Below are 144,179 nucleotides of genomic sequence, written 5' to 3' on the forward strand. Positions count from 1 at the left end.
CCAACTTTCTCCCCAACACGTCCCTCTCACTAGCGGCCTTCGCCGTGGCAATGTCCATCCTCTCCATCCATTCGGTGAGAGACGGAGGTAAGGGTGGATAAGTAGGTTGACCCGAGGAGGAGGCCTCCCCTTGTTGAAATTGCCATGGTGGTGGTTGGTGAGTTTGAGGCGCGGCGTATCGTAAGGAGGAGGGAGTGTCGCGTCTACGGTCCCTAGAATAAACCCGTGGAATATTGGGAGGAGGTTGGTCGGCGGGAGGGTCTTCTTCAATATCAAGGAGATAGGACTCCTTGTCCTTTTCAATTTTTACCGCGGTAACATTTGGAAGGCGGATTGAGTTCTTGTGATTGATTTGCCAATATTCAATGCCGTCATTGGGGTTCTCTTTGAGCCACGTGAGGCTCGAGGTCAAGTAACTCTTTGTCAAGTAAGTGTCCCCGACTATCCAATTCATCGTTGAAAGGTCAACCGGACGGTCCATGTTGCGGGCAATTCGGGTGATCATGCCACCCACATGTATCGGGGTTCTATGCCCCGGAGAACTTGCAATCTTGGATAGGTTAAGGGCTAGGTAGTGAGCCACATTAATTCGGAAGGGGGTGGGTTTAGTGAACAAGTAGGACCCCAAAATTTCAAGCTCGTGGGTCCTAAACACCCATGGCTCATCTACCGCAAGAACGGTGCATCCCATACATCTATGCCACACCCGAATGACGGGATTGTGGCAACTTGTCGCGGGCCTTTTCACCCCGGGTTGATCATCAAGGCCCGAAATCGCCTTCCATACACGGGAATAGTGAAAATCAGCGGGCGGGGTATGCGACGGCGCATTTTCCAGCCCAAAAATTTGAGCCAACCGACCCAAAGTGATGTTGTGTTCCCGGTTCATGAGTCTAAAGTTAAGGGTAGCCACCATCCCAGTTTGCCGGTGCTTGGTAATTTTAAGACTACTCAAAAATTCCCATGTGATCCGAGGGTAAGTATACTCATGCATGGTAAATATGCCCCTCATACCACACCCCGCAAAAAGAGTTTCCGTCTCCCTAGCAATCCCAAGGGTAGACAAAGACGGATGATGAAGAAACTTAGTAGGGGTGAGGGGGCGATTTTTGAAGAGAATAAACTTACCCTTCATAGTTGGTGTAGTAAACTCGACTGTAGGAAAGTCCGGATCGGGATATGTATCGGTCGCCGCTTGAGCAATCAATGCCGCTTGGTCCCTTGCTATATCGGCCCTTGTTCTTCTTCCGGCCATCTTGATGATTGGGGTTGATTGGTGAAGGTAGGAGGAAGTTTGATTGAGTTTTAATGGAGTTAGGGTTAGAAAGGGGGAAAAATTATGGAGGAGTGATGAAGGAGAAGTAAAGAAATGAATTGGAAAAGGGGGGGTCTCGTGTTGATAATTGTGGTCTGCGGGTGTGTTTTGCCGGCTGGCGAACCGGCAGCCGGTCTGCCGGTAAAACACACTCTCCCCTTTTTTTTAATTTTCGAATTTCTCCTTCAAAAATTTGACCTCGCTGCCGGTGGACCAACCGGCTGCCGGTCCACCGGCAAAGCACTCTCCTCAATTGATTTTTCCAAATACCAGGTGTGTTCTGCCGGTGAGCCGGTTGCCGGCCTACCGGCAAAACACACTCCTCACTCAAAATTCCAATTTCCAGCTTTATAGCATGAGTGTTTTACCGGTGAGCCGGTTGCCGGCCTACCGGCAAAACGCTCCTCTTCACCAATTTTCAAAATCTTCCAAGTCTTCAGGTGTGTCATGCCGGTGAGCCGGCTGCCGACCAACCGGCAAAACACACTCTCAATCTTCGATTCCTCTTCTTTTTCAACTTGACATGTGTGTTATGCCGGTGAGCCGGCTGCCGGCCTACCGGCAAAACACACCCTCACTTCAATTTTTCAAAATTTTGTTTTGGCCTCGCTGCCGGTGGACCAACCGGCTGCCGGCCCACCGGCAAAACACAACACACAGCTATTTTTCGTTGTGTTCTTCAAATTTGCTCAATTTTTCTTCAACTCAACTTTGAGCTTTTTCATTGACCCCGGGATTCTTGTTTTCCGCAACTACTCCGACGCATGATGCCGGGATTTCGGGTCAACGAAAATAAATACTTGTGTTCTTCAAAAATGACCTCCGTCACCAATCCAAATAGACAAAATACGACTCCAAATCTCTCACTACTAGTCTAGAATGCAAGTTATATACAAAGATGCATGGGTTGCCTCCCATGAAGCGCCCTTGTTTTATGTCGTAGGCTCGACGGAGTTATGAACGACAATCAATAATTTTGAAGGTAGGTAGCAATGGAGCTCATGTTCTTGATGATAGGGGTTCCGGCAATGTAGTGCTTTAGCCGTTGTCCATTTACTTTGAATGTTTGGTCTCCATCGGATACTTCAACCGCTCCATGGGGAAAAGCTCGGACCACGGTGAAAGGCCCCGACCACTTTGACTTTAGTTTTCCCGAAAATAGCTTGAACCTCGAGTTAAAGAGGAGAACCAAATCCCCCTCCTTGAATTCCCTCCTTATAATAGCCTTGTCATGGAATCGCTTGGTCCTTTCCTTATACAACCTAGAGCTCTCATAAGCCTCTAGTCTAAATTCTTCAAGCTCATTGAGGTCAAGTAGCCGCTTCTCCCCGGCGCTTTTCAAATCAAAGTTAAGGAGTCGGATGGCCCAATGAGCCTTGTGCTCCAACTCAACCGGCAAATGGCAAGGCTTCCCATACACCAACCGGAATGGTGAAGTTCCTATTGGTGTTTTGAAAGCGGTCCGGTAAGCCCACAATGCATCATTGAGCTTGGTAGACCAATCTTTCCTTGACCGGCTCACGGTCTTTTCAAGGATCATCTTGATTTCACGGTTAGAGATTTCGGCTTGGCCGTTAGCTTGTGGGTGATAGGCAAGGCTCCGCCTATGTTGCACCCCATGCTTCTTGAGTAGAGCATCAAGAGTCCTTTCCCGGAAATGAGTTCCACGGTCACTAATCACAATTCGTGGGACTCCAAACCGTGGGAATATGATTGTCTCCATTAGTTTGGTCACTGATTTTGCGTCACAAGTCTTTGTTGGAATTGCTTCAACCCATTTGCTCACGTAGTCCACCGCAACAAGGATATACTCATTCCCATTTGATGAGGGAAAAGGGCCTTGATAGTCAATGCCCCATACGTCGAATACCTCCACTTCAAGTATGTAGTTCATTGGCATTTCATGCCTCTTTGAAATGTTACCACTTCTTTGACACTTGTCACACTTCTTGACGTAGGTGGCCACATCGTGAAATAGGGAAGGCCAAAAGAATCCACATTGGAGCACCCTAGCGGCGGTTTTTCGTGAACTACCATGCCCTCCACTTGGCATGTCATGGCAATGAGAGATTATGGGTTGGACTTCTTCATTGGGGACGCATCTTCTAATTATCCCGTCGGCACAAGCTTTGTAGAGGCACGGTTCTTCCCAAAAATATTGCTTAAGGTCATGGAAGAATTTCTTTCTCTTATGGGAATCATAACCGTGTGGGATGACCCCGGATACCAAATAATTTACATAGTCCGCGTACCACGGGGTATCCATCAAAGCTAGTGCGAATAGTTGATCATCCGGTAATGTGTCATCAATTGGCAACCCATCCTTATCCTTGACATGGAGTAGCCGAGAAAGATGATCGGCTACCACATTTTCTACACCTTTCTTGTCTCTAATCTCGATATCGAACTCTTGCAACAATAGTATCCACCGAATCAAGCGGGGCTTTGACTCCTTCTTGATTAGCAAGTGTCTCAACGCCGTGTGATCGGTGTGCACAATTACCTTAGAACCCACCAAATAGGAACGAAACTTGTTCATGGCATATATGACCGCCAAAAGCTCCTTTTCGGTGGTGGTGTAGTGTGATTGAGCTTCATCCAAAGTCTTGCTTGCATAATATATGGCATGGAGTTTACCATTCTTCTTTTGTCCAAGCACCGCTCCCACCGCTACATCACTAGCATCGCACATCAATTCAAAAGGTTCTCCCCAAGTGGGAGGTTGCATAATTGGAGCGGTGATGAGAGCTTCCCTCAACCTATTGAAAGCATCCAAACACTCATTAGTAAATTCAAATGGCACATCTTTTCCAAGCAACAATGTTAAGGGACGGGCAATCAAAGAAAAATCCTTAATGAATCTCCGGTAAAAACCGGCATGCCCAAGAAAACTCCTAATTCCTTTAACATTAGTGGGAGGGGGTAGAGTTTTGATCACTTCAATCTTGGCTTGATCTACTTCCAAGCCCTTACTTGACACTACATGACCCAAAACAACCCCGGATGTCACCATGAAGTGACATTTCTCCCAATTCAAGACTAGACCACTCTCTTGACATCTCTTCAAGACCTTACCCAAATTAGCTAGACATCCATCAAATGAGGTGCCTACGACCGAGAAGTCGTCCATAAACACCTCCATGATATTCTCAACATATTCGGAAAATATAGCTAGCATGCATCTTTGAAATGTGGCCGGCGCATTGCAAAGCCCAAAGGGCATGCGCCTATAAGCAAAGGTGCCAAATGGGCACGTGAATGTGGTCTTTTCTTGGTCATTAGGGTGAATCGGGATTTGGAAAAACCCCGAAAACCCATCAAGGTAGCAAAAATGAGAATGTTGGGCAAGTCTTTCCAACATTTGGTCAAGGAAAGGGAGGGGGAAATGGTCTTTCCTAGTTGCCTTGTTGAGGCGCCTATAGTCTATACACATTCTCCACCCGGTTGTGACTCTTGTTGGAATTAGTTCATTCTTATCATTGGTGACTACCGTGACCCCGCCCTTCTTTGGCACAACATGCACCGGGCTCACCCATGCACTATCGGAGATAGGGTAAATTATGCTTGCATCATAGAGCTTCAACACCTCCTTCCTAACCACTTCTTTCATAGAGGGGTTAAGGCGGCGTTGAGGCTCAATGGAAGATGCACTCTCATCCTCCAAATGAATGCGATGGGTGCAAAAAGAAGGGCTAATCCCCTTGATATCATCAATTGAGTACCCAATGACATCCTTGTACTTTCTCACAACATCAAGTAATTTTTGAAGTTCGGTGTCATTGAGTGCACTATTGACAATAATAGGGTAAGTATCATTAGGGCCAAGGAAAGCATGTTTAAGAGTAGAGGGAAGAGGTTTCAACTCCACTTGAGGAGGCGTGGATCTCTCCTCTTTTTACCATCTCCTCTCAAGCTTTCAAATTCTTTGTCCAGGGTCTTCTTCAATTGTTGCTTCCATAGCTAAAGCATACTCCAGGTGCTCCTTGCAATCTTTTACCTTGCCCTCAAGGAACCCTTGCAAACCCTTGTCTTTATCAAACTTCTTCATATCAACCCATTCTTCGACCACATCAATCATATAACAAGACTTTTCTTCCGAAGGCTCTTTCATAGCCTTGTTCAAGGAGAATTCAACCTTATCTTCACCCACTTGCAAAGAAAGCTTCCCATTCTTCACATCAATCATGGCACCCCCGTAGCAAGGCATGGGCGCCCCAATATGATGGGAATATTTGAGTCTTCGGGGATGTCCATAACATAGAAATCACATGGAAATGCAAGTTTCCCCACCTTGAGCGGGACATCCTCCACAAGACCAATCGGATATCTTACCGACCTATCGGCAAGTTGGAGAGAAACCCTTGTTGGTGAAAGCTCATAACCTTTCAACTTCTTGAAAATTTTGAGGGGCATAAGACTAATGCTAGCCCCCAAATCACACAAAGCCCTCTCAATGTGCACGGTCCCAATCTTACAAGGAATGGAGAAACTCCCCGGGTCTTCAAGCTTTTGAGGAGCCTCATTCATGAGAATTGCACTACACTTCTTGGATAAGTTCACCGTGGTTGTCGGGCTCAAGGAGTTTTTGTTAGAGATGAGCTCCTTCAAGAACTTGCCATAGCTTGGAATCTCCTTTACGGCATCAATGAAAGGCATAGTAATGTTGATACCCTTCATCATATCCATGAACTTCCCATACTTTTGTTCAAGTTTGGCTCTTGCCAACCTTTGTGGAAAGGGAACCGGTGGTACATAAGTTCGTACCACTTGTTGTTGAGGCTCTTCAACTACCCTTGTTGGTTCATCAATCACTCTTGGAGTTTCCACAACAATTTCCACAAGCTCATCTTTTCCCTCCTTTTCTTCAATTACCTTAGGAGGTTCAACCAAAATTTGAGGTTCAATGACATTACCCGGTCTACTACTCTTCCTTTTCTTGACAAATTCCCGATCTTCCAAATCTCTACCACTCCTCAAATGAATAGCATTCATGGTTTTCGGATTTTCCTCGGTTTTTCCCGGGAATTTACCTTGGGAGGCTTGTAGTTGGCTCATTTGGGTAGCCAATTGGGAGATTTGGTTGTCCGTCATTCGTTGAGAGGCTTGCATTTGGGTTCTAAGTTGGTTGATGGATGTGGTTGTCTCTTCTTGTTTTTGGGTGGTATGGTTGATGAATTGTGTTTGATGATTCATCATTTGCTCCATCATGAGTTCCATGTTTGACTTTGGTTGGGTGGGTTGTTGGAATGGTTGGAAATTTTGTTGGAAAGGTTGGGTGGTTTGTTGGAATGGTTGGGTGGTTGGTGGGTTAAGTGATTGGAATTGTTGTCTAGGTTGGAAAGTTCTTCCTTGGAAACCCGGTGGACCTTGATTGAATGTTGTGTTTTGTTTTTGAGTTTGGAAGTTTGGTTGTTGTGACTTTTGTTGGAAGGTTGGGTTTTGGACATTTTGAGAGCCATAGGAGAAGTTTGGGTGGGCTCTCAATCCGGGGTGATATTGGTTGTTGTTAAATGCTTGCTTGGCCGGACTAGACTCCCATATCCCGTTCACTTGCTCCATACAACTTCCATCTCCAACCACCAAAGGACACTCATTGGGTGGGTGTCCTTGGTCTCCACAAAGCTCACAACTATATACTTGGTTCCTCATAGAAGAATTGCTAGATGTCTTGCTTGAGCTCATCAAGGCTACTTGTTGCTTAAGCTCTTCTATCATCTCTTTCACTTCCACATTGTTGGCCGACTCGACCGTTGACTTCCCCTTTCTCTTGTGCCTATCATTGTTCCAATGAAAGGTACGAGAAGCCATTTCTTCAATAAGCTCTTTCGCCGTCTTGTGGTCTATCTTATCCAAAGCTCCCTTCCCCGAGCCGGAATCAAGGTTCATCTTCATCTCATTGTTTAACCCTTCATAGAAATTGTTGATGAGCTCATCATCTCCAATACCGTGGTGAGGACATAGCCTTTGGAGGCCCTTGTACCTCTCCCATGCTTCATAAAGGGTCTCATCTTCTTGTTGGGTGAACCCTTGGAGCTCACTCTTGATTCTTGCGGTTCGTTGGGGTGGGAAATACTTGTTGAGAAAAGCCTTAGAGACATCATCCCAAGTCCGAAGAGAGTCGGGTTCACAACTTTTAAGCCATTCCTTGGCACTTCCCCTCAAGGAGTAAGGGAAAAGCCTAAGGCGTACGGCATCTTCCGTGACTCCATTGGCCTTGAACATGTCACAACTATCCAAGAACTCGTTGAGATGCTCGTTGGGGTTTTCGGTGGCTCCCCCTCCGAATTGGTTCCCTTGGACAAGTTGTAGCAAGGTGGCTTTCACATCAAAATTGTTGGCTTGAATGGGTGGCTTCACAATACTTGGATTCACCACCTTTTTCGGAGCCAAGTTATCTCTCATTGGAACCGCGGCCATTGTTACTTCCGTTTCCGGTGTTGCAAAAGGATTTTCGAAAGTTTCAAAGACTCGTGGTCCTTCTTGAAGGTTCTCAATTACTGGATTTTCTTGAGGAATCGGTGTTTCTATAAGCCCTCTTCTACGGAGTGAATTTAGTCTTCTCGCGGTTGCTTCGATCTCGTGGTCAATCGGGCGTATTGGTTGACCTCTTCGAGCTCTCCTAACCATGCAAAAAGTCCTACACACTCAAGAGAGGGATTAGTAACAAAAGACTTAGTCTAAACAAGAACGAAAACAATTAATATCTAGCCGAACTCCCCGGCAACGGCGCCAAAAACTTGATGGTATCAAGCTATACCTCGCAAGTGCACGATTTTATCGTTGTACACTATTAAGGGTCGATCCCACAAGGAGTTGAAAAGAATACTAATTGTTCTAATCCGATCGTTTAGCTAAGTCGAAAATAAAAGATGGGGTTGTACTAAAGCTACCAACAACAAGGTAAAACAACTAAATAAAGAAATAGAAGAAAGAGCAAGATAAAATAAATAGATGTAAATCAAATGATTAAAAACCCTAAGACTCGGTTCTTCCCAAACAAATCGTAATTCCACACAATCAAATCTCTAGGCTAATCACAAGGGTAGTTAGGTGAGGAGGTGACGACTCTAATTCGCCTAAGACCCCCTTCTCGGGTTCGAAATAGGACACTAGTGCTACCCACCAACCCCCCTCTCGGGTTCGAAGGTCGGAATCCCTAACTCAATACCCGACTACCCCAAAAACACGCATTATTCCCAAGGTAGTCCAATATTTGCTAAGGTCATTAAGCCCCGTCAATTCCCGGGTCATCCCACTCCCTCTCTCGAGGGTCGATTTCAAACGCTAGATTAGAGGTGTTCTACCCGGTTCTCCTTTCGGTCTCAACCAAGGTCAACAATAGGGTCAAATCACGGGTATCCAAATCACAACCTAACCAACTCTCGTTGGTGGTCAAGGGTCGTAAGTCAACACTACCCAAAAGTCAACCCTTAAACCAAGTCAATCCTCTAACCTACCCTCACCAATTTCCCCAAATAATTAGCCTTTATGAAATTCAATTAGTGAAATTACTCATGTTGGGTCAAACCGAGCCCTAGTGGGAGACTACTCACTAATCATGGTCCTAATTGTAAAATAGACAATAAAGATGGAAACTTTGGTCACAAACATGGTGGGAAGATGAAATTCACTTCTAAACATGCAACAATCTAACAATAGGTGTAAAGGAAAGATGATTTAATCTAATAACAAGAGTGATTAAACCTAAAGACACAATCTTTAACCAAATCAACTCAAAGATTAAGTCTTTGAGGACAACTACCCAAGGAAGAACAAATGAAAGAGAAACAAAGGAAAGATGAACAATGAAAAGATAAACAATGATGAAATTAACAACAACGAACAAACAACACCAACAATCTTAACATAAACAATCAAACAAACATAAAAGAAGAACAAAAATGTAAACAAATGAAAATAGGGAGAGAATTAATACCAACAAAATAGTGAAAGAGGAATTTGGATAGAAATAATAAAGAAGGAAATCCTTCAATCTTCTTACAAACCCAAATTCAATCACTAATTGATTGAAGAACTTCTCTAATTAAGGAAAGATTAACAAAGAGATTAAGAAAGTTTAAAGCTTGAAAGGGTAAAAATTCTGGATCTAGGGTTGTGTGTACAAAAGGGTTTAAGAGGGGGTATTTATAGGCTTGTACAAGATTAGGAAGAAAAGAGGAAGAAAAGCCTAAATCCCGTGTCTTTCTTTGTGTTTTTGCGGCCCACCGGCAATGGCCGGTGCTCCTACCGCAAAACCGCAAAGTTTAAAAATAGCTGGCATCTGTGTTTTGCCGGTGGGCCGGTTGCCGGCCTGCCGGCAAAACACACTCCTCAGGACTTCTTCTTCTTCTTCATGGTGCGTAATGCCGGTTGACCGGCTGCCGGTGCTCCTTCCGGCGCAAATGAGGCCAAGCTTGTTTTTCACCAAAATCTTCAATTAATTCCATTTGGTGTGCTTTACCGGTGGTGGACGGTTGCCGCCCGCGCAAAGCACATTCCTCAGCCTTTTCTTCAAAATCTTAAGTGATTCTCTGGGGTGTGTTTTGCGGTGGCCGGACCGGCTGCCCGGCCTCACGGCAAAAACACACTCTTCACCATTTCTTCCCCTCTTATTCATGTAAAGGCAATGGGGTGCCTTTCTTGCCCCAGTTTCTCCATACTTAGGTCGTTTCCTACAAAAGGACACACACGGTAACAAGTACGGGTATTGGGCACAATATGCAAGGAAAAACACCCGAAACCGACTCGATAAGAGTCGGTATGCATAAAATAAAGAGGGAATTAGAGGTAAATTAATCGTATATCACTCGGTCTTGGTCATCCATGGGAGTGGGACCTTAACCTGACTCAAGAGGCTACCTACACTCGGGAGGGTTGGGTGGTTAGTTTAGCTAGCATTATCCCTCTTGACCCCATGAACCCGTTACTTGTTGATTGACTAATTGCCACTATGACTCATTGCTAAGGGTTTGATCGGATCCCAGGCCTTCCTCAATCTTGATTACATCTTTTACAATCTCACTTGCTCAATTTTCATAATTAGTTATTTGCACTTTAATTTGACTAGTTTAGTTGTTTAGTTAAAATATCCAACTCTATTATTATCGACTTAGCTAAGCCTAAGAATTAGAACGATTAGTAATCTCCCTAGCTCCTCGTGGATTCGACCCTCATTTTGTACGACGACAAACCGTGCACTTGCGAGGTTAAGATTTGAAACCATCAAGTTTTTGGCGCCGTTGCCGGGGAGCAAAGGCTAGATATTAATCGTTTTATTCTAGTTTAGACTAGGTCTTTCTTTGTTGCTAATCCCTTTCTTGAGTAGTGGAAGGTGTTTTAGAAGAACCAGGTAATCTTGAGTTCTTTGAGAATCCATTTGGAATTCCCGAAGAAGCAACAATGGCCGCGGTTCCTATGAGAGACAAGTTGGCTCCGAAGAAGGTGGTGAATCCTAGTATTGTCAAGCCATCTATACAAGCAAATAACTTTGATGTGAAGGCTACTTTGTTGCAACTAGTCCAAGGAAACTAATTTGGAGGGGGAGCCACCGAAAACCCCAATGAACATCTTAATGAATTCTTGGATAGTTGCGATATGTTTAAAGCAAATGGAGTGTCGGGGGATGCTATCCGCCTTAGGCTCTTCCCTTATTCCTTGAGGGGGAGTGCTAAGGAGTGGTTAAAGAGTTGTGAGCCCGATTCTCTTCGGACTTGGGATGATGTCTCCAAGGCCTTCCTAAACAAATACTTCCCACCACAAAGAACCGCAAGGATCAAGAGTGAGCTTCAAGGCTTCACTCAACAAGATGATAAGACCCTTTACGAGGCATGGGAAAGGTATAAGGGACTACAAAGGTTGTGTCCTCATCACGGGATTGGAGATGATGAGTTGATCAACAACTTTTATGAGGGGTTGAGCAATGAAATGAAAATGAACCTAGATTCCGGCTCGGGAAAGGGGCATTAGATAAAATTGATCACAAGATGGCCAAGGAGCTTATTGAGGAAATGGCTTCCTGAACTTTTCATTGGAATAATGATAGGCACAAGAGTAAGGGAAAGACAACCGTTGAGTCGGCCAACAATGTTTAGGTTAAAGGGTTGATAGAAGAACTCAAGCAACAAATTGCTTTGTTGAACTCTAGTAACACCTCAAGAAACTCTTCATCAAGTAGGTCTCAAGTGTATTGTTGTGAGATTTGTGGAGATCAAGGGTATCCACCAAATGAATGTCCTTTGATGATGGGAGAGGCAAATTGTATGGAGCAAGTGAATGGAGTGTGGGAATCAATTCCGGCTAGACAAGCATTCAACAACAATCAATACCATCCCGGAATGAGAGCCCATCCAAATTTTTCCCATGGCTCACAAAATGTCCAAAACCCCACTTTCCAACAAAATCCACAATTCACACCAAATTTCCAAGCCCAAAATCAAAATCCCACCTTCCAACCAAGACCACAATTCCAACCACTAAATCAACCAACCAACCCATCATTTCAACAAAATTCCCAACCGTTCCAACAAAATTCTCAACCCTTTCAACAATCCACCCAACTTAAATCAAACATGGAGCTCATGATAGAGAAATTGATGAATTCTCAAACCCAATTCATCACTCATTCCAACCAAAAACAAGAGGAGGCCACATCTTCTATCAACCAACTAAGAACTCAAATGCAAGCCTCCCAAAGAATGACGGATAATCAAATCTCTCAATTGGCTTCTCAAATGAGTCAATTTCAAGCCTCAAATGGTAGGTTTTCGGGTAAAACCGAGGAAAATCTGAAGTCTATTAATGCTATACATTTGAGGAGTGGTAGGGAGTTGGAAGACCGGGTGTTCATAAAGAGGAAAAAGAGTCGTAAACCGGAAGTTATGGTTGAACCACCAAAAGTGGTCGAAGATGATCTTGTAGAGGTTATTGTGGAGACTCCTATGCTTGTTGATGAGTCCACCAAGGTTGTTGATGAACCTACCAAAATTGTTGAAGAACCCAAGGAACAAGTTGTGAGAACATATGTGCCACCAATTCCTTTTCCCCAAAGATTGGCAAGGGCAAAGCTTGAGCAAAAGTATGGGAAATTCATGCACATGATGAAAGATGTGAACATCACCATGCCTTTTATTGATGCCATCAAGGAGATACCCGCATATGGAAAATTCTTGAAGGAGTTGATTTCCAACAAAAATTCTTTGAGTCCAACAACAACGGTGAATTTGTCCAAGGAATGTAGTGCAATCTTAATGAATGATTTGCCCCAAAAGCTTGAAGATCCGGGTAGTTTTTCTATCCCATGCACAATTGGATCCATTCAAATAGAGAGGGCCTTATGTGATTTGGGAGCTAGCATTAGCCTAATGCCTCTCAAGATTTTCAAGAAGTTGAAGGGATTTGAGCTCTCACCTACAAAAGTATCTTTGCAACTTGCGGATATATCGGTGAGGTATCCAATTGGCCTAGTGGAGGATGTCCCACTCAAGGTGGGAAAACTTGTGATACCTTGCGACTTCTATGTGATGGATATTCCCGAGGATTCCAAAACTCCAATCATCCTAGGGCGCCCTTGCCTTGCTACGGGAGGTGTCTTGATTGATGTGAAAAATGGCAAACTATCTCTTCAAGTTGGTGATGACAAGGTAGAATTCTCGTTGGAAAATTCCATGAAATCTCCTTCTATGAGTGACTCTTGTTGTAGAGTGGATGTGTTGGAGGATTGCTTGAATGAGCATAATCTTGAGCCTTCATATTTGGACCCATTGGAAATTTGCCTAACTAAGGAGGGGAATGAAGGTGATCTTGTGTTGAGAGTATATGCGATAGGAGATTTGGGTGAAGATGACTCAAGAAAAGATGAATTTGAAGACCAAATTAATGATGAGATTGAGTTATATTTGAGCTCCCCCAATTCATTTAATCTAATCTCTTTAGAAGATGCACCTTGGTTGGATAACTCTTCAAGTGATTGGGAATCTCAAGTTGATGTCTTAGAGGTGGCTCTTAACGGAGGTGGAATGGAGTATAGCAAGAGTTGTGAGGAAGATAAACTTGGCCCTCCCATATGGGACACTTATGAAGACTCCTTGCAAAATGATAAGTGTGGGGAGGGAAGTTATGAAGGGCTTGATGCCCCTATTTTGGATGTTTATGATAATGAGTAAGACTCTCCACTACCACCTCCTTCCGAAATCTTTGAAGAAGATGTGCTTGTCCATGACAAGTGTGGGGAAGAAGAAAAAAATTGGGAAATGGAGATTGATGAATTCGAACTTGCCATATGGGGAGAGTTGAAGAGCCATGAGAAAAACTACAACATTTGTAGTTTTGACTCTAGCTTGGAAGAAATTGAAGCTCTCATTTTTGGAAATGATTCGGTTCAATTGGAGAGTCAAGAAAATGGGAATAAAAATGACAACATCATGAACCTCAATGTTGAGAAGTTGATTTCTCCACCTCTATTTCCTTACCATTCTCCTTCGTTTGATGACAATGGGGAAATTTCCTCATTCTATGAAGTTTATGAGATGCCTTTCTCCCTACCTCCTAGCTACCACTTCAACATGAAGAGCCCACAAGATGGTACAAAGAAGGGTAAAAAGAAGAATGACAAGAAGTGTTGGAGAAGAGGTTGGTTGTGGTATGCTATAACTTGGTGCTACTTGTGCTTGTTTGAGGCTTTTGCTAAGGCCTTTGATCGGTTGCTTCGTGCTTTGAGTGACATGGATCACGCAACTTGGAAATTCAAGCAACACATTTTTGGATGAGAGGTTTGGTGGAGTCCCTTAAGAACCACCACATTGTTAGTATTCTCTTCCCTTGCTTTATTTATGTTTTGCTTGCATTTGCATTTAGTTTACTTAACTGAATAGGAGTTAATCTAAATTAGCTCTCTTTGCATTCATGTAGTGTAGTTTTCATTGTCCTTTAAATTTAGCATATAGAATAGTTCATGCATTACATTCATTAACCAAAAACCACTTGTAGACACCTCATTTCTGCACCTCCCGCAAACCACCCGGTGATGATTGGGCCGCATGTTTGGTACGCGGAACGATTTATGACAGTTCATAAGTTTATCGTCAAGTGATTGCTCAAACACTAATGTCTACCTCTTAATTGTCATCTACGTGCCGATACGGTCGTTTTGACAGTAATTAGAGTACATTTGGAGTCCGGGTCAAAAAACCGTCTTCATTTCCTAAAACCGTCAAATCCCGAGTCAAAGCAATGGGCTTGTCTACCTAAGGTTAGGATGTCATAAAATGTTGAGATTATATCTCATTTTGAGTCCTATGTCACTTCTTTGGGCTAAACTAAAAGTTTACATTACAAAATGTGCATTTCATTTAGCTAAAATGACAACCCGACCTTTAGGCCCGTTTTAAGAGATGATAACAACTTTTTTGGGTCAGGCCTATTTCACATAAAGTTCTAGATCTCTTTCTTAGCTTTCCAACGCCACCGAAATCACCTTAATCCGAGTCTCGTAGAGAATGTTATGCGTAAAATACGACAGGCTGTCAAACGCGCTTTCTTGCACAGGAGGAACCCGCTGAGGAAAGGACGCGGCAGGTGCTGCGCCTCTTCCAAGGGACGCAGCACCTGCTGCGCCTCTTCCTCAAGGCTTTCTTTTTGTCCAAGTTTCCGCGTTTAACCTAAGTCGGTTATTTCCGGATCTTTATCTCCTTTCCTAAACCCTAATTCCGTGATTAGTATAAATAGGGACCTTCGTCCCTCATATTTCTCACGCGAGTGTCCGCTCTTCTCTTCTACCTTTGCATTCTAGACCACGTTCTTACTTTTTGGCGTCTACGTGCTTGAACATTCGACCACGTAAGCTCGGATCCTTCTGAGTACCAGCCTCGTTTGCATGACCGACCAATTTGACCAACTCCACATCAATCAACTTAATCAATCTTAGTCTTTTTCCTCTTACGAGGGCACTTTCGTCGTACATTCGAGTCGAGCATCACTAATCGTTAACTTAGTTCATCTCGTTTCGTCAAACATGTAAGTCTGAGGGTGTAAATCCTTCTTTTATTTATTGTTCTTTATTTTTGTAATCACTATTGTAAGATTTATGTCGAAAATATTCTTAAAATCGATTTGTAAAACCTTGTTTAAAAACCCTTTTTTCGGATTATCAGAAGACAACCGTCGAGAAAGGACGCAGCAACTGCTGCGCCTCTTCGTGAGGCAGCCGCAGTTCCTGCTTCCTTTCTTCTTCCTTCGTCTTTTGTTTATCCTTTTGTTTTTGTTTCGTCTTTAATTGTTCATTGTTATTTGGCATGATAATCTGATTATGATAGTTCTAACATGTAATATATTATTCATCATCATTTAGTATTTAATTCATCTTTTCAAATCCCGACTTAAATCCCAAGTAATCCAATATTTGCGGGTTTTCGTCATTAAATTCAATCCGGGTTTTAGAGATTCGATTTACCCATATTGAGTCTCTGGAATTCGATCTTTGATATATTCCCATCTGTTATGTAACACCCCAGCCCAAACCAGGTCGGGAGCGGTTACTTATGATAGCTCACCAGGCTGTGTACATGGCCCACAGATCAACACGGGTCCTTTATAGCGCATTTTGTCCTCACTCATGCACATCTCGGAAACCTTCCCAGGAGGTCACCCATCCTAAGACTACTCCCAGCCAAGCACGCTTAACTTTGGAGTTCTTTCGCATAGATGACCATAAAAGAAAGTGCACTTTGTTGATATGAGTAGTACTTCCAATCCCTTTAAGCACTAGTCATTTAATCCTATCACTGGACCTCTTCAATTACCGTGGGGTGTTACAGTCACCCCCACTTGAAGAACGCAACGTCCTCGTTGCGCCTGGGAGCATAACCGCTAACCCAGAATCCTCCCCCGCTAGGTGTGTGATCACAATGGAGCGTATAACCACTGCCTCCAGGAGCGTATAACAACTGCCTCCGATCACCACACGGTCGCAGGGTTGCTCTGATACCACTTGTAACACCCCAGCCCAAACCAGGTCGGAAGCGGTTACTTATGATAGCTCACCAGGCTGTGTACATGGCCCACAGATCAACACAGGTCCTTTATAGCGCATTTTGTCCTCACTCATGCACATCCCGGAAACCTTCCCAGGAGGTCACCCATCCTAAGACTACTCCCAGCCAAGCACGCTTAACTTTGGAGTTCTTTCGCATAGATGACCATAAAAGAAAGTGCACTTTGTTGATATGAGTAGTACTTCCAATCCCTTTAAGCACTAGTCATTTAAGCCTATCACTGGACCTCTTCAATTACCGTGGGGTGTTACATGTTATTTATCGTATCCATCATTAATTCGTCATTAATAACTCCTTTAACCTAATTAGTTTGTTTAATTTGTTAATTAACCTTTTAATCTTGTATTAATTTGCATTGTTTAATTTCATATCATGTTTTATTGCTTTTATGACTCATTCACATGTAATTAATACATTAAATCACTTCCATCCGAGTTAAATATCGTAATTAATCCGTAAATTCACCAATTAATATTAACGATTTGCAGTTCCGGCTTCACAGCCAGAATTCACCCTTGGAACAGACGCAACAACTGCTGCGCCTCTTCCAAAGGGCGCAGTCCTGCTGCGCCTGTTCCAGGTTGAGTTCTGTCTCTGAACTCCGTTGTTGCTTGACCTAGTTTAATTAGTTTACGTATAATTAACTATTAATCATATTATCACCCTAATTTCAGTTCGTTAATTCTTTCTTTATTCTTTTTCTCAAATTATCCGTTTTAAAGGTATTTTCGACATAAATCAATGAAACCCGATGTAATTATTGTAATTTTCTTTATTGTAATTTTCTTTTATTGTATTCATCATATTTCTTGTATCATTTGTATGTCTTCACATGTAATTGAGCATTAAATCCTACTTTGACATTAATTGTATGCTAAATTAACTGTTCACCGACTCAGCTAATTCTCACATGCTAGGATTAATCTAATGGATGTTGCATTGCATGCATATAAATTGACAACATATCGAGTATAGATAATTTCCCTAATCATTAGTAGAGGCCGCTATCAAGGCGGGCGGGATTAGGTGTTCGATCAAAAGAGCTTCCTAATACGTACCTTCACCCCTTACTCCAGATCTCTGTGAACATCCGTGTTCATTGGCATCCACGAGAGTCATTCTAGACATAGAATGCTAAGGGTAACGATTGCTTAGTGTTCATGTCACTACTTTGTGTCTTGACATGACACGAGGTATTCGAACGGTTTCCAATTTTCCACAATTAATTGGTGGCGACTCCACAAATGCAAACGCTTGTTTCCCAAGCGCCCCCGTGGCCCATGTTCACAGTTTGGCGACTCCGCTGGGGATAATACACTTACGTGTAGCCAAGGGTGAAACTTGAACAAGGTTAGGGAATAGTTTGTATAAGACAATTGTCGGTTTTCATAACTCGGTCTTCCTAGACCGTTTTATTCGGCCTTCCTAGGCCCAACCCAACCCATTCGACCAATCGTCCCGTCTAAACGGTCCTAATTCTTATTTGGGCCTAAGGATGGATAGCGATTGACGGCATCCATACCATGATGCTTACTCTTGTTTGTATCAAGGACCTTCACTACTTGAGGAAATGGACTAGGAATCGGCCTTACTCTTGTTTGGTACGAGCCTCTCCACAGACTTCGGGTTTGATTGTTCGGTATGGCAACCCACCCTTTAAAGCCAAAACCCTTTTAAATGCACTCAGCATCCCGTTATAATGCTTGTATAATGTTTTTACCTTACGTGATCACCATTTCTAAACGAAACCATGACGATTTTTGTAAAATAAAATCCTTTTCAAAATGTAAACATTTTCAAAACAACGCAAAACAAAGCCGAAACTCTGTCTATATGTCGAGTCAAACTTCGGGCCTAAAACCCATTTCAAAACTAAATACAAAAAAAAAACAAATAAAAAGTCCGAAAACAAAAACGAAAAAAAAAAAAGTTTTAATCAAAATATTTTCCAACATGTAAATGTGAATATGTAAATTCAATTGGGCTAAGTTAGAGTCAAAGTTCAAACCGACTATGTCCTAGTCGGAACTCTGTCGAGTCGTAAACTCGTCTTCCTCTACATTTTGGGTCTTTTCAAGTCAAGTCCTAAGGCGTCGCGCCGTCATTGTGGACCCCCTACCCCAATTCAGTTAGGATCTAAACACTCGAGTCACACGCTCAACACACGATTCTCAATGGGCCTCATATTTGAGTCTAAGCTACATCAGTCTTCTTAACACTTATAAGCAAACCTCGAGTCTAGAATCAACACGTGTCATCAAACCCGTCAATAGAGTCAACCACATAAATGTCACTCTGTCAAAGTCAACACTCGAGTCTAAAGGTCAAGGTCAAACATCGTGAATCCAAACTCGAAAGTCACTCACGACATTTCCTGGATTCACAAATCAAGAGTCTAGTCATCTCGTCTCGTCATGTATCCTTTGTTTGTTGCCTTAGTATGCGTGATCCCATGTCAAATCAAGTTGTAATGCGCATCATTTTCTTCTCAGTAGGAATTCTGCAATTTCCAATGAAAGTGTTCAAGAACGTTTATCCGTCGACGTCAAGGGACTAGGTGCTGCAATCATTAAGCTTCAGGCCACCATCGAAGACTTGAGCGCTCGTGTCATCAATATGGAAAACAAGATAGATATGATAAAACCTTTACCATCTTCTCATACCCTAAGGCCAGGGCATAGCTTCAACACGACTCACCCATCTAAGAAGGCCAATGAAGACAAGGGAGTCAACCTCTTGGAAACTCCACTCAGAAGGCCGGGACGAGCTCATAGGGAATTCCTTGAACTCGGAACCACATATGAAGTAGCTCTACAAAGACTAATTTCCCAAGGAAAACTTCATCCAATTGGTCCAACCCCAGACCCCGAAAAGATATTCCCTAGATGGAAGGGCGATTCATATTGTCAGTACCATCGAGGTAGGGGACACGATACGGAGGAATGCTTTTGTCTAAAGCATATTATTCAGGATATGATCGAGGATCGCAAGCTTCCTGTGCCACCTTTCGCCAAGAAATCCAAGAAAACCGACTCTCTTGGGTTCAATATCATTAAACATGATGAAGAATCATTTCTGGATTGTTCTCATCTCCTCAATCGTCATGATGACAAAGAAATCTATGTCCTCGAAGATGACGATATCCAAAATGGAATGCTCATGCTTTCCATGGCCTTCGACAACAAATTTTCCAAAATAGAGGGAGCTATTGATAGCTTAAACTCTCGACTTTCCAACATAGAAAACCAGTTCGCCGAAATGGGTAAGAAGCTTGATGCCCAACCTCTTAAGATGAAAAGTGTCCCGACAAACCCTCAACTTGACAGTCCTAAGGAGAAAGCAATGAGTGGACAATCTATTCTTAGTTCTTCTCATCCGGGAATCAAAGTCAACAAAGGCAACCTCATGGACCCTTCGTCAAAGAAACCTAACAACCCTCCAAAGGCTTCCGAAAATAAGGGCACACCTTCTAGGAAATTTACCAACATTGGTATTAGATACGCCGATGCCTTTCAGAGACTCATGGAACAACGAATGTTGAAGCCTATAGGACCTACGCCTAACCCAGAAAAGAAATCCAAGTTCTGGGATGGGAATGCCTACTGCAAATACCATAGAGGCAAAGGGCATGATACAGAGAAATTTTACAAATTAAAAAACGACATTCAAGATATGATCGAATGCGGGAGTTTGTCTCTCTCAACCTTTAACCCACAAGGTAGCTTAGGCAATCCTCATGGATATGCAACTTATCAAGAAAATTTTCTTGACTATTACCCTTTCAGTGTTCCCAACGACGAAGATGAGGTGCTCAAATGGGTGAATGCTCAAAGCCGGATGCCAAGGCCAGTTGCTGGAAAAGAGAACGTTCAAGCGTGGGCCGATGATTACGAGTCTAGATCTGAAATCGAGTCAAAGTCCGAGTCCGAGTCTTAGGCTTTCTATCCCATAATTTTGTTCTAGTATCTTTCTCCATTTTCATTCCTAGTGACAACCTGGGGGCTGTCCCATGCGTCACGTGTCTTCTCGAGTCTATGTTATTCATTTCAATAAAAGTACACTTTTCAATCCACATATTCTATCATGTCTCTTCCTTTATCTTTTTTCCTGTGACAACAAGAATTGATTTGAGACATTTTAAAACAAACAACAACCACACGTTCCAAGTCGATGTGAGTGCACTTAGATGATGTTCCGTTCAAAGTTGTAGAGGACCTGAAACTCCGTGTTCATTTTCCTTACCTATTCCATGTCTGGCAATAGAAACCTTGCTATAACCCTAGTCTAGGACGAGCATATCTCAAGAGATTCTAGGACAAATCCAGACCATCTCCCTTGTTGATAATCCATGACGGGAGGCAAGCCCATTCCCCACAATAAACAACCCGTGTTACTAAAAGACCAACCCGTTTCACACTAAAGGTGCTAGTCTGACCCAAGTCCATCCAAGATGATACGAGCCGTGATCAAAGACAAAGGCTCAATCAAGAGAAACTGAGGTCAATATCCAAGGTCGTGGTTATGCCCAATATCCAAGACAAAAGAGTCAAAAGAATAAGGCTCAATCAGGCAAGTCAATATCCAAAGTCAATGTTATCCTCAAAAAACCGAATAAAAAATCTGAGCAGAAATCCAAGATATATTCTAGACCAAGAATCTCAGTCTGAATCAAGAACAAGCCTGGAATCAAATACAGAACGGAATAATGCCGAAGTCTAGGTAGACTCAAGACATCGGTGAAGATGGTCAGCTAGCACCCTCACTTAGCCTTTCACATATCACACACCCTAAGTCCTTCTCGAGACCATTACGGGGAGATAGTTAGGAATTTTGAGAATCCTCTCAAGCTTGTCAAGTATACCCATCCTTTAGGGCCAAGACATGGAAACTTGATCCCACGTCATTTTAACCTACCTATATGTGCTCAGGCTACATCAAGCCAAGAGACTCCATTTCCAAGCCACATTACAAGCCATAATCCCATGAAGCCTTAACTCCACAAAATCAAACTCCAGAGATTTGTTTATCAAAGCCTCTTATTACCGAGCTCCACATTCCACATATCCGATCCAGTTTCACCTTGACCCATACACGGAGTCTTCAAATACTTTGCTACCCAGAATGGGACATACCCATATTCATCCTTAGGGTCCACTTTTAGGTGTGCTCACGCGACAAGGAAATTTTTACAAAACAAATTATACCTCTTTGATCTATGATCAGAGGGAGTTATCTCAAATCGATTCTTCGAGTCACCAAAGGAATATTACCCTTGTGACCCCTGCACTTTAAGGTCCTAACAACATAGCTTAGGCACACACTTGAACTACGAGCATGGTTTGATTTCACCTTTTCAGGTGGATACGTAGGCAGTCTTTTCTTACACAAGAAGGATACAACCATAACACCCAAACAAAATTAACCAAACCTCAGAACTACGATCTGGTTTGATTTCACTTCACGTGAATACGTAGGCAGTCCTCAAGGACATAACCATCCCAACCATCAACTTTCAACCTCTATTTCAACCTTCCAACCTCAATTAACATCCTTTCCACAACCAACACCTCTATACTGGGGGCTCCTTATTGTCGCCCAGCCTCTTTTTTCCCAAAGTCCAGAGTCATCTTCTCATCCTGGGGGCTTCTCTTCCAAGATGCCACCCTTCCTTTATTCCTCTAAGTCTAGCTAGTACTCGGTCCGGACAATGACAAAGATCTTAGATCAATTCTCCAAGTCATCGTGCCTCAAGAGGGCTCTCTTTTACAGCAAACGGTGGCGAAAGAAGTCTTATTAGACAGATGATCCATGCCTCATGCCTTGCCTTTATATGCCTTCATCATTCTTGCAATTCTTCTACCTTTGGAACTGATATGCATTGTCACCCACACTTGGCTAGGGGTTGCGCATACTTAAACAAAGTCTGTCAAAGTTATCCCTGTGTCGTGTCAAACCTAAGTCTATATTTTCACGTCCGCATAAGGTCTACGGCGCGTCAGTCACGTGTCTAAAGCCCATTGAATATGCATAACGCATTACAAACGACAAACTTCTTTGAACAAGTTTTAAACAACTTTTATAAAGAAACGACTTTTGCAAAGCCTATGTGTTTCCTCATTCGAGGTCCATGTGATAATTGCTTACGTGAATATATTAGATTGTATTCTTGTGTGGCTACTAACCATGCAGGTAAGTATCAGAAGCAGTACTTCATCAAGACCTCGCTTGCCACAACGAGCGAATACTCTTTGACAGGTGTTTCAACACACCTCTATTCTGTTCCCCCAACGAGAGTACACGGACAGACATTCCCTCTCGAGACATGGAGATCAGTTCCCAATTATGTTCACCCAACGAGAGTTTGCTTGAGGACAGAAACATGCAGATTCCCTAGAGTCATCACCCAACGAGAGTTTGCTTGAGGACAGAAACATGCAGATTCCCTAGAGTCATCACCCAACGAGAGTTTGCTTGAGGACAGAGACAGGCAGATTCCCTAGAGTCATCACCCAACGAGAGTTTGCTTGAGGATAGAAACATGCAGATTCCCCAAAATCATCGCTTCATTCTCCAGTGAGAGTTTGCTTGAGGACAGAGACAGACAGATACCCCCAGGCGATCCTCCATCCCTTTAGGTAACCCTTTTCAGGATAAACCTTCATGCCTTTCAAATAGCCCTTTTCAGGATAAACCCTTCAGATCTTTCAGAAACTTGCCTTAATCTTTCAGACAACCCTTCAGATAACCTTCGTATATTCAGATAACTTTCAGACAACCCTTCAGATAACCTTCAGATACCCTTCAGACAACCCTTTAGATGACTTACAGGATAATCCTTCCTTCAGCCTTCCTCCCTTCAGATAAATCCTTTATTTCTTCAGACACTTCAGGATAATCCTTTCAGTAACCTTCAGATAACCCCTTTTCAGTTAAGTCCCCTTTCAGTCCTTTAGAGAGAGTTATCCTTCAGCCTTCCCTTTAGAGAGAGATAGCCTTCAGAGTTAGCCTTCGGAAGTGTTAAGAAGTTTCTTCAGAATCCCTGTGACCCCTAATGCCTTCAGACACCAAGTTATCTTCAGACCAAAGAATTTTGCCGAAGCATCTTGATCCGTTTCACCCAGGGGGTATCTCGGGTATGGTTTCTTCTTATGGTGGCGAGCCCTCCTTACGTAGTCTAATGGACTTTAAACAACCCTCCCGATAGTTATGAGACTCTAAAATGTTCCCGACGACAGTCCTTCGCTCGGACCCCTTGAGCCGCCTCGCGTCGCCATAGTCGTCAGGTTGTAATCTTCGATTGACCTGATGGCTATACTTTGACTTTCGCCTTGTCCAAGCCTCGGTCAAAGTGGGGGCTCTCAGAGACACCTCATTTCGCACCTCCCGCAAACCACCCGGTGATGATTGGGCCGCATGTTTGGTACGCGGAACGATTTATGACAGTTCGTAAGTTTATCGTCAAGTGATTGCTCAAACACTAATGTCTACCTCTTAATTGTCATCTACGTGTCGATACGGTCGTTTTGACAGTAATTAGAGTACATTTGGAGTCCGGGTCAAAAAACCGTCTTCATTTCCTAAAACCGTCAAATCCCGAGTCAAAGCAATGGGCTTGTCTACCTAAGGTTAGGATGTCATAAAATGTTGAGATTATATCTCATTTTGAGTCCTATGTCACTTCTTTGGGCTAAACTAAAAGTTTACATTACAAAATGTGCATTTCATTTAGCTAAAATGACAACCCGACCTTTGGGCCCGTTTTAAGAGATAATAACAACTTTTTTGGGTCAGGCCTATTTCACAGAAAGTTCTAGATCTCATTCTTAGCTTTCCAACGCCACCAATGTGACACCCTTAAATTTAGCCTTAATTAATTACGTAAATTCTACGGAAAAACTGGTAGGATATGTTTGTAATTGGTCCAACTATATAAAAACCTGTAATTTCAAAAAAATTTCTAAACCAATCACAACATCTCCAACATTCCCAATAGGCGGGTGCCAAAACCTGCAATAGCTAACAATCTAATTTACTTAACACCGCTAAAGGTAAGAAAATACATAAAGATACAACCCAAAATAGAAAAGGGAGACATATGTCCCTTCAAATTATATACAAAACCAAAAGTTAAAAGGTTTACTATAAGAATAGCCAAACTAGGTCCAAGGTTCCTTATGCTCACTAGCTCGTCTGTGACCCCAACAAAGCATCAACAACCTGTCAATCGCATTTTATACAAACACGAAAGCCACAATTCAGTGGGGAGTAACTTCGAGTCCTCCCAGCCACGAATCGTAATAATTAATGTAACATGTAGTAAAACATGTAAACAATATGATAATTAATCTAATTTCCAAGTATTATAACATATGAATACTAAATTGACCAATTTAAACTATCATGTGAAACATATAACAAATTGTAATCCAAACTCTATCAACCATAGCCGGCTTGCATCTCACCTTCTATGATTCATAGAATCATCAAACAAGAAAGGGCAATATATCAAAGACAGGCATAAGTTCTTAGTACCGTCAATAGTCACTCTGTAACTCGAGTCTATACCACGAGGTAGGGAAGGTAATCGAACCGGTATCTTGGCTCAGCGGTTAATATTAATAAAACATGGCCAAGACACAACACAACCCTAGCCTAAAATCAGGAGACCTAGACATGCGGAGACACACCACCGCACCCAAGACCCACAATTTTTCTAAAACAAAGTGAGTACCCTAAGGAGTCCACCAAAGGGTTGGCTAGTACTTAAGCTGACCACTTACTATCAAAATAAGTAACGAGGTCATGCCCCAACTTGGATATAAATCCACTAGTCGGGAACACAAAGGCTATCAAGCAGTGAACATATACTCGTCAAAGACTATAAAGACCTATCTATGATGAAGGCCGAAATACTCACCTAGGACCTAGTCCCAGCTAGTCCCAGCTTGAATATTTTAGCCCACACCACACAAGACAAGTAAGACACCCACTTAACCATAAGAGGACAAAAAGTCCAACTTACCAACCTAAAAGCTAACATTCTATCATGTGAAAGGCTATTTAAATGTCTATTCAGCATACAATCCAACAGAATCCTCAATAAGTATTAAATACCAATTTCCAATTCTAACAATATTAATCATATTAAAGGCTTCAGGGAATCTAGGGCCGTTTCTACAATATAAGAAGCTACTTAAATCAACTAATTACACATGTGAAATAAAAATATAATAAATGGCCTAAAACAAGAAAAAGGCCGATTATCTAATTCATTCAACCGAATTTTTACCCGCAACCCCACCTCGCGACAGTGTACGGGTTAAATTGCGGTGACCAATCACTCAATTAATCGACATCGCATCAGTCAAAGGGACTAAGGCTCAGTTTTCGGCACAATTAACAAAACATTACAATTATCGCTATATAATTCATTCTGAGCCTAATCTTTACAATTTCATTTTCTAACCTATACTAACATGTGCAACTACCAAAATAAATATAATTTTTACCTTTAACATAATTTTTATTACTAATTTGATTTAATTCAAAAGTTTACCCATACATTACTTATTCTAATTATCTCATTAATGAACCCAAAATGACGAACAATGCATGGAAAACCGCGAAACAAGCAACGGGCCGACCCGGGCCAGCCGTGTGGCTCGCTGCTGCCGAACTCTTCGCCCCGCACCTCTCTTTTTTCCATTTTTGTTCATTATAAGATCGTCTGAACACTAATTAATCGTTCCCAATTCAACTTTGTTAACTTAAACTAACAAAAGGCATAAAATAAGCATGCATGCATCAAATTTTAACATGTGAAAATTTCTACTCAAACCAAAAATCACAAAACATCCAAAAACAACAAAGCATGTGACGATCTTTCGTCGAGTAACTCGAAATATGTTACCTTAAGCTAGAAAAAGAGCAATTAGCACCTTAAACCCAAACCCTAACAAGCACTAGCCGCTATCCTCGACAATATACGAGTCCCCAAACTCGTCTTCCAATTCTTCACCTAAATAAACAATAAAAACACAATAAATAAGCATGAACACCGAAATTTCCGAAAATTCGTCTTAAAACAACTTCAAGAAAACTGAAATTAAATTATACCAGATTGTAGATCTCGTCGAGGGGATTCCGGAAATATAAATTATGCGAAAAACCGATAAGAAATGCAAAAGTTATGAGGATTTCTAGCTTGAATGTATAAAAATGGTGATTTGGAATGTTAAGGAAGATGATAGAAGGGAAAGAAATCAGAAAAAAAGAAAGGAAGAGGGACTGGTCCGCGGGAAAGGGAGAAAGGAAAGGAGGGAGTCGGGTTTGAGTCGGGATTTTACGAGTCGGTTTTGACTCGTTTCGATAATAATTAAAACCGTAGGTCAAATGCAAATTCCGACAAGACCAAAGTTTTTAAACACGAGATTACAAGAAAATTGAATACTCATACGACCCATTTCCAAATTCGTTTACCCAACGTTCAAAAGAATTGTCATTTTCCCCCCGATACGCCCTTATTTCGAAATAAAAAGTTTTACACGGTTTAAACTATTTTTAAACATCTCGAAACTATCAAAATAAATACTTTTTTTCAAAATATAATAAAATTATATTTCTTTGAATTATTTTTACTTTAAATACTTAAATATCAAATTTTATTTGATTAATAAATTATTTTCGAAATATATTAACGGTCCGAAATTACGGGGCGTTACAACCAAAATCACCTTAATCCGAGTCTTATAGAGAAAGTTATGCCTAAAATACGATAGGCTGTCAAACGCGCTTTCTTACGCAGGAGGAACCCGCTGAGGAAAAGACGCAGCAAGTGCTGCGCCTCTTCCAAGGGACGCAGCACCTGCTGCGCCTCTTCCTCAAGGCTTTCTTTTTGTCCAAGTTTCCGTGTTTAACCTAAGTCGGTTATTTCCGGATCTTTCTCTCATTTCCTAAACCCTAATTCCGTGATTAGTATAAATAGGGACCTTCGTCCCTCATATTTCTCACGCGAGTGTCCGCCCTTCTCTTCTCCCTTTGCATTCTAGACCACGTTCTTACTTTTTGGCGTCTACGTGCTTGAACATTCGACCACGTAAGCTCGGATCCTTATGAGTACCAGCCTCGTTTGCATGACCGACCAATTTGACCAACTCCACATCAATCAACTTAATCAATCTTAGTCTTTTTCCTCTTACGAGGGCACTTTCGTCGTACATTTGAGTCGAGCATCACTAATCGTTAACTTAGTTCATCTCGTTTCGTCAAACATGTAAGTCTGAGGGTGTAAATACTTCTTTTAGTTATTGTTCTTTATTTTTGTAATCACTATTGTAAGATTTATGTGGAAAATATTCTTAAAATCGATTTGTAAAACCTTGTTTAAAAACCCTTTTTTCGGATTATCAGAAGACAACCGTCGAGAAAGGACGCAGCAACTGCTGCGCCTCTTCGTGAGGCTGCCGCAGTTCCAGCTGCTTCCTTTCTTCTTCCTTCGTCTTTTGTTTATCCTTTTGTTTTTGTTTCGTCTTTAATTGTTCATTGTTATTTAGCATGATAATCTGATTATGATAGTTCTAACATGTAATATATTATTCATCATCATTTAGTATTTAATTCATCTTTTCAAATCCCGACTTAAATCCCAAGTAATCCAATATTTGCGGGTTTTCGTCATTAAATTCAATCCGGGTTTTAGAGATTCGATTTACCCATATTGAGTCTCTGGAATTCGATCTTTGATATATTCCCATCTGTTATTTATCGTATCCATCATTAATTCGTCATTAATAACTCCTTTAACCTAATTAGTTTGTTTAATTTGTTAATTAACCTTTTAATCTTGTATTAATTTCTATTGTTTAATTTCATTCATGTTTTATTGCTTTTATGACTCATTCACATGTAATTAATACATTAAATCACTTCCATCCGAGTTAAATATCGTAATTAATCCGTAAATTCACCAATTAATATTAACGATTTGCAGTTCCGGCTTCACAGCCAGAATTCACCCTTGGAACAGACGCAGCAACTGCTGCGCCTCTTCCAAAGGGCGCAGTCCTGCTGCGCCTGTTCCAGGTTGAGTTCTGTCTCTGAACTCCGTTGTTGCTTGACCCAGTTTAATTAGTTTACGTATAATTAACTATTAATCATATTATCACCCTAATTTCAGTTCGTTAATTCTTTCTTTATTCTTTTTCTCAAATTATCCGTTTTAAAGGTATTTTCGACGTAAATCAATGAAACTCGATGTAATTATTATAATTTTCTTTATTGTAATTTTCTTTTATTGTATTCATCATATTTCTTGTATCATTTGTATGTCTTCACATGTAATTGAGCATTAAATCCTACTTTGACATTAATTGTATGCTAAATTAACTGTTCACCGACTCAACTAATTCTCACATGCTAGGATTAATCTAATGGATGTTGCATTGCATGCATATAAATTGACAACATATCGAGTATAGATAATTTCCCTAATCATTAGTAGAGGCCGCTATCGAGGCGGGCGGGATTAGGTGTTCGATCAAAAGAGCTTCCTAATACGTACCCTCACCCCTTACTCCAGATCTCTGTGAACATCCGTGTTCATTGGCATCCACGAGAGTCATTCTAGACATAGAATGCTAAGGGTAACGATTGCTTAGTGTTCATGTCACTACTTTGTGTTTTGACATGACACGAGGTATTCGAACGGTTTCAATTTTCCACAATTAATTGGTGGCGACTCCACAAATGCAAACGCTTGTTTCTCAAGCGCCCCCGTGGCCCATGTCCACACCACTAAAAATTTGAAAAAACAACAAAATTTTCAAAAACATGTACTTCATTTCTAAATTTCCTCCACACATTTATTTCCATTGGAAATATGTAAATAAATAAGTGTGGGGAGAAAATTCTATCATTTAAAAATACCAAAAACATGTTATTTAATTTCAAATATTCAAAAAAATCCAAAAACATGCTCTTTAATTTTAAAAAATTCAAAAAGCAACAAAATATGTTATTTATTTTTCTTATTCTCTCCCTATACTTTGTTCCATTGAGGACAATGTAAATTTCAAGTGCGGGGAGGGAAATATCCACTTTGAGCATATTGTTTATATTTGTATATATATTTGCTTGTTAATTTGAGAAAAATACAAAAATGCCTAAAAATTGAAATATTTCAAAAATATTTCAAAAATATTGCATTGTTTATATTATATATATTGCATTTGTCCTAACCATTTTGATAGGCAACACATGAATCATCGGAGAAGACGCTTGGTAAAATTCTTCCAATCCTTTCTCTTTTATCCTTCCTTTCCTTTTTGTATATATAAGCGAGGAGGACGGGATATGTATTGTGGGTGTTCCCTTTGGGAACCGTTTTGGATATGGTTATGTTGTTGGTGTGTTGTTAGGACTAGATATTGTGTGCATTTAGACTAGAAATGTATATATGTGTTCACTCTTGCATTCACGTAGCGTGTTCATTTGTGTAGTTTGCATCCATACACGTTGCATTTTATTTGTAAAAATTTGCATAGCGAGTCTAAAAGTGGAGGGCATATTTTGCCAATGATGATAATTTGTTGTGCCCGTGTCATTTCCCTTTTGATAGCTCGTACCTCTTGATGACACATGTTAGGATTTTTGCTTGCAAAAACCCGGAAATCTAGCTTAACAACCAAGTTGTGACCACCATGTGAGACCGTATTGGACCCGAGACTTGACCTAGGACCGACATAGCTACTAAAATGTGAGGATAGAGCCTCCATATGGCCGGTCCATCAAACCGGTCCCGTTTAGGTCATGAGAGTAGTTCTCCTTACGTGGTATGTCATGTCAATACGCATAAGTATGGTGCTCATTCCTTACCGTAGAAGTGTCGGTGTGCATATTGAGACAATTTTGTTCAAATAAAGTAACCTCACAATAGCCAAATAAGCTTTTGTTATGCCCTTGAGTCAATTGTTCCCTTTTGTTAACCCATTTTGAGCCTAAGCCTTATCGTTTCTATTGCCAACAAAATAACTACATCCCATAAACAACTCACCTTGGTTGAGTAGTTCGTCATTGTGATTCTTTTGTGGAGTATATTTGGGTTGAAATTTTGACTCACCTTGAGGTGTATGATCTTAATGCCACATGAGTGAAATGCAACTTTGGCTACTTTTGTCTAAAAAGAGGTGAACAAGTCGTGAAAAAAATGCAAGAAAGAAAATCAAATAGAAAAGAAAAAAAATGAAGAAGAAAAACAAATAGAAAATGAGAAAAATGAAATGAAAAACAAAAAGAAAAGAATGTACATTTTGTGCCAAATAAAGGGTTGGTAATTTGCAAATCGAATTTTGCTTTGAAAAGGATTGAATAATTTTTGGAAATGACAATCTTGTCATATTTTGTGAAGGAATTCATTTCCATTGGTTGAGTTTAGGGAATTCGTTGGATGTGACGACTACTTAACCGATAGCCTCACATGTCATAAAATGGTGCTTGCACCAAACCCTTTTCACCTAACCCAAGCCCCATTACAACCCGGTTGTCTCTCGTATGTGCATCATTTTGACATTTCTCTTGCGGATATTGGATAGGATACCATATTAGATTGCGAGCATGCTTCGCAAGTCGAGTTAGGAAGAGTGATTTTGGCTACTTTTTTGTCTCAAAAAATCACCCTGTTCTTTCATTTGAGTGACTAGTGAAACCCTTGAGAGTCGGACTTGGGTCTCCTTTTGGTCAAGGGTTTGATATGGAGTCGAATCTTGCGTGTGTCGTGTCAATCTTGGGAGTATAGCTACGTACTTCCCCTTTCCCGCCTAGAATTTGTTTCTTAGGCACCCCGTGTTGTCAATATAGGTTGCTTGAGCTAGAATTAGGGATAGACACCTTGGTAAGACCCGGAGACGACATCCTCCACTAATGACTCTCTTTGTTCGGTTTTTGAAAGAAAAAAAACGGCCGCTTAGATGAGGAAAGCGGTTTGACTTTTTGTGATGCATCTTATATTCTATTTCGTACTTAAATGTTAGGATGTGTCTAAGTTTTGTGCAAGACCTTAATTGCCTTGCGAATTTCGCTTTTCCTCATAAGTGAAATTACGTGAGTTGAAAGGGCGTTGAGTGCGCTAATACTCATTAGGGTTATAATATTACAATAACTAAGTGATGCTTATATCGTGCGTTCAATTTTTGGCTACTAGTCCTAGCTTAGTCTTATGAGCTTGCTCGAGGACGAGCAAGAGTTTAGTGTGGGGAATTTTGTTAGCACATTAATTCACGTGTTTTATCTACCTTCTTGACTCTTGTTAGTCCCAATTTTGAGTGCTTAAATTGCCAAAAAAGCTCAGCTTTCGGCTACTTTTGCAAATCTTGTTCTCTGTTCTCTTTTTGGCTATTTTCTCGGTTTGTCATGTGTATATTTTGAGTCAAGGGTACTCCTCTTGGTACTTTCTTTATGTAGGTACCTTGGTGGACCAAGTTTTGGACAAGGGAAAAGAAGAACGAAGCGATTTGGAAGTCGGACATGAAGTTTATAAGCTAGGAACATTAGTTAGATTGTAAGATATGGTGCATAAGATGAGGGATGTACCTCATCTTCCCAGAACGTACCTCATCCGGCTGATTTGGACCTATTCTTTGGTACTATTGAAGAAGATGTGGAGCGTAAGACAAGGGATGCACCTCATCTGCCCATAACGTACCTTATCTTACTGAGTTTTGTACCAACTTTTGATGTATAAGAAGAAGATGAGGAGCGTAAGATGAGGTACGTACCTTATCTTACTCATTTCCCCCCCTCATCTCTCTTCCTTTTTGGGCTGAAATTGGTAATGGACTATTATGGGGTCATATAAATACCCCCAAATTCATATCTTAAAACCTTAAGCTTCATTTTATGCCAAGTAGAGAGAGAAACACAAGTATTTTCCTTTGTATTTTGGAGATCAAATCTTCATCTATTCTTCATATAATTCAAGACTAAGTTTTATTATTCAAGTTTCTTCTTCCTTGTTCATTCACCTTTAATTGTTGGTATTTTCTCTTTCCTTTATCTTTCTTAGTTACTTGTTTGCATTTTATTTATTTCTTAGTTTGAATATTTACATCTCTTGTAGTTAAAGTTACCACCTTTAAGTTTAGTTTCATTTTAATTATAGTTTAATTAGTTAATTATCATTATCTTGGTTATTAATTGCATGATTAATAGTAGAAATCGATTTTATAACATGTCAATTGTTAAAGTGTCTACCTTTATCATTTGTCTTTGTTTAATTAGCATGATTAGTGAGTAGTAACCCTTCTAGGGTCCGATTAAGCCTAAATGGTGAGTTTGTTTTGGTGATTAGTCGCTTTTGACAAGTTGTGGTGTTATGGGTAATCGATTTTGGTTGGGTGATTTGAATTGACCCCTTGTTTTACCCTTGTCCAACCTTTTGAGGCTATCAATGGGAGTTGGGCCGATTTTGGGCTACCTAGGCTATCAATGGGAGTTGGGCTTATGGTAGTGGATACCGGTATACTCGGGATATCGACTCTAGGCGGGTTATTCACGGGAGTGAGACCCATCTAAAAGACTTAACCAATTGACTAAGGAATTCAATCCATGGGAGTGGGGAAGGACTTAGTTGGGACTTATTGTTGACCTTAATTCCTTGGGCTCGGTCTTGGTCATCCATGGGAGTGGGACCTTAACCATACTCAAGAGGCTACCTGCACTCGGGAGGGTTGGGTGGTTAGTTTACCTAGCATTATCCCTCTTGACCCCATGAACCCATTACTTGTTGATTGACTAATTGCCACTATGACTTATTGCTAAGGGCTTGATCGGATCCTAGGCCTTTCTTTAATTGATAAAAACCGTTTTCAATTGCTTGTTCCTTTATTTTATAATTTACTTAATTTATTTTACTTCTTGTTCATTAGACTAGTTTTTAGATAATACCCAAACATTTATCTTATTAGACTTAGCTAAGCCTAAGAATTAGGATGATTAGTAATCTCCCTAGCTCCTCGTGGGATCGACCCTCAATTTTGCGCGACGACAACCGTGCACTTGCGAGGTTTAATTTGAAACCATCAACCGTCTTAATTAATATTATTATTATTATTATTATTACTAAGTTAAGTGAAACCGTCTTATTATTATTAATATTAAGCTAAGTGAAACCGTCTTTTGCATTAATGGAATTAGCTAAGTGGAACCGTCTTTTGGATAAAGAGAAATTAGCTATTAGCTAAGTGGAACCTTCTTTAGGACTTAATTTTGATAAATTTAGTTTGATAATTCATGTTATTGATGAATTGAGGTTGAATAACCCTGTTTTTTTTTGTTTTTCTTTTCTCCTTTCGGGGGGTTGTCACATATTCTGAAAGAAGACCGTCATGATAGTGTTGCTTCTTGTTTTCTTTTCATTTTTGCTTTTACTTGATTAGGTAACCTTCTCTTACCAGTTACCTTTTAAATTTACTAATTTTAGTTCAAATTATGCTACGGACTTTAGGATAGAAACCTTTATTATGTGGTTGAATTGTGCTATTGATTGACTTAATTAATTTAGTACCAAGTGTGTTGTTGTTTATCTTAAACTTTAAATTAGTGTTAGTTTGATTTGATGTTGACTTAGTACCCGTTCAAGAATTACTCATTAGGAGTAATTCTTGAATAGTCCCCATTTTGGGACTGTCTTTGTACGTTTTAAGTCATTTAGGTAGTAAACACGTACTTGTGATTTATTAATGAGGAATGAGTTTGGTGCCGATCCCTTTAATGTTCTCCAAATACATGTATATGTGGAGTAATTAGATATTCAACATTGATGTGTATTTGGAGAACTGAAGGGAATTGCTGCCAAATTTTTTCCTCATTAATAAATTACAAGTGTGTTTGCTAGTGACTTGAAACGTACATTGACGGGTTTAGGTTGGAGTGATAAGGACCCCATTCGAAGATGGATTACTTATCGACAATATTTATATATTGTTTTTATATGTTTATTGTATAATGTGGAGTATAATGTTTAAATTTTGTATGTAATATTATTGTTATTTTTTAAAAATGTTTAAATTATTGTGGGGTCTTCTTTAGATTAAAATGAAGAGATTGGAACGTTCATGGATGTATGAAGGAAGATTAGACCATTCCAATAAGAAAAGACGTCCTACCGCTAGATTTATAAAGGGTGTTAGCGAGTTTATTGAATCTGCTAAACAACAAGATGAATATGACTTGGTAGACAAAAAACTTAGGTGTCCTTGTGACAAATGCAAAAACCTGAAATACCAGCTTGCCATTGTAGTAGAAGAACATCTCATTATAAACGGTTTTAAGCCAAATTATTACAATTGGATTTCACATGGAGAATCATATTCTCCAATTCATGAACAAGCTCACACCCAACAAATACAAAATGATGAGAACCCATATAGAGAGATGGTTGTTGATGCTATGGATTCCACTATTTTTAATAGTGATGACCATACAACCATTTCTGAAGAACAACCGTCACACCCACAAGCAAAAACCTTTCTTGACATGTTAAAAGCCTCAGAAAAACCCTTGTATGAAGGAAGCAGAATGACATTGTTACAAGCCGCTTCTAGGCTAGTTACCTTGAAATGTGAGTTTAATATGCCATTTCTTGCTGTTGATGGCATTGCCTCGTTCCTTGAGGAATCTTTCCCCGATGATAATATCATGACCCGAAGTTTCTACACTACCAAAAAAGTAGTTAGAGGTCTTCAGTTACCGCATGAAAAGATTGATGCATGTCCTGAAGGATGTATGTTTGGAAAGATGATGCTTTGCTTGACAAATGCAAAGATTGTGGGGCGGATAGATATGAGACAAGTGAAGGAGATACAGTTTTGGTGTTGAAAAAAGGCAAGGGTAGTAAGAGGGCCAAAAAGAGTAAGAAACCAATAGCATGTAACCAATTGTTTTACTTTCCTCTCGCACCAAGACTTCAAAGAATCTATGCCACCAAAAACATTGCCGAACAAATGAGATGGCACCAAGAAAACTCACGTGCTCCGGGGAAGATGATTCATCCTAGTGATGGGGAAGAATGGAAACGATTTGATCAGATGTATCCTGAATTTGCCAAGGAACCCCGCAATGTACGACTTGGCTTGTGTACGGATGGATTTGATCCTTTCGGTAATTTTGGGAGGAAGTATTCTTGTTGGCCCGTTATGGTCACACCATACAACTTACCACCTTGGTTATGTATGAAAAGATCATTTATCTTCTTGTCACTTATTGTTCCCGGACCAAAAAGTCCGAAACGTAATTTGGATGTTTATTTACAACCATTGGTGGAGGAGTTGAAATATTTGTGGGAAGTTGGGGTGGAAACTTATGATGTGTCTAAAAAACAAAATTTTCAACTTAAAGCTTCCCTTTTGTGGACAATAAATGATTTTCCCGCCTATGGTATGCTATCTGGGTGGTCTACACAAGGACAAAAAGCATGTCCTTGTTGCATGGGAGAAAGTAAAGCATTTTGGCTTCCCAATAGCAAGAAAATAAGCTGGTTTGATTGTCATAGATTCTTCTTACGAGAGGGAAATCCACATAGGAGGAACAAGAAAGCTTTCACAAAAGGTAAAGAGGTGCTTGATGCCCCTCCGAAACGAGTACCTGGGGATGAGATATGGAAGACGGTATGTGATTGATAACGGGGTTTGTCGCACTCCCCCGATCAAACAAATAACTCAACTAATGTAGTAGGGTAGTCGAGGTCGTATCCACAGGGAGCATGGGTGATTACTAATTGTCTATATTCTTATGCTTAGCTAAGTCGGAAATATTTGGATGAGGTTTAAAACTAAACAACTAAACTAAATAAAATAAAATGCAAATTAACAAAAGATGATAAATGAGTAAGAGAGGATTAAAGTTGTAATTCAAATGATTAAAAGGCCTAGAACTCGGTTCTCCCACAACAATTCGTAATTCCACATACTAATTCCCTAGGCTAATCACTCGGGTAGACAAGTAAGGAAGAGATGGCTCTAATTCGCCTAAGACCCCCCTCTCGGGTTCGAAGTAGGACACTAGCACTACCCACCAACCCCCCTCTCGGGTTCGAAGGTCGGAATCCTTAACTCAACACCCAACAACCCCAAAAATGTGCACTTTTCCAAGGAGGTCAAGAAATCGGTCAAGGTCATTAAGTACTCATCATAATCCGGGTCATCCCACTCCTCCTCTCGGAGGTCGATTTCAAACGCTAATTTAGAGGTGCCCTACCCGGTTCTCCCTTTCGGTCTCAACCTAGGTTAGCAATAGGGTCGAATTCCGGGTATCCAAATCACAACCTAACCAACTCTCGTTGGTGGACAAGGGTCATAAATCGACACTACCCAAAAATCAATCCATAAACCCAAATCAATCCTCTAAACTACCCTCACCAATTTCCCCAAATAATTAGCCTTTATGAGATTCAATTAGTGAAATTACTCATATTGGGTCAAACCGAGTCCTAGTGGAAGACTACTCACTAATCATGTTTCTTAAGACAAAGGAGATAATAAAGATGGATTCTTTAATCATGAACATGGTGGGAGAATAAATTCTACTACTAATCATGTAATTAATCAACAAAATTATGAGGAAAGACAAATTAATCTAAGATGGAAAGAGATTAATGCAAAAAGACACAAACTTTAACAATAGCAACTCAAAGATTCAATCTTTGAGAGCAACAACAATGGAAAACAAAGAAAAGATGAACAAGAGAGAGATTAACATCAATTAAACAACAAGAAATAGTATTCTAACATGAACAACTAAACAAGAATTAAGAGAAAAACAAAATGTAAACAAATGAAATAAGGAAGAGAAATTATACCACTTAATTGCAAAAGGTGGAAACTTGGATTGGAAGAATGAAAGGATTCTTTAATTCCCCAAATACAACCCAAAATTACTAATTGTAAACTAATGAAAAGGGAAGAACTTGAATGAACAAAAGAAGAATTAAACTAATAATTAAAGAAAGATAACAACTTTTTATTCAATGAAAATAAGAGAGGAAATATGAGGTTTCAATATTGAGAGAATAATAATGGAGGGACTAATTTCTAATCTAATTTAGAGGTGGTAATGTGTGTCTAATGTAAGGTGTTGTCTTAGTGTAAGGGTGTCTTTCTTTTATACTAATAATAATAATAATCATAATAATAATAATTAATTCTAAGTCCAAATACCAAACAGCCCACTCAAAAGTCCAAAAGAAACCATAAACAAAAGGGAAAGGGATTACGGGTTAACAAAATGAAAAGGGCAAAAGAGGATGAAACACGCAGGACGAGATGTCCCAGCCGGTCAACCGGCGGCCGGGGTCATGACCGGTTGGGAGTCTTCTGGAAATTTGAGATGAATTTGATGGTTCTCCCAGCCGGTGGGAGTGTCGGCGGTCGGTGACCCGGCTGGGAATGCAAATTGCTTGTTGCGAGTTGGGGGCCGGTTGGCCGGCAGACGGGTGCCCGTCTGGGAGTGCACTTGTTGCATTTGACTCGATTTCGATTTCAAGTCCGAGTTCGTCATTGGTGATTCAATTGATGGTGGGAATTGATGTTGGTGACGGGTCTGAACCGGGCCCGAGGAGTGCGAGATGCAGATGGTTGGTAATGGATGAATGGTAACGGTGGTGGACTCCGTTGAGCCGTATGGTTGATTATGAATACTGGTGATGACGGGTGTGATGGAGGAAATGGTGGTGGAAATGATGGCAGCTATGGGCTCGTGAAACGGAGGTGAGCTGTGGTTGTTAATGGTGGAGCTGCTTTCGGGTTCGAAACCGAGTTAATTGATGAACACGGTGGTGTGTCGAGGTGAGGGAATGTTGGTGTTGCTGGTGTTGAATGAAAATGGCAGCCATGGTTGTCGTGGGTCACGGTGGTGATGATGGTGTGAATGATGGAGGATGATAGAGTAGATGATGAAGATGATGGAATGAAATGCAGGGGATCCCCACAGACCCACATCTTTTTGATAAAAGGTCAAGGTTGACCTTGCTCTTTCCCACCTGAAATTGCTTCATTTGATTGCTTTGACCCGTCTCAATTTCGTCCTGCTCTTCAATTTCCGTCTCAATTTATTCCAATCAATTTCCTCTTTATTATTCCCTCTCACCTACACATTAAATTAATATATTAATAAAATAATAGTAATAATATTAATATTATAATAACAATACGACTAAATATTAAATGTAACTAATACGACTAATTATTATAAATTAGTAATAAATGAGCTTGTTAGACATTTTAAGCGCACAAAATCGAGTCGGAATAAGGTATAAATGCGTGGTAAAATACGACTAAAATGCTACTTATCAAATCTCCCCACACTTAAACCTTACTCGTCCTCGAGTAAGCTCATTAAATTAGACTAAGACCCTTAATATATAAGACTAGCTAAACTAATAATATCCGATGAGAGGCAATTAACGGGCCTTCTCCGTCCCTTCAACTCACACCAAAACACAATGAGGTATGCATTCTGATGCAAGGCAAGTGGGGGCTTGCGGAAAATTTTCGATACATCCGACATTTAAGCACGAATCAACATATAAGATGCATCACAAAAAGTCAAACCGCTTTCCTCATCTAAGCGGCCGTTTTTCTTTCGAAAATTGAACAAAGAGAGTCAATAGTGGAGGATGTCATCTCCGGGTCTTACCAAGGTGTCGACTCCCTAATTCTAGCTCAAGTAACCAACATTGACAACACGGGGTGCCTTAGAAACAAATTCTAGGCGGGAAAGAGGAAGTACTTCGCTATACTCCCAAGAATGACACGACACACGCAAGATTCGACTCCATATCAAACCTTTGACCAAAAGGAGACCAAAGTCCGACTCTCACGGGTTTCACTAGTCACTCAAATGAAAGAACGGGGTGATTTTTGTGACAAAAAGTAACCAAAGTCACTCTCCTAACTCGACTTGCGAAGCATGCCCGCAATCTAATATGGTACTATATCCAATATCCGCAAGAGAAATGTCAAATGATGCACATACAAGAGAGACAACCGGGTTGTAATGGGGCTTAGGTTAGGTGAAAAGGGATCGGTGCAAACACCGTTTTATGACATGTGAGGCTATCGGTTAAGTAGTCGTCACATCCAACCAATCCGCTAAACTCTACCCATGCAAATGAATTCTTCCACAAAATATGGCGAGATCGCCATTTCCAAAAATCATTCAATTCTTTACAAAGCAAGACTCGATTTGCAAATTACAAACCCTTTATTTGAGACAAAAATATACATTCTTTTCTTTTTGTTTTTCATTTCATTTTTCTCTTTTTCTATTTCTTTTTCTTCTTCATTTTTTTTCTTTTCTATTTGTTTTTCTTTCTTTCATTTTGTGCACTACTTATTAGACAAAAGTAGCCAAAGTTACATTTCACTCATGTGGCATTAAGATCATACACCTCAAGGTGAGTCAAAATTTCAACCCAAATATACTCCACAAAAGAACCACAATGACGAACTACTCAACCAAGGTGAGTTGTTTATGGAATGTAGTTATTTTGTTGGTAATAGAAATGATAAGGCTTAGGCTCAAAATGGGTTAACAAAAGGAAACAATTGACTCAAGGGTATAACAAAAGCTTATTTGGCTATTGTGAGGTTACTTTATTTGAACAAAATTGTCTCAATATGCACACCGACACTTCTACGGTAAGGAATGAGCACCATACTTATGCGTTTTGACATAACATACCACGTAAGGAGAACTACTCTCATAACCTAAACGGGACCGGTTTGATGGACCGGCCATAAGGAGGCTCTATCCTCACATTTTAGTAGCTATGTCGAGCCTAGGTCAAGTCTCGGGTCTAACACGGTCTCACAAGGTGGTCGCAACTTGTTTGTTAAGCTAGACTTCCGGGTTTTTGTAAGCAAAAACCCTAACATATGTCATCAAAAGGCACGAGCTATCAAGGGGGAAATGACACGGGCAAAACAAATTATCATCATTGGCAACATATGCCCTCCATTTTTAGACTCTCAATGCAAATTTTTACAAACAAAATGCAACGTGTATGGATGCAAACTACACATATGAACAAGCTACGTGAATGCAAGAGTGAACACATATATACATTTCTAGTCTAAATGCATACAAGTTCTAGTCCTAACAACACACCAACAACACAAGTATATCCAAAACGGTTCCCAAAAGGAACACCCACATCACATATCCCGTCCTCCTTCATGCTTATATATACAAAAAGAAAAGGAGGGATAAAAAAGAAAGAATTGGAAGAATTTTACCAAGCGTCTTCTCCGATGATTCATGTGTTGCCTATCAAAATGGTTAGGATAAATGCAATATATATAATATAAACAATGCAAATTTTTTTGAAATTTTTCAATTTTTTCAATTTTTAGGCATTTTGTATTTTTTCTCAAATTAACAAACAAATATATACAATTATAAACAATATGCACAAAGTGAATATTTCCCTCCCCACACTTGAAATTTACATTGTCCTCAATGGAACAAAGTATAGGGAGAGAATAGGAAATTAAAAGAACATATTTTTGATTTTGATTTTAAATATTTGAAAATAAACAACATGTTTTTGTATTTTTTTAAAATTTTGAGAATGTCCTCCCCACACTTATTTATTTACATATTTCTTGATGGAAATAAATGTGTGGAGGATATTCGAAAAGTAAATGCATATTTTTGAAATTTTTGAATTTTTCAAATTTTTAGTGGTTTTTGGTTAATGAATGTAATGCGCGAACTATCCTACATGCTAAATTGAAAGTACGATGCAATCTACACTACATGAATGCAAAGAGAGCTAATTTAGATTAACTCTTATTCGGTTAAGTAAATTAAATGCAAATGCAAGCAAAACATAAATAAATAAAGTAAAGGAAAAGAATTTATACTATGCGATGGTTCTTAAGGGACTCCACCAAACCTCTCATCCAAAATTTTGTTGCTTGAATTTCCAAGTAGCGTGATCCATGTCACTCAAGGCACGGAGTAATCGGTCAAAAGCCTTAGCAAAACCCTCAAACAAGCATAGGTAGCTCCAAGCTATAACAAACCGCACCCGACTTCTCTTCCAACGCTTCTTCCCATGGTTCCTCTTACTCTCCTTGGCTCCCTTTTTTGGGTCATTTTGATAGTTAGAACCCTTAAACTTGAAATGGTAGCTAGGTGGTAAGAGGAACGGAATCTCATAAGTTTTACTTGTTGGACAACTCTCTTCTTGGTCACCAAGGTAAGGAAATTGGTAAGGAATAGTAGGTGGAGGAGTCAACTTCTCAACATTGAGGTTCATGGTGTTGTCGTTTTTATCCCAATTTTCTTGACTCTCCTTTTGACCCGAACTATTTCCATTGAGAGCCGCCTCCAAGGCATCGATTTGAGCTTCCCAATCACTTGAAGAATTATCCGACCAAGGTGCACCTTCAAAAGAGCTTAGATTAAATGAATCCGGGGAGTTCAAGAATGATTCAATCTCATTATTAATTTGGTCTTCAAATTCATCTTCTCTTGAGTCATTTTCACCCAAATGTCCTTTAACATCAACTCTCAACGCAAGATCACCTCCATTTCCCTCCTTGTTTGTTGGACAAACTTCCAATGGATCCAAGTGTGAAGGCTCAATATTATCCTCATTCAAACAATCCTCCAACACATCCACCCTACAACAAGAGTCACTCATAGAAGGAGACTTCATGGAATTTTCCAACGAGAATTCTATCTTGTCATCACCAACTTGAAGAGATAGTTTGTCATTTTTCACATCAATCAAGACACCCCCCGTAGCTAGGCAAGGGCGCCCTAATATGATAGGAATGTTTGAATCTTCGGGGATATCCATCACATAAAAATCACAAGGAAATTCAAGTTTACCCACTTTGAGTGGGACATCTTCCACAAGGCCAATTGGATACCTCACCGATCTATCCGCAAGTTGCAAAGATACTCTTGTAGGTGAAAGTTCAAAACCCTTCAATTTCTTGAAGATATTGAGAGGCATGAGGCTAATGCTTGCCCCCAAGTCACATAAGGCTCTCTCAATATGAACGGTCCCAATTGTGCATGGTATGGAAAAACTACCCGGATCTTCAAGCTTTGGTGGCATCTTGTGCAATAGGATAGCACTACATTCTTGTGATAAATTGACCATGGTACTTGGACCCAATGAATTTTTGTTGGAAATCAACTCCTTCAAGAATTTTCCATATGAGGGTATCTCCTTGATGGCATCAATAAAAGGCATGGTGATGTTCACACCTTTCATCATGTGCATGAATTTCCCATACTTTTGCTCAAGCTTTGCTCTTGCCAACCTTTGAGGGAAAGGGATTGGTGGCACATATGGTCTCACAACATGTTGCTTGGGTTCTTCAACAACCTTGGTGGGTTCATCAACTACCATGGGAGTCTCCACAACAACCTCTACAAGATCATCTTCAACCACTTTTGGTGGTTCAACCACAACTTCCGGTTTGCGACTCTTTTTCCTCTTTACGAACACCCGATCTTCCAACTCCCTACCACTCCTCAAATGTATAGCATTAATGGTCTTTGGGTTTTCCTCGGTTTTACCCGAAAACTTTCCATTTGAGGCTTGAAATTGACTTATTTGGGAAGCCAATTGAGAGATTTGATTATCCGTCATTCTTTGGGAGGCTTGCATTTGAGTTCTAAGTTGGTTGATAGAGGATGTGGCCTCGTCTTGCTTTTGGTTAGAGTGAGCAATGAATTGGGTTTGAGAATTCATCAATTGCTCCATCATGAGCTCCATGTTTGATTTAGGTTGGATGGATTGTTGAAAGGGTTGAGAATTTTGTTGAAATTGTTGGGAGTTTTGTTGAAATGGTGGGTTGATTGGTTGATTGAGTGGTTGGAATTGTGGTCTTGGTTGAAAGGTGGGATTTTGCTTTTGGGCTTGGAGATTTGGTGTAAATTGTGGATTTTGTTGAAAAGTGGGGTTTTGGGCATTTTGTGAGCCATTGGAAAAATTTGGATGGGCTCTCATTCCGGGATGGTATTGATTGTTGTTGAAGGCTTGTCTAGCCGGAATTGATTCCCACACTCCATTCACTTGCTCCATACAAATTGCCTCTCCCATCATCAAAGGACATTCATTTGGTGGATGCCCTTGATCTCCACAAATCTCACAACAATACACTTGAGACCTACTTGATGAAGAGTTTCTAGAGGTGTTGCTTGAGTTCAACAAAGCAATTTGTTGCTTGAGCTCCTCTATCAATCCCTTAACTTCCACATTGTTTGTTGATTCCACATTGGACTTCCCTTTCCTCTTGTGGCGATCATTATTCCAATGAAAGGTACGAGAAGCCATTTCTTCAATAAGCTCTTTCGCCGTCTTGTGATCTATCTTATCCAATGCTCCCTTCCCCGAGCCGGAATCAAGGTTCATCTTCATTTCATTGTTTAACCCTTCATAAAAATTGTTGATGAGCTCATCATCCCCAATACCGTGGTGAGGACATAGCCTTTGGAGGCCCTTGTACCTCTCCCATGCTTCATAAAGGGTCTCATCATCATGTTGGGTGAAGCCTTGAAGCTCACTCTTGATTCTTGCGGTTCTTTGTGGTGGGAAGTACTTGTTCAAGAAGGCCTTGGAGACATCATTCCAAGTTCTAAATGAATCGGGCTCACAACTCTTCAACCATTCCTTAGCACTCCCCCTCAAGGAATAAGGAAAGAGCCTAAGGCGGATGGCATCCTCCGACACTCCATTTGCTTTGAACATGTCACAACTATCCAAGAATTCATTAAGATGTTCATTGGGGTTTTCGGTGGCTCCCCCTCCGAATTGGTTTCCTTGGACTAGTTGCAACAAAGTAGCCTTCACATCAAAGTTATTGGCTTGAATAGGTGGCTTGACAATACTTGGGTTCACCACCTTCTTCGGAGCCAAATTATCCCTCATAGGAACCGCGGCCATTGTTGCTTCTTCGGGAATTCCAAATGGAATCTCAAAGAACTCAAGATTACCCGGTTCTTCTAAAACACCTTCCACTTACTCAACAAAGGGATTAGTAACAAAGAAAGACCTAGTCTAAACTAGAACAAAACAACTAATATCATGCCAATGCTCCCCGGCAACGGCGCCATTTTGATAACGGGGTTTGTCGCACTCCCCCGATCAAACAAATAACTCAACTAATGTAGTAGGGTAGTCGAGGTCGTATCCACAGGGAGCATGGGTGATTACTAATTGTCTATATTCTTATGCTTAGCTAAGTCGGAAATATTTGGATGAGGTTTAAAACTAAACAACTAAACTAAATAAAATAAAATGCAAATTAACAAAAGATGATAAATGAGTAAGAGAGGATTAAAGTTGTAATTCAAATGATTAAAAGGCCTAGAACTCGGTTCTCCCACAACAATTCGTAATTCCACATACTAATTCCCTAGGCTAATCACTCGGGTAGACAAGTAAGGAGGAGATGGCTCTAATTCGCCTAAGACCCCCCTCTCGGGTTCGAAGTAGGACACTAGCACTACCCACCAACCCCCCTCTCGGGTTCGAAGGTCGGAATCCTTAACTCAACACCCAACAACCCCAAAAATGTGCACTTTTCCAAGGAGGTCAAGAAATCGGTCAAGGTCATTAAGTACTCATCATAATCCGGGTCATCCCACTCCTCCTCTCGGAGGTCGATTTCAAACGCTAATTTAGAGGTGCCCTACCCGGTTCTCCCTTTCGGTCTCAACCTAGGTTAGCAATAGGGTCGAATTCCGGGTATCCAAATCACAACCTAACCAACTCTCGTTGGTGGACAAGGGTCATAAATCGACACTACCCAAAAATCAATCCATAAACCCAAATCAATCCTCTAAACTACCCTCACCAATTTCCCCAAATAATTAGCCTTTATGAGATTCAATTAGTGAAATTACTCATATTGGGTCAAACCGAGTCCTAGTGGAAGACTACTCACTAATCATGTTTCTTAAGACAAAGGAGATAATAAAGATGGATTCTTTAATCATGAACATGGTGGGAGAATAAATTCTACTACTAATCATGTAATTAATCAACAAAATTATGAGGAAAGACAAATTAATCTAAGATGGAAAGAGATTAATGCAAAAAGACACAAACTTTAACAATAGCAACTCAAAGATTCAATCTTTGAGAGCAACAACAATGGAAAACAAAGAAAAGATGAACAAGAGAGAGATTAACATCAATTAAACAACAAGAAATAGTATTCTAACATGAACAACTAAACAAGAATTAAGAGAAAAACAAAATGTAAACAAATGAAATAAGGAAGAGAAATTATACCACTTAATTGCAAAAGGTGGAAACTTGGATTGGAAGAATGAAAGGATTCTTTAATTCCCCAAATACAACCCAAAATTACTAATTGTAAACTAATGAAAAGGGAAGAACTTGAATGAACAAAAGAAGAATTAAACTAATAATTAAAGAAAGATAACAACTTTTTATTCAATGAAAATAAGAGAGGAAATATGAGGGTTTTACAATATTGAGAGAATAATAATGGAGGGACTAATTTCTAATCTAATTTAGAGGTGGTAATGTGTGTCTAATGTAAGGTGTTGTCTTAGTGTAAGGGTGTCTTTCTTTTATACTAATAATAATAATAATCATAATAATAATAATTAATTCTAAGTCCAAATACCAAACAGCCCACTCAAAAGTCCAAAAGAAACCATAAACAAAAGGGAAAGGGATTACGGGTTAACAAAATGAAAAGGGCAAAAGAGGATGAAACACGCAGGACGAGATGTCCCAGCCGGTCAACCGGCGGCCGGGGTCATGACCGGTTGGGAGTCTTCTGGAAATTTGAGATGAATTTGATGGTTCTCCCAGCCGGTGGGAGTGTCGGCGGTCGGTGACCCGGCTGGGAATGCAAATTGCTTGTTGCGAGTTGGGGGCCGGTTGGCCGGCAGACGGGTGCCCGTCTGGGAGTGCACTTGTTGCATTTGACTCGATTTCGATTTCAAGTCCGAGTTCGTCATTGGTGATTCAATTGATGGTGGGAATTGATGTTGGTGACGGGTCTGAACCGGGCCCGAGGAGTGCGAGATGCAGATGGTTGGTAATGGATGAATGGTAACGGTGGTGGACTCCGTTGAGCCGTATGGTTGATTATGAATACTGGTGATGACGGGTGTGATGGAGGAAATGGTGGTGGAAATGATGGCAGCTATGGGCTCGTGAAACGGAGGTGAGCTGTGGTTGTTAATGGTGGAGCTGCTTTCGGGTTCGAAACCGAGTTAATTGATGAACACGGTGGTGTGTCGAGGTGAGGGAATGTTGGTGTTGCTGGTGTTGAATGAAAATGGCAGCCATGGTTGTCGTGGGTCACGGTGGTGATGATGGTGTGAATGATGGAGGATGATAGAGTAGATGATGAAGATGATGGAATGAAATGCAGGGGATCCCCACAGACCCACATCTTTTTGATAAAAGGTCAAGGTTGACCTTGCTCTTTCCCACCTGAAATTGCTTCATTTGATTGCTTTGACCCGTCTCAATTTCGTCCTGCTCTTCAATTTCCGTCTCAATTTATTCCAACTTGAATTTCCTCTTTATTATTCCCTCTCACCTACACATTAAATTAATATATTAATAAAATAATAGTAATAATATTAATATTATAATAACAATACGACTAAATATTAAATGTAACTAATACGACTAATTATTATAAATTAGTAATAAATGAGCTTGTTAGACATTTTAAGCGCACAAAATCGAGTCGGAATAAGGTATAAATGCGTGGTAAAATACGACTAAAATGCTACTTATCAGTGATTTACCATCCCCTGTTGATGGTACCGAAGAAGAATTTAAAGAATTGAAAAAGCAGAAAAACGGTTGGTTTAAAAGAAGCATTATTTGGGACCTTCCTTATTGGAAGACAATGTTGATAAGACATAATTTGGATGTAATGCACATTGAAAAGAATTTCTTTGAGCAACTAATTGACATGATCATGGATGTAGAAGGTGAAAAATGTGATAGCATTGCTTCTAGAAAAGATTTGCAGAAATTTTGTCATCGTCCGAAATTACACATTCGCGGCGACGGGTCTAAGCCAACATCCATTTTCACTCTCGACAAAGCTAAGAGAAAGGTATTGTGTGAGTGGTTACAAAATTTGAAGTTTCCTGATGGGTATGCATCAGATTTTAGTCGATGTGTTGATTTTAAGAAGCTGAAGTTGCAAGGCTTGAAAAGTCATGATTGTCATGTATTCATGGAGCGATTATTACCCGTTGCTTTGAAACACCTCGTGCCGACAAACGTTTGGAATGCAGTTGTTGAGATTAGTCAATTCTTCCGAGATTTATGTGCCTCTTCAATATGTGTTGATGACATGATTAAATGCGGAAGAGCAAATACCATAGATATTGTGTAAGCTTGAAATGATCTTTCCTCCTGCATTTTTTAACTCCATGGAGCATCAACCGGTTCATTTGCCATATGAAGCCAAAGTTGGGGACCGTCAATATAGGTGGATGTATCCATTTGAAAGGTAATTAAGATAATCTAGCTACTTTTAAATTAAAATTAATAATAATAACTAATCTAGTTATTATATGTTAACTTTATTATTAATAAAACTCATCATTAACTTTTATAGGTTTCTTAATCATTTGAAGAAAAAAATTGGTAATAAAACTATGGTGGAAGGTTCTATATGCAATGCTTATTTAACGGAAGAGATTGCAAACTTTTGTTCTCTTTACTTTGAAAAACATATAGAAACCAAAGCAAAAAACTTGAATGTTGAGAAACCGGATGAAATAGACGGAAGTTTACCCGAATTTTTTCAAACTCAAGATGATTAAGGGTGTTCATCAAAGGGGCAAACAAGATATTTGGATGATAAGGAGTATAATCGTGCCCACCTTTACGTGCTATCTAATTGTGACCTCTTGGAGTCATACGAAACACAGTTTGTTAATGATTTCATTGAGAGGAATCCTAATATAAGTAAGGATGATGTTTGGGACAAACATGAGGACCAATTTCTAACATGGTTTCAGAAACATGTAATTGAGTTGAAGATTCAAGATGATTTGATAAGAAGTTTGGCTTTTGGTCCTTCAAAAATGGTAAGAACGTGGAATCGATACTCGGTTAATGGGTTTAATTTTCAAACATTCAACCACGGTAAAGGTAAGGCTAGGTGCAATTGGGGGGTTACTATTTCTTCTCTTGATGACAACGAATACTATGGTATAGTTGAAGATATCTTTGAAATTAGTTATAATGGACGTGACCGAGCTTATAAAACTGTCTTATTCAAGGTTGACTGGAAGGATAATTATGTGGCAGGAATGAGAGTACATGAACAATACAAGCTTGTAGAAGTGAATCGTACTAGAACATACTCTAAGTATGATCCATTTATACTTGCACATCAGGCTCATCAAGTGTATTTTGCTACTTATCCAAGCACAACAAATGATAGAAATCAAAATGCGTGGTGTGCAATCTTTAAGACAAAGGCACGGTCACAAGTTGATACAACTTTTTTCCAAGAAGAAAACGTTTCAAATGAAACACTTTTGTCTCCACCCGATGAAATCAACTGTGAGCATGAGAATAAAGATGGTGAAGACATGGAAGAGGAAGAATATTATGATGTGGAAGAGAGACTGCCGGGGGAGGATGAGGAGGAGGAGGAGGAGGAGAGGAGGGAAGAAGAGGAGGAGAGGAGGGGGGAAGAGGAGGTGAGGAGGAGAAGGGAGGAGGAGAAAAGGTTTGGAGATGAAGATGATTATGATGATGATGATGATGACGATGATGAGGATGAGGATGAGGACGACGACGATGATGAGTATGATTAAATTGGTAAAATTTTGTATTCCTCAAGAGTAAATAATTAAAATTTAGAAGTCCGTATAATTTTCATTTATCATTATTTGTGTTAATTATTATTTGTATTACTGCAGATGGCTGGAGCAGGTCGAGGTAGGAAGTGTGGAGGCGGCTCAGGTTCTGGACAGAGTACGCTTGAGGAGGAGGAGTTTGTGCGTGAGGATCCGATGCAGACAGACGGTGACGGTGACGGTGTGACGGTGATCGGATCAGCCGACGCTACCGACGAGGCGAAGAGCAGTGCAGATACGGTACACTTCGGATCATCGGATGATACTTGAGCCGGCGGGATTATGGTAAGTCTTATTCTTTATTAGTCTACTATTATTATTTTTTTTTTTTTGTAAAATAATAATTGTTTCTAATTTTACATGTTCAAAATAAATGCAGGTTTATGGACGATTGCGTGATACGAGGTGTCACGAAAAGCACGAAGACTAATTTCGTGGGTCGAATTCCTACATCGTGGACACAAGCTTCTAATGCACAAAAAGAGGCGTGGTTCAATAACTTTCGGGTATATATTATCCGTAGTTCTTTGTTTTAGAAACCAAATAATTAATTTTGATAAATTTTTTAAGAACCAAGGTTAGACTTTTATTTTATACTGATATGAAATTTTGTCGCCTTTTTTTTTGTAGCTATCATTTGCTTGGGAACCGTCTCAAGAACAGAATGTCCGTAACAGGTACAATGAAGTCGGTACTCGACGATATCGGGACGTGATCTGGAAGACGGTCAGGCGCCCGAAGGAGCCAGAGAACATGAAAGGTATTTAATTAACTTGTTTTGTTATTTGTATTAATTAGCATATACTCTCTTATATTATAAATAATATCAGTAACTTATTAGTTATGATTTCATATGTGTAATTGCAGGTGAGAAGTATGAAGGCTTAATAAAGCATACCAAAAGTGAAGCTTTTCAGAAGAAGTCTAAGCAAGCATCCCTCAACAAAAAAGGAGGAAAGGAAGATGCCGTGGTCGAGCCTACTCATTACGGGGGATCACGATCGTTCTGGGATCGTGTATTGGGTGTAAGTTTGTCTATTATTTCACACTTGTTTTGGTTTTCAATGCAACATGTTTATTTTATGTTAGATTTTTTGTTGATTTTCTAACATGTATGTTTTTTTTTTTCATTCAGAAAGGAAAGAAGAAGTCAAAGCCGGTTGCGACGGTACCGGAACTGTTTCTGGACACGCATTCCAGGGTTGACCACAAAGGGATTAGAAGTTGGACTAAGCCAAAAGACAAGGAATTATATGTAAGTTTTCCCTAACACTTAATTTTTGTTAATTTATTCTCTTTTAAAATGTCTTATATAAGCTGGTTACCATATTAACTTACTACCATTTGTTTAATAATGTAGGATGCATTTGAACATGAAAAAGCCGCCAATCCAGAAAAACCGGATAATGACATATGGTTTGAGTTGGTGAATGGCTTCAAGAAAGGGCACGTGTATGGTACCGGAAGTTCAACACCGGCTTTCTATGAGAACACGCGTAGGAGATCGACTTTAACAATTCCCAGCACCACGTATCAACCGGGAATTATTAGTCAACTTCAAGCTCAAGTAAGAGAGCGTGATGAACGTGAAAGAAAACGTGATGAAGAATTCCGCCAAATGAAGGAAAAAATGGCAATGTTTGAGACTTGGTGGCAAGGTTGTAACCCCGGACCTAGACCCGACTACGATCCTTTTGATCCGCATGGTCCACAAGGGGGGAGTGGAGCCGGTGTTGGCTTCCAAGTAGTTAAGTAAGTTTAGTTTAGCATGTAATAAGACTTGAACTTTAGTATATGTTAGCTTATAAAACTTTCATTTTCAATATATGAAATGAAGTTTGGGAAAATGTGTGGTGTTAGGTTGAAATGTATGGTGTTGTGTGTGTTGAAGTTTGGGATGTATGGCGTTGTGGAACTTCGGTTTGTATGCAGGTTGTAAATATTTGGCTAGCAATGAAAACGAAAAAACCACCAAAACATACGATGGCTTTAGCGGCGAAAAGGGATTTGGCGGTGAATTTGATCGCCAAATTGCGACGATTGAAGGTAGTCGCCAAATTGGCGACTTGACTTTCGATCGCCAAATTGCGACCCGACTTTCGATCGCCAAATCTTTCGATCGCCAAATTTTTCGATGATATTGGCCTAGTCACCCAAATTTGGCGACTAAAAGAGATTTTAGCGACTGAAATTCAGTCGCCAATTTGGCGACTACATTGTTTCAGTCGCCAAATTGGCGACTACCAATTCAGTCGCTATTTTAGTCATTTGGCGACTGATTTGTCAGTCGCCACCGACATTAGTCGCCAAAATTAGAAAGGGCGACTAAAGTCTGCGGAGCGTTGCGGATGAAATCGATCGCCAAATTGATTTTAGCGACTGATTTCAGTCGCCAAAATCGGTCGCCTGTTTTATTTCTTTTTGTAGTGCGTCTTAACCTAAAACCTCCAACTCCCTTGTTTTACTACTACTTCTAATTTAATCGAGTGTGATAACAGTCTATAAGGTAAGACGGTCTTAAATAAGAATGGTGTTAGAATTCTTAGAAAAGTGATCTTTTTTAACGGAACAAATATGCATGTTATTATCGATGATGCACTTATCGTACTAATTTTTTTTATTGTAGCCTTATTTTCCAAATTACTTTACTCCTAGAAGTAAAAGTATAAATACGCTAATTGGAAGAAATAGTGAGAATATTTGTTTTTACAAGAAAAAAAATAATATAACTAAAGTTTTATGATTAAAATCGAATCATTAACGCGATTAATTTTATATTTATAGTATTTGAAATTTTGAATATTACGCCTCCTCATACATTAAAGGTCTCATATTTTCTTATGACTATAAAAAAATACGAGGCGATTATCGTAGGGCCTCCATCTAATATTTGGAACAGGGCCTCCAAATCCAATGGGCCGCCCCTGGAATAATGTCTTCGGTTAAGTGAAGTATTACACTTTCGCCCGGGCCATGGCCAAGCGGAACTGGGAAGAGCTCCGTCTCCGAGGAGATATGGCCACTCTTAAAGCTATTTCATTTTGCATGGATGAGTTTACTTATTACTGATCAGCTCTTTTAGTTAGTAGCTATACTCATACATATGTTGTAGGTGTTCATGCTATGATCAAGGCTAATTTTCTTTCTTGTACAAAGTTTGGTAAAGCAAGATTTATTTTTGGGCATACCATTAACTCATTGCTTTTATTATACGAGGAAAAGTCATCTAATACACTTGAACACGTCTAGCTCAACCAATTGACAAGCACCGAAGAAGTTTTGTTTCTTGTAAGAGAACGCCTAGTTATGAGTTTTCTCATTAACTAGTATGGGTGCCCGGCTTCGCCCGGGCTACCTCTATTAACATTAAAATATATTTTCAATTAACTAAAACTATTTTAAAGTTGCATAACTCATATATTTTCTATGATACGGAGTATATCTTAAAATTACAATAAAATAAATTATGAGACAAATTCACTACTTCCGCTATTAATATTTTACTTAAATCGATTGCTTAGCTAAATTTTCATATATACTTCCTTTTGTTCTTAGAATTATTACTTTTATTACATTCTTTATTATTACTTTTACTTTCAGTCTTTCATTACTCCCGCCGTAATTATTGTTACCTAGTTTTTGTTATTACTTCCACTACTTGTATATTAATATTGATAATTTCACTACTCCCGTTGTTACTTCTGTTACTTTCACTACTCCCGCTCGCTGCTAATATTGTTACTTTGACTATTCAAATGAGTGATTACTATATCCAATGTTACTACAATTCTTTCACTACTAACAGAATTATTTTTACTCTTTAAGTATCCAATGAGTGATTACTATATCCAAGGTTACTTTTATTACTCTCACTACTCGAAATAAATATATTACATATATGCATTAAATATTAAATATATTACATATATGCATTAAATTAATTAAGTCGAAATAATTATAGAATATTGTATTTTTTGGAAATATAGCTTGATTTATGTACTTTTCAATAGTTTCCAAAATATAATATACTTATATTATATTTGTTTATGTTAAAATAATTAACATCTTTATACTAATTGATATCATAAGTGGGGCATGTTTATTTTAGGAAAATCACCATATTCCGGTGTTCTCTAAATTTATACTCCAACCAGAACTATATAATATTTACATTGAAGTCCCTTATTCAGGTCCATCGCACAGTGCTATTGATTAAAAACTATATAGTATAATTAATTTGTATAGATTTATTTAATTACATTGAAGTCCCTTGATTTCTGGAATTAATATATAGTATTGATTGTTTTTTAGTTGCACGAATTTAAGGTAAAATGTTTGAATAAAAAATTATAATGAACGTTGAGGAAAATCATTAACCCCTAAAATATGGCCCAAAACTCGCTTGATCGACTATTGACCCGACTCAATTATCACCGACTGAAAATAGGACAACCCGATTAAGGTGTCTAATAAATAACCCCTGTCGAAATCGAATTGAAACGAAATTAAATTTGACCAGATATTCGTACTTTAAACCTTTCGTTCTATAAACGAATATCATTGTTTCGGAAAAAGAAAACCCTTCTCCTCCCAATTCTTTTCGCCTTCTTATTAAAATTAATGATTTCTAAAAAGATGTTTAGTAACTACAAAAAAAATATATCATACTATTGTAAATATAGGAGACAAAATTCTTAACTCCATTATCAAATTAATATACGGATATTTGTATAGTTTTGTACGTCACTTACTCTGACCAGACCCCGTGATGTACTCGAATTTTGTGTTTTTTAATTTAATCTATGCTATTTCCGTCTAGAAAAAGAAGAAAAAATAACAAGTGACGCAATTTTTTTTTTTCCATAGTCTTTTTTATTACCCAAAAAAATGTAAAATGAGGCTAAATATAATTTTAAATTGGGAGTAATTTTAATTTCATCAATTACCTTTTGAACATCGCGTGTGTTCCACCGCAGGGATAATTGGCAGAGCATAAACCAAAGGTGACAAATTCCCCTACAAAGCTTTTCATACTTTCAAAAAAAAAAAACAAGAATATGATTCTTGTTATAAAGGAGGAGATGGAAAATTCTTACCCATTGTGTTGGGACTTATTCTTTTATGAAACGGTCTCACAACAACAGTAGTGTATAATCACGTTGTTTTAATAATTTGTCTCCCACCGTTTACAGGAGACTTACCTGTGTGTTGGAAAAATTCCCTCGCTTGAGTCAGGCTTGGAAATTCGGTTGGGTAAATCGCGTAATTTTTATAAGAAAAATATATTTCCTCTGTTTTGGTCATTTGTTGTCCTATTCTGTTTTGGGGTGTTTTATTCAATTGTTGTCCTTTCTATTTTAAGAATGAACTTGATAAGTAATTTGATCATTCACACACGATTTGGTCCACTTGTCATTTAATAATTGATCCCCTCCTTTTTTCTTGAACTTATGCCAAAGTTTTAAGGAAAACAATTGATCGGGACGAAAGAAATACTATATATAACAGTGTAAATTGGAATATGAGTCTACTTTTCAATATGCGTTATTACTAGTCGATAAGAACCAGGACATTATATAAACTAACTTCGATGGCCTCATGGTTGGTGCAAGCCAGACATAGCGTTTAAATCATTATACATAATCTTGTCAATTTTCAAGGTAAGAATAGTTTTGGTGCAAGATACTTATCAAAGTCATGTTATATAATATTCCTTCCGTCTCGGTCATTGGTTTATCTATTTTATTTTGGGGTGTTTAGTCATGAATTATTTACCTTTCTGTCTTTAAATGCTTTTATTGAGCAATTTTATCCTCCATGCTGAATAAGATCCATTTGTCATCTAATAAATGACCCGCCTCTTTCCTTCATCTTTTGTTATACCAAAACCAAAGGTAAAAAAAATGACCGAAACGGAGAGAGTATTCTATTAATTCCACTTTTATTATCCTACTTTTCATTTTGGAAAGATTTAGATATAGGAGTGAAATTAAAACTCTGCCTCTTTAATCAAGAAAAAAAAGTCTACTCATTTAACATACCAAATATAGAAAGTGTACAATTAATTTAGCTACGTATATCTGGGAGTTTACTCAGTGCACATCAAAAATAGCGACTGTGCCTTCTGTTGTCATAAAAAAGAATGGAGTGAAGGGAGTAACATATTGTCATTTTTTTTTTTTTTGGTACCTATGAAATAAAGATGATTTCCACTTATAAATATGTTGTATGTATTTATGTGTGTGCTTTTTATCAGCAAAGTTAGGTATGGCAACGATGCAAGTGCAGAAGGGCATACTTAGCCATCCACAAAATGGAACCCAAGCCACCATGAACAACAACACCCATCGCGAGATGACTTTAGGTAGATCTCATAGTTGGGCAGGAAGGCCAGTTTACCCATTTCCGGAAACAGTTTATCCCAATTTCAGTGCCAACTTTAGCCACTCGAAGGATAACCTTTTGGGTTCCAAGGGCGTTGTGGTGTATAATGGGAGAAGTGCAACAGGGTTGAACTGCTCGTGGGTTTTGGCATGGCATGCACCTATTAACAACACACCACCGTTACCTCCCAACAGGGTAAATATGAATATATTTTTTCACGCACTTCTTTCACAAAAAATGTGATGTTACCTAAAGCCATATTCCATCGCAAACAAGGGTAAATTCGTTGCAAAAGGCCATTTGTGATTTTTGCAACACCGTGTCGCAAATGACTCTTTTTGTTGCTATGCAATAGGTTACCGAATTTTTTTTTTTTTTTTTTTTTTTTTTTTTTGTGATGAATATTCCACCTTTTTTTTTTTCTTTCTCTTTCTGTCAACTCCATTTTTGGCCCAATCCACTTTCCCAAATTACCCTTATTATAAGTCCAATTCAGAGACAAACAAAAAAAAAACACAAAAAAAAGAGTGAAATTCTTTGAGTGTGAGACACTAAAGACATTGATTTTGTGACGAAAATTATTAAAAGAAAAATAATTTTAGTCGAAAAAATTTATTTTCAGATCATTTACCAAACCACTTTTTGATAGACTTGTGATTTCATCGCGAATTTTTTTCGCAAAAAGGGCGTCTTTTTAGTGTTTATAGTGGTTGATGGATGCAATTTATTTTTCACAACTATTCTAATTTTTGTACTTGGTTTTAACGTAGGTATATGTGGTATGTGGCCCAAAAAACATCATTGACAAAATGAGCTTGGATCAAATTCAGGAAGACTTGGACAAAGCCTACACTAGTGAGACTTTCACTGACCAAGCTACCAAGACCTCTGTTGATGGTGTCATCCATGACTTGGTCCCAGACCAAGCTACTCTTGTTGGGGACTTCAACCTTGTCCCATGAAGCCATGGACATATAATTATCCATATAACGTATATTGTAATAATAAAAGGTCATAACATTACCGTGTGATCTAAATCTTTATGTTAGCTTGCGGTGCATCTACACTGGTTGCTTATACTACTATCTACCTATTATGAAGCTTAAATAAATCATTAAATGGGATAATAATTATGATATTGAACTTCTTTTTTGTCTATAAAAATATCATACTAGTTTTGTGTCCCCTGGAAAATCACGGGTATCATTTAAATTTATGTTTTCAAGATATTTTTTTGTATCTCTAGTACATCATTGTACATCAATTCATGTTAATTGCTTAATGAGTATTGAGTAATGATAATTGGTGTTTTACTAATTCTACTGATTGAGTATATGTCGCACCTTAAATAATTTAAATTTTCATTATTGTATGTATTATAAAATCAACTCATTAGCAACTCTGTACATGCTTAAAATTTAAAACAACCTTGTTAGCTATGTCGAAAATAACAATGCCTTTTCTTTTCGCAGATCTAAACAGTCTTCTCAATACTAAATTTTATTTTCTTCACTACAACCTCCAAGCAAATTATCAATTTGTCAATCAATTAATTACAAACCTATTATTGAATAAAACATATTCGAAACATATAAAAATACACAACGAAGCAAAATGTTTGAAATGTAAGAAAGCTCGAAAGGAGCACGCACGAATGAAAACAGAAGTATAAGGATGTATATAATTATATAAAAAATAAAGCCAACACTACTACAAAACTCGTTATCCACATCGGACATTTTGGTATATGGACATCGGATACACACCCGATGTAGAGTTTGGTCATGTCCATTGTGGATTAATGTACATAGGAAATTCGAATTTCCTAAATCGATTTGGGTCTTATTGAAACTTGAGGAATTCAAGCAAATCTACATACAAGGAGAAGATGGCTAGGACAAAAGGTGGAAACAAGGCACTTCCAAAGAAGAATCTCTAAAAAAGGCAAAAAGCTCTACAAGCTTCAAAGGCTTTGGTGGTTCAAAGTGCAAGGATGAAGATTCAAGAGATTACTTCTCATATGGTGGAAACTACTACTTCTACTCCGGTTGTTGAGCAACTGCATGATTATCCGGAGGCCACACTACCTTCTCCCACTCTCCGAGGAAGCCGATTACATCATACAACACCAAAGGGAGGACATTGCCGAGTCCTCCCACTACAAGAAAAACTAAAACAGGCGACATATTTTTAGCGACTGAACTGAGTAGTCGCCAATTTGGCGACTGATATCAGATTTAGCGACTGAAATCAGTCGCTAATTTGGCGGGGAATGATCCTCCTCTATTATCACTCCACCCTACCCATTCACCTACCATGAGTTTTGACCCGAAAATGTTACGACGGGGAATGATTACTTGACTCTTTTGATGCATTGGGTGAAGAGGAGGTGGTTGTTGTTGAGAGTACCAACTAAATTGGTAAATATAAATACTAATTAATTGAGCGACGACTTAGATGGTGTATGATACAGATTTATTAAATAAGCAAATTATTTACATTGTCGTTGTCTTTTCGATATCCAGAGCCATGATGGCTTCAGCGGTTAGAGGAGATGAATTGTTTCACTTTGTTATTACCTATTTATTTATTTCAATGATTTAGAAAAAGAAAGGTAGTGGAAATGATGACGGTGTTAAATACCTTCATTATTATGTCCGTTAAATTGAAGGAGGTGATGAGTTTTTTTATTACCTAATACTTGAATAGGTTGGTATTAATCAAATCATCTATAATACTCCGTAATTTAATACTAAATACAAATTTATTGTAAGGATCGTTTGGTTCATGAAGGCATTAGATTTTCCTAGGAAATGCTAATTCATAGGAATTAAGTTCCTACATTGAATTTATGTGATTTGAGAAAACTTGTTTGGTTATCAATGTAGGAATCTAATTCCACCGGAACTTTCAATTACCTAGGGGGGGTTAGGTAAGCCAATTCCCCCATTATGTAGGCATTGGAAGTTCCTAGGAAGTTAGAATTCCTCCATTTTACAAAAAATATGTCAACCAAACAAGTGTTGATTTTTCAATTCATGGGATTTCCCAATGCCTACGTTTTATCGAGGCAACCAAACGACTCCTAAAATTCCCATGAAGGGCAGATAGACATGCAAATTTAGGAGCATGTGAGGGTATTCACTTGATCACGAAGTGATATATGGTGCAAGATATGACTCGTGGTAGGATGATGTGTCAGTTAGAAGGAGGTTATCAAGACTTGGTGATGTTTTTTAGGTGTCTAGAGAGTGTGAGACTTCTCCGTGTAAGTAAAGGTCCGAGTCAAGATGGTGGTCATTGGTTTGAGGGGAGTATTGTTAGGATGCAAAGTTGCAAACTCATGCCCTGCATCGGTAAAGATGAAAAGATAATCTTTATAACTGTCTACAAAATATAATAGTACGGGGCCTTTTGGGAAGGAGCCTAAGATTAAATCCGTGAGGGCTTGGCCCAAAGCAGACAATATCGTAATATTATGGACAGTGGACAACAGCGCAGCATAGGCGCAACACGAGATATTCAAGCATCTGCACAACAATCAAAATAAGATCTTATTAGTATATGTAAGACTATCACATACAAACTCACAAAAATAGTAATCTAGACTTTGTTCACTTGTGAAATTCAATCCCTTAAATTTAAACTTCGAGGGATTAAGCATTTAAGCCTCTTAAATTGTAAACAGTGAATTAAACATTTAAACCCCTTAACAAAGGCTCAAGATAAATTCATTTTCTCATACCACATAAGCTCAAATATGTTATATTTTATATAAAAAAAAATCAAAATTCTTTTTCAAATCTAAACCAGATAATATTTTTAAATTCCGAAAAATGATTAAAACATTTTATTTATTTATTTCAAGTATTTTTGTGAAAATAGTTATTTTTATTGGGAATATAGCTCTATTACCTAAGAAAAACATTAGGTAGTCAAAATTAGTCACATATATTTGAAAAGATCTCAAGTTTAAAAAAAACAATTAAAAAACCATATGTATTTTTCATTTTGAAAAGCATTGTTAACAAATTTAGGAAAAATATTCCGTTCTTTATAAAATATAAATATTTTGAGTTTTATAAAATTGTTTAATGGAGCTCATTACATAGGTAATTTCTGAGACTATCTTGAGACCGTTACATATACAAATACAAATGAGATACTTATACTTCTTATTTGGATTAGTTGTTAATAATAATGTCTTGAGACAGATTGATCATGGTATTCCTGGATATGTTTTCCGACATGACAAATCCAATCTGATTTATGTTTAATTAATCGCAGAGCCAAACACGCTCGCCATTGACCACACAAGCTGCAGCTCTCTGGAGTAATCAAGAAGGTGGGTACTGATGTTTGGTGTGCTAAAATTATAAAGATAAAATGATCATTTTCCGCTAATTGGGTATCAATTAATTCGAAAACGGGTGATTTTGCAGAATGCAGGAACATGATATGGTTCAGGTGTCAAGAGATTAGAGATGGCAGGGTATTGATTGTGATGATTAAGTTAGTTGGTTGGGTAGTTGCTTTTTTACTGTTGTAATTTGTAATAATGATTTGTTGTAATCACTTGTTGTTACACTCATAATAGAAGTGATAAACCAAGGAGCAGGAAAGCTTACCAGTCTTATAAATGTGATCATGTGCCGGATTAATGTATTGGGCAACAATAGCGTAATTTATTTTATTTTCTGAAAAAAAATAATTATAGACATTAGTTTTTTTGGATGTTTGATGTACATGGTCTTGAATAGATATCAATTTTTTTTAAACATCTGGTGTCTATATAACATAATAGACCCCGGTTTTCATAGTAATCATGTCTATTATCGAATAAACATTAGAGTTTAGACTAATGTATAAGCATAGACATGAAATATACATGTGTCAACTGTGCATCAGTACCAAATCCGATGCCTATTGATGAAAATTTTTGATATCTATGATGATATTTGTAGTAATGCGAAGGTGAAACTAGGCAACTAATTGGCAAGTCCGAAAAGGCGACGATGCTCTCACCCGATAAAACAGGTTCGAAAAGAAAGGCGTTTATGTGGATTGATAAAAAAAGGAAGACGTGTGAAAAATCAAAAGTCGGTCTGTTACATTGAAGAAATAGAGGAGAGTGGTCCACTTTTTAATCCAGTGGGCTACTTCATCCATTGCCGATTGTTTTTGAGATGAAACCTCCTTTAACTGGATCCATTAAGAAGAGCTAACCAGATTATTAAATACACAAAATTCATCGAACATCTTCAAGTGATTTTATTTGGAAAATCATTTTATTATATGGATTGACATGATCCTTAGTAGGGATGGCAATGGGTAGGGTCTGGGTAGGGTCCGCCTAGACCCGGACCCGACCCGAGATTTTCCCTTTGGACCCGTACCCGACCCAGACCCGCGAGGGTCTAAAATTTGAGGACCCATACCCGGACCCTATGGGTAAGGGTAGGGTCTGGGTCTACCCGCGGATCCGAGTTTCAGCCACTTTAGTAACAAGATTAACAGCTATGGGGTCTATAATATTAAAAAAAAAAATTCATACTACTTTAACATTATGAGTTTATTAATCTGCCGTTAATGGTGGTTGTCGGTCACGGCTATTAGAGAGGTGGTTGTCGATCGCGTATCGTCTTTGTGGTGGTGGTTTTCTTGTGTCGGTGGTGGAGTGGTGGTATTGTCAGAAGAGTTTGGTTGGGTTTTATCACTTTATGGGATGAGGGAAGAGAAAGAGACTTTAGTTGGGTTTCTACAATCTGCCAGTATGAATTCAGAAAAGTTGTAATTTTGATTTTTTTTTTCTTTAATAAAGGGTCTAAGGGTCGGGTATGGGTCTCATAACTTAGACCCAGACCCGGACCCGAAATATTTTCTTAAGACCCATACCCGACCCATACCCATTGGGTCTGAAAAAATGAGACCCATACCCGACCCATTAGGGTTCGACCCTCAGGGTCTGGGTCGGGTCCCCGACCCACTGCCATCCCTAATCCTTAGTGCATATTATTTTTGTGAAGAATCACGTGTAGGTCTCCCACATTAGAGAAAAAAAGAAGAGTGATCTAGCTTATAGTCTAAGGGGCTACTTCCCCATTGTCAATTGGTTTTGGTATGGAACCTCCCTCGATTTATAAGGTGGACACTCTCTCTTCTTTCACGGGCACGGCCAAGGCCCTTGTGCGATATAAGATGGTATCAGAGCCCAAGGTTTAGTCCTGGGTTGTGAGGCGGAGACTGATTTGAAAAGCGCGATGTTCTCGTCCAACAAAAAACTGGGCCATTATTCAGCGGGTCCGAAAGCGACGACGTTCCTGCCCGACGAAACAAATCGAAAAAATGAATAACGTTCCTGTCGATCGATCGATAAGGAAACCTTACATGTGAGGGGCGGCGTGTGAAGAATCACGTGTAGGTTTCCCACATCGGAAAAATAGAGAAAAGTGATCTACCTTATAACCTAAGGGGCTATCCCCCGTTTTGGGTTGGAACCTCCTTGGACTTGTAAGGTGGACACTCTCTTCTCCTCGACGGGTGTGGCCCCGGCCCATCTGTGATCTAACATGGTATCATGTGTGATATAACATGGTATCAGAGCCCAAGGTTTAGTCCTGGATTGTGAGGCGGAGACGGGTCCGAAAAGCGGCGATGTTATGTCGAACGAAACAGGTAGAAAAAATTGTGGCGTTCCTGACAATCGATCGAAAAGGAGGTCTTACATGTGAGGGACGTGTGTAGAATGAGATGTAGGTCTCCCATACCGGAGAAATAAAGAAAAGTGATCTAGTTTATAATCCAAGGGGCAATTAAGTTTGGGATGGAATTTCTTGACGGGTGCGGCCCTAGCCCATATGCGATCTAAAAACTTTCACTACATTACTTTTCAACTAGTTGGCGAAGCATAAATCAAAGGTGACAAATTTCTCCACAAAGAGTTTCATATTTTAAAAGAAAATAATTAGAAATTCTTGTTTTAAATGATTTGATAGAAAATTCGTACCCAAGTGTAAATTGGAATATGAATATACTTTTCTACTTGCGTTATCACACGTCGGCGAGAACCATGACATTATATAAACGACTACGGTGTCCGTATGGTTAATGCAAGCCACACATAGCGTTTAAATCATTTATACACATCTTCTCAATTTTCAAGGTAAGAAATCCTTTGCTTACATGATACTGATCAAACTTCAATTGTTCATGTTATATACATTTTTATCTTTAAGATCAATAATACTTGTATTCATCGGTTGCAGAAAACGGTTATTGTAAGATGGTCGGTTACTTTACATAATTATCCCACTCTAATAACCTCAAATAACTACAATAATTGGCTAATAAGAACATCAAAGTACTTTGTTAATAATTTTATGATGTTTTATCGTAAATTTGTTTTACAAGAGACTTACTCTTTTAAAATAGGTTTCAATTTTCTTGATTATTTCATATATACCTTCTACTTATCGTCTATTTACTACAATATTTCGTAGGTCTCAACTAATTCTTTTTTCCTAATCTCTTTAAGTATTTTCCTAATCTCTGTAAGTATTAGTACATAAATATCACATACTTGCCCTATTATATATTTATTATCTTGAAATGGTTATTTTTATTTTTGACATCTAATTATATCTTAAATTGTGCAATTTTCTATATTTTAGAAGGTATTTAGAGACTGAGGGAGTCATAAAAAAATGCAATTTGGTTTTTTATTACTTCCAAAAGTTGAAAGAAAGATTATTCGAACTTATTATTTATTAGTATGTGATTTATGATTTTACTTCTAAAGTTAGGTATGGCAACGATGCAAGAGCAAACTGGCACGGTTTTCGACGAGACAATTGGAAAAGGACAAAATGGGGTCCAAGCCACCATCTCTAACAACACCCATTTCGCGATGAATTTAGATAAATCTCATAGTTGGTCAGGCATTCCTGCTAACCCATTTCCGGCAACAATCTCTCCCAATGCCGGTGCCAAACTTACCCACTTGAATGAAAACTATTTTGGTTCCAAAGGTGTTGTAGTGTATACCGGGAGAAATGCGGTAGGCATGGACTGTTTGTGGGTTTTGGCATGGCATGCACCTCCTGACAACAACCCAAACTTACTTCCTATTACGGACTCAACGAGCCGTTGCACAGGAAGATCACCATAAGGTGACCGTTGCTTCAATCCCACAACTCAAGGGAGCCAAATAATTTCTTCCTCTGTTTTGCCATCCATATATTTCGTTTCCGTAAATAGCTCCGTTGCAAATGTATATAAATAGCTATAGTTTATTTGTATGCAATTCAAGTTATTTTGTGAATACAATTATCAATATTATTTCCAATTCTCTCAATTATAAGTTTCTGATATGGTATCAGAAGACCTAGGTCTTTTCACATAAAATCTCTCCATCGCCTCCATCTTCACATCTCTGTTTCTTTACGGTTTTCGAAAAAATAAAAAAAAAATGACTAACTCTACGTCTGATTCTGGGGTGGTAGTTAACCCTGCCACAACTCCTTCCTACAATTTGGTCACTGTCGAAAATACGGGACAAAGCATCACTCCGATTGTTTTCGATGGTACCAACTACGATGAATGGTCGCGCTCGTTTCTCCTTGCACTTCTCGCCAAAGGGAAAATCGGGTATGTCGACGGCACTATATCTCAACCATCTTCTACCTCTGACACTTTCGCCTCATGGCAGGCAACAAATGCCCTTGTTACCATGTGGATATTCAATACCATGGCAACCCCTATGCGAAGACAGACCACTCTTCGGACAGAAGCCAAAGACATTTGGCTTGACCTGAAGAATCGATTTTCTCAAGCAAACGAAGCTCGTATCTATCAGCTTCAAACCGACCTTCATTCTTGCCGTCAGGGTGCCACGGAATCTCTGGTGGACTACTATGGCCGGCTGACTGCTCTTTGGGACGCCATTGCAGACCAAGATCCGCTACCAAAATGCTCATGTAATCCCTGCGCGTGTAATTGGACGACTCTCATCAACAATCGCTGGGAAAAGGCTCGGGTTCGTGATTTTTTAATGGGTCTGGACTCTCGCTTTGACAATACTCGGTCTCAAATTATCGGTATCACTCCCCTTCCCTCTTTAAATCTTATTTATAATAGACTTTTACAAGATGAAGGAGTGAGGAATTTATCGTCTCATAAAATTGAAAATAAACCCGATGTTATGGCTTTCGCGGCTCGTACTTCTCATGGGTCTCGACAGCAAAGTGGTGGGGGTCGTAGAAATCCAAACGAACCCTCCAAATATTACTGTCATATTTGTCAAAAACCAGGCCATAGTCTCAAATTTTGTTGGCAAGTGACGGGTAATTACCCGGAATCATGGGGTGATCGTCCCCGTCCTCGCGTCTCGCTGGACTCTGCCACTCTTAGTCACCTGGCTTCTTTGCCGGATCCCCGTACCAAGACACAACCTGGTTATACAAAGCAGGTGGTCTCTGGCCCTCCTCCTAAAGCAGGTGGTCTCTGACCCGCTGCCTCTAGTTCGAATGCCACTGCCCCGCCGTCTCAAGCTCCGCTTGCTCAGTTCGACAAGCTCGATCTTAATTCTTTAACTCCAGAAGCGCTGGACGAACTGAGCAACCTCTTGCAGGCTCGGAAATCCGACCCCGGCACCGATCGACTCAACGGTAATGACTCTTTCTCATTGATTATTGACACAGGGGCATCCCGTCACATGTCTGGATGTCTCCCTTTTTTTTCTAATCTTAAAATTATTACTCCCCTTTCTGTTGGTTTGCCAAATGGGGATCTAACGATTGCTACCCAAATCGGTGATATTCAGTTATCACCCCGTCTGATTTTACGCGATGTCTTATACGCGGCTAATTTACAATGTAACTTGCTTTCGGTTTCGAATCTCTTAATGGATAAAACGTTGACAATTCAATTTTCTCATAATTTATGTCTTATACAGGATCGTACCTCGAAGACGGTGATTGGTGCGGGTGAACAATACGAGGGGCTCTACTATTTGAAGGGAGTGCGCCATGACCATATACACGCTAATATGACCACCAAAGGGAATTCTTTAGAGCTTTGGCACCGAAGGTTGGGGCACCCCTCTTCCACTATTTCCCGTTTTTTACCGTTTTTTAATAATAAGAACTCTCGTACTTGTGATAATTTTCATAGCAAACATTGTGACATTTGTTTACGCGCGAAACAAACTCGCGAACATTTTTCTTTAAGCTCTAGTCATGCTACATCTTCGTTTGAACTTATACATTGCGACCTATGGGGACCTTACTCCGAAAATGCCTCATGTGGTTCTACTTTTTTTTCTCACCATTGTTGACGATTTTTCCCGCTCTACGTGGGTATATTTGTTGCGAAAAAAGAGCGATACAAAACAAACACTTCTCAATTTTTTCGCCATGATTGAAAGACAATTTGAAAAGAAAATAAAAATTTTACGCACGGACAATGGCACAGAATTTCGACCTCTTATTTCTTTTTTTAAAGAAAACGGAATTTTATTTCAAACCTCCAATGTTGACACCCCTCAACAAAATGGACGGGTGGAAAGAAAACGTCGTCACATCTTAAATGTCGCTCGTGCCCTTTTATTTCAAGCGAGTTTACCTATATATTTTTGGGGTGAATGTGTCTTAAGTGCGGTTCACTTGATAAATCGTACTCCAACACCTCTCCTAAAAGGCAAAACTCCTTATGAAGTCCTTTTTAACAAACAACCGTCTTTTGAAAATCTACGAATTTTTGGGTGTCTAGCCTATGCCAAAACTTTAAATCGTTGCCATGACAAATTTGCCTCCAAGAGTCGTAAGTGTGTTTTTATTGGATATCCGTTTGGAAAAAAAGGGTGGCGACTTTACGATTTAGACACCGGCACATTTTTTGATTCGAGAGATGTCGTATTTATTGAATCAGAATTTCCTTACCAACATCTAAACATACACGACAATTCAAATGACTCCACCTCTTTTACTTTTGACAACCTAACCCCTGTCTTTATCCAAACTACCCAGCCTATCACCACTACTCCGTCTGAGCCATCTCCCCCGTCTGGCCATATACCTATCACACCTGCGTCTCCCACTAAAGACCCACGGGCTGATCAACCCCGTCACACATCCACTCCTGCTCAGCCAGATGCCACAACTACTGACCAGGAGCACCAATCTCCCCCCAACTCGCAACCCATGGGACGGGGCCATCGAACCAAAGTACCGAACTCCAATCTCAAAGATTTCGTGCTCTCCAAGCCTCGCCCCTCTGTTAATTCACTCATCACCAATTCCTCGTCTTCAGGTACCGTCTATCCTCTTTCTCATTATCTCATTTATGAAAAGTTTTCAACTAATCATAAAGCTTTTTTATCGGTCGTGACCAAACACCACGAGCCTAGCCTTTATAAAGATGCAGTGCAGGTACCCGAATGGCGAGAGGCTATGAAACAAGAACTCGATGCACTCGAAAAAAATAAAACATGGACTCTTGAAGATCTTCCTCCGCGAAAGAAAGCTATCGCTTCTAAATGGGTCTACAAAATAAAATACAAGGCTGATGGCTCCATCGAACGCTACAAGGCACGATTAGTGGTAATGGGTAATCGTCAAATCGAAGGAGTCGATTATAATGAGACATTTGCTCCCACAATTAAATTAGTGACTGTACGTACCCTTCTTGCCATCGCCGCAGCTAAGAAATGGGCTCTTCATCAAATGGATGTACACAATGCTTTTCTTCACGGTGATCTCCATGAAGAAGTTTATATGAAGCCTCCTCCGGGTTTCCTCCCATCAAACGATGGGAAAGTTTGCCGTCTCAGAAAATCTCTTTACGGCCTCCGCCAAGCCCCTCGGTGTTGGTATGCCAAGCTCGCTTCCGCCCTTCGTAATTATGGTTTCAAACAATGTCCCCTGGACCACTCTTTATTTTCGATCACAACACCCAACACCGAGGTACATGTGCTCGTTTATGTTGATGACTTGGTCATATGTGGAAATGACGTCACTTTTATTACAAAATTCAAGGTGTATTTAAGCACATGTTTCTACATGAAGGACCTTGGGACGCTGAAATATTTTCTCGGGCTTGAAATCGCAAGAAACACATCTGGTATTTTCATCTCCCAACGCAAATATGCCCTCGATATCTTAACAGAGACAGGTCTCCTTGGCACAAAACCCGCTTCCACTCCAATGGAACAGAACCATCGTCTTTCTCTCTCTACCGCGGGATTACTATCGGACCCGCAGCCTTACCGTCGTCTTGTGGGCAGGTTAGTTTATCTTACGATTACTCGCCCCGAGCTCACTTATTCGGTCCACACTCTCGCCCAGTTTATGCATGCTCCCACAACCGAGCATTGGAATGCAGCCCTTACAGTCGTGCGATATCTTAAGACATCTCCGGGACAAGGCATACTTCTTCGCGCTGACAATGATTTACGACTCAACGCATATTGTGATGCGAGCTACGCTGCCTGCCCCACGAGCCGTCGCTCTCTCTCGGCCTATATTGTCTTTATAAGCTCATCACCAATCTCCTGGAAAACTAAGAAGCAAGCGACAGTTTATCGCTCCTCATCGGAATCGGAATATCGAGCTATGGCAGTCACACTTTGTGAGCTCAAATGGCTAAAAGCCCTCCCTCACAGCCTCGGTATTCCTAATGATCAACCCATTCCTCTTCGATGTGATAATAAATCGGCACTTCATATTGCCCGAAATCCGGTATTTCACGAGCGCACCAAACACATCGAAGTTGACTGTCATTTCATCCGCGATGAAATCCAAAAGGGAGTTATCGCTCCTAGCTACATTCACACTAAAGCTCAGTTAGCAGACATTCTCACCAGGGCTCTCGGACGTGCTTCATTTGACGACCTACTCTCCAAGTTGGGTGTCTCGACCCTCCACACACCAACTTGCGGGGGGGTATTACGGACTCAACGAGCCGTTGCACAGGAAGATCACCATAAGGTGAGCGTTGCTTCAATCCCACAACTCAAGGGAGCCAAATAATTTCTTCCTCTGTTTTGCCATCCACATATTTCGTTTCCGTAAATAGCTCCGTTGCAAATGTATATAAATAGCTATAGTTTATTTGTATGCAATTCAAGTTATTTTGTGAATACAATTATCAATATTATTTCCAACTCTCTCAATTATAAGTTTCTAATACTTCCTAACAGGGTAAGTATGAACATATTTTTTCACGCACTTTTTTCCCTACAAAAAAAATGTGATGTCAGCTACAACCACATCCCAAACAAGGGTAAATTCGTCGCAAAAGGCCATTTGTGACGACAATGATTTTCACATAACCTTGTCGCAAATGACTCTATTTTGCTACGGAATAGGTGATCGCAAAGCGTACTTTTTTAATTGGAATCATGGCCCTATTTTCCTTGGCTTGAACGATTCTTAATCCTGACCTGCTCTCTGATGTAATTGAACTTGTTTTTTTTAATATTAATGTGTTCGTTCCGTCTAAAAAAAGCGTACTTTTTTCTGTGAATATCTAAATAAAAATTATTTTCTTTTATTTTTCAATTTCCACTTTTTTTCTTGTCAACTCCATTTTTGGCCCAACCCGCCTCACAAATACCCTATTATAAGTCCGATTTTCCAACCTGCTAAACGTCGTCGACATTTTACTAATTATCGTCGACATTTTTTAATCACTTTTCTAATCTACCCCTCACTCTAAACCTTCCCTATTTTAACATCTTTTTTTCAAGTATGCCATTTCCGTCACCACCGCTTCAATTCCCCTAACAAATTCAAGAATCGACAACAAGTAATCTAAACTAGTTCAATTTTTTTAAAATTTGTAATTAGTTAGTAATTTAGGTGGTTTAGAATAGAATTGTTATTGTTAGAAAGGATTAGCGATTATCGATTACCGCGCCAAAAATTAATCTAAGTCAGAAAAGGAATTTTTTTTGAAAAAAAAAAAATTCCGGACGAAAAACATTTTCGTCCAGACGTAAAAAAATTTTGTCGAGACGGAAAATATTTTCTTCCGGATTTTTTTTTTAAAAAGTTTAAAAAAAAAATCCGGACGAAAAGATGAAAACATTTTTCGTCAGACCTAGGTCCAGACGGAAAATATTTTCGTCTGGATTTTTTTTTAAAAAAATATTTTCAAATTTTTTAATTTTCCGGACGAAATTTTTTTTTTGTCCAATCGGAAAATATTTTCGACTGGATTTTTTTTTTCTAAAAAAAATAAAAAATTCCGGACATACGTATGTTTAAAACTTTTTTAATCGAAAAGTTCATAAATTAAATTACAATTTTTTTCCGAAAAACCGTCTTTTTTTTGTTTGAGAGAGAGAGAGAGAGAGACAACGGGAGGTTAATTGGGGGCAAAATTGAAAAGATGTATTAATTGTGGACGATAATTAGTAAAAGTGTCGATTTTTAACACGACCGATTCAAAAATTCAAACAACAAAGAAAAAGTCCACTAACAAAGCGCGAGAAATGAGTGAAATTCTTCCAAAGTGAGACTGTAAAAACAATTATTTTGGGAAGTTGATAAAAAAAATTAATTTTGTCGCGAAAAAAATGTCGGAAGATCCGTCACAATTTTCTGAAGCAAAACCCGTCAAACCACTTGGTCAAGAGTTCTGTCAAAAACACACGGTCGATTGCCAAACCATCACAGATTTGTAATTTTGTCTCGAAATTTTCTAACAAAGACTCATTTTTTTTTTTTGTGTTTATAGTGGGTGATGATACGATGATCAATGATTTTGTACTTGGTTTTTATGTAGGTTATGTTGTATGTGGCCCAAAAAAAGCCATTGACCGCTTGACCTTCGATCAAATTCAAGAAGCCTTGGACAATGCCTTACCTTCTGCCACTTTCACAGACCAAGCTACCAAGACCTCTGCTGATGGCAGCATCGAGGACTTAGTCCCAAAATTTGCAACTCTTATTGCGGACTTTAAACTTGTCCATTGAAGCCATGGACCTATAGTTCTCGGATCCATATATAACGCGTATTGTAATAATAACGGGTCATAACATTACTGTGTGATCTAAGCCTTTATGTTAGCTTGCGGTGCATGTACACTGGTTGCTTATCCTACTACCTATTATAAAGCTTAAATAAATAATTGAATGGTATAATAATTATGATATTGAACTTTTTCTTTTGTCTATTTCAATTATCATATATTCGAGCGTAATTACTAGTAAGTACATGATGCAATAAAATCGATAATTTGCGATGTTGAAGCTGATGCTGGATTAGATCCTTAGATTAATTATTAATTGCGTTTCAAGGATTTCCCCCTAATAAATTCCAATGTTGTAATAACATAAAAATAAAAAATAAAAAAAAATAAAAAAGCCTAACAAAACACAATTAGAATATCCAAAATATCACAAATTGAGTTTATTAAGGGGATAAATTTTATCGAAAGAAGTTGTTTATTACTCCGTAAAAATTTATACAAAATTCAAAGCAGTTTCTCACTTACACCAAGTCTTATTTATTACGGTCTTTATTTATTAAAACGACTCTAACACTCAAATAGAATAGAGGCGAAAATAAAGAAGATTCAAGAGATTTTAAGCTAAGACGGTCCTTAAGCCAGACAATGGTATTCATCTTGGTGGGTTGGATGCTTTGCTGGCTTCAAGCTCTCAATTGTTGGTTTTTAATGACCTCCTCCTTATTCTGTAGAGAAAAGAGCAACAAAACAGTCTGTGGTCCACCAGTGCAAGGAAAACATCAAAGAAGGAAAAAGGAAGCAGTAGGGTAATGTTAGAGTATGCTATGGTTTAGGTGTACAATAAGTTGATTAAGACTAGGACCCTTACCCTATGTGTAGAACAATTATCCCCTGGATATTAACCAAAATATAGGTGTATATATTTAGCATTGCTTGTACTCTGATTAATTAATTCAATACACAAAAATCTCTCACAAAATCTCTTCTCAGCAATAAGTCTTCTACTCCTGACTATGGATTCAATATTGCATTTAATCAACATGGTATCAGAGCGACTCAGGATTGAGGAGACTGATAACCGTCTTTCTTGTTGAGCATTTACTGTGGTATCTCACAGTCGACTCCTATTTAAGCTGAGGATTGGTTAGGAACAAATACATCCAACCTTATCTTCCTCATCTCTTCCTACAAATCCTTGTCTTCACAATATGACAATCACTACCAACTCTGACACTACAATCAACACCACAACGGTGAATCCAGACAGCCATCTGGTTCCCACTGCCACTGCCATCCTAGAGACCTCAGATCCACTGTACTTGCACCCAGCTGAGAGTGCACACCCTATAGTGGTGGACACCAAACTCTCTGGGATTGACAACTACTTTGAATGGAAACGTCAGATGGAGATAGCCCTCTGTACCAAGAGGAAGCTGGGTATGCTGACAGGCCTGGTGAAGAAACCAACTGATGATCCGTTGAGGGAAGCAGCATGGACCACCTGCAACAGCCGGCTCATAGCCTGGATACTTCACAATGTGGAGCCATCAATCAGGAAATCTGTGATGTACACTCCCACAGCGAAAGAAATATGGGATTACTTGCAGAGACAGTTCTCTGTAAGCAATGGCGCACGAAAGTTCAGGCTCAATAAAGAGCTAGAGGACTTGGAGCAAGGGGACAAGAGCATCTGTGAGTATTTCACAGAACTTAGGATTCTCTGGCAGAACATAGAGCTCATGAGTGACTGGCCACCAATTAGTCACATGACTCTAGAAATTGGAGCCTTGTTGGAGGCTCACCTCAAGGAACAGAATGAGAGGAAGCTTTTCCAATTTCTCAATGGACTCAACTCATCCTACTCCACCCTAAGGAGCAATATCCTCATGATGTCCCCTCTACCAAGTGTAGAAGAAGCTGCTGCCATCCTTCAACAAGAGGAAGCTCAGAGAAAGAACTACAAGAGCAGTGTGAAGGTGGAAGCTGAGAATGCTGCTTTCTATGCCAACCAAGGAAATGAAGAGAACATACCCTACTGCACCAAGTGCAAAAAGAAGGGACACTCCCTGAGCTCTTGCTGGACTATTGAAGGATACCCAGTGGGGCATGCCTTGCACCAATACTTTCCTGCAAAACAAAGATCTGGTCAACCAAGAGGAGGCCACTCAGGAGCTGCATCAAGAGGCTATAAACCTGGAATGCACAAAGGAAAGTTTCCACGATATCCAAGCAAGGGTAAGATGGCTGCCAATGCCATGACATCAGGAGAAGCTGAGGACATGGGGGGCATGGCAGGAGCCATCACATTGACAACAGCTCAGTTTGAGCAATTGCTGAACCAGCAGAAGGGAAATGGTATGTCTTACCCAGAAACAGAAGATGAGATGGAAGCAAACTTTGCAGGTATGACTCTCTCTATTTCATCTACAACTGGCCATAAGTCCATGGAATGGATAATAGATTCAGGGGCCTCAGATCATATGATTTCAAATCTAAGTCTCCTGGACAACTGCACTCAATTAACTGCAAAACCAAAAATTAACTTACCAAATGGAGTCTCATCAGTTGTCTCTCACTTTGGTACCTTCCAACTCCAAAATGGCATGATTCTAAACAGAGTTCTCTTTGTTCCTACCTTTAAACATAACCTCCTGTCTGTCCAAAAACTCATAAGGGATGAAAAATGTGTAGTGACATTTTATGAGCATATGTGTGTCATATAGGACTCTCTTACCAGGAAGATTAAAGCATTGGGCAGAGAAGAAAGGGGCATCTATTATTTACTAAATAAGGACAGTAGTGGTTCACATAGTACAAGTAGACCATGTAAGATTAACCCCTCTTTTGGAAGTAGAAATGGAATGAAGGAACCACAGAATATGTTCCTGGGTTCATGTAATGCTAATGATAACCTATGTAATGAACTGTCCAATTTTAATGAAAACATCTGGCATTTGAGGTTGGGACATGCTAGCACAGATAAACTAAAACATATAACAAGCATTGACTACACTCCCCCTTCCCACAAGGATATGGCTTGCATCACATGCTCCATGGCCAAACAAACAAAACTTCCCTTCCCTGTCAGAAAGACCAGAGCCCCTCAGACCTTTGACCTTGTTCATGTTGATGTGTGGGGGCCCTATAGAAAGGAGACCAGAAACAAGCACAGGTATTTCTTGACCTTAGTTGATGATCACTCAAGAGCCACTTGGGTCTATCTAATGAAACATAAATCAGAAGCACCACAGTTACTCATCCAATTTTACACATTTGTTAAAAACCAATTTGGTAAAAGTATCAAAATACTCAGATCAGACAATGCTCTTGAGCTTACAGAAGGAGACAGCAAGAAATTCATCTTCTCCACAGGGATATGGCAACAAACTAGTTGTGTAGACAGACCACAACAAAATGGGGTAGTGGAGAGAAAACATAGGCATCTCCTTGAAATAAGTAGAGCAATCAGATTTAACTCAGGCTTACCTCTCTCTTTTTGGGGTGACTGTGTCCTAACAGCTGCTTATATCATCAATAGATTGCCTACCAAGGTACTCAACAATCTGACACCCTATGAAGTTCTCCTTAACAAACCACCAAAATATGACAGGCTGAGAGTATTTGGATGTCTAACCATGGTGTACAACCCAAGCAGAGACAAGGATAAGTTCCAACCAAGGGGCATTCCTTGTATCTTCCTTGGCTACCCCTTGTCTCAAAAAGGATACAAAGTCTATGACATAAATAAGAAAACTGTTTTTGTTTCTAGAGATGTTAAGTTCTTTGAAGCCATGTTCCCTTGTAAGATCAGGCACTTTGGTCATCATTTGGCAACTCTACAGTCAGAACAGGTAGCCTCACCAGGAGTAGAGGTGTACATAGAGGAAGCTCACCTTCCCATGGAGATCAGCAATTCTTCTTACTCTGCACCTCAGGAGGGAGCACCTACTGAACCCAGCATCCCAGAGAATGCCAGTAGACCTCAGAGGGTCAGAAGGGCACCAGCATGGACTCAAGACTTTGAGGTCGACAACCCTGTCATGGCACCAGCAACCGTTGCCAATGTGGCTCAACTTCATTTGGTTAAGCCTTTTGCTGGTGCTGTCACTGTTGATAATCCCCTACCTGACCATATTCTTTTCAAAGATGCTGTTCAGGACCCCAAATGGGTTGATGCCATGAACTCTGAACTACAAGCCCTGGCCACCAACAACACTTGGGTCATCACAGAACTACCTAGAAAGAGGAAGGCCATTGGATGCAAATGGCTCTACAAAACCAAATACAACCCAGATGGCACCATAGAGAGACACAAGGCCAGACTGGTTATTCAAGGGTTCAGGCAGAGATATGGGTTAGACTATGAAGAAACCTTTGCACCTGTGGCCAAGATGTCCACTGTGAGAGCTCTCCTTGCCATTACCTCTATGAAAAACTGGTTCACTTGTCAGATGGATGTGGCAAATGCCTTTCTACATGGAGATCTGGAAGAAGATGTGTATATGAAACTGCCACCTGGATACAGTGAAGGAGTTGTGTCATCAAAAGGACAGGGGGAGAGTGACCCTGCTATGAATAACAAGGCCTGTAAATTGCTGAAATCTCTTTATGGCCTAAAGCAGGCACCTAGGCAATGGTTCTCCAAACTCTCACAGGTCCTTCTGCAGTGCAATTTCAGATAGTCTCATGCTGACCACTCCCTCTTCATCAGACAACACCATGGACACACCACTGTTGTGATGGTCTATGTGGATGATATGGTCATAGCAGGTGATGACCCATCTGCAATTCAGGCACTCAAAGACCAGTTAAACTCTTCTTTTCACATGAAAGACCTAGGGGAACTAAAGTATTTTTTGGGTCTTGAAGTGGAAAGAAGCACAGCAGGTATTTTTATCTCCCAAAGAAAGTACACACTGGACTTGCTCAAAACATTTGCCATGGATAAATCCAAGGCCCTGAAGTTACCAGTCAATCCAATCCTCAAACTGGAACCTGGCAAAGGCACCCCTTTACCACATACTGAGAACTACAGGCAGCTTGTGGGTAAGCTCATTTATTTGACCATCACCAGACCAGACATTGCCTTCTCTGTCCAACTCTTGAGTCAATTCCTCCAGGCTTCTACATCTGACCACATGCAGGCAGCCATAAGAGTCCTGAAATACCTCAAATCTGACCCTGGTCAAGGTGTCCTCTTTGCCAGTAACTCAGCTGCTCACCTCACTGCTTATTGTGATTCTGACTGGGCCTCATGTGCATTCAGTCGCAAGTCCACCACAGGTTACTGCATCTTACTTGGACAATCTCCTATCTCATGGAAATCTAAGAAGCAGTCAGTAGTGTCCAGATCCTCAGCGGAGGCTGAGTACAGGGCTATGGCCATGACGACATGTGAAGTCACATGGTTGTTCCAGCTCCTTCAAGACCTAGGGCTTCAACATCTGGGACCTGCCCACCTCAAGTGTGACAATCAGGCAGCCTTAGCTATTGCTGCAAACCCAGTGTACCATGAACGCACAAAGCACATAGAGGTGGACTGTCATTTTATCAGAGAAAAGATTCAACAGGGTATACTCACTACATCCTATGTCAACACCAAAGAACAGGTTGCTGACGTCCTCACCAAATCCTGTCCAGTTGCTCAACATGAGTACCTCCTATCCAAGATGGGAGTTTCGTCTGGTCTTCACTCACATCTTGAGGGGGAGTGTAGAGAAAAGAGCAACAAAACAGTCTGTGGTCCACCAGTGCAAGGAAAACATCAAAGAAGGAAAAAGGAAGCAGTAGGGTAATGTTAGAGTATGCTATGGTTTAGGTGTACAATAAGTTGATTAAGACTAGGACCCTTACCCTATGTGTAGAACAATTATCCCCTGGATATTAACCAAAATATAGGTGTATATATTTAGCATTTCTTGTACTCTGATTAATTAATTCAATACACAAAAATCTCTCACAAAATCTCTTCTCAGCAATAAGTCTTCTACTCCTGACTATGGATTCAATATTGCATTTAATCAACATATTACTTTTCTATATTCAATTCAACTATTCAGTTCAACTTACGTCATTAATGACAAATATTATCACAATAAGATCTTGGGGGTGTTTGGTAAACAGCGGATTGACAAAAAAATAGCATATTTGAGACTTTTAGCATATTTGACCGGTCAATATGCTATTTGGGGTGTTTGGTAAACAGCATATTGAGATAGTAGATTGGGGCCGAATCTACTATTTTACAATATGCTGCTCCCCCCAGCATATTCTAAGAGTAGATTGGGAAAAAATAAATTCACATTTTTACCCTTAGGAAAATAAACCTTACCTTTATTCCATAGTTAATTCATGTACTTACTTGTCATTTTACAAAAGATTGAGATAATATGCTAATTTAAATCTGCTACTTACCAAACACCTTTAACAAAATCTGCTAATCGAATATACTAGTCAAACCTGTCAACAAAATCTGCTAATTATAATCTGCTTTCACAATCTGCTTCTGCCAATATTATTCCGCTGTTTACCAAACAAAGCCCTTATCTATAAATATTATTAAAAGGCTAGACATTAAAAGCCACGTAAACATGGGCTAAATGCCACATTGGCAAAATAAATGTAACATGGCAACAATTAATTGTGACGTGGCGAAATATAGTCCACGTGGAAATACTAGTAAACATGAATTTTTTTTTTTATCAATTCCACATTTAAAAGTTACTCTCATAATTAATGGTAAAAAAATAAATGTAGATTATTATGAAAAACCATTAAAATTTCACAATTTACTTTTTCAACCATCATGACAATAATCATTAATTTTTTTTTTATCATTTATATTATATTTTTTTCAGGTGTTGAATGGTTTTTAACCATTATTAGATGATTGTTGATCTCAAAATAGAGATCTTATAATATTTCTTTAATCTATCAATAAATAATATTTAAAGGCATGTTGATGACCTAATTGACAAGGATTCTACATTTTCATTCAGTTATTTAAAAGTGATACAAATAAGTACAAAAAATTTCAAAATATTAGTTGCAAATACAAATTAAAAAAAAAAAAACTAAATCTCTAATATTAAATTAATACAAACTTTTTGGTTCCCTCTCATAAATCTATACAATTAAATTAAAAGGCTACTTAACACAATTAATTTTAATTCACATGTCATTTTTCTATTAGTTAATATTAATTAATCTACACAAATATAATTAAAGCCAGCCTATAACACATTACTTAACCACATCACATACTCTAAATCCCTCTCCTAACTTATTAAACAAATTATTGTGAAAAAAATAACAATTCAAAGCTTAAGCAAATTAATAATTACCCTTTTTAATGGCATAAATGCCAAAGAATTCCAAAGAGGAAAGATGGAAATAAATTGCTATAAAATTTTGAATTAATTACATGTCTTTTGACATGACTTCTTGAATGTAAGAGTAACCACTATTATTTCTCAATTCCTATAAATTTCTGATTTTTCCTCCATGATTTGTACTTCACATATGAATATTACAATCTTTGGAGTTGTCATTTTATGAAACCACTTTAGACACTTTTATTTTTGGTAAAATCTCACATCCTTCGCAACAAGTAAGTTTGTTTTATTGATCATTGCATTTACATATTATACTTTGTAGTTAATTTAATAGACTCTATACATTGCATATATATATATATATATATATATATATATATATATATATATATATATATATATATATAAAATATATATATATATATATATAGAATTGGGACTGAGAACCACCAAAATAATGAGAACCGTGAGAACTCCACCTTACGGATACTTTCTTTAAAAAATAACGACATATTTGGATTCAGCATAGAATTTTAGGGCTAGATAACATATTTCTTGGTCCTAAAAGTATAAACTATTGACGGAAATCGAATCGACTTTTATTTTATTAATTTTCGTGCGTTCGCTACTCATTTTCATTTAACTAACAATATTCATGCACCTAGAACTCGATTTCGTGCATCTAGCGCTCGTTATTTTCATGCACCTAGTACTCATTTTCATGCATGTAACAATTTTCATGCACCTAATATTCGTTTTAGTGCATCGATAGCTATTTTAGTATACTTAATTGTATTTTTTTACATTAAGTTTGAATATTGTTAATAAAATCGTTAAATTTTGTTTAGGTATGCTAAAAAATGTGTTTGAATAAACTAAACTAAGAGTAAATGATTCATCAAAACTTTGAACAAGATTTGATGATGATTTAGTAAGAGTTCTCACGGTTCTCATTATGTTAGTGGTTCTCATAGGATCCACGACCTATATATATATATATATATATATATATATATATATATATATATATATATATATATATATATATATATATATATATATACATACATACATATAATGGGTGATTGTTTTTCTTTTTCTTGCAGATTAATGTTAGGGGTATTTTATCTCAAGATTAAGTTATTCAATCAATTTTATAAATTTGGCAGATCATTTACGCTTTTGTTATATCATATATATATGTAAGTAATTGACCGTTTTGCTTTATAAGAGTATATAAGTATATCATAGACCACTGGCTTACGTCTTAGTTTATATAGAGTATATTTTAGTTTTTTGAATTTCTTATTAGTTTAGTACTTCGTATATACTTTTTCATACCTTTAAATATTAGTTTCAACACTTTTCAATTGTTGCACACTCCATTTGAAAACAAATGTAAGAATGTATAATTTATGTATAAACATCCCTTCCCTTTCCTTCATTGTATCTAACCAATCAAGGTCATTGTTTTATATATATTTTTCCGTTCTAAAAAGAAGTCAAAAGCGTATGCAATCCTATAATGTGTAGTTTATATATTACTTTGTTAACTAGAAACACATAAATTGACAACAATAGATCCTTTACTAATAAGTACAAAAACGGAAGTGAGCTTCATTTATATTTCTCATTACTTATAGATAGTGAATGTGTTTTGCTTTATAAAAACGGAGTGGCATGCTGATGGTTATCAAATTAAACCTCGCAAGTGCACGATTTATTGTTGTGCAAAATTGAGGGTCGATCCCACAAGGAGTTGGTAGACTACTAATCGTTTTAGTTCTATTGTTTAGCTAAGTCGACAATAAAAGGATGAGTTTATCAATCTAATAACTAAACTAAACAAAATGAAATGCAATTTATCTAGAGAATGTAAAATGAGCAAGATAGGACTAAGTTGTAATTCAAATAATTAAAAAGCCTAGAACTCGGTTCTCCCACAACAATTCATAATTCCACATATCGATTCCCTAGGCTAATCATTTAGGTGAACGGGGAAGGAGGAGATGACTCTAATTCGCCTAAGACCCCCCCCCTCTCGGGTTCGAAATAGGACACTAGCACTACCCACCAACCCCTCTCTCGGGTTCGAAGGTCGGAATCCCTAACTCAACACCCGACAACCCCAAAAACATGCATATTTCCAAGGTGGTCTAGCACTTGGTCAAGGTCATTAAGCCCCCATCGTATTCCGGGTCATCCCACTCCTCCTCTCGGAGGTCGATTTCAAACGCTAGTCTAGAGGCACCCTCCTTCGGTTCTCCCTTTCGGTCTCAACCTTGGTTGGTGACAAGGTCCAATTCCGGGTATCCAATTTACAACCTAACCAACTCTCGTTGGTGGACAAGGGTTACAAGTCGACACTACCCAAAATCAATCCTTAAACCATGTAATTCCTCCAAACTACCCTCACCAATTTCTCCAAATAATTAGCCTTTGTGAGAATCAATTAGTGGAATTACTCATGTCGGGTCAAACCGAGTTCTAGTAGAAGACTACTCACTAATCATGTTCCTAAAGGCAAGAGAAACAAAAAAGATGGAATCTTTAAGCATAAACATGGTGGAAGAATAAATTCTACTACTAATCATGCAAATATCCAATACAATTTATGAATAAAGACAATTTAATCTAAAAATGGGTGAGAATTAAACTAAAAGACACAACCTTCAACACAAGTAACTCAAAGATTCAATCTTTGACACAAGAAAGTTAAAGACTCAATCTTTGAGAGCAACCAACAATGGTAAACAAAGAAAAGATGAAGAAGAGAGAGAATAACATCAATTAAACAACAAAGAGGAGGATTCTAACATGAACAACTAAACACAACTTAAGAGAAGAACAAAATATAAACAAATGAAATTAGGAAGAGAAATTATACCAACTTAATTGCAAAGAAAGGAACTTGGATTGAAAATAAGAAAGGAGAAACCTTCAATCTTCTTACAACCCAATTTCTAGCACTAAATATGATGTAATTATTGAAGAACTTGCTCTAATTAGGGAGAGATTAGCAATGTGATTAACAAAGTTCAAACTTGGAAAAGGAAATTAAATTAGATCTAGGGTTGTGTGTACAAATGGTTAAGGGATGAGGTATTTATAGTCTTTCATTGGATTTAGAAAAGAAGAGCAACAAAAGCCCAAATCCGCAACCTGTTGCGTCCTGCCGGTGGACGCCACCGTTCTGCCTACCGGTAGCGAGGCCAATTAAATTGAAGTGGAAATTTTGGGAAAATAGCTGGCAAGTGTGTTCTGCCGGTGGACCGGATGCCGGCCTGCCGGCAGAACACAGTCTTCAAGTTTTCAAAATCTTCCTTGTGGTGTGCTCTACCGATTGGCCGGCTGCCGGTGTGCCTACCGGTAGCGAGGCCAAATGCTTAATTCCTTCTAATTCCAACTTGGACTTGTGTTGGTGTGCTCTGCCGGTGGACCGGCTGCCGGCCTGCCGGCAGAACACAGCCTACAGCTTCCTTCCTCTTCTCTTGGCATTGGGGGGGGAGGGGGGTGTTCTGGCGGTGGCCAGACCGGCTGCCGGCAGAACACGCTTCTCAGCCTTTTCCAACCCTTTTTCTTCTCAAGCCAACACGAGCTAGCTCCTTCATTAGGCTTTTATTCCGTCTTCCTTTTTTCAAGGCTAATCCCCTACAAAAGAGTACGGGAGTCATAATATCGAGGCACATGGAATAAAAGGACAAAACATGAGCGAGAGTGAGCTAAAAACGTGCTAAAGAGGGCAAAATGCATGAGAAACGGGAAGTGAAATGGCGTAAACTAATCACATATCAAATCTCCCCACACTAAAACCTTACTCGTCCTCGAGTAAGTCCAAAACCAATGCCCAAGAGATAATCATAGTAAACGTTAAGAGTGTGTGCACAATATAAGCATCACTCAATTATTCTAAATTAATAGCCGAGCGAGTATTAGCGCACTCAACGCCCCTTCAACTCACAATTTGACACTTATGAGGGAAAAGTGCCCTATTGCAAGGCAAGTTGGGTCTTGCTACAAAATTGCGATACATCTATCATGAAGGCACGTAATCAAGCAATAGAGTACATCTAACAAAAATAGTCCACTTTCCTCATCTAAGTGGCAGGATTTTCAAACAACAAAACATGGTCTTGGTTGGGAGTACCGTCTCAGAAGTTCCAACGGAGGTGCCAACCCCTTAAGCATGGCTCAAGCAACCCATAGCGTGACCAATGCTCAAGAAACACATTCAAGAGCGGGGTAAAGGGAAACAGGCAAGTCCGCCGAGAATTACAAAACCGACACGAGATTCAACCATGAGACCTATGACTAAGGGAACCCAGGCAACGACATCCTCACGGTTTTCACTCGTCACTCGATGAAAGACCAAGGTGATTTTTGTGACAAAAAGTAACCAAAATCACTCTCCTAACTCGACTAGCGAAAACGTGCCCGCAATCTAATGTGTAAGACCGTCCTATGTTCAATGAAATGCAAACAATGGTACAATGCACACAATATGAACAAGGGTTGTAACGGGGCTAAGGAGTAGGACAAAACGGGATTGGTGCAAGCACCGTTTGGATATGTGGAGTTCAAATCAAGAATTACCGACACATCGTAACCCATTTCTTATTGCAACACATGAGACACGTCTATGCCCTAACATAGCATTGGCTATCAACACTATGCAAAAATTGCATAAACCCAACTCAAATTGGAAAATTTGAGAATACTCTTCTTATTTCAACAAATGGTAACGTCTACACCCTAAAAAAACCCGGTTTCTCAAGTCATGCAAAAATTGTGTAAACCCGACTCATTTTGGAAAAACATCAAATTGCCCCTTTATTTAGCAACGACTTTTTCTACCCCAATTAATGATGAGGAGGGGTGTTGCTTGCCTTTTTCTTTTCTTAATATAAATATATACAAATCAACTAACTCTTTTTAGATTTTTTATAACTTTTTCACTTTTCTATTTTTTTTTCATTTCTTTTTCAAAACCTCTTATTTATATATGATGCCAAATGCATACCAAATTCCGACCCAAGTGGATATGTACACTATCCACCACTATGACCCCAATCACCTCCTTCAACACTACTACAAAACCGACCAATTCTTGATCAAGGAAGGGTGGTTATGGGATGTAGCTATTTTAGTGGGTTTGCCAATTGAAAAGGTTAAGGCTCAAGGGGGTGAATAAAAAAGGAGATCAATGCAAGTGACGAAACTAAGCTACTTTGGCTATGTGAGGCTCATACAAATGGATTTTGTTTCATAATATGTGCACAAAAATGAGAAGCAATTCATGGTCTAAGGACGAAATGACACACTTGTGCGTCGTGATGTGACACGCCTTGCGAGGAGGCCTACTCTCAAACCTAGATGAGGGTGGGGTATGAATGTACCCACCCTAGGAGGCTCTACCTTTACCTTTGAGTGGCTAAGTCGAGCCCTAGGTCTAGTCTACGGTCCTAGGTCTCACAAGATCGGTCTAAACTCATTGGTCGAGCCTACCTCCCTTGGCTAACCAAGAGGTCACGGGTGCAAGCCACGGGGAGGGGAAAGGCACAATTGGAAACATAACTCATCATGGGGGTACTTGGTTCCCTCCCTAGACCACGTTCTTTCTTAAAAACCTTTATTTACAAACGGATGCAAAACTTGAATTTGAAAAACATGTATATACAAGAACATATGCATGCGGAAATTGAACCAAACAAGAATAGAGACATGCAACAAGTTGACTAATCCTAACAGCACATCAACACCAACAATCCAATAGTTCCCCAAAGGAACATCCAAGGCACAAAAAACCCGTCCTCCTCCATATTATACAACGATATAAAAAGAGAGAGAATGGAAAAGGAGAAAGTGATAAGAAAGTGTATACCAAGCGGTCTTCTAGTCTCCCTCTTGCCTCAAATGGTCAATGCCTATGCCAAGGGTTAGCCAACAAACAACATATATATACAATGCAAATTGTTTGTAATTTTTCTGATATTTTTCAATTTTTAGGCATTTTCTTGAAATTTTATCAAATTTACAAATAGAAACAAATATTCACAAGAGTGGATATTTCCCTCCCCACACTTGAAATGTACATTGTCCTCAATGGACAAAAGCATAGGGAGTGAATAAGTAAAATGAAATGGACATATTTTTGTATTTTTTTTAATTTTTGAAAAGAAAATAACATATTTTTTGTATTTTTTGTTTTTGAAAATGAAAAGGACATGTTTTGGTATTTCTAAATATATGAAATTTCTCCCCACACTTATTTATTTACATTACTTCCAAATGGAAATAAATGTGTGGAGGAATAAAAATAAAATTAAAATGCATATTTTTTTTGATTTTTTTTTTAGGCCCTCCCCACACTTATTTATAAACATGGGAGGGCAAGTAGAGAAAATAAAAGAACATGTTTTTTGTTGTTTTGTTTTTTTGGAATCCCCTCCCCGCACTTATCTATGTGCATAATGTGTGGAGGGGATTCGGAAATTAGAATACGTGTTTTTGTGTTTTTGTTATATATATATTTTTTGTTTGTTTTTTTTTGTAGAGATGCAATGCATGCTCTAATCTAAATGCATGAAATGAATAACAATGCAACTAAAGTACATGAATGCAAGCTACATGTGACAATTTGTACAAAAAAAAGAAATCTAATGCAAAGTATATGAATGCATCTAACATGACTAATCTACATATGATACAAGTACACTAAATGCATGCGTAATTTAAATATGAATGAGAGTTTGGATTGAGGGAGGCATACTTGTCTTTTGGATTGAATCGGGAGTAAGTTGGGCCACCAATCGGCCCTCAAGACTCGGAGTCCATATCATCTTCATTCTCTCCGGCTCCAAATTCGGAGTCTTGAATCAAATCGTCGGGGTTGAAGGTGTGATCACCTCCACTACCGCCGGTACCCATGAGACCTTCCGGGAAGTCTCCACTCATCATCATCACACCACCGTCACCTCCCGTAGAGGAGTCCCTCACAAAAGTGTCACCGGACCCCGAAGCACCCACGTCACTAGCAAAGTAAGGGCGGATGCCCCCCATCCAATGGGCGTCATGCCCCTCCGGTTGTTGCTCGGGCCTAGGGGGAAGATAGGAGCGGAGAAGTAGTCCGGTTTGAGGTTAAGACCTCCGTGAATGATCTTCCCGTCCGCACTAGAATAGTTCTCATCAGGCCATGTAAAGTAGGAAGGGTGTGGGGCATCAAAGGGGACTGATAACCTTTATTTTACGTATTTTTAACTCATATTTTACCTCTTATTCTATTTAATTAATAACTCGAGTATGCGTTATTTACTTATATTTGAATAAAATAGAGTATTAGTGATTTTATGTTAATTAATGTCAAATGTATACTATTTCTCGAAATTGTGTTACTGCTCTTGGATATTTTATGTGTGTAGGTACCAACTCGAGTAAGAATCACGAGAAGCGGCTCAAATAGAGAATTTACTGGGCTGAAATAGTTGACGTTGACTTTGGTGGATATCACGTGACTACTAGCCCATGGCTATTGATTTGGGTCCTGCTATACGTGGTCGACAAATTACTAAATATCGTCGACAATTAATGTAAATTTCCAAGTTTGCCCTCCATATCATAACTCCATATCCGTCTCACCAAAATGCAATTTCCGTCTCAAAACACAAATGCAATTTCCGTCTCACTAAAACAAAAGTCACCGTCTCACTAAAATATTTCAAAAAAAAAAAGAAGTCGGGTTTTGTAATTAACAACATGAACGGGAACGATTTTAACAACGATTCCAACAATGAAGCTAGTAACGAGGTTAGTTTACGATTTTGTTTTGTTAAAAATTTATGTTTTATTATCGTTTGAATCCCGAATTAGGATAGATGCCATGAATGTAGACGGAATTATGATAGATTTTGTGACGGATTTATTTGAAAAAGCAATTGAAAAAAAAAAACAAAAAAAAAATTACACGGACTGGGCCTGGACGAAGAAAATTTTCGTCAAGACCAGGTATTGGACGAAAAATTCCTTCGTCCATAATGGGCCTTGGACGAAGGAATTTTTCGTCCAATACCAGGCCTGGACGAAAAATTCCTTCATCCAAGGCCCATTATGGACGAAGGAATTTTTCGTCCAGGCCTGGTTTTGGACGAAAAATCCTTTCGTCCAAGGCCCAAACCGTGTATTTTTTTTTTCTTTTTTTTTTGTTTCCGACTCGTTTTGTATAAAACATTTAAAATAATTATTTTCCGTCTTTGTATTATATTTTTTTATTTTTTATAGTTTCCGACAATTCAAATAATTAATTACCGTCTTTATATTATATTTTTATCTTTAATATTTCCGACTCGTTTTGTATAAAATAATTAAATACCGTCTTTGTATTATAAAACAATTGAAATAATTAATTACCGTCTTTATATTATATTTTTATCTTTAATATTTCCGACTCGTTTTGTATAAAATAATTAAATACCGTCTTTGTATTATAAAACAATTGAAATAATTAATTACCGTCTTTATATTATATTTTTATCTTTAATATTTCCGACTCGTTTTGTATAAAATAACTAATTACCGTCTTTGTATTATTTTTATATTATTTTTTATTTACTCCGACTCGTTCCGTAGCAAATAATTAATTAATAACTAATTTATCGAAATGCGTGCGCAGGTGATTAACGATGGAGACGGTATTGATTACTCAGATCATTTTAAGACTAGCTTGTTCTTTGCATCTAGTATTCAAGCGTTTAATTGGGCATATGAGATCGGACTCCGACTCGGGTTTGGTATAAAAAGAGCAAGCAACAAGAAAGTTGGTCGAATACTAATTTGAGACAAGATTATTTTGTTTGTCGGATGGGTGGAAAAGGTCCCGTAAATAAGGATGCCGATTCTTTAATGAGGGGTAACACGGCTACCGCGTGGTGCAATTGCAAATTTTCAATGAAAGTTGTTGAATTAGAAGAGAATAAGTGGCAGCTTGTGATGAGATCCGGGTTTCATAATCATGCTTTAACGTTGTATTGTGACGGCGATAGATACTTTGCAAAGTTTGATGACGAGGAGTTGGCTTATATCGATGCCCAAGTTAAAGCTCACGTTAGACCGACAATTATTAGTGCGGGTTTGCATCAGCGGAATCCGGAAAAGTCAAGACCTAATCGGCGACAAATCTACAATCGTTCTCAGAAAGTAAGGGCCGAGGAAAGAGATGGGAGAAACCCGTCACAACAGATGTTAGCACTTGCGGTTCAGCATAAGTACGTTCATTATTGGGTCACTGATCAGGAGACCGATGAGGTAACCCACGTGTTCATGGCTCATCCAGAAGCCGTTAAGATGTTTCGATCATACTATTATGTGGTATTGATCGATTCCACGTACAAGACAAATTTATACCGTCTTCCGCTTGTTGAGATGGATGGAGTCACACCCGTCGGGAAGAGCTTTGTCATCGCGTATGCTCTTGTGACCCATGAGTCCGAGGATGGATATTTGTGGGTCCTACGGAAACTGAAGGGCCTTCTCAATGATGTCGTTCAACCTAATGCTATTGTTACTGATTGCGAGGCAGGTTTGTTGAACGCGATTCCCATTGTTTTTCCGGATTCGTCTCACTTGCTATGTCTTTGGCATATATATTCTAACGTGGAGACGAAAGCACTTGATATCACGAAACAGGATAGTTGGGCTAAGCACGTAACTTTTAACTTGTTTGAAGCGGTTGTCGAGGCGGAGACCGAAGATAAGTTTAATGTTGCGTGGGGCAAATTGGCAAGGGAATGGGCGGGAGTGGCGGCTTATATTGAGAGGCAATGGTTCCCGCACTTGGAAAAATGGGCCAAGTATAGAACGAACAAGATAACTCATTTTGGGAATACTTCTACATCCCGGGTTGAGTCGGCTCATGCGAATCTGAAGAGATGGTTGAATAGCGCAAAACTGGCCGTTGATAGCATTTGGATTCGGTTTCATTCTTTGATGGAAACGCAACATGTTGAGATCCGACACTCGTTGGAGTTATCTAGATCGAAGCGGTTGACGGGGATTCAGCGATTATTTTCCAGACTTTCTTTAAAAATATCAAAGAATGCCATCAGTGAATTGCGTGAAGAATTCGAAAGAGGTGCAAAGATGACGGAAGATGCCTTGATTATCGATTGCGGTTGTGTAAAGGCTACTACACTTGGTTTGTTATGTGCTTGTTCACTTCATCGCATTGCTAGAAATAGATCTCGGGTCCCTGTTGATGTGTTACATGCATTTTGGAGGAAGTTGGAGTACGATGGTTCGGAGGCAATGCCGACTTGTGACGATGATCGATTGGAGGAGTTATTCGATGAAATTCGGAATGCAGATCCGAGTATGAGATCATCCATGGTCGATGCCCTTTACTCTCAGATACATCCGGAACAGGAGGATGTAAAAGAGCCTCGGGTGAACGAGAACCCTAGAGGACGTCCGATTAGGGGAACTCGTAGAGATCCGTCCGCCGTTGAGCATGCACGGGTTCAGGTTCGAGTAGGCAGTGCTACGCCCCAAAGAAACGCGTCTTCCCAACGTACTCCGTCTAGTACACCCCGTTCTACTCCGACGGTTCCTGTTACTCCGTCGTCTACTCCCCGTTCTACTCCGACGGTGCGTTTTACTCCGTATAGTACCCCCCGATCCACTCAAACGGGCCCCGGTACACCGTCTACCACTGCTACCACGAGTACGGGGAGTTTCGGCACATCGTATTGCGCACCTCTTGAGGTAGACTACACCATTGGTCATTGGAGGTACTTTCCTTATCATCAATTTTTGCCTTCCTGGTTTCACGAGCATTTAGAAGCGTGGTTTAATCCTTGCGGAGACGGTCATTGTGGTTTTCGAGTTATCTCACATGCTGTTCGGGGTGACCAATCTCATTTCACGATGGCTAGAACAGATTTACTTAGGGAAATCTGTAGTCCCCTTTACCGTGAACATATTTATGGCCCAGGGAGATTTGATGCGGAGGTAGCTAAAATTACAATTTATGGATCAGATACCGTGTGGCTCGGGTCATTGGATGGACGGTTTCGATCTATATGGTTATGCTACGATGTACAATTGGGTGATATGTTGTATTTCTGCATTTGACGATCGAGAAGGTCAGCGACATTGGAATGGTAGTTATACTTATTTGCCTTTACGAGCCCCCCCCCCCCCCGGAGTACGTACCCCATATGGTGTCTTATGGGTATTACATGCGGGAAACCACTATTTGCGGCTCCGGGTACGCCCCTTGTCACCTATGCCTCCAATAGCCCCTTGTTGGGTACATGATGCAAGCGTAGCTCATTATAATGGCCTGTATCGACATCAGCTATCTGTATGGCGCAATTACGCGAGTTGATCTTAGCTTTTATTTGTCCGATTATTGTACCTTTTATTTTATATATCCGAATATTGTACCTTATATTTTATTTTATTTATCCGATTATTGTAGTTTATTATCCTCTGCATCCGATTAAATGACTTAAAACGTAATTTAATTAAAACATTCCTTAAAACACAATTTGACATATTTTAATTAAAACATTCCTTAAAACGCGTTTTGACATAATTAAAACATAAACCAATAAAAACATAATTAAAACATACCATACCCCAAATACCAAACCCTAAACCCTAAATACCAAATCCTAAACCCTAAACCCTAAACCCCAAACCCCAAACCCTAAACCCTAAACCCCAAACCCATACTGTTGGGTTTGTGCCTTGATTCTGTTAACCGCCGCTTCGAATAACTTAAACGGTATCCGTATCTGTTATTGGGCTAGGTCTGTCTTGGGCCTTTATTAGGTCATTCTGTATTAGGTTTAGAGAGTATTATATAAACTCTCTAATCCTCTACCTAGCAGTTATGCTTATCATACCGTCTGAATCTGTAATCTGAAAACTCCTCACATATCAATAAAACTCTCTCCCTTCTGCCCTGTGGACGTAGCTAACACACCGTTAGTGAACCACGTAAATCTGTGCGTTTGTCTTTTATTGTTCTCTATTTGTTCTTTCTTGCTTCTGTTATAACACATACCATAAATGATTATTACTTAAAACATAACATAATTAAATAACTACCGAACTTAATTATCTTCCGATGATGAAGATGACGATTCCTTATCTTCTTCATGATCTTGAATCTCAATTCTTCAGGTTGGGTAGACATATATTGAGTCAACAAATCATTCAAGTAGAGATAAAGAATTCCTTGCCCCAAGACTCTACCAAAGACATAAGTCTGATAGTCTTGGGTAATCGATCACGGTGAGAATGCGCTCAAAATATGTAAAGATATCACTTTTTAACCTGCGAAACTCCCACATCTTCTCGTTTAGTACTTCATCAGAAACAACCTCATCTCTAACTGCTGGAGTTAGAACATGATCCGGGTTTCCTTGTAAAATTATACAAAGGGTACCAATTGGAGGCTCTTCAAGCATGTGCCATACAATTGTCACCGGGAACCACTGATTCAAGACGCTCAATTAGAATTGGTAAATTTTGAACAATTAAATCGATTCTTATTTGATAAACTCTGATTTTTTGAGCATTTGTGAGAACCATTTTAGGATTGGATGTTATGAGTGAATAATTAGTATTGTAGTGAGTGAATATGATTGGATGTTGTGAATGAAATTGACATAGAATGGCCTATTTATAAGCTATTAATTGTAACGGTTATTTTGAAAAATAACGGTAACATTTGAATTATAATGGCTATTTTGAATTATAACGGTAACATTTGAATTATAACGGCTATTTTTGAATTATAACGGTTATTTTGAATTATAACGGTCACATTTGAATTGTAACGGTTATTTTGAATTATAACGGTAACATTTGAATTATAACGGCTATTTTTGAATTGTAATGGTTATTTTTGAATTGTAATGGTTATTTTGAATTACAACGGTAACATTTTTCCCTATATAAACATCTACATAATGTTATATTTCTGCACTCAACTTCAACTTTTTCTATTTTCCAATCATCTTCATCTTCTTCCATTTTCTTCTTCAAATCTTTACTTATGTCAACATCATCCTCAATGTGGGAAACCACCCAATTGAAGGCCTTGATTTTAAGAATCAAATTTGCAATCGTTGTCAAAGAAACGCTATCATCAAGATTTCCGGGTCAGTTACTAATCCGAAGAAAGCGTATTTTAAGTGTGTACCTTGCGATCATTTTGTGTCGTGGTTAACTGAAGATCATTTGACAATAACAAAAAAGTTGAATATAGCATGTGAAGATGAAGGTGATGATGCATCAAGTGCAAATGTCATGAAAGAGCAAGTGATAGGTATAAAAAAGGAGATTTCGGAAATGGCAAGGATGATGAAGTTTTATTTCAAGTGTATCTTGTATTTGTTTGTCTTCATTATGTTGGCCATTGTCATGAAGTAGTGAGTATTTCCAGAAATGTATGAATTTGCATCAGTTGCTATGTATTCAATAAATTTAAGAAATTTCAGAATTTAAAACCGTCATGTTTTTTGAATTAACCAAGGTTCAAATAGTTAACTAACATAATCATCCAACATAAAAAATGTCTTCAAAAACGTACAACATAAATGAAAAAAAAAAAAAAAAAAAAAAAACTAGTCTCCTGACTACTGATCATCCTCTTCCTCGCTATCAGTGTACACACCATCTGCTCTACGCTGAACACGATCACCGGGTGTTTGACGAGGTCCTCGCTCACGTATGATCTCCCCAGCCCTCTCAACCAATGGGTCGATGTTCTTCATCATCTTACGGAAGAAGGAAAGCTGTTTCTTGTCATCGGTAATTCTTTTGGCCTCGGCAAACTGAAACACTAAAGCACGTGCGATCTACCGCAAATTGACAAAAACAACTAAAACATTATAAACATTATCGACGAACAATAAGAAAGTTAAACAATTATTACAACAATCGTAAGTAAAATTATTACCTCAAAGCAGAATATCAAAATCATCCGTGGCGCGGGGGCATCATGGTGGTCGGGATCAATGATGAACGGGTGAGAATTCCCATTATACCAAGCCTCATAATCTGGCGCCGGCTCACCCGGAAACTAGCGGTCTCGATCTACGAGAAATGTGAACCACGTGATCCCGCCAAAGAATCCCAAAGATGATCAGTCTCCGCAACCCCAACCCTAACCTCGTACCCTATCCCCGAAGCAGGACGATGCGCTACCAATCTCATAATGGGATTGGGTATGATCTGCACATACCCAAACTGTCGTAAACACCGATCAGGCTGGTACGGCTCGGCTATATCCATGAAACGAACACAACCGTCATACAAAGTACGAGGATGATACTCCTCCTGACGCGACCCGTACGGATCCCACCTAATGGAAGCACAAGTAAGCCCATCTAACAACCTCCGATACTCCAACAATTTCTCCGCATTTTGAGCGAAGGGACCAACGGATCTCCAAGAACACGACCGAGGCTGAGTAGGGTCAATTGCCGAAGGTGGACCGGGTCTGAACATAGGAAAATACTCATAGATCCACGATTGCAACAAAGTCCAGCAACCACCAATAGTCTTCACACCAGCACGTGAAGCCACTCCCAATTGTCGGTACATGAAGGCTAGTACACCGGCTCCCCAAGCGTAGTCGTGTACACCATCAGTATCATACACTAAAGGAAACAACTGAGGACGTAACCTATCACCTGATTTGTTGACAAAAAGTGTCGACCCCAACACCGTAGCCAAAAACCCCTGAGCAAAAACAACATCACAATTAGCTCTCGCCGTTTCACAAACTGCATCTACCAATATACCCCCACTCTTGTAAATAGGGACCTTCTTACAAGAGTTTAACGGCAACCTCAACTGGTCTGATGCAATCCCAAAGAAGCCACAAACATACATAAGGGGATCCGCCAACGTCCCGTCATTACTCTCCACCATACAACAGTTACCATCAACCCGAACACCTAAGATCTGCGCAACATCGTGAAGGAGTATGGACATCTCCCCAAAAGGCATGTGAAAACTGTTGGTGTCGGGTTGCCATCTCTCAACAAAAGTAGAAATAAGGGGCATGTTATAATGCTCGGCCATGGAATCTAATAGGTGAGAAAGACCAGTACCGTCATAAATAGTCCGAACGGCCGGAGGGAGTTGCCAACAACTCAACAACCTCGTCTTACCAAACCGGTGGTAACCCGTCAAAACTGGTCGACCGACCTCATTAGGAGTCGGCCATAAGGTGTTGGCAATGTGGCCCCCAAAGCTAGGAATCACGTGGGGAAACATCGGACCACCCGGAACACGATGATCGATCAACCAAGAGACATCCTTACCCGACTTCTTCTTCTTTGAGCCACCACACTACTAGAACTACCATCCGACATCCGCCGAAAACGCCCCTCCTCATTCCGTCTACGTGGCACCCTACGCACTCGCTCATAACCCGCCTCCTCCTCACCTATCACATCACTGGATCGAACCAGCTCCTCCTCCAACCGCTCCTCAGTCCACGAATCGCTACTACCATCTCCAACCTCAGACTCAAACTGGAGCCCCTTTCGAGCTCGAACGTGACGGTCATTTCCTCCACCGGCCATCTATTCAAAAAATAAAACAAAGAATTTATAAATATAAGTTTAAGTAAATTAAAAATTTAAAAAAAAACAAAATAACCCGGAACGGGGTTTATTAATAATAATTAATTAATATTTTACGTAAACAAAACGAGACGCAACAAAAATATATTTACAACAACTTGATTACTTAAATTAATAAAACAAAGAATTTATAAATATAAGTTTAAGTAAATTAAAAAATAAATAAAAAAACAAAATATCCCCAAAAGGGGTTTATTAGTAATAATTAATTAATATTTTACGTCGACAAAATGAGACGGAAAAAATATATATTTACAACGACTTCGCCACGGACGAGAATTATTATTAATAATTTATTAGTTTATAACGATAACAAAACAAGACGGAAAAAAATTTATTTAAAAAAAAAAAAAGTATCGAGAAATTCTAAAACATAAAGAAAAAAAATAAAAAACGAGAAATGGGCCAGACGAAGGAATTCTTCGTCCAACTCCAAGCCCAGACGAAAGAATTCTTCGTCCAGAGCCCATATTAGACGATGAATTCTTTCGTCTGGGCCTGGACTTGGACGAAGAAGTTCCTCGTCTGGGCCCAGAATCCGTCTTTTTTTTTTTTCGATTAAATGTTTCGATTATTGCGTTTGATTTTCGCGTAACACGACTAAATCCGATTGAAATCAAAGCATCTATCCTAATTCCGTCACAACTTTGGCATCTATCCTAATTCCGTCACAAATTTACAAACTAAGCAAAATACTACAAAAAAATTTTTAATACTAATCACATACCTTGTTGAATGTTTGAATTCGTGACGGAAATTATGCGGTCAATACGTTTTTTTGTTGAAATTTGAGTCGGGTTTTTTTTTTTCAAAATTTCGAATGTGAAAGGTAGTTATTGAATAAAAAGAAAAGGGTTTTTCCCATTTGTACCCCCGTGGTTTTCACTTTTCCCATCTGTACCCCTTCGTATGGCAACTTATTAACTGTGCCCTTAAACTTAATAGTTGGACCCATCTGTAGCTAAACTCAATTAAACCGTCTGTTTTAGACGTTAAATGCCAAGTTGGCGTCTTACTTGGCAATATGACTTGGCTTTTCTTTTCTTTCTTTCTTTTTTTCCAAAAAAACTTTCACCCATTTTTTTCAATCTTTCCCTCCATTACTTCCCCTATATAATTCACTCATCCATTACACTTTCCTCCCATTTAATGACGTTCAACTCTACATTCCTGATTTCCCCGTCTCCTCTCAATTTTGCCCCTTCCCAGCCATTTTTTCGTCACTCCTCCTGCTTCACCGTTTTAAGTTAATGTTACTGATGGAGTGATGGGTATGACTGGAAAGGAAAATTAAAACAATTCACATTAGTTGTATATCTTTGCCTGTACAAGATGAAGATGAATAAGGTGGAGATCATTTAGGGTGTGGCTGAAAATCAGAGATATGATTTATTTAGACGTCGGAAAATAGAAAGGCAAATTAATCTTAGAGTATTTGGTGTTTCACACACACAAACACTAGCACTTTGTTTGAGTAGAGATATTTGGAGGGAAAGGGCTGGGAAAAAAAAGGAGGGAAACGAAATCGGTTAGAGAATTAGTGGCACGGATTTGGAAGTGTTGGAGTCTCCGTTTTCTGTTTGCAATGCAAATTAAAAGCCCTCAATCATAAGAAAGATTTGAGGAAAAACTCTTATTGTTTTATTACCCTTCCCTACCCTTTGTCTCCCCTTCATTCAACATCCATTAATTGGAAGATGTAAAAGTTTAATAGGGGTGGATGAGTGAATTATGGAGAGAAAGATTGAAAAAAAAAATGGGGGGAAATATGGAGAGAAAGATTGAAAAAAATGGGGGGAAAGTTTTTGGGAAAAAAAGAAAAAGAAATAAACAAAAGAAAAGCCAAGTCACTGCCCAGTAAGACGCCAACTTGGCACTTAACGTCTAAAATAGACGGTCTAATTGAGTTTGGCTACAGATGGGTCCAACTATTAAGTTTAAGGGCACAGTTAATAAGTTGCCATACGAAGGGGTACAGGTGGGAAAAGTGAAAACCACGAGGGCACAAATGGGAAAAACCCAAAAGAAAAATATAAGGGGGAGTGTGAGGGAGGGGCAAATTTGGAAGTTCATTAAAATTGTCGACGATATTTAGTAATTTGTCGACGACCTTTAACAGCCAGGATTGATTTTCCATTTGGTTTTGCTTTTAAGACTTCATGTGCTGGGCTCATGTTTTGGACAAGAATTCACCTTTCTTATTTCTTGGCCCAAAAATACAACCACTACTTTTTGTTTTATGGAGAGTCCAAGTGGAAGCCTTGATTTTTGGGGGTGTTGTGTGCTGGGCACGCGAGGAACAAAAGGAGAACACAAAGAGCCGTCATTTTGTTTTAGAGTTGGAGGCAGAGCTCTTCACTGGGGTTTTTTTGTGTTCTGGGCAGAGAACATGAAAGACGGATGGTAGGAGTAGTTTTAGGGGTTTTTAATTTTGTTCTTCCAAACAATCCAAAATCCCTCATTTCTTTACATTTCTTGGTTTTATTTAAGTTAGTATTTGGGTTTACAACAATTGTAAGAGGATTGTTATCTCACTTTCATTTAATTCAAGTTGGTATAATTTATTCTCTTCATTTCTTTTATTATTCTTATTTAATTTAATGTTATGTTTTTAATTAGTTTAGTCTTCTTAAATTAGTTAAAGTTCTATTCTTTACTATGTTTAGTGTTAATTATTTCATATTTAGTCATTAGATTAGTTAAAGTTTCAATCTTTATAACTTTAATTTGTGTAATACCATGTTTAGAGTAGTTAGTTATGTCTCTTGTGTTAGATTAGTAATGAGTAGTGAGTAGTCTTTCACTAGGACTCGGTTTAACCCAACATGAGTAATTTCATTAATTGATTCACATAAAGGCTAATTGTTGGGGGAGATTGGTAAGGGTAGACTAGAGGATTGACTTGTTCATGGGTCATTTTTGGGGCAATGTTGATTTGTGACCCTTGTCCACCAACGAGAGTGGTTAGGTTGGGAATCGGGTATCCGGAATTTGACCCTATTGCTAACCTAGGTTGAGACCAAAAGGGAGAACCAAGGGCGAGTACCTCTAGTTTAGCATTTGAAATCGACCTCCGAGAGGAGGAGTGGGATGACCCGGAATTTGATGGGGTCTTAATGACCTTAGCCAATATTAGACTACCTTGGGAAAATGCATGTTTTTGGGGTTGTCGGGTGTTGAGTTAGGGATTCCGACCTTCGAACCCGAGAGGGGGGTCTGAGGCGAATTAGAGCCGTCTCCTCCTTGCTTGTCTACCCAAATAATTAGCCTAGGGAATCAAGATGTTGAATTACGAATTGTTGTGGGAGAACCGAGTTCTAGGCCTTTTAATCATTTGAATTACAACTTATCCTTCTTTCTTGCTCATTTACCTTTCTTTTGTTAAGTTTGAATTTCATTTTGTTTTAGGTAGCATTAGTATAACAACCTCATCTTTTATTGTCGACTTAGCTAAGCATAAGAATTTAGACAATTAGTAATCACCCTTTCTCCTTGTGGTTCGACATCGACTACCCTTTACTAGTTGAGTAAATTGTTTGATCGGGTACGACGACCTCTACTCCGCTATCAGGGACGTAATCCCGTCTACAAAAATCGTCGTAGACCGGGTAGGAACCGGTGGATTGGTCATAGTAAATGCGGTCCAACTTCCGCCCCAACACATCTCTCACTCGCGGCTTTAGCCGTAGCAATGTCCATCCTCTCCATCCACTCGGTAAGGGAAGGTGGTAGGGGAGGGTAGGAAGGTTGACCCGAGGAGGACCCCTCACCGGGTTGGAATTGCCATGGTGGGGGTTGGTGGGTTTGGGGCATGGTGTATCGGAGTGAGGAAGGAGTGACCGTTCGACTATCCCTCGAATAAACACGTGGAGAGTTAGGGGGAGGTTGATCGGTGGGTGGTCCCTCTTCAATTTGGAGGAGGTAGTCATCCTTGTCTTTTTCAATTTTGATTGCCGTGACATTGGGGAGTGGGATTGAATTCTTGTAATTGATTTGCCAATACTCATGGTTGTCAAGGGGGTTCACCTTAAGCCACTCAAGCTTGATGGCTAAGTAATGCTTAGTCAAGTAGGTATCCCCCGCGATCCAATTCATGGTGGAAAGGTCCACCGGACGGTCCAATGATTTATCAATTCGGGTGATGATGCCACCCACATGGACCGGGACTTTTTGTCTCGGAGAATTGGCAATTTTTGACAAATGAATTGCAAGGTGGTGAGCCACATTAATCCGGAAGGCGGTGGGTTTTGTAAACAAAAAGGACCCCAAAATTTCGAGTTCATTAGTCCTAAATACCCACGGCTCATCCACCGCTATAATTGTGCATCCCATAAATCTATGCCAAACCCGAATGACGGGGTTGTTGCAACTAATTGCGGGCCTCTTTACCCCAACGGTATCATCAAGGCCGGATATGGCCTTCCAAATTCGGGAGTAATGAAATTCAGCGGGAGGGTTAAAGGATGTGGCATTTTCTAACCCAAACATATTAGCCAACCGACCCAAAGAAATTGTATGGTCCCGGTTCATAAGACGAAAGCTGAGAGTAGCCACCATGTTCGTCTGACGGTGCTTGCTAATTCTCAAGCTACTCAAAAATTCCCAAGTAAGCCTAGGATAAGTATACTCATGCATAAGATACATCCCCCTCATCCCGACTCCGGTGAAAAGAGCCTCCATCTCCCTAGCTAACCCGAGGGCCGATAAAAATGGATGATGTAAAAACTTGGTAGGGGTAAGGGGACGATTCTTGAAAAGTATAAACTTACCTTTCTGAGTTTGGGTAGCAAACTCTACTGATGGGAAATCCGGGTCCGGGTTGGTATCGTTGGCGGCGCGCTCAATAAGCTCCACTTGAGACCGTGCAACTTCAGCTCTTGTTCTCCTTCCCGACATATTGAAGATTAGAGGGGATTTGGTGAAGGTAGATTGAAGATTGGTTGAGATTTGAGGGAGTTAGGGTGTATTTTGAGGGAGAATGAAGGAGAAATGAGGGAGAAAGGAGGAAAAATCAGATGAAATGAAGAAGAAATAAGGGCTCCTCGCGTTTTAATTTGAGATCTGATTATGTGTCGTGTCGATCTGCCGGCAGAGCACATTCCCCTTTTTCTAAATTTTTCGAATTTTTCTCCAAATAAGCTTGTTCTCACTACCGGTGGACCAAACCGGCTGCCGGTCCACCGGTAGAACACTCCCCCATTTTAATTTATCATTGACAGGTGTGTCCTGCCGCCGGTGAGCTGGCTGCCGGCCTACCGGCAGAACACTACTCAACTCATTTACTCAGCTTTCTCAACATCTTGATGTGTGTCCAGCCGGTGGGCCGGCTGCCGGCCTGCCGGCAGAACACACTTCTAATCAACTTCTTCAGATTTTCACGTGTTCATCAATAAATATGTGCTCCCTGCCGGTGAGCCGGCTGCCGGCCTACCTGCAGAACACACCCCAACTTCAATTTTCTTCAAACTAATTTGGTCTCGGTACCGGTAGGGGCACCGGCTGCCGGCCTACCGGCAGAACCCACTCTTCAGCTCTTTTTCAACAATTTTCATTCAACTTGTTCAATTTTCACAAACTCAAAATTCGAGACTTTCCGATTGACCTTGGGACTCGTGTTTTCCACAATTAAGCCGATGCATCATGTCGGGATTTCGGGTCAAACGAAAATAAGACTTGTTTTCCTCTTAAGTGACCTCCGTCACCAATCCAAAATCGACAAAATGTGCTTCCCGAATCTCTCATTATCTACCTAAAATGTATGTTATTTACAAATTGCATGGGTTGCCTCCCATGTAGCGCCCTTGTTTTATGTCTTAGGCTCGACCAAGTCATGGATTACAATCACGGATGGAGAAGATAAGTAGCAATTGAGTTTATACTCTTCAAGATGGGTGTGCCGGCAATCTAGTGCTTCAACCTTTGTCCATTTACCTTGAAAGCTTGGTCCCCATCGGATATTTTAACCGAACCATAGGGAAAAACTCGGACCACGGTGAAGGGTCCCGACCACTTTGACTTTAATTTCCCCGAGAATAGCTTGAATCTTGAGTTAAAGATGAGAACTAACTCTCCCACCTTGAATTGCCTCCGTATTATGGCCTTGTCATGAAATCGTTTGGTCCTCTCCTTATACAACCTAGAGCTCTCATAAGCCTCTAGCCTAAACTCTTCCAATTCATTGATGTCAAGAAGTCTCTTTTCTCCGGCACTCTTCAAGTCAAAGTTGAGAAGTCGGATTGCCCAATGTGCCTTGTGCTCCAATTCTACCGGTAAGTGGCAAGGCTTTCCATACACCAACCGGAACGGTGAAGTTCCTATCAGTGTTTTGAAAGCGGTCCGGTAAGCCCATAATGCATCGTTGAGCTTAGTTGACCAATCCTTCCTTGACCGGCTCACGGTCTTCTCAAGAATCATCTTAATCTCACGGTTTGAGATCTCGGCTTGTCCGTTTGCTTGTGGGTGATAGGCAAGACTACGCCGATGTTGTACCCCATGTTTCTTTAGAAGAGCATCTAGAGTCCTTTCCCGAAAATGCGTCCCACGATCACTTATCACAATTCTTGGAACCCCAAACCTTGGAAATATGATTGTTTCCATGAGTTTTGTTACCGACTTTGCATCACAAGTTTTCGTTGGGATAGCTTCAACCCATTTGCTCACATAATCAACCACGACAAGGATGTAATCATTACCATGGGATGAGGGAAAAGGACCTTGATAGTCAATCCCCCATACGTCGAATACCTCAACCTCAAGAATGTAGTTTGCGGGCATTTCGTGCCTCCGTGAAATGTTTCCGCTTCGTTGACACTTATCACACCCCTTGACATAGCTTGCCACATCATAAAATAGAGTAGGCCAATAAAAACCGCATTGGAGTACCCTTGCGGCGGTCTTTCTTGAAAAAACGCTGGACTGACCACCCCCTTCACTCTCAGCTTTCCTCTTCTCAGCACCCCTCTCTTTGGTCATCTCAACCAACCTCTCAGCCCTCCCAGCTCTCTCATAAACTTCCTTAACATCTGTAAGGACTCCCACCGGTAGATTATCCATGATCTTAGGGGTCAACCCTTTCTCAAACTTCAAAGCTAGATTCTCCTCACTCAGCTCCATATCCTCAGCGTATCTGGACTTCTCATTAAACTTACGGTAGTACTCTTTCGGGTTGAACCTAGCTATATGGATACTGATCTTGGAGTGATCAACCTCCTTATCCTTCCCCACTCTCTTCAAAGCTTCCGTAAGAGCATCTTGGTGCTCCAACATCTTTACTATGTCGTCAACCGTCATACTCTCAGCTTTAGCATACAAGGCGTTTCTTTTTGGCGGCATCTTGGAACTATATAAGAAAAGGTAGACATAAACACTCATACTATAAACCAGAACACGCATACGACTTGTACAAAACCCACTCGGTCGAGCACCAAAACCCACTCGATCGAGTTGAGGCCACTCGATCGAGTGCCCCACCTACTCGAACGAGTGCCTCGACTCCAGAATCTGACCAGAAACTTTTCTAACACACACTCGATCGAGCATCTAGCCCACTCGATCGAGCTGACCCCACTCGATCGAGTGCCCGTAGTTACTCGATCGAGTGCCCAAAAACTCGCTTCTGCCCAGAAAACGTAAACTACCCACTCGATCGAGTCAGACCCACTCGATCGAGCCATGTTGACTCGTAAACACTACCCGCATGTACATCTAACTTTTCCAACATTATATGCCTCTTGTATACTTTCAACATACAAAAACAACAACTATGCATGCATATATACGCGACTTTTATATACTAAACAAAACAATTTCATGCCATATTTCTAACATGCCACATTGTAAGACAATCAACATGCTTCATCCATCCAACATATAAATCACATGTATATCAATTTTCATTCCATATCTCATATCCTCCACATTCACACATCCATCGATTCACATCACATATTATTATATAGATACTCAAACAAGAAGATCACACATACGATCCCGACACGTACCCCATGTGACCGGTTCAAAATTGTAGGGCGAGTTCGCGGCTTTAGGACGTCTCCCAAGCCTTTGCATTAGCTCCTACAACTTCTACCCCGTGTTCATTTTAATTTGACTCCCTATATTCATTATGTTCATTAGTTACAGGTTTCAGGATCGTCACTCTGATACCACTTTGTGACACCCCCATACTCCAAGTGCCTTACCAGGACAACTCAGGTATAGGAACGTCACCATCTCGGTTACCCGAGGCAATGAATATCATAAGACAATAAAGAAACGTACTTTAAAAGTAAATATAGTTTAAGTGATTACATGTTCAAAACCAAAACTGATAAATGAAATACATCCGAATCCAAAACTGTCTACTAGCAAAAATGAACAACTACAGACACCATCTGACACAGCGGAAGACTCGTCTAATGCCAAGTGATGACTCATCCCAGCTAGCCCATATGCATCATATCAAACCTGCTTAATAACTGTTCACCATCCCCGAATGGATCACCACAGTTTTACAAAACAAACAACGGGGTCAGTACTAATTACACAATACAAACCAACATGAACAAATGCCAAACAGCTCAAACCACACATCAAAACCCCAGTCTCCATCACCAAACTCCACACAACTGACTACACACTAAAGTGTGTAGTCCTGCCAGAGTATCCATCGCAACAGATACTCCACACTGCCAGTGGGGGACCGCAGCCGTTCCCACCTAAACCCCGCTCATCTCATCGAGCGATAAACCCATGTTCCTTAATGTGCACATCCCTTCTGTGGCGGGTTCCACAGAAGGCGAATCAAGGGCGTGAAGCCACTCCCGTAAGTGACTCCACTAACCCAGGGACGCACCCCGAAGAACATAGACAATTATACATTAATCACAATACAAAATCAACAACCGTCTGAATCAATCAACAATACGAAATCACAGCCGTCTGAATCAACCAACAATCACTAACTACAGCACAATCACCACATAATATGTAACTAATACTGAGTAGGAAAACCCTATCTAGAATGCAATCACAGAGTCAGTCGATCTAGCAGCTATCTCAAAACCTCTCTTCTACGAACCCTCCTCCTATACAAACATTCATACAATCACTACCTTAACCATACAATCATAAAACCCCCAAAACCCCCAAATTAGGGTTTGACCAACATTAACCAATTGCTATAAAAATGATACGTAGAACTTACCCTTGACGCAAGGATCACAACGGTATAAAGAACACGAGAGTCCGACACCTCTAGCTCCGGGATTTGCCAATAATGCGAATGAATCAAACAACGTAACTTGCAATCTCTCTTTTTGTGTTTTTAGGTTTGTAAAAGTGTTTAGGAAAAGACGACGAAGTATTATATATTAATTCGCATTATTAACAAAACCCGTCAAATAATACCCGATAACCGACTTACTCGATCGAGTAAGTCACGTACTCGATCGAGTGCCACTTACTCGATCGAGTGCCAAGGCTACTCGATCGAGTACCCTACAGGCAGACTACTGTTTCGTATACCAAACATACTTACTCGACAGAGTAAGGCCCACTCGATAGAGTACCCAAAGACTCGTAAAACCGTAGTATTACAAGTAGTGATTGTACTTACAAAAGTATGTAGAAAATAAGTGTTAGCTATTTAACTTGGGTCCCCATTTTTTTTACGATTATCATAAGGTAGTCTCTTTAGTCAAAGAAAAGAAACGAAGAATATGATTCTTGTTTAAAGGAGGTGATGGAAAATTCTTACGCTATGGTGTAAATTAGAATAATGAATCTACTTTTTTTATATCTGTTATTGCGCATAGATGTTTTCGAATACTATATAAATAGCTTACGTAGTAGTATGGTTGGGGCAAGCAAGACGCAACGTTGAAATTATTAACATCTTCACAAATTTCAAGGTATGAAGAGTTTTGGTGCATGAAACTAATTATTGTTGTTGTTATTTTTTAAATAAATTACATGCTATTTGATTTGGTTTTATTACTTTCATTGTTTTGAATGAAACTAAGTGATTAAGATTGTTGTGTAATATGTACCATTAAAGCTCGATATGGCTACCATGCAAGAACAAAATGTCGCGGTTTGCGAGAAGACAGTCAAGCAGCCACAAAATGGTACCCAAGCCACCATGAATAACCAGACCCATTTTGCTATGACTTTAGCTAGATCTCATAACTGGTCAGGCGCTCCGGTTGGCACTTTTCCGGAGAAGATTTTTCCCAATAACAGTGCCATATTTACCCACTTGAAGGGAAACTTTTTTGGTTCCAAAGCGGCAGTGGTGTATAATGGGAAAAATGCATCAGGCGGGGACTGTTCGTGGGTTTTGGCATGGCATGCACCTGCAGATAACACATCACCTCAGACTCCTAATAGGGTAAATATGAATTATTTTAAACGCACGCACGTAATTATATTGGTGATGATAAGTTGATTAATCATTTTATTAGGTTGCAGTTTATTTTCCTTAGATCATTTAATTTTTTTTACTTGGTTTAAATGCAGGTGTATGTTGTATGTGGCGCAAAACAAGTCATTGCCAATCTGACCTTTGATCAAATTCAGCAAAAGTTGGACACTGCATTAACTTTTGACACTTCCACCGACGCAGCTACGAAGACACGTGCTGACGGCAACATCAGTGACACAGTCCCAGACATTGCTACTCTTATCGCGGACTTTAAACTTATCCAGTAAAGTCATGGACCATAGTTGTCCATATATATAAAGTACTGTAATAATAAAGAGTCGAAAAATTACCGTGTAATCTATGCCTTCATGTTTGCTTCCGGTGCATGTACACTGGTTGCTAATATTATTACCTATTAAGAAGGTTAAATAAATCAGTAAAGTGAGTAATAATTATGACCATAAACTTTATTGTAGTCTATTTACATTGTCAAATTTGCGAGCCTAGTTACTTGTTCAAGAACGCATGAGGATGAGTTTGCGATATTGAAGCCAACGCTCGTATATAGCCTTAAACTAATTGATTGGCATTCAATAATGCCCCCCTTTGAGACTACAAGTATAGAAATTTGTGGCCTACGAATAATTTTTTCGTAGAAGTTAAAAAAAACGATTTCCACAATTTTTCATTTATTCATAATCTCAACATCTATAGTGTTTCAAACCGCAATATATGAATAAGAGCATGTACTCATGGGACAAATAGTAGCTAGGGCCGAAATTTATCATCAATTTCGTTTAATGTTTTACCAATCTTCCTCCATAAAGACATAACTTTTGATGTAGTGTTCCATGTAACAAACTTCAACGAGCAATATTAATATCAATATATTTCTACGACGTCTGTTTAAGTGATGTTGTTTAGAAGAGCATATGTCACTAATAGCAAGTCAAAGTAGCTAATTCCAACAAAATTACATGGTTTAAATGCAGGTGTATGTTGTATGTGGCGCAAAACAAGTCATTGCCAATCTGACCTTTGATCAAATTCAGCAAAAGTTGGACACTGCATTAACTTTTGACACTTCCACCGACGCAGCTACGAAGACACGTGCTGACGGCAACATCAGTGACACAGTCCCAGACATTGCTACTCTTATCGCGGACTTTAAACTTATCCAGTAAAGTCATGGACCATAGTTGTCCATATATATAAAGTACTGTAATAATAAAGAGTCGAAAAATTACCGTGTAATCTATGCCTTCATGTTTGCTTCCGGTGCATGTACACTGGTTGCTAATACTATTACCTATAAAGAAGGTTATATAAATCAGTAAAGTGAGTAATAATTATGACCATAAACTTTATTGTAGTCTATTTACATTGTCAAATTTGCGATCCTAGTTACTTGTACAAGAACGCATGAGGATGAGTTTGCGATATTGAAGCCAACGCTCGTATATAGCCTTAAACTAATTGATTGGCTTTCAATAATGCCCCCCTTTGAGACTACAAGTATAGAAATTTGTGGCCTACGAATAATTTTTTCGTAGAAGTTAAAAAAAAACGATTTCCGCAATTTTTCATTTATTCATAATCTCAACATCTATAAAGTTTCAAACCGCAATATATGAATAAGAGCATGTACTCATGGGACAAATAGTAGCTAGGGCCGAAATTTATCATCAATTTCGTTTAATGTTTTACCAATCTTCCTCCATAAAGACATAACTATTGATGTAGTGTTCCATGTAACAAACTTCAACGAGCAATATTAATATCAATATATTTCTACGACGTCTGTTTAAGTGATGTTGTTTAGAAGAGCATATGTCACTAATAGCAAGTCAAAGTAGCTAATTCCAACAAAATTAAATGTGCATATTGGGAACCAACCCTAATTAAAATAAATGTAGACTAATTGTAAATATGATATTATATTTATTATGCATTGACATCTAATATGACATTAATTAACAAGCAAATATCACATAATGATTTTAAAAATAGAATCCATCAAAAATAATGTTGACTAATTTTTCACTCTTGCCTAGGCCATGGCAAAGCGGACCTGGGAAGAGCTCCGTCTCCGAGGAGATATGGCCTTTGTTATAGCTATTTCATTTTGAATGGATGAGTTTACTCATGACTCAGCTCTTTTAGTTGATAGCTAAACTCATACTGATGTTGTAGGTGTTCATGCCATGATCAAGGCTAATTTCCTTTCTTGTACAAAGTTTGCTAAAGCAAAATTTATTTTTGGGCATACCACTAAATGTTACACGCTTGTCGTAAGATATGGACTACTCACTAGTGACTTAATTTAGTAGGAACAAGGTAAGTCATCTATAACACCCCCATATTCCGATGAGCCTTAACCAGACCTTCCTTAGCATATAGAGGCATTACCATCTCGGTTGCCCGAGGTAAGTAATCATCAAAAGTCGATAAAAGAACAATTATAGTTAAATTTACAAGTGTTACAACCAACTAATATAATAAAGGTACAACTCATCGGTTACTCATTATCTCTATCAGAACTCGTGACGACACACCCCTGCCAGGACTCCAGCTATCAACCACCTCAACACCTGCTAAGACTGACTGCTCACCATAAGGGATCACGGCAGACACACTAACAAACAAGACAACCATACAAGGTCAGTAACTGAGGTAAGACACAACATTAGCCAACGACAACCGTCAAAACAATACAAACACAACCAGTCACACACAATCATACCACTCCAATCAATCTCCGTCACCGACTGTCCACTGGACCAGCCCTGCCAGTGGGGGACCGCAGCCGTTCCCACCTAAGCCCCGCTCATCATACCGAGCGATAACCCTATCCCATTAATGTGCACATCCCCTCCCGTGGCGGGTTCCACATAGGGCGAAACTAGGGCGTGAAGCCACTCCCGCAAGTGACTCCACTCAGCCGAGGACGTACCTCGAGAACCACAGACAATCAGTCACAAACAGTTGTATCACAACAACAACAACCACAATGACAAAAACAACAACCACAACCACGACAACACCGATCAACAACAACAACCGACAATCTAACAACCAACAGAGACTGAGTAGGCGAACCTACCTTTAAGCGACTGCGACGATTCCATGCCCATACACGCAACACCCAGCAAACAAGTAACACCTATACACACAATACAAACATCTATCACTACCAAACTAACCCTAACTGCAAAGACAAAGATGCGGATGATGATGACGACATACCTACATGAGGAAACCTGGCAAATGACCGCTACCCGACTCAAGCTATGCACTCCTAAGGCACAAGGACCTTCAAAGGCTCCCATGAAAGGTATTTGGTGAAGGGAAAAGGAAGGGACGACATCTAGGTTTAGAAGAAAGAGGCGGAAATGATTTGCGGTTTTAGAAAAACACGATAATAAACCCTCGCTGTAAAGACGCTACTCGATCGAGTAACTAACATACTCGATCGAGTGGCCCCTACTCGATCGAGCATCTAAGCTAATCGATCGAGTAGCCTCTACTCTACCGAGTACCACCCACAACTCCAGACACAAAGTACTATGGCACGCAAATCCTAAGCACCATTACCGCTCCCAAGGTCGGTCAACGCTGGTCAACGAGTCCCTAAAAGTGCGGGTATTACAATCTTCCCCCCTTAAAAAGAATTTCGTCCCCGAAGTTCAACTCACCCTTCCCCAAAACACCAGATACAGAAACAAGATCAACGTCACCGCTCTACTGACATAGGTCACGACTCCCTAGAAATACTATACGTCATGTCATCATCATCAGCTGTCTAACACACCATGTCTAACACACCACATAGATGGACTTCTACAACCTACCACTTGAAGTACCAACCTCACAACATGGACCAACACAACCCACGACTACACTGCTGCTTACAACTCTACGCGACTAACAAAACGAAACATGCCACATAACACAACTATGTCACCCAACGGCTCTATGACATCGTAACTATCTCTCTTTGACCGTCTTTTCATAGCACATTCAACTTTTACTTCAACATACAAATTACTCAATCAACACATGAAAACCTTTGTAGCGTCATGTTGAAATGTAATAGAAATAATAGAAAACATTATAAACAAACAACAAAATAATTGTAATATCAACCTTTTTGTTTTGCGACATTACTCTTCCCCTCAAAAAGGAACTTCGTCCCCGAAGTTCACCACCGAATTATTACTCTCATTACTTAAAACTTACTTCTTGTCATATAATCAACACATACCATGCCTTATGGACATTACTCAGTACTCACACAAACATTAATTCATAAAATCATTTGCTACTTTATTCGAACAATTAACCACAGCTACGAATGCATGTATACATCAATTGTATATTTTCATAGGGAATACACAACTCCGGTGAAATATAATTAGTAGCTATTACGGATGTAAAATGAATGCAATAAAACCAACTACTACTTGCACTGTTCATTATGAATACGCATCCAAAACCCAAACACGACCTCCAATATATGAAATTAACGGTTCAAACACGTTACTAACCATAAACAACCATATTAAACATCAAAACATGTAATGATATAACCATTAAGACAAATTTAATTATCGAAAAGTTCTTGTAACAGTGCCACTCGATCGAGCGTATAGGGTGCTCGATCGAGCTGCCCCTACTCGATCGAGTGTCTTAGCTACTCGATCGAGTAGCCTTAAATCAGAATACTCCATCCCCGTCACACCTGCAGCTACTCGACCGAGTGAGGGGCACTCTGTCGAGTGGCCACAGGTCAAAATCCTTGAAATCCTCCTGTCGAACACAATATATATATATATATATATATATATATATATATATATATATATATATATATATATATATATATATATATATATATATATATAAAGGGTCACACAAACGCGAGTCGGGATGACAACCCGACCCCCAAAATCCTGCAAACAAGTTCAAACTAAGCAAATTCGGCCTTATGGCTATCCATACAAACCAAATGTAAGAAGTACTAACTAAAAACGACTACTACCATCCAACACAACCAAACCATAAACAAAGAGAAAGAAAAGGAGTATCACTCCAGCTGCTGCTGCTCATCCATCATCTCATCTCCACCACCACCCGAGGTACCGCTCCCGATGACCCAAGACCCCGCGTCGACCCCGCTCCAGCTCCCGGACTCTCATACCATGGGGTCAAACCGCCAAAAGCAAAGGACTGTGGTGTCCCCCATGCTGTCTGGTCCACCCCGTAAGAGTGGAAAACCCCACCGTAGTCCCCAACTCCGCTCCACCACAATGGATGTGGTCCCTCGGTCCCAATACCCTGAGCATATGCCATCTCATGCATGTTCCGGAGTGTTAAGGTAGAGGACACTCTCTCTGCCAAGTAGCTCGAACGTGTCTCAGGGGTATCAAGGTAGGGGTAACAAGGAAATGGGTACTGAGGCGGTGCTTCTGGCTGTGGCTGGGTCTCAGCCGTCCTCTCCCTCACACGGCGTGGCCCCCTCCCTAGCCTGGGTCTATCCTCCGCTGCTCTCACGTTCTCCCCCTTCCTCGGCTCGGGCATCACCTGAAGGATCGTGTCGTCAATGAGGTATGTCTGTGTCAGCCGGTGTGCATCCTCATCCTCCTCATCAGAATCAACCGCATCCAAAGGCTCATTCGGTGGAAGGTGCTCAGGAGCCGGTATCCTCATCCAGCTCATACCTCACACCCTCCATGCTAGGCTACCATCCTCCAAGGTTCTCAACCATTTCAGGTCGAGGTAGCAATCTCTGTCCATGGTAGGCACCGGGGTGGCCAAGGGAATGTACTTAGAGGAAGCCTCAAAGGAGGCTAGCTTTTCAGCTAACCGAGTGGCAAAAGCACCACAACTCAAGTGCTGAGTGGTAGAAGTAGCCATCAAAGCAAGGCTAGCACAGACCATGGCAGGAGCATTGAAGACCACCTTCTCGGTCCGCTCTGGGTTAAGATAAGCCATCAAAAGCAACAACTCGTGAGAGTTCAACTTACTCATGTCGGGCCTCTCATAAAGAAGGTTCGAGATGGAACGAAGGAAGATTCTCAAAGTGACGTGCTGGACATCATTAATCAACATGTTGCTGGCGGTGGGTGCTGACTTCCCAGAAAGGCAAGGCATAAGGCGGCAAACCCCGCACTCAGCCGGAATGTCACGGATGTATCCCTTGGGAGGCTTAGCCAACTCAAGGTGAGAAGCAAAGAGGTCCATGGTTAACACAAAACTCTTTTTCATAAGATGGAATTGGACAGTCTGTTCATTCGGCTCGTATTTAAACGAGCTCATGAACTCCAAAGTTAGAAAAGGATAGGTATGTTTCTGCAAACGGTACAGCCCTGTGAATCCCAAGGTCTCAAAGATATGACGGACATCCGTCTCAATCCCCAGGTCATCTAGAAGTGTGGTGTCCACACATCGAGTGGGTCTCATCTTCCGTTTCTGTAAAGCTACAAACCTCTCCCTCTGCTTGTAGTCCACAAAGACTACTAAAGGGTATTCCGGTACAGATGGTACTACGGGTGCACTCCCCTCCCCAATTTCGGGCTGAGAAGCCCTTCCCCTCTTACTTTGACGGGTTCCCAGGTTTAGTCTCGGCATCTGTGTCAGCATACGGTTTAAACATACTTACATAAACACTTAACACATGTAATTTACACAAATTAAGCATTGAATAATCATCTATGTACACACTTTCACCAACAAATTCCAAATTTGATATATATAACCTCAGTTTATAGCATCTCAGATGGTCTCTATAGCTGTGAAAATTCTAGCATAGATAACATGATTTACGCCGCTACTACGACTGTCAACACATGGCTTAAACACGACTCCATATATGCTTGAAAACATGTGAAACATTCATGTATGCTCATAGAAAAGGGCAACTAAGTACACCATCATAGACAAACAACATTATGAATAAACTTCTCAATTCCCATAGTCAGACGGTCTCTACAGCTGCCACAATTTTGACATATTTAGCATGAATTAGCATCACTACTACTAATTCAAAGGTTTAACTCTTAACATATAATCATATTCAACACCAATTTCCAATCATAGAAAACGAATTTCCATTTTGGGGCACTTTTAAGACGGAATTTTTAAGGCAAATCTTGAGGTGAAAATTACAAAAATCTACTTGCTACATCATACATACAACATAGATTACTCAAATTTCATCCTATAACATGTAAAAGACAAGCAAAAATTCAACTTAATTTTCCAAACCCTAGAAAAATTCGGCCCCAATTTATGCAATTTCCATTCAATTTTTAGCATAATAAGCAACAACAATAAAAAAAGAAAAGCATGTGGATCACATTATAACAACTACAAACAATTTTTCTTTCATATGAATCGAAATTTTGGACTTCCTATCATTCTAATTGCTCCTAATTAATGGGAAAACATCAATATATAAAAGAAATTCATACCTTAAGCAATTAGGAAGTGAAAGAACAAGTAATAGCAATGAAAAATCACCCAACTAAGTCACCACAAACACAAGAATTGAAGAACTTGAGGGAGATATGGAGATAGGGTTTGCGAGATGTGAAGAAGAAATAAGAGGAATAAGAAAGAAAAGGGGTTTATGAACCCGTATAATTTCCGGTACTGTAGCTTACTCGATCTAGTGTCTAGGGTACTCGATCGAGTGCCCTCTACTCGATCGAGTAGGCGCTATTTGATCGGGTATTCGTAGGAAATCCCTACATTCCCGACGTCATAGCTTCCTAACTAGATCGAGTGAGGTCTACTCGGTCTAGTAGACACTCACACTCGGTCAAGCAAGGTTGGGTACTGGTCGGAACTTACGAGTTTAACTGAAGATTCCTGCAAAACAACATTACATGTCGATTCCAAACCGAGTTCGGAAATCGTCACTTGTTATCATATTCATACACATTATATCATTACTACTCAATTATATTGCAACGCTTTCATCAACTAAGATTCGTGTCACACCTTTTCATAACGAAATTCACACAACCAAGTTTACCCTACTATTGAGTCATCCAAATATGCAATTAACTCACTATATCATGTCTAACCTTTGTCTACAACATCGCTAATAAACTAATAATCGCTCTATTCTGAGCACACATTTAGCATTAACCTCCCATGTGTCATCCAAGTACATTAGCAACATATTCATGCTTCAACATACACCAATTTAACTTACTCAAATTAATCACGTCATAGGTGGAAACTTTCAGTCATACACATATCACATTCATCCATTAACGTCTTATAACGCTCATTGCAATTCTATAACTATTTAATTACTAACATTAGCACTACTATAGAACTTATAAAATCGTATGAAACTACCACTACCAACAAGTTGAAGCAAATATAGCCGTTACCACATTCCAAATCACGTCACACATTTCTACTCTTTCGCATACTTCTGTCGTATTAGACCTTTCACGTTCCTCTTTATCATCACATACACACACTACCTCTATCGAAACTCCACCATACTCGATTCTAACGCGACTATTGTGCCTATGTTAAATTCAACAGAGACTCGACCACAAACAATTTTCAACATAATCATCGTACACATTAAGCACGTACTTACTGACTCCACATTCCCATACCCTGTGACTGGCTTAAGTCTAATGGGGCCAAGATTTTGAAATGAGGGCGCCTACTCACCCAAAATCTAGCATCAGCTTGGGCTCCCATTACACATACACCAGGTTCATTTTATTAGACTCACTACGTTCATTAGGTTCATTGGTTACAGGTTTCAAAATCGTCGCTCTGATACCACTTTGTAACACCCCCATATTCCGAGGAGCCTTAACCAGACCTTCCTTAGCATATAGTGTAACACCCCGTATTTTATTAAGTTGGATAAAATTATTTTAATTGCTACTTTGTATTTAATTACGTTGGTTAACGATTTATATATTTATTTTCTCAGCTAATTAATTAATTTCATTATAATTCGTTACGTTAAATTTTAATAATCGTTAATTAATTATGTTCCTTTTACGAGTCCTTTATGAAAGTCGAGCTAAGTGGGCTCAAAACGGACTTGAGAAGAATCGTCTAGTTAGCTATTTTGAGTTTGTTCCGTTAAATTAACCAATTTCGATAAATTCCGCTAATTTAGTAAAAATCACTAAGAATTCCAATTCGATCTGATTTCGTATTATTTCCGTTAACAAACTGAGTTTATTTATCGTTCGTTATTGCATTTTTTGAAATTTGGAGGGATCCGAGATCCCTTGTATATTTCTATTCGTATTATGTTTTTATTTTGTAAAAGTAGTAATTAGGTTAAATAGTTTTCAAAGGTTTTCAGTGAACTCCACGGCCATGCCTCGAAGTTTTAAAATTTTACGTATTTTCCGCTGTTAATTATATGTTTATTATTTTGTATAATCGCGGGGGTTTACAGTTGGTATCAGAGCATAACGCTCCCAACGCACATTCGTGTAACCCCAATGAAATTGACCTAGAATAGGTGAGAGTGGGTAGAAATAAGGACCAAATTTTATAGTCTTTGTGTGTTTGCTACTTGTTAAGTACTAATTTGTTTGTTGGTTTTGGTGAAAGGTTTATATACAATTTGGAATCGACTACCAGATTGTCGACGTGTGAAGAAAAAGAGAGAAAGTGATCGTTGTAATGTATGCCGATTTGTTAGACTAAAAGAAGGGGCACTTCTATTTCCTCGTATTTTCTACCCGTTCTTGGTATTGCTCGCTTTATTCTTTTAATTTTGATATCTTCATCATTCCATTCCTTTTCTTTGCTATGGATCGTACTCTTATTTCTTCTTGTCAAGGACATTTGAAATCTATGTTTAAGAATTCTTCTTTCGGCTTCTCTTTATTGGTTCCTTCACATTCCTTCTACATCTTTTAAGTACCATGCCCTACTTTACCTTTAGGTGGATTGATTACTTCGGTTTTGGGGTGAGCCTGAAAATCGCTGTGAGAAATATTTTGGGAATACTCAAACCTAGATCTTTTCATAGGTTGTATACTCGGTAGTTGGACTTGATCTTGGATGGATATAGTCTTGTTTAGGATGAAACCATCTTAAATTTAGAGGAATAATTTTCATTATTTTAACTTGGGGATTTGCTAAAATGAAAGGTATTATTCTTTGTTACTTTTCTAAAACACTCTTTGTTCTTGGTTAGGAATCATCTTTCCGACTTATCGTTCGTGTCTTATTCTTTCCTCTGCCCTAACTTATAGAAGCTAGCTGATATAGGACCATTTTGCACCCTTTTTCCCCCTATTTTCATGCATATTCAACTCCATTTGAGGCGGTTTAGCACCCCCTTTCCTCTTGTTTCTTGTCCCGATTCCCTTTACTATGACATTGTGGCCCCCTTGCAGAAACTGAGGCGGGAACGGACAAAGTGAGGCTAAAAAGACGGGAATGCTAAGCCACGCATAAAAGATGAAGGAAATGATGCTGAGGAGTACTCTCAGCCGGTAGGCCGGCAGCCGGCCAGCCGGCTGGGAGCACATGTATACAAGAAATGAAGAAGGAAACAAGGAAGGAGTGTTCCCAGCCGGTGGCCCGGCGGCCTAGCTAGCCTGGGAAGACGCATTGGCTGAAGAAACAAAGAAATTGGAAGAAAGTTACAGAATCTCCCAGTAGGTCAAATGACCTGCCAAGAATAGCCAGGTGGGAGTTCCTCCAAGGCCAAAAGTCAAGTTCCAAGTCAAGAAGTTGTCCCGGCCGGTCGGGGGACCGGCGGTCGGTCGACCGGCCGTGCACACTGATGACCTCCAAACTTGTTCAAAACTTCCGAGAGATCTCCAACCGGCCAAATGACCGGCCGGCTGGTTGCACGGGAGTGCACATACGTGTTTCAAAGCCCATTTCAATTTCTGTCCTAATCCTTGTGGAACCTATAAATACCCCCTCTTAAACCCTTTTGTACACACAACCCTAGATCCAGAATAATTACCCTTTCAAGCTTAAAACTTTGTTAATCTATTTGTTAATCTTTCCTTAATTAGAGAAATTCTTCAATCAATTAGTGATTGAATTTGGGTTTGTAAGAAGATTGAAGGATTTCCTTCTTTATTATTTCTATCCAAATTCCTCTTTCACTATTTTGTTGGTATTAATTCTCTCCCTATTTTCATTTGTTTACATTTTTGTTCCTCTTTTATGTTTGTTTGATTGTTTATGTTAAAATTGTTGTTGATTGTTGTTTGTTATTGTTAATTTCATTATTGTTCATCTTTCTATTGTTCATCTTTCCTTTGTTTCTCTTTCATTTGTCCTTCCTTGGGTAGTTGTCCTCAAAGACTTAATCTTTGAGTTGATTTGGTTAAAGATTGTGTCTTTTAGTTTAATCAACCTTGTTATTAGATTAAATCATCTTTCCTTACACCTATTGTTAGATTGTTGCATGTTTAGTAGTGAATTTCATCTTCCCACCATGTTTGTGACCAAAGTTTCCATCTTTATTGTCTATTTTGGTATTAGGACCATGATTAGTGAGTAGTCTCCTTCTAAGGCTCGGTTTGAACCAACATGAGTAATTTCACTAATTGAATTTCATAAAGGCTAATTATTTGGGGAAATTGGTGAGGGTATGTTAGAGGAATGACTTGGTTTATGGGTTGACTTTTGGGTAGTGTTGACTTACGACCCTTGACCACCAACGAGAGTTGGTTAGGTTGTGATTTGGATGCCCGATATTTGACCCTATTGTTGACCTTGGTTGAGACCGAAAGGGAGAACCGGGGTAGGACGCCTCTAATCTAGCGTTTGAAATCGACCCTCGAGAAAGGGAGTGGGATGACCGGGAATTGTGGGGCTTAATGACCTTAGCAAATATTGGACTACCTTGGGAATAATGCATGTTTTTGGGGTAGTCGGGTATTGAGTTAGGGATTCCGACCTTCGAACCCGAGAGGGGTGTTGGTGGGTAGTACTAGTGTCCTATTTCGAACCCGAGAGGGGGGTCTTAGGCGAATTAGAGTCGTCACCTCCTCACCTAACTACCCTTGTGATTAGCCTAGAGATTTGATTGTGTGGAATTACGAATTGTTTGGGAAGAACCGAGTCTTAGGTTTTTAAATTATTTGATTTCCATCTTTTCATTCTACCTTGCCTTTTCTCCTAATTCTTATTTAGTTTGTTTTACATTGTTGTTAGTAGTTCTAGTATAACCTTCTCCCATTATTGTCGACTTAGCTAAACCATAGAGTTAAAACGATTAGTAATCTTCCTAGCTCCTTGTGGGATCGACCCTTAATAGTGTACAACGATAAAATCGTGCACTTGCGAGGTATAGCTTGATACCATCAAGGCTTGGGAGACGTCCTAAAGTCGCAAGGGGTCGCCCTACCGCTTTGAACCGGTCACGTGGGGTAAATATGTGTTGAGTCATGTGTGTGCTTAGTAACTTGTGTAACAATGTGATGGAATGTGATGATGGATGGATGTTTAAATTGAAAGTTGATGAGATGAAAGGAAGGTGATGATAGATATATAAACATTGTTGATAGCATATGGAATGTTTTATAACATGGCAATTAATAGCATGAATGTTATGATGTAATGTGATTTTATAAAGTTATCATGTTAGTATATGACGTAATATGCGGGTAGCTTTTACGTATTAGTAATACTTGATCGAGTAAGACTGACTCGATCGGATAGGTTTTTGGCGAAATTGAGTCCAGAATCGCGTTTTGGGGCACTCGATCGAGTAACTAGGGGTACTCGATCGAGTAGGGGGTCACTCGATCGAGTAGCCTATATACTCGATCGAGTGGGTTAGTGACCAGAAAGTCTGTTTGGTTCTGGAGTTTGGGTACTCGATCGAGTACATAGGGGCACTCGATCGAGTAGCCCGTCACTCGATCGAGTGGGTTTGGGTACTCGATCGAGTGGGTTCTGGGCATCGTGTTTTCATGTTTTGAAGTTTAGTACGTATGTTCATATCTACCCTTTCTTATATATGTTTAGTTTCAAGATGCCGCCCAAGAAAAATGCCTTGTACGCTAGAGCAGAGCTTATGACTACGGATGACATCGTTAAGATGTTAGAGCACCAGGACGCTCTTCATCGAGACCCTGAAGAGAGTGAATGAGGACAAGGATAAGAGTAAGGAGAAGGAGGTTGACCATGCTAAAGTCAGCCTCTATATTGCAAGGTTTAACCCGAAGGAGTACAAGGGAGTTGAGGAGCCTAACCGCCTTGATAGTTGGGCCGAGGGAGATGGAGAACATACTAGATTTAGTCCACTTTGTCCCGATGAGATGAGAGTGGATCGGGCCGCATTCTATCCGAGGGAGGCGGTGGCAAGTGGTGGGATTCGGTGAAAGTAAGTGCCAAGGAGATATATACCAACCAGGGGTTACCTGCTATACCTTGGGAGGAGTTTCGTAGGGTGTGAGGAAGGAGTTTGTCGGAACATGTGAGGAGTAAGTTGAGGGAGGAGTTTGATAAGTTTAAGATGACTTCTTTGAGATGTCCGTGGTTGAGTACTACAGGCAGTTCAATGAGAAATCTAGATATGCAGAGGACATGGGTTTGAGCGATGAGAATTTGGCTTTGAGGTTTGAGAGTGGACTAACCACGAAGATTATGGACAAATTACCCGTGGGAGTCCTCACTGATGTGAAGGAAGCATATGAGAGGGCTGGGAGAGCTGAGAGACTAGTGGAGATGGCTCAGGAGAGGTCTGGTGGTGAGAAGAGGAAGTCGGAGAGCGAGGGTGGTGGCCAATCTAACTACAAGAAAGGCAACCACAATCAATCTAAGGGGTTTTCTTCTGGATCTGGGTTTAGTGCTGGAACTTCCTTTGGGAGAGGTCGTGGGAGTGTGAGCAACAGCTGGGGAGTGACCTGCTTTGGGTGTGGTGGCGTAGGCCACAAGAGGCATGAGTGCACGAGTGCACCGGGATCTTTCGGAGACCCGCATGAGCTTCGCGAGCAACGGGCCGGGCTGGATCATGGCCAAACCGAGGAGGCCGAGCTACAGAGTGGAGGCAACCGCACGGCGGTAATTCTTATCAAGACACCGACGAACAACAACAATCAAGGGTCGGGTGCTAAGCCGACCGCATCGCTAATCTTGTCCCAGGGAGGTGGGCGGAAGACCGTGGCACGTTGTTCATGATGGAGAAGAAGGCGGTGAGGAGGATGCGCATGTTATCACCGGTACATTCCTTGTTAATGGTATTCCTACGTTTGTTTTGTTTGATTCGGGGGCTTCTCAATCGTTTGTGTCTTCGAGTCATGTAAAGCAGTTGGGTCTGAGAGTATATGAGTCTGTTAAGGAGCAAGTTTTCATACCTTCAGGTGAGTCTGTATCGTGTGGGAGGTTGTTTAGAGATGTATCTTTAATAGTTGGGCAAGTCGATTTCCCTGTAGACTTGCTAGAGTTTCCTTTTAATGGTTTTGAGATGATAGTTGGGATGGATTGGTTAGGAAAGTATAAGGCTAAGATAGACTGTCATCAAAAGAAAGTGTCCCTAAGAGGTCCTAAGGGTGTTAGTGTGTCTTACCGTGGGTTTTTAGTCAAACCCAAGGTTAAGTTGATTTCTTTGTTACTTTGAAGTCTTATCCGAGGAAGGGATGTCCTTTGATCTTGTGCCATGTGAGAGATGATCGGATAGCTAGTCCAACAGTTGATGAGATACCTGTGGTGGGAGAGTTTGCGGATGTCTTTCCAGAGGAGATTCGGGGTTGCCACCGAAGAGGGAGATAGATTTCACCGTTGAGTTGAAGCCAGGGACGGGGCCAATCTCTAAGGCACCATACCGTATGGGTCCTAAGGAGATGGAGGAACTTAGGAAACAGTTGGACGATTTGATAGAAAAGGGGTACATTAGACCGAGTGTATCGCCTTGGGGAGCACCGATTCTGTTCAGTAAAGAAGAAAGATGGGAGCTTGAGGTGTGCATAGATTACGGGAGAGCTGAACCGTGTGACGATAAAGAACAAGTATCCTTTGCCAAGAATAGATGACTGTTTGATCGGTTGAGTGGTGCAATGATTTTCTCTAAGATTGATTTGAGGTCGGGGTACCATCGGTGAAGATTAGAGATGTGGATATACCGAAGACGGCTTTCACGTCGAGGTATGGCCACTATGAGTATGTGGTGATGCCGTTTGGATTGTCTAATGCGCCGGCAGTGTTTATGGATTTGATGAATAGGATCTTGACGAGTTCTTGGATCGGTTCGTAGTAGTGTTTATCGACGACATCTTAGTCTACTCTAAGACTAAGGAGGAGCATGAGGAGCATCCGGGGATCGTGTTGCGGCAGACCTTGAGAGATCATGAGTTGTATGCTAAGTTGTCCAAGTGCGAGTTCTGGTTAGAGGAAGTTGCTTTTCTGGGGCATGTAATCTCTAAAGATGGAGTAGCTGTGGATCCGGCAAAGATTGAAGCTGTGACAAAGTGGGAAGCAGAAGAATGTCGAGGTTAGGAGTTTCTTGGGTTTGGCTGGATATTACAGGCGGTTCGTGAAAGATTTCTCTAAGATAGCTAGACCGATGACGGCATTGATGAGGAAAGAGAACAGGTTTCGTTGGGATGAGAGTTGTGAAAAGGCGTTCCAAACCTTAAAGGAGCGTTTGACCACGCTCTCTGTCCTAGCATTACTGAAGGGAGCGAGAATTTCGAGGTTTATACAGACGCTTCGAAGAATGGGTTGGGATGTGTGTTGATGCAGAATGGTAAAGTAATTGCCTATGCTTCTAGGCAGTTGAAGCCTTATGAGGAGAACTACCCTACTCATGACCTGGAGTTGGGTGCAGTGGTGTTTGCTCTCAAGATTTGGAGGCATTACCTTTATGGAGCAATCTTTAAGGTATTTTCGGATCACAAGAGTCTCAAGTACATCTTCACGCAGAAGGAGTTGAACATGAGACAGAGGAGGTGGATGGAGTTGATTGGAGATTATGACATGGAAATCATCTACCATGAAGGGAAGGCCAATGTTGTTGCTGATGCTTTAAGTAGAAAGAGTGTGCATTCCTTATGTACGGACTCTATCTTTGATGAGGTCGGGGAGGAGGTAGCGAGTTTTGGGATTCATATGATGCGAGAAAGGAGATGCTATGGGTGATATGACAAGACATATGGAGTTTTATGATGACATTCGGGATAAGCGAGGCTTTGGATCCTAAGATAGTTGAGTGGAGAGTCTGGAGTAGAGAAAGGGACGGTGTCCCGATTTTCCATTCATACAGATGGTAGTTTGAGGTTTGATGGTAGGTGGTGTGTGCCTAATGATGAGGAGTTGAAAAAGACAATCATGACAGAGGCTCATTGCACACCATATTCAGTTCATCCAGGTGGAGACAAGCTATATAAGGACTTGAAGAACACGTTTTGGTGGCCTGGGATGAAGAAAGAGACAGCTGAGTTTGTGTCCCGTTGTTTGACATGCCAGAGAGTTAAAGGGGAACAGAGAAGACCACAAGGTAAGATTCAGTCTTTGGAGGTGCCGGAGTGGAAGTGGGAATCCATTTCCATGGATTTCATTGTGGGTTTGCCGAGGAGTCAACAAGGTAACAATATGATTTGGGTGATAGTGGATCGTTTGACCAAGTCAGCTCACTTTGTTCCAATGAAAGATACATGGACTAAGGCACAATTGGCTATGGCCTATCGAAAGAACGTGCTTAAGTTACATGGAGTCCCTAAGGACATAGTGTCTGACAGAGATGCGAGGTTTATATCGAAGTTTTGGAAAGAGTTGCGGGAAGCGTTGGGAACGACTTTGAAGATGAGTACAAAGACATTTCATCCTGCGACGGATGGGCAGACAGAGAGAACAATCAAGACCCTTGAGGATATGTTGCGAGCTTGTGTGATGGATTTTGGTGGTAGCTGGGAGCAGAGATTGGATTTGATAGAGTTTTCGTACAACAACAATGCAGCTATCACACCAAAGATAGGTATGGCACCGTTTGAGGCTTTGTATGGGAGGAGATGTAGGAGTCCGATCTGTTGGGACGATAGTGCTGAGGCAGTGGTTTTAGGACCAGAGATGGTACATGAGATGGTAGAACAGATTAAGATGATCAGAGAACGGATGAGAGCAGCCCGGGATCGATGTGAAGAGTTATGCGAGATCTACATCGTCGGGACATAGAGTTTCAGGTTGGGGACAAGGTTCTTCTGAAGGTATCTCCGATGCGTGGAGTTATGAGATTTGGGAAGAAAGGCAAGTTAAGTCAGAAGTTTATAGGGCCTTATGAGATCTTAGAGCGAGTCGGGGAAGTTGCTTATCGTTTGGCGTTACCAGCTGCATTGGAGAGAGTGCACAATGTGTTTCATGTATCGCAGCTGCGGAAGTATGTGAGCGACCCGTCACATGTGTTAGAGGCAGAGAGCTTAGAGTTGGATGAGTCCCTATCATACCTTGAGGTGCCTAAGAAGATCCTAGACCGGAAGGTTAGGAAGACCGGGAGTGGTGAGACAGTGTTGCTTAAGATCCTTTGGTCTAACCACGAGACTGAGGAAGCTACATGGGAGGCGAAGATATCATGAAAGAGCGTTACCCTTTTCTCTTTGATCAGGTATGTATGGTTACGAGGACGTAACCTTGTTTCTTTTAGGGGGTAGGAGAGGATCGCGAGAGTTTTTAAGAGCTTTTACACCCTTCTTTTTCATGTTGTGTCGGTATGTTGTCGGGATAAGTTGGGTTAGTGTCATGCTTTACGTCGTGTTTTGTTTGACCTTCGAGTCGGGAGGCTTATGGGAGTACCTTTGTTTAGTAGTGGTTTGAACTTCGGGGACGAAGTTCCTTTTAAGGAGGGAAGACTGTAATACTCCGTATTTATAGTCTTGGGGGTACTCTATAGAGTAGCCCTTACTCTGTCGAGTAAGGGTAAGTGTCGAAAGACAAAATAGTTTCGACTGTTGGGCACTCGATCGAGTAGCTCGGGCACTCGATCGAGTAGGGGGTACTCGATCGAGTACCTTGGGTACTCGATCGAGCGTCCGGTTTTACGGGGAGTTTTCTCGGGTTTTGTTAATTATGCGATTAGGGTATTTAAACCAATTCGTCTTTGTTTTAAAACACTTTTACCAAAACCTAAAACTTGTTTAAGAGAGAAAGCAACGAGTCCTTCTTCCTAATCGCATCCTTAACGATTCCGGAGTTCGACGGTCGATTCTCGTTGTTTTTCGTGTTGTTGGATTCCTTGCGTCGAGGGTAAGCTTCTAGCATAATTTTTATAATGTTTTGCTAGTTTTGGTCAAACCCTAATTTAGGGTTTGGGGATTTTATGAGTAGGAATTGAATAGTAGTCTTTATGTGTTATGTATGATAGGAGGAGAATTCGTAGAGGAGCCGTTTTGAGACAATTTGTTTAGATCGTCTGCGTATTTGCTTTCGGGTAGGATTTCTCGGTATTAGTCCCATAATGGGATATTGGTGATGTCTTTGTAGTTAGTTGTTTGATTGTGATTGTGATTGTGATTGTGTTTGTGATTGGTTGTGATGGTTCTCGAGATGCGTTCTCGGCTGAGTGGGGTCACTTGCGGGAGTGATCTCACGCCCTAGTTTCGCCCTTCGTGGAACCCGCCACGAAAGGGGATGTGCACATTAATGATACAGGGTTATCGCTCGTACGATGAGCGGGGCTTAGGTGGGAACGGCAGGCTGCGGTCCCCATCGGGCGGCTGGTCCAAAGTGGACGATCGGTGTTGAGATGATGATGGGAGTTGGTGTTGTGTGTATGTGTGATTCAATTTGTCTGTTGCCTTATTGTTATTATCTATTTTGGTTGTGTGATTAGTACGACCCGGTGTTGTTTTGTAAAACTGCGGTGATCCATTCGGGGATGGTGAGCAGATATTGAGCGGTATAGAGATGGTACTTGGATAGTGGGGATGGCCACGACATGACGATAGAGTCTTCCGTTTGTAGTTTAGTCTTTATTTACATTTCATTTGAGAACAGTTAGTTGGAATAATGTATTGTACTTTCAGTTGGTTTGAGGATTGTAACTTTTCATTAAAGTACTTATAATAAAGGTTGTTTCTATTTTGTCTATTTGATTATCATACCTCGGGCAACCGAGATGGTGATGTCTCCATACCTGAGTGGTCCTGGTAAGGCACTTGGAGTATGGGGGTGTTACACGTACGCCTTAGGCTTTTCCCTTACTCTTTGAGGGGAAGTGCCAAGGAATGGCTTAAAAGTTGTGAACCCGACTCTCTTCGGACTTGGGACGATGTCTCTAAGGCTTTTCTCAACAAGTATTTCCCACCCCAACGAACCGCAAGAATCAAGAGTGAGCTCCAAGGGTTCACCCAACAAGAAGATGAGACCCTTTATGAAGCATGGGAGAGGTACAAGGGCCTCCAAAGGCTATGTCCTCACCACGGTATTGGGGATGATGAGCTCATCAACAATTTCTATGAAGGGTTAAACAATGAGATGAAGATGAACCTTGATTCCGGCTCGGGGAAGGGAGCTTTGGATAAGATAGACCACAAGACGGTGAAAGAGCTTATTGAAGAAATGGCTTCTCGTACCTTTCATTGGAACAATGATAGGCACAAGAGGAAGGGGAAGTCAACGGTCGAATCGGCCAACAATGTGGAAGTGAAAGAGATGATAGAAGAGCTTAAGCAACAAGTTGCCTTGATGAGCTCAAGCAAAACATCTAGCAATTCTTCTATGAGGAACCAAGTCTATAGTTGTGAGCTTTGTGGAGACCAAGGACACCCACCCAATGAGTGTCCTTTGGTGGTTGGAGATGGCAATTGTATGGAGCAAGTGAACGGGATATGGGAGTCTAGTCCGGCCAAGCAAGCATTTAACAACAACCAATATCACCCCGGATTGAGAGCCCACCCAAACTTCTCTTATGGCTCTCAAAATGTCCAAAACCCAACCTTCCAACAAAAGTCACAACAACCAAACTTCCAAACTCAAAAACAAAACACAACATTCAATCAAGGTCCACCGGGTTTCCAAGGAAGAACCTTCCAACCTAGACAACAATTTCAATCACTTAACCCACCAACCACCCAACCATTCCAACAAACCACCCAACCTTTCCAACAAAATTTCCAACCATTCCAACAACCCACCCAACCAAAGTCAAACATGGAACTCATGATGGAACAAATGATGAATCATCAAACACAATTCATCAACCATACCACCCAAAAACAAGAAGAGACAACCACATCCATCAACCAACTTAGAACCCAAATGCAAGCCTCTCAACGAATGACGGACAACCAAATCTCCCAATTGGCTACCCAAATGAGCCAACTACAAGCCTCCCAAGGTAAATTCCCGGGTAAAACCGAGGAAAATCCGAAAACCATGAATGCTATTCATTTGAGGAGTGGTAGAGATTTGGAAGACCGGGAATTTGTCAAGAAAAGGAAGAGTAGTAGACCGGGTAATGTCATTGAACCTCAAATTGTGGTTGAACCTCCTGAGGTAATTGAAGAAAAGGAGGGAAAAGATGAGCTTGTGGAAATTGTTGTGGAAACTCCAAGAGTGATTGATGAACCAACAAGGGTAGTTGAAGAGCCTCAACAACAAGTGGTACGAACTTATGTACCACCGGTTCCCTTTCCACAAAGGTTGGCAAGAGCCAAACTTGAACAAAAGTATGGGAAGTTCATGGATATGATGAAGGGTATCAACATTACTATGCCTTTCATTGATGCCGTAAAGGAGATTCCAAGCTATGGCAAGTTCTTGAAGGAGCTCATCTCTAACAAAAACTCCTTGAGCCCGACAACCACGGTGAACTTATCCAAGGAGTGTAGTGCAATTTTCATGAATGAGGCTCCTCAAAAGCTTGAAGACCCGGGGAGCTTTTCCATACCTTGTAAGATTGGGACCGTGCACATTGAGAGGGCTTTGTGTGATTTGGGGGCAAGCATTAGTCTTATGCCCCTCAAAATTTTCAAGAAGTTGAAAGGGTATGAGCTTTCGCCAACAAGGGTTTCTCTCCAACTCGCGGATAGGTCGGTAAGATACCCAATTGGTCTTGTGGAGGATGTCCCACTCAAGGTGGGGAAACTTGCATTTCCATGTGATTTCTATGTTATGGACATCCCCGAAGACTCAAATATTCCCATAATATTGGGGCGCCCATGCCTTGCTACGGGGGGTGCCATGATTGATGTGAAGAATGGGAAGCTTTCTTTGCAAGTGGGTGAAGATAAGGTTGAATTCTCCTTGAACAAGGCTATGAAAGAGCCTTCGGAAGAAAAGTCTTGTTATATGATTGATGTGGTCGAAGAATGGGTTGATATGAAGAAGTTTGATGAAGACAAGGGTTTTCAAGGGTTCCTTGAGGGCAAGGTAAAGGATTGCAAGGAGCACCGGGAGTATGCTTTAGGTATGGAAGCAACAATTGAAGAAGACCCGGACAAAGAATTTGAAAGCTTGAGAGGAGATGGTAAAAAAGAGGAGAGATCCACGCCTCCTCAAGTGGAGTTGAAACCTCTTCCCTATACTCTTAAACATGCTTTCCTTGGCCCTAATGATACTTACCCTATTATTGTCAATAGTGCACTCAATGACACCGAACTTCAAAAATTACTTGATGTTGTGAGAAAGTACAAGGATGTCATTGGGTACTCAATTGATGATATTAAGGGGATTAGCCCTTCTTTTTGCACCCATCGCATTCACTTGGAGGATGAGAGTGCATCTTCCATTGAGCCTCAACGCCGCCTTAACCCCGCTATGAAAGAAGTGGTTAGGAAGGAGGTATTGAAGCTCTATGATGCAAGCATAATTTACCCTATCTCCGATAGTGCATGGGTGAGCCCGGTGCATGTTGTGCCAAAGAAGGGCGGGGTCACGGTAGTCACCAATGATAAGAATGAACTAATTCCAACAAGAGTCATAACCGGGTGGAGAATGTGTATAGACTATAGGCGCCTCAACAAGGCAACTAGGAAAGACCATTTCCCCCTCCCTTTCCTTGACCAAATGTTGGAAAGACTTGCCCAACATTCTCATTTTTGCTACCTTGATGGGTTTTCGGGGTTTTTCCAAATCCCGATTCACCCTAATGACCAAGAAAAGACCACATTCACGTGCCCATTCGGCACCTTTGCTTATAGGCGCATGCCCTTTGGGCTTTGCAATGCGCCGGCAACATTTCAAAGATGCATGCTAGCTATATTTTCCGAATATGTTGAGAATATCATGGAGGTGTTTATGGACGATTTATCGGTCGTAGGCACCTCATTTGATGGATGTCTAGCCAATTTGGGTAAGGTCTTGAAAAGATGTCAAGAGAGTGGTCTAGTCTTGAATTGGGAGAAATGTCACTTCATGGTGACATCCGGGGTTGTTTTGGGTCATGTAGTGTCAAGTAAAGGCTTGGAAGTTGATCAAGCCAAGATAGAAGTGATTAAAATTCTACCCCCTCCCACTAATGTTAAAAGAATTAGGAGTTTTCTTGGGCATGCCGGTTTTTACCGGAGATTCATTAAGGATTTTTCTTTGATTGCCCGACCTTTAACATTGTTGCTTGGAAAAGATGTGCCGTTTGAATTTACTAATGAGTGTTTGGATGCTTTCAATAGGTTGAAGGAAGCCCTCATCACCGCTCCAATTATGCAACCTCCCACTTGGGGAGAACCTTTTGAGTTGATGTGCGATGCTAGTGATGTAGCGGTGGGAGCGGTGCTTGGACAAAGGAAGAATGGTAAACTTCATGCCATATATTATGCAAGCAAGACCTTGGATGAAGCTCAATCACACTACACCACCACCGAAAAGGAGCTTTTGGCGGTTATATATGCCATGAACAAGTTTCGTTCCTATTTGGTGGGCTCTAAGGTAATTGTACACACCGATCACACGGCATTGAGGCACTTGCTAATCAAGAAGGAGTCAAAACCACGCTTGATTCGGTGGATACTTTTGCTACAAGAGTTTGATATTGAAATTCGAGACAAGAAGGGTGTGGAAAATGTGGTAGCCGATCATCTTTCTCGGCTACTCCATGTCAAAGGGAAGGATGGATTGCCAATTGACGATTCCTTGCTTGGGATGATCAACTATTCGCACTTGCTTTGATGGATGTCCTTGGTACGCGGACTATGTAAATTATTTGGTATCCGGGGTCATCCCGCACGGTTATGACTCCCATAAGAGAAAGAAATTCTTCCATGACCTTAAGCAATATTTTTGGGAAGAACCGTGCCTCTACAAGGCTTGTGCGGATGGCATAATTAGAAGATGCATCCCGAATGAAGAAGTCCAACCCATAATCTCTCATTGCCATGACATGCCAAGTGGAGGGCATGGTAGTTCACGAAAAACCGCCGCGAGGGTGCTCCAATGTTGATTCTTTTGGCCTTCCCTATTTCACGATGTGGCCGCCTACGTCAAGAAGTGTGACAAGTGTCAAAGAAGTGGTAACATTTCTAAGAGGCATGAAATGCCAATGAACTACATACTTGAAGTGGAGGTATTCGATGTATGGGGCATTGACTATCAAGGCCCTTTTCCCTCATCAAATGGGAATGAGTATATCCTTGTTGCGGTGGACTACGTGAGCAAATGGGTGGAAGCAATCCCAACAAAGACTTGTGATGCAAAATCGGTGACCAAACTCATGGAGACAATCATATTCCCACGGTTTGGAGTTCCACGAATTGTGATTAGTGACCGTGGAACTCATTTCCGGGAAAGGACTCTTGATGCTCTACTCAAGAAGCATGGGGTGCAACATAGGCGGAGTCTTGCCTATCACCCACAAGCTAACGGCCAAGCCGAAATCTCTAACCGTGAAATCAAGATGATCCTTGAAAAGACCGTGAGCCGGTCAAGGAAAGATTGGTCTACCAAGCTCAATGATGCATTGTGGGCTTACCGGACCGCTTTCAAAACACCAATAGGAACTTCACCGTTCTGGTTGGTGTACGGGAAGCCTTGTCATTTACCGGTTGAGTTGGAGCACAAGGCGCATTGGGCCATCCGACTCCTTAACTTTGACTTGAAGAGCGCCGGAGAGAAGCTGCTACTTGACCTCAATGAGCTTGAAGAATTTAGACTAGAGGCTTATGAGAGCTCTAGATTGTATAAGGAGAGGACCAAAAGATTACATGACAATGCCATCCTCCGGAGAGAGTTCAAGGAGGGAGAGTTGGTTCTCCTTTTTAACTCAAGGTTCAAGTTGTTCGCGGGAAAGCTCAAGTCTAAGTGGTCGGGACCCTTCACCGTGGTCCGAGTCTTTCCACATGGCGCTGTTGAAATATCCGATGGAGATCAATCCTTCAAGGTGAACGGGCAAAGGCTCAAGCACTACTGTTTTAGCAGGATTTTCCTGGAAGGATCCGGCTTGTTTATATAGTAATCAGGGTATCTAGTTCTATATGACTGGAGTAATACGAGTAAATAACAAAGGAAGATTTAAGTGTAAGAAATAACGTTTTTATTATCTTGATAAGCTGAGTACAATAGTGTATGTATATCTGAATATTCAAGAATAAAAAGAGATAAAGTGTAAATTAATTGACTAAAATTGAATGCCTTTACAATTGTTAGATTCTGCTATTTATAGTTCTACAAATGCTACCGTTGCCTTTTTCTTCAACGTCTTTCTCCATTATAGAGCTTCTTAGGATTAATAGGGCATGCTTCCTATTTACTCGCTTGACCCGTTCCAATCTCAACCAATTTATAGCCTTTCCTCTTCTTTCCGTTCACATTCATAGATTATATAGTTTTAAGTTTGGACTTGGTCTTCCTTGAGAATAGGGCACGGTTATTTGACTTATACAATTATATTTCTTGTTTATCTTCTTAATCCAGCCTGCTTCAATACTCGCAAGCTATTCCATACCGTCCATCAGGCTCTTCTTCCAGGATTTAGTGGTGCGCTTGTTATAATATCTCTCAACAGCTAAATAATGACTAGATTTGTCCGGTCCTCGTCTCAATCAATCACCTTGTTAAGTCGGGCCAGGTTATGGTCGGACCGAGGCTAAGTTAAACCGGGCCTAACAATTGCCCCTTGACATTTTACCGTCTTTGGATCCGGCCGGGGGTGAGATGTCAACTTTACCGGTTAAACAATAAGGAGAGTCATATTTATTCGGTGACTCTTAGACTCCTACTTACCGTTGAACACCGCAACGGCTAAGTGACATCATCTTGACAGTTTTGCAATTCCTAGGTTTTTCATGCCGTTATTCATCTCCTATAAATACGGTATTTAGGGCAAGGTTATTTTTCACCAAATTTCCTCCACTTTCTTTCTTTGAATATTCTTCGAAATTCTTCCGAAATTCTTCCCTTCTTCTCGTAATCTTGTTCGTTATTTTGTATTTTCTCGACAATTTCAATTATAATAAATCAAACACTTAGGAACATGGGAGCCAAAAAACGCCCCGCATCCCAGAGTGCTGCTGCTGTCATTGAGCTGCACCCACGGACATCCAAGAGGAGGAGGTAAGGGAAATTGACCCTCCCGCTCGTCTTTGTGGCTTTCAAGTATCGGATTCTGTTTTTTCTTGCTCTTCAATCTTTGGATCCTTACTTTCTGAAGAGAACTTATTGAAAACAAATTATGACAAGATACTAAGGGAGAAGAAAATAATTCTGAGTCGACCGAGGTATGGATTCCGAGTCTTGTCCAATCGAGCTAACTGGGTGTCACCTGGTTGGTTCAGTATTTTCGAATGGGCATTCAAAGCGGTGTAAGTTACCTTTTACTCCCTTAATGATTGACACCATTCGTGCTATGGAGGTGTCACCTTTTCAGATTATGCCGATGGTTTGGAAACTTATCCATTCCATAGAAAATTTATGTGCTAAACACAATCTTGTGATTACTCTTAATGATATCAAGTCAGTATATCATTTTAAAAATCCTGTTGTTGGTCGTTTTAATTTGAGAATTAAGTCAAAGATGTCTCCATTAATTACTAACCTGGACTCAGGAGATGACAAGAGTTGGGCAAAGACTTTCTGTTTATCCGGACCGAGACTCGGGATCGGGCTTTGATTATCGAGATATCCTCCTTTGGAGAGTGGTAGGTTTCCTGTACTCTTAATTTGTAGTTATATTAAATGAGAGTGAGGCATATAAGTCTTACCTGTATATTTTGTTTTTGTAATGTTTGTAGCTCCTGATTGGAATCATGATCCTCTTGACGAGGAGGCTGTTGCAAGGATAGATGCTTTCCTCTCTATTCCTGAGGAAGAGAGGACTTGTGGCTTGTTTGGGCGGGGAATTGTTGCCCGGTATATGAAGACCAAGCTGACTGGGGTCAGAGTACCCAAAGGCAAGCCTAGTTCTACTGCTCTTTCCTGTACGTCTTCTGTATGCTTTTATGTTGGCCGTTATCTTCCTGTTGTTCTTTGCTTGATATTCACGTATATATTTTTTTTTTTTTATATATTCAGTATTTAGGTCTTCTGCTAGGCTGGCTAGCTTTTCTGCGAAGGATTTGAAGGCTGGGGTGGCTAGGATTCTTTGAGCGGTCCAAGAGCCAGGAGGCTAGCGGGAGTGACAAAACATTGGATATCCCGCTTTTCGATGTCCGGCCTCCTCAAGATCCACCCGGGGTAGTGTCACCGGGGTCGTCCAGGCTCAAAAAAGAAAGAGGGAAGATGATATCCTGGAAGAGGAAGAGGGAGAAAAGGTGCCTATCCAAGCTCAACCACTCAGGAGTATAAGGCAAGTGCCTGCTAGGATTGATGACATGGATGATGCCCGGGCTCGGATAGATGAGTTTTCTGCAAAGATGAGCGACCAGCTATTGTCTGCTAGTACCCTTGAGTCGTCTACCGAGGTGGTTTCTATTCTGACTTCTCTTGTAACAAGGGCTGCTGAACTCGCTTCCCAGGCTAGGGAGGTTAGTTGTAAAGGGATATTTTTAATTGTTTATGTGCTTTTTGTTTTACCTTGTATTTGGCTAATTGATTTCGTATGTATGTAGGGGTTGGATGCCGGGTCAGCTCTTGCTTGTCAACTTAGGGACGCCTGTGCCAAGGTTACTAATTTGGAGGAAAAGCTGGATAGGCTAAACCGTGACCGCACACATCCGGGGGTAATGAAGTAGTACTTCAATCTCGTTGGGGACAGACTAAGGAGGCGGTCGGTCAGGGCTGTGGTTTGTGAGGTAGCCGCAAAGAATCCGAGAGGGTCTGTCGGGCAAGAGTTGGAAGGCGAGAAGCAGGCAATGCGGGATCAATTAAGAAAAACGAGGAGCTTGTCTTCTTTGAAAAGGAGTTGGTGGAGGCGCGGTTGGCTGATCTTTCAAGATTTCTTCGGGAAAGGCCGGGTTGATGCTATGAGAGATCCAGAATCGGACAGGGCTAATCGGAACCGGACCGGGATGAGATGGCTTTGGACGCTCGTATCCGATTTGGCGAGTATGGGTCAAGAAGAAGAAGTGGATTCTCCTCCTTCCAAGGCAAAGTCTGGTGATCGGGAAATGGTGGATGGTTGTGAGAGTTCATCGCTCAAAAATAACTTAGTTTTTTCTTTTGGGTTTTGGTCTATCCAGGGGGAATGTCCCTGGAATGAATATTTAGAGTATATCAATAGATTTTTTGGCTCATCCAGGGGGATGTTCCCTGGAATGGATGGTTATTAGGTAGGACCAATTATTTTGGGTGAATAAATATTTGGTCTTTGTTTTGTTTCTTTTTGTGTTTTGACAAGGTACTTTTGTGATGTTGGACGTGTAGTGGATCTGGCCAGTTATTCGACTGGATCAGGCGATTTTTTTCGGATCGAGGCGTTTTTATCTTGGATCGCCGATTCAATGTGTTATGGGTGGGGTTATTGCCTGTCGGAGGGCTTATGTCCCTTGCACTGTCTGGAGGGCTTATGACCCATTTATGTCATCTGATCTAGGAATAGATTTTCCAGGTTTGTATGTTATGTTGAGCTCAATATTTAAAGGTTCTGTTTTGCAACTGAATTTTGGATATCAGTTGAATATTTGGTGGGGTGGCCCCAATCTTTAAGATTTGTTTTAAATAAGATGCAATATGTAAAACAAGTGTTGAAGATTTCACTAAGTAAATATGAGAACATAGATAAGTACTTGGGCACATAATTTGAAGAAATCATATACGGCATTTATTCATATAACTGCAAGTATCATACATGTAGTTTTCAGGCAAGAAGTATTTAAAGTAAAAAGTTATACCTGGATTGTGCGATATATTCTATATGTGAAATAATTTTAAATGTGTAATATTCCAGGCTCTTGGGATCATTTCGCCGTCCAGTGGTCTGTGAATCTATAAGCTCCCTGGCCGACTATTGAATCAATCGGATAGGGACCTTCCCAGGTTGGGGCCAATTTGCCAGCATTCTTTTCTTTTGTGTTTTGGAATACTTTCCTGAGAACAAGATCTCCTACCCTGAATACCCTGGCTTTGTGCCAGGTCTTGTTGTAGCTTCTCGCAACTCTTTCTTTGGTATCTTTCGCTAATCGATGCTTGCTGCGTCTCTTAGCTCTTCTGTTAAGTCCAGGCTATCCTCCATTAGAGGTATATTGTTTGTTGTTGTGTTCAGGCTACATCTGGCTGATGGAATGTCCACTGGTGGGATTATCGCTTCACATCCATAGACCAAGGAGTAGGGGTTTGGCCTGTGGATGTTTTAGGCGTGGTTCTATCAGCCCAAAGGACCAGGGGAGTTCTTCGGCCCATCTGCCTTTCCTTTTTCTAGCTTTTTCTTTATGCGGTGATTACCACCTTATTCTTTGGATTCTCGCTTGACCGTTGGCTTTTGGATATCCTGGTGTGGATGTTACCAGATTGATGTTCCATTGAGCACAGAAGGCTGCTGTTCTTTTTCCCACAAATTGCGTGCCATTATCACATACTATTTCAGAGGGGATGCCATATCTACATATGATGTTGTGTTTAATGAATGCTATGACGTCCTTCTCCTTAACTTGCCTGTATGATTCAGGTTCTATCCATTTGGAGAAGTAATCAGTCATTGCTAACATGAAAACCTTTTGTCCGGGCGCTTGAGGTAGTTTTCCTACTATATCCATGCCCCACTTCATAAATGGCCATGGTGCGGATATGGAATGTAGTTCCTCAGATGGCTGATGGATATATGGTCCGTGAATCTGACAAGCTTTGCATTTAGAGCTAAAATCCAGGCAATCGGCTCTCAAGGTAGGCCAATAATAACCGGTTCTGAGTACTTTGCTTGCCAGGCTTCTTCCACCTTTGTGATTTCCACAGTATCCTTCATGGATTTCTGATAATATCTGCTCAGCTTCCTGTGGTTCCAGGCATCTGAGGTAGGGCCCAGCCTGCGATTTCTTAAAAAGCACGTTGTCAATAATAGTATATGAAGCGGCTTTTATTTTTAGTGCTCTGGCATCTTGCTTATTTAAGGAAGGATTCCTGTTGTAGATCATAGTAGGGTTTTGTCCAAGAATTAGCAATGTAGATTGGGAAACTCTCATCTTGTTTATTTATTGCAGGTTCTAATAAATGCACGATGGGTATTTTGTCGAAGTCAAGGGGACTAAAGTTGGATCCTAGGCCGGCTAAGGCATCGGCCTGGGTATTTAAATCCCTGGGAATTTGGTCAATATTAAAATTTAAAAATTTTGATTTTAGCATTTGAACAACATCTAGATAAAGCATCATTTTGGGGTCTTTTGCAGTATATATCCCATTTACTTGGTTGGAGATGAGGAGGGAATCAGTACGTACCTTTAAGTTTTGCACACCAAGGTCAACACATACCTTTAATCCGGCTATCAGGGCTTCATATTCTGCCTCATTGTTGGTGGCCTCAAATGCACAGCTTATAGCCTGTACTATCTTATCCCCCTGTGGCGATTTTAGTACTACTCCTAGGCCTGTGCCCCTCGTGTTGGCTGCTCCATCGACAAATAGGGTCCATTCTAGGTCTGTTTGGTCGCTGGTCAGTTTATTCACTTCTTTTATTAGGTCAGGTTCTAGGGTCGGACTAAAATCAGCCACAAAGTCTGCTAGTGCTTGTGACTTAATTGTTGTCCTTGGTTCAAATGTTATATTGTATGTGCTTAGAATGGTGACCATTTGCACATTCGTCCGGACAATTCTGGTTTCCTAAGTACTGACTTGATAGGAAGATTGGTTTCGACTATTATAGGGTGACTTTCAAAATATGGTCTTAATTTTGTGCAACTCATAATTAAAGCTAAAACATATTTTTCTAGTAGGCCATACCTGATCTCTGCATCCAGTAGACTTTTACTTACATAATAGGCAGAGTCTTTGTTGTCCGTCGCTTCTTTGACCAGGGACTGCCTGCACCGATTTAGTGGCGGATCGACAGGTATCTTGTCGGGGTTCATCTTTGACTGGTTTTGCCAGCAAGGGGGAGAAGATAGATATATTTTCGGTCTTCAAAGGGCACTGATGATCGGGGGTCCATTGAAAGTCCTTGTTCTTCCTTAGCAGGTTATAGAACGATTTGCATCTTTCTGATGATCTTGAAATGAATCATTGGTACGCTATTCTTCCATCGGCTTTTGTATGTCTTTGTTGTTTTTGGTGGTTCCGGCTCTAGGATAGCTTTGATCTGTTCAGGGCTGGCTTCTATTCCTCTTTTTGTCACCATGTAGCCAAGGAATTTGCCCTGCTGAGACTCAAGTGGCATTTTTGTGGGTTGAGCTTCATATTGAATTTTTCCAATATTTGAAAGGCTACTTCCAGGTCTTTGACGTGGTCTTCGCCTTTTTGATTTGACTACCATGTCATCTATATAGACTTCCATGGTGTCTCCTATCTGATCTTTGAACATCATGTTGACTAGCCTTTGGTAGGTTGCTCCTGCATTTTTTAATCCAAAGGGCATAGCAGTATAACAATATATACCTCTTTCAGTGATGAAAGCTGTGCTTTCCTGGTCTGCTGGATGCATTTTTATCCGGTTGAATCCTGGAGGCATCCATGAATGTCAACATTTCGTGGCTGCAGTGGCATCTACCATTGCATCGATGTGTGGTAGAGGAAATGGATCTTTTGGGCAGGCTTTGTTTAAGTCGGTGTAATCTACACAGACTCTCCATTTGCCATTTTTCTTTTGGACGACTACCACGTTTGCAAGCCGATCAGGGTTCATTACTTCCCCGATCATTCCCATGTCCAGTAGCTTGTCAACTTCTTGGTTGATGATTTCATGCCTCTCTGCAGCAAATTTCCTTCTTTTTTTTGACATGGGCTTAAAGGATTTGTCAATGTTCAACTTATGAGTAATAATATCAGCATCTATACCAGTCATATCAAAATGTGACCAAGCAAAACAAGACATTTTAGTTTTGAGAAAGTGACCGATTTGGTCCGATTGAGTCGGGTGCATCGACCCTACAAGTACTTTCTGTCAGGAATTCTGGATCTAATGTGACTTCTCCTGTTTCCATCTGTGTTTGTGCTATATATTTCTTCCCGACAGGTGACTTTAATTGCTATGCAAGGACTTACGACTTTGAGGGTTTCAAAGCCCGAGTGTAACATTCCCGAGCCGTCCTTTGTTCTCTCTCGATGGTGGTTATCCCCATTCTCGTTGGAATTTTCACGCATTGATGGTATGTTGATGGGATTGCTTTGACATTGTGGATCCATGGTCTGCCCAGGATTACATTATACGAGGATAGGCAATCCATTACTCCGAATCTCTCATATGAAGCCACGCCTTCCACATAGGTAGACAAGCTGATTTCTCCCAAGATGTTCTTTGTTTCTCCACTAAATCCAACCAGGACGCTGGATTTCTTGATGATCTTCCCTTCGTCTATTTTCATAGCTTTAAGGACGTCAAGCATCACCAGGTTGATTGAGCTGCCTCCGTCTATCAGGATTCTTGATACCTTTCTTTGTGCCGATTTGCATGGTGATTACCAGGTGTCATGGTGCGATCGATATTCCTTGTAGATCCGAGTCATCAAAGGTAATAGCAGGCAATGACTTGGGCCTGAGAGGAGGTTGGAGTCTGGATTCCCTGGATATTCTTTTGGCGGCTGAGCTGGTCAGACCACAAATTTCTGATCCTCCATTTATGAATTTGACTTCATAGATGGGAGGAGGAGGAGGAGGATCTCTCGCCGCTTCCGGGTCTCTCTTGTTTTGTCCTTCATCTTTGTTCTTTGGCTGCTGGATTATGTCTTTCAAGTAGCTTTTCTTTAGAAGATATGCCACTGTTTCGAGTGGATGCATTCTTCGTGGTGTGTCCGATGTCCCTGATGGAAGTCACACCATCTTGTTGGGTCTTTCTGGGGTTGTCGGATTTCTTTGGCCATCTGACTGTTTCTCCCAGGTTTTCTAGGCGTTTGATTAATCCTGCAGTATTAATAGAGAAGTTATATTCAGGAATAGTTGGAAGGCTAGAAAGGTTACCTTTATGTTCTTGTGCCATATTGACGGATCTTTCGGGCCTGGAATAGGGGTGCCGATCTGGGATTGCCTCCTTTCGGTAGGAGCTTTTCTGTTAGTGTGTCCATAGCCTTGCTTTCCTCCGGATGAGTTCGTTCTGAAGTTGAGGTCTTCTTCTAATCTGACATGCTCTAAGGCGATGGATTGAACAGTGGCAAAGGTTGGACATGCTTTCTTGGTCAGATCTGCATAGATGTCACCGTCAGCAGGGACTCCTTGTCTGAATGCTTCTACCGCATTTGTTTCTTCGTCGCATCTGGGAATGGCCACCTTTTCTTTGACAAATCTGGCCAGGAATTCTTTGAGAGATTCTTCGGGAAGTTGCTTTACCCTGAAGCAGTTTCTTTGGGTCTCTTGGCCATATCCCGCTACTTGCGAATTGTTGATTGAAGGCATTGATCAATTCTGCAAAATTCTTGATACCTCCATTTGGGAGATTGATGAACCATTGTAATCTTTGCTCCGGTCAGGGTTGTACCAAAGCCTTTGCACATGCAGACTTGCCCGAGTTCACTGGGTATTGAGGCGACCAACATTTTTGTTTGAATATGGCAACATGATTTTGTGAATCGAGGTTCCATCATAAGTTCTCATGGATGGAACAAGTAAATTTCTTGGGAAGATCAATCTTTGCAATTTCATCTGCAAAGGGTGAATCGCAAAAGTCATCAACTTCTACTTGATCCGGTGGTCCGGCACTCGGGTATATTTTCTATTTTGTTGTGGAGTTTTTGGATTTCTTGAAGCATAGCCATCATTATTCTTTGCTTGATTTTGTTTGTCTCATCATTGGGAATGGTCGGTCGGATAATGTATCCTTCTCCGGGGTTCCAAAATTAGAGAAGTCTATATTTTTGATAATGGATGAGAATGGGGTTCTGGTTCAAATCGGTCCTGGAACCCGAAGCCTGATTTTCCAATTTCTTTTTCGGGCTAGACTCGATTCCTTGACCTATTGATTTCTGCTTCACTGTTTGCCTTCTCTTGGATTGTTTTCAATTCTTTGATCTTGGCCAGGGCAGCCGCTAATTGTTGTTCTGCGGTGAGTTCCACCATTTTTGTGTGTGAATATTAAATGAAAGATGATAAGGAGAATTTTATTGGTTGTAGAACTAGATGCCCCACGGTGGGCGCCAATTGTTTTAGCAGGATTTTCCTGGAAGGATCCGGCTTGTTTATATAGTAATCAGGGTATCTAGTTCTATATGACTGGAGTAATACGAGTAAATAACAAAGGAAGATTTAAGTGTAAGAAATAACGTTTTTATTATCTTGATAAGCTGAGTACAATAGTGTATGTATATCTGAATATTCAAGAATAAAAAGAGATAAAGTGTAAATTAATTGACTAAAATTGAATGCCTTTACAATTGTTAGATTCTGCTATTTATAGTTCTACAAATGCTACCGTTGCCTTTTTCTTCAACGTCTTTCTCCATTATAGGAGTATTGTTAGGATTAATAGGGCATGCTTCCTATTTACTCGCTTGACCCGTTCCAATCTCAACCAATTTATAGCCTTTCCTCTTCTTTCCGTTCACATTCATAGATTATATAGTTTTAAGTTTGGACTTGGTCTTCCTTGAGAATAGGGCACGGTTATTTGACTTATACAATTATATTTCTTGTTTATCTTCTTAATCCAGCCTGCTTCAATACTCTGCCAAGCTATTCCATACCGTCCATCAGGCTCTTCTTCCAGGATTTAGTGGTCTGCTTGTTATAATATCTCTCAACAGCTAAATAACAGCTAGATTTGTCCGGTCCTCGTCTCAATCAATCAGCCTTGTTAAGTCAGGCCAGGTTATGGTCAGACCAGGCTAAACTGGGCCTAACAACTACATTGCCGGAACCCCTATCATCAAGAATGTGAGCTCCATTGCTACCTACCTTCAAAATTATTGATTGTTATTCATAACTCCGTCGAGCCTACGACATTAAACAAGGGCGCTACATGGGAGGCAACCCATGCAACTTTGTATATATCATGCATTTAGGTAGAATTTGAGGAATTTTGGATGGATACTACTTGTCAATTTGATTGTTGTCGGTCATGATTGTTGAAGATTCGGGGTTTTTGTTTGATGAACAAGCGTTTGACCATTTATTGGCCTTTATCCGACGTCCCGAGTCGGGTTTGAAAGTCGAAAACACGGAAGACGAGGCCAATAGATGATGGGAATTGGAATAATGGTATATTGGAGAAAACGTGATGAAAGGAGTCCCGGCCGGGTGACCGCGGCCGGTCTTCGACCGGCTGGGAAGTTCTGTAAATTTTAAGGAATTTTGACGAAAACACAAGGAAGAGTAGTCCCAGCGCAGGCGGCCCATGTCCACCTACCGGGAGTGCGTATACTAGAGGAAATGTATCAAATTGGATTGAAGAGGAGTCCCAGCCGGCAGGCCGGCAGCCGGTCCACCGGCTGGGAATGCACATATGAAGAAAATGGGGAATGGGTGACCTCCCAGCCGGGTGACCGGCTGGGAGTCTTCTGATACTTTTTTGGAAATTTCGAAAATCACCCGAACTCCCAGCCGGGTGACCGGCGGCCGGTCTCCTGACCGGCTGGGAGTACTCTGATCGTGTTTTTAACACAAAAGTCACCCAAAAATCCCTCATAATTTTCGACTCTTTCTTCTCTCATCTCTCACTCTTAACCCTACCTCCCCTACCCTCACCCTACCTCAACCCACCACCGACCACCCTACCACCACCCTTCCACCACCAACAACCACCTCAACCTCCTTCCTAACCTTTCACCCACCATCAAAATCACAAACATGGCCCCAAAGAAAAGAGTGAGGAGAGGAGACTTGGCACTTCAACAGGCGGAGGCGGTAGCGGCGGCGGCGACCGACATGAGCTCCGATCCCGACTTCCCGGATATCTAATTCGTTTCAATCACAATGAAAGGTAAGTTTGTCTTATTCAAGAAACGCCCTATTGCCCCTACCCGATTTATTGATCGACAATCCATGCGGGAATTAGGATTAGATCAAGTTACTCTTGAATTATTTGATGGGGTGGGAATGAAAATGATGTATGGAATTCATGAGCGAACCTATGCCCGTCTTACATGGGAGTTTTGAGCTCCTTCGTCTTGACAAGCATCGCCAAACCCAAAAGGTTGCCTTTTTGCATTTCCGGTTGATGAACAAGGACTACTCCTTGACCCTTGCGACCTTTGCTTCCCATTTCGGGCTTGACACTAGCCCTCCTCACAAGGCACCCGAGACATTTGACCATGGGGCCTTATGGAAGGCTATTACGGGTTTAGATGATGTTAAGGGGGTCAAGAGAGCCGCCAACACCGTCCACAATGCGGCTATCCGGGTTTGGCATAGGTTCATGGGGTGGACCGTTTTCGGCCGTGAGGAAAATCACAATTTCCGAACGGAGGAGTTGGAAATTCTCGGCTCTTATCTGCGTTCCAACCCCACTACTTTCAAAATTGACATTGCCCACCACTTGGCCCTTACATTACAAAGGCTTAGCAATTCTCCGGCCTCTAATACGGCCGTTGTCGTGGGTGGACTCATCACCCATTTGATAAAGAGGCTCAATCGGAGGGTCAACTTGAGTGGGATGCGGTACATGATTGGTGATACAATGTTGTTCAAGAATTATATCCACCACAACCTCGGTTGGTTGAAGACCAACCCGAATGATGGCCTTGACTATTGGCAAATTCGGGTGGATGGAGTTGACCGAAATTCTATCCCTCTTCCCAATGCCGACAAAATGAAAGTAGTGCCTAACTCGGAGTACTATTTGCTTGAGCTTGAAAATCTTGAAGACACCTCTATTCCCCAACAAATCAACCCGAATCTTCGGTATACTCGTGACCGACCCATCATTCCCGCAAGGTCTACCTTGCGGTATGTCACACCATCTACCCCTTTTGTCCCCGGGCCTTTCCAACAAGGAGAGGGGTCCTCCGATCAACAACAACAACAATCGCCCCCTCTCCACGCCGACCTCATTTCCTTCATGGAGGAGATGAAAATTAACATGGCAAACGCCGCCGGTGAGCGGCTTGGGCTTCAACAACGACTTGACCGGATTTACTATGACCATTCTATTGGTCAATTCCCGGTCTATGATGACTATATGAGGAACCAATACAAGCACCCCTCCAAACTTCACCCCTCCTACTATTTATTCCCGGATGGCGGACATCCGGAAGATGGGACCTTCCGCTACGGAGATATTAACTTGCGGCCCGACTACTTTAGCGCCCCGGTCTTTCCCACCCCGCCTACCACCCAAGGGGAGGGACATGACGCGAGGTGGTTCGGGGGAGTCCCTTCAATCTTCCAAGAGGGCGGGTCTAGTGGTGCCGGAGGGCACCCGGAGATGTTTGTTGGTATGAGCTCGGGCATGGAGAATGTTAGCTCGGATGTCCACTTGAACACGGACGATTTCATCCGTGAGTCCGAGTTCGGGGCTATTCAAGGTGATGGTGATGGTAATGATGATGATGGAGATGATGATGGAGACGGTGATGGTGATTATGATTTTGAGTAGAGCCTAGTAATGAGGGCTCTTCTTCTTCTTCCCTTTTCAATCCAAAGCCGTCGGTATGCTCCCCTTATTCAATCCAAAGGAAAAGTATGATCCCTCCCTTTTTATCCAAATTTCTCATTCATGTTTCAATTTTTCGCATGCATTTAGTTGATAATTCATTTAGTTGCATCATATAGGATTGCATTAGATTTCAATTTTGTAATATATTGTCACATTTAGTAATTGCATTCACTTAGCATAACTTGCATTGTCATTTCAATTTTGCATGTAGAATAGAGCATGCATTGCATTTTCAAAATAAAAACCAACTAAAAATTGAAAAATGACAAAAACCACCAAAAACATGTTAATTTATTTCACTAATATGCCCTCCCATGTCTATAAATAAGTGTGGGGAGGGCCTAAAAAAAAAAATATGTCTTTTACTTTGTACTCCCTCCACACATTTATTTCCATTTGGAAGTAATGTAAATAAATAAGTGTGGGGAGGGAGTTTTCATATCAAAAAACCCAAAAATATGTCTTTTTAATTTTTCAAAACCAAAAATCACAAAAATATGTTATTTTCCCTTTGAAAAATCAAAAATCAAAAAAATGTTCATTTCTTTTTCTTATTCACTCCCTATGCTTTTGTCCATTGAGGACAATGTACATCTCAAGTGTGGGGAGGGAAATATCAACTCTTGTGAATATTTGTTTATAATTGTAAATGTTTATAAATTAGAGAAAATGCCTAAAAATTGAAAAATTTCTGAAAAATTCAAAAAAATTGCATTGTATATATATGTTTTTGTCTAACCTTTGGCATGGCACATTGACCACTTGAGGCAAAAAGGAGCTAGAAGACCGCTTGGTATAATCCTTCCTATCTCTTCCTCCTTTTACTATTCTTTCCTTTTGGTATCTTGGATATTTTGAAGGAGAATGGGAATTTTGTTGCTTTGGGTGTCTCCTTGGGAGACCGTTTGGAATCTTGGTGTTGATGTGCTGTTAGGTTTAGCCAATTTGTTGCACGTTTCATTTCATGTTTATTTAAATTTCCGCATGCATTTGTTCACATGTAAATACTTGTTGCATTTCTTTCTTTCGCATTTGAGTTTGTAAATAAGTTTTTAAGGAAGAAAATGGTCAAAGGAAGGGAACCAAGTACCCCCATGATGAACTAATGTGCCCAATAGTGCCTTTCCCCTCCTCGTGACTCGCGCCCGTGGCCTCTTAGTTAGCCGAGGAAGGAGGGCTTGACCAATGAGTTTAGACCGATCTTGTGAGACCTAGGGCCGTAGACTAGACCTTTGGCTCGACTTAGCTACTCAAAGGTAAGGGTAGAGCCTCCTAGGGTGGGTACATTCATACCCCGCCCTCATCTAGGTTCGAGAGTAGGTCTCCTCGCGAGGCGTGTCACATCATTACGCATAAGTGTGTCGCATCGTCCTTAGACCATGAAATTGAATTACATTTTTGTGCATATGATATGAAGCAAAAATCAGTTTTTATGAGCCTCACATAGCCAAATAGCCTTGTTTTCTCCCCTACATTGTTTCCCTTTTTGATTCACCCCCTTTTGAGCTTAGCCTTTTCGTTTGGCAAACCCACCTAAATAGCTACATTCCCATAACCACCCTTCCTTAATCAAGAATTGGTCGGTTTAGTAGTTGTGTTGTAGGAGGTGATTTGAGTCGTGGCGGTGGATGGCTTGCACATCCACTTGGGTCGGATTTCGAGGAGAATTTGGTTTGTAAATAAATAAGAGGTTGTAAAATTGTAATGAAAAGCAAAATAGAAAATTGAAAAAAGTCATGAAAAATTCAAAAAAAAATGAGTTGTGTGTTGTATATATTTGTTTGTTGTCAAGAAAAAGAAAAAGGCAAGCAACACCCCTACTCATCATTTAAAAGGGGTAGAAAAAGCCGTTGCTAAATAAAAGGGGCAAATTGATGTTTTTCCAAAGATGAGTCGGGTTTGCACTTTTTTTGCATGGCTTGGGAAACCGAGTTGTTGTTACGGTGTAGACGTTACCATTTGTTGAAATAAAAGGAGTTTTATCAAATTTTTCCTACTTGAGTTGGGTTTATGCAATTTTTGCATAGTTTTGGGTCATCATTGCTATGTTAGGGCATAGACGTGTCTCATGTGTTGCAATAAGAGATGGGATGTGATGTGTCGACGATTCTTGATTTGAACCCCACATGTCCAAACGGTGCTTGCACCAATCCCGTTTCGACCTTCTCCTTAGCCCCGTTGTAACCCTTGCTTGATGTTTTGTGCATTTTCCCTTTGTTTGCATTTCATTGGACATAGGACGATTTTACACATTAGATTGCGGGCACGTTTTCGCTAGTCGAGTTAGTTGAGTGATTTTGGTTACTTTTTGTCACAAAAATCACCTTGTTCTTTCATTGAGTGACGAGTGAAAACCGTGAGGATGTCGTTGCCTTGGTCCTCTTAGTCATGGGTCCTTTGGTTGAATCTTGTGTCGGTTTTGTAATTCTCGGCGGACTTGCCATTTCTTCCCTTTCCCCGCTCTTGAATTAGTTTCTTGAGCATTGGTCACGCAAGGGTTGCTTTTGTCACATTTAGGGGGTTGGCACCTCAATTGGCACTTCTGAGACGGTACTCCCGACCAAGACCGTGTTTTGTCATTTGAAAAGTTCGGCCACTTAGATGAGGAAAGTGGATCATTTTGTTAGGTGCATTCTATCTGTTGATTACGTGCTTTCTTGATGAATGTGTCGAAAGTTTTGTAGCAAGACCCAACTTGCCTTGCAATAGGGCACTCTTCCCTCATGAGTGTCAAATTGTGAGTTGAAAGGGCGTTGAGTGCGCTAATACTCGATCGGCTTAAGTAGTAGTAGTTTAGTTGAGTGATGCTTACATTGTGCATCCACTCTCCATATCTATCATAATAATGCTGTGTACATTGGTTTTGGGACTTACTCGAGGACGAGTAAGGTTCAAGTGTGGGGAGGTTGATATAGGACCATTTTGCACTCTTTTTCCCCCTATTTTCATGCATATTCAACTCCATTTGAGGCGGTTTAGCACCCCCTTTCCTCTTGTTTCTTGTCCCGATTCCCTTTACTATGACATTGTGGCCCCCTTGCAGAAACTGAGGCGGGAACGGACAAAGTGAGGCTAAAAAGACGGGAATGCTAAGCCACGCATAAAAGATGAAGGAAATGATGCTGAGGAGTACTCTCAGCCGGTAGGCCGGCAGCCG

The 144,179-nt window shown here is 40.3% G+C and overlaps 6 protein-coding genes and 4 non-coding genes across 12 annotated transcripts; 8 read left to right on the forward strand and 2 right to left on the reverse strand.

The window, feature by feature from the left end:
- Window positions 1-7,256: 7,256 nt before the first annotated feature.
- On the forward strand, window positions 7,257-7,363 carry LOC141658070 (small nucleolar RNA R71). The gene has a single exon (XR_012548979.1). It is a non-coding gene; the product is annotated as a small nucleolar RNA R71 (small nucleolar RNA).
- Window positions 7,364-11,083: 3,720 nt separating this feature from the next.
- Window positions 11,084-11,190, reverse strand: LOC141658251 (small nucleolar RNA R71). The gene has a single exon (XR_012549146.1). It is a non-coding gene; the product is annotated as a small nucleolar RNA R71 (small nucleolar RNA).
- Window positions 11,191-43,844: 32,654 nt separating this feature from the next.
- On the forward strand, window positions 43,845-43,951 carry LOC141658035 (small nucleolar RNA R71). The gene has a single exon (XR_012548946.1). It is a non-coding gene; the product is annotated as a small nucleolar RNA R71 (small nucleolar RNA).
- Window positions 43,952-54,388: 10,437 nt separating this feature from the next.
- LOC141656808 (jasmonate-induced protein homolog) lies at window positions 54,389-56,721 on the forward strand. Of its 3 annotated transcripts, none has more exons than XM_074463863.1 (3): window positions 54,389-54,513; window positions 55,517-55,839; window positions 56,415-56,721. In XM_074463863.1, exons 2-3 carry the CDS (start codon window positions 55,528-55,530, stop codon window positions 56,604-56,606), a joined length of 504 nt encoding a protein of 167 aa, XP_074319964.1. In that variant the 5' UTR covers window positions 54,389-54,513; window positions 55,517-55,527; the 3' UTR covers window positions 56,607-56,721. The 3 variants fall into 3 exon arrangements, with proteins under 3 accessions (XP_074319964.1, XP_074319963.1, XP_074319965.1); XM_074463862.1 differs by lacking the exon at window positions 54,389-54,513 and adding an exon at window positions 54,801-54,920; XM_074463864.1 differs by lacking the exon at window positions 54,389-54,513 and adding an exon at window positions 54,948-55,154.
- Window positions 56,722-63,457: 6,736 nt separating this feature from the next.
- LOC141654881 (jasmonate-induced protein homolog) lies at window positions 63,458-63,811 on the forward strand. The gene has a single exon (XM_074461992.1). The coding sequence runs from the start codon at window positions 63,458-63,460 to the stop codon at window positions 63,809-63,811; it is 354 nt and encodes a 117-aa protein (XP_074318093.1).
- A 300-nt stretch (window positions 63,812-64,111) lies between these two features.
- On the forward strand, window positions 64,112-65,149 carry LOC141654882 (uncharacterized). Its single transcript, XM_074461994.1, has one exon. It carries the CDS (start codon window positions 64,112-64,114, stop codon window positions 65,147-65,149), a length of 1,038 nt encoding a protein of 345 aa, XP_074318095.1.
- A 6,674-nt stretch (window positions 65,150-71,823) lies between these two features.
- LOC141654883 (uncharacterized) lies at window positions 71,824-73,338 on the forward strand. The gene has a single exon (XM_074461995.1). It carries the CDS (start codon window positions 71,824-71,826, stop codon window positions 73,336-73,338), a length of 1,515 nt encoding a protein of 504 aa, XP_074318096.1.
- A 13,842-nt stretch (window positions 73,339-87,180) lies between these two features.
- Window positions 87,181-89,070, forward strand: LOC141654884 (uncharacterized). The gene has a single exon (XM_074461996.1). It carries the CDS (start codon window positions 87,181-87,183, stop codon window positions 89,068-89,070), a length of 1,890 nt encoding a protein of 629 aa, XP_074318097.1.
- Window positions 89,071-103,434: 14,364 nt separating this feature from the next.
- On the forward strand, window positions 103,435-104,493 carry LOC141656794 (jasmonate-induced protein homolog). Its single transcript, XM_074463847.1, has 3 exons — window positions 103,435-103,516; window positions 103,663-103,995; window positions 104,124-104,493. The coding sequence occupies exons 2-3, from the start codon at window positions 103,669-103,671 to the stop codon at window positions 104,313-104,315; spliced, it is 519 nt and encodes a 172-aa protein (XP_074319948.1). The 5' UTR covers window positions 103,435-103,516; window positions 103,663-103,668; the 3' UTR covers window positions 104,316-104,493.
- An 18,819-nt stretch (window positions 104,494-123,312) lies between these two features.
- On the reverse strand, window positions 123,313-123,419 carry LOC141658071 (small nucleolar RNA R71). The gene has a single exon (XR_012548980.1). It is a non-coding gene; the product is annotated as a small nucleolar RNA R71 (small nucleolar RNA).
- Between the last annotated feature and the right edge of the window lie 20,760 nt (window positions 123,420-144,179).

This window comes from Silene latifolia, chromosome 5, assembly GCF_048544455.1.
Source record: "Silene latifolia isolate original U9 population chromosome 5, ASM4854445v1, whole genome shotgun sequence".
Lineage (NCBI taxonomy): Eukaryota > Viridiplantae > Streptophyta > Magnoliopsida > Caryophyllales > Caryophyllaceae > Silene > Silene latifolia.

Bases quoted from the DNA above. Each gene is read 5' to 3' on its own strand.
- LOC141654881 (XM_074461992.1), top strand. From the start codon at position 63,458: ATGCAAGAGCAAACTGGCACGGTTTTCGACGAGACAATTGGAAAAGGA.
- LOC141654883 (XM_074461995.1), top strand. From the start codon at position 71,824: ATGACAATCACTACCAACTCTGACACTACAATCAACACCACAACGGTG.
- LOC141654884 (XM_074461996.1), top strand. From the start codon at position 87,181: ATGTTAGCACTTGCGGTTCAGCATAAGTACGTTCATTATTGGGTCACT.
- LOC141654882 (XM_074461994.1), top strand. From the start codon at position 64,112: ATGACTAACTCTACGTCTGATTCTGGGGTGGTAGTTAACCCTGCCACA.
- LOC141656808 (XM_074463863.1), top strand. From the start codon at position 55,528: ATGGCAACGATGCAAGTGCAGAAGGGCATACTTAGCCATCCACAAAAT. The intron at 55,840-56,414 runs GTAAATATGAAT...GTTTTAACGTAG, and splicing joins CACCGTTACCTCCCAACAGG to GTATATGTGGTATGTGGCCC.
- LOC141656794 (XM_074463847.1), top strand. From the start codon at position 103,669: ATGGCTACCATGCAAGAACAAAATGTCGCGGTTTGCGAGAAGACAGTC. The intron at 103,996-104,123 runs GTAAATATGAAT...GTTTAAATGCAG, and splicing joins CACCTCAGACTCCTAATAGG to GTGTATGTTGTATGTGGCGC.